The following is a 144,179-nucleotide window of genomic DNA, read 5'->3' as shown; positions in this document are numbered from 1 at the left end:
GGTGCAGCAGCATCTATGGAGCGAAGGAGATAGGCAACGTTTCGGCCCGAAACGGTGCCTATCTCCTTCGCTCCATAGATGCTGCTGCACCCGCTGAGTTTCTCCAGCATTTTTGTGTACCTTCGATTTCCAGCATCTTCAGTTCCTTTTTAAGCTCTCTTAAACCTCTACAGGTGTATGGTAGAGAGCATATTGACTGCTTACATCACTGCCTGGTTTGGCAAATTGAATGCCCAGGAATTAAGGTAATTACAAAAAGTGGAGAAAACTGCCTGGTCCATCACGGGAAGGGACCTCCCCACAATCAAAGGGATGGAGAGGAGGCATACTCTCAAAATAGCAGCCAGCATCATCAAGGACCCACACCACCCTGACCATGCTCTCATTTCAGTCCTGCCATCGGGAAAAAGGTATAGGAGCCTGAAAACTCTTAACATCCAGGTTCAGGAACAGCTTCTAACAACACCAGGCCATCGAACACTATGAACTCCAACTAAACTCCAAATTACAAACTGCCTTGAATGGACCAGGCACTTTGCGCTTTGTTTTGTTATTGCACTATATTGGGTCTTTTTTTTGTCAACTTTTTAATATATAATATCTATGTTTATCTGAGTACTATGTTAACAGACTGCTGCTGCAAGAAATAATTTAATTGTTCGGTTCTTGATTTCCCCTATTCTGGATAAAAGATTCTGTACATTCATCCTATCTATACCTCTCATGATTTTATCATTCACCACTATAAGATCACCCCTCAGCCTCCTGCATTCCAATAAATAAAGTCTTAACCTGCCCAACCTGTCCCCATAGATCAGGCTCTCAAGTCCTGGCAACATCTTGTAAATCTTCTCTGCAATAGCAGGGTGATCAAAAAAGAACACACTACTTCACACAAGGCCTCACCAGCGTCTTGCACAACTTTAACATAGCATCCCAACTTATATACTCAATACCCTGACTGATGAAGGCCAATGAACCGAAAGCCTTCACTGTGAAAGTCCTGCTCTAGACTGACTTACCAAAATGCAACACCTTGCACTCATCAACATTAAACTCCATTAACCATTCGTCAATCGAATTACCCAGCTGGTCAAGAACCAGCTGTAATTTTTCACAACCATAGTTATAAATATCAGTCTTGTCCTTTGTTTTCAACTGCTAAGCTCGATGAACATTCAAGATGAAGATGTTCATGGAACAACCCCCTGGCATTGGTTGTTTAATTGAACACCAGTATTTACAACTATTGTGGCATGGTTCCAAGGTTTTGATCTGGGGCTCCATCTAAAGTACAATAAATCTGTAACTTAGCCTGAATGTAGTCACAAAGTTGGCACCCCTTAAGAACATAAGAAAGGTTATCATGCCCTTACAGAGCCTGTTCTGCCATTCATCACCATGGCTAATTTATTTTAACTCGTTTCCAGCTTTACCATGTCCCTTGATTCTCTTAATATCCAGAACAATGACTAAACCATCTTGTAAAATGAATTCAAACAATTCACAATCTTCTGAGTGGAAAATAATCTCCTCTTTCCTGACCTAAATGACCCCCCCCCCCCCCCCCCCCCCCTCTCTCTTATTCTGAGACTGTGACTCCTGATTTCTCAATGAGGGAACACAACTCCACCCTGCCCACCCATCCCTTGTAATCCAGCATATTGTGCCGTGTAAAAACTTCCTGTCAAAATGGAAACATTCATATGCTTCCACATTATACTCCATTTGTCAAATCTTTGTTCATTCACCTAACCTACATATATTCCTTTGCAGCTTCCTCGAGTCCTCCTTAAACTTACTTTCCTGCCTGACTTTTGAGTCATCAGAAAATGTAACAACTGTATATTTGGTGGCTTCATCCAAGTCATTTATCTAAATTGTAAAACGTTGAGGTCCCAGAACCAATCCCTGTGATACACCACTCATTTCATCCCGTCAACCTGAAAAAGATCAATTTATCCCAGACTCTAATTCCTGTTACTCTAATTCCTGTTAGTCTGCTGATCTACTCATGCCGATATGTTACCTTGACACTGTCAACATTTATTTTGCACAATAATGTTTGATGTTGACCTGAAGCAAACGCCTTCTGCAACATAGGTCATTCACCAGATCCCCTTTACCCACAACACTTGATATTTAAACATTATCTCTTTTTCACCCATGTTAACTTTGCCTGAAGACTTTTTGGTTTACTTTTCTAATATTTCCTCAATGATAAATTATAATAACTGTCTCTGTGGACCGTCTTAAGCCGGCACACTTGGACATTGACCAATCAGTGCAGGTGACACAATCCCGCCGCAGAGGGCGTCCACCATCACAGCCAAACCCGCCCTCAACTCAACCAGCTGCAACCCCGAACACAGGAGACACGTACACAAGATCAGGCTGCCTCACTCGACAGCATAACCGCCTCCAATTCTCAAGTTCTGGGGGGGGGGGGGGGGGGGGTCATGTGGCAGGTCGAGCCACTTTGGTCTGAAACCATCGAGCTCGAGCACTCGCGTGGACCTGGCGTGATCTGGGCCCACGAATCAACGCCGACCTGGGCGGTATCTGGCGGGGAGCAGCAGACAACGCAGCTAGTCTTCACCACAGTCAACGCGTTAACACACCACCTTGTCCTTCTGAACTAATTGTTGAGCTGTATCGTTTAAATATTAAACTGAGCGTTTAAGTATAAAACTGAGTGTTTATACAACACATGAACTTCTTAAATAAAAACATTTCATGAACAACTCTGATAAATTCTCAAATTCTTAAAATTGTTCCTGTTCCACACCTGTAAATGACTAGTAGGAAGTGAATAGAAATAGCCTGTGAGGTTTCCCTTTATTGTTTTTCATGCATTCTGCACTTCCAGTTAAGCAGCACTGGGGTTATGATCGCATCACATAGAGTTGTAAAACTGGTCTGTCCAGATGCTTAGATTATATTTGTTCAGATTGTGTAGGAAAGAAATGTAGATGCTTTTTAAACGGAAGATAGGCACAAAAAGCTGGAGTAACTCAGCGGATCAGGCAGCATCTATGGAGATGCTTCAGACTGAAGATGGGTCTCGACCCAAAACATCATCTATTCATTTTCTCCAGAGATGCTGCCTGAGCCGCTGAGTTAAAATTCAGATTGTTGGGCAATGGCTCATTCCAGGAATGCAACAAGCAGCCCCAACTCTGAAAAAAAGCTGGTTCGATCCTGACTATGGGTGCTGTCTGGGTGATGTTTGTACGTTCTCCCTGTGACCGCATAGATATTCTCCGGGTGCTCCGGTTTCCTCCCACATTGCAAAGACGTGCGGTTTTGAAAGTTAATTGGCTTGTGTAAATGATGCCTAATGTGCAGGATCGAACTAATGTACAGTGTACTAGTGTACAGGTGATCGTTGGTCAGTGTGGACTTGGTGGGCTGAAGGGCATGTTTCCACACTGTATCTCTAAACTAAACTATGAGAAAAGGATAGAGAACCTTTATTTGATTCATCATAGGGTCGAACAGCATATAAACAGGCCTTTTAGCCCAATTCCTCCCTGCCCACCAAGATGGCCATTTAAACTAATCCCATTTGTTTCGTATCCATCTAAACTTTTCCTATTTATAAAGATATCTAAATACATTTTAAATGTTGTTATTCTTATGCAGAGAATCACTTCCTCTGGCAGTTTGTTCCTCATATGTACATCACTCAGTATAAGTTCCTATTACATTTTTCCCTCCTTACCTTAATTCTCTGCATTCTAGTTCTTCATTCCCCAACCCTGAGAAAAAGAAAATGCATCGATCTATCATGTTCACCATCTAATCCCACTTATCAAAACACTTTCTCCCTATCTTTAAATCTCATGAGTGAGGCAATACCCTAAGGTACATTGGAAGATGGCACACTAGTGTGATTGTTGCTGCAGTTCTGAGGATGGACCTGAAGCACAATGTTAGGCAGATGGTACACTGTTAACCTGCCCCCCGATGGAATTTCACTCTGTGCACTGAAAACTCTTACCATTTGCGTACCAGTTTGTGGATTGACAAGCTACGATTGCGGATGACTAATTATTCACAGGAGGTCTGAAAAAAACAAAAATCTGTGCATTGAGAGAGCACAAGTTTTTTTGTAGTTTGTTAAGGCCCTTGTTTCGCATTCAATATGATAATGAAATAACAAGTAAGGGGAAACTAGTTGGTTTTGTTCTGGTTAATGAGTAGCAACATGGAAGTGAACTAACTATGAGCATACAATAACTAGGTTCGGTGTCTGCAGACAATAGAGAATCAAAATCAGTAACAAAAGTAATTGTTTAGTTGGGTTGCAAGGTCTATTAGTTATAAATTCACAGATTACAAGATTTAAACGTAATATAAACAAATCAGAATGGTAGATGGCTGGAAACTGCTGCCACAGGTGGTGGTGAAGGCAGATATGATAGTGGTTTTTAAGAGGCTTTTGGATGGCTATGTGGAAATGCAGGGATATGAATCATGTGCAGACAGTGGAGATTAGTTTAACATGGCATCAGGTTCAGCATTGTGGGCCAAGGGGCCTGTTCCTGTCCTGTTCTATGTTCTAAATGGGCAAGGTAAATTATACAAATGGTAGGAATAAACTGGTCACTGTTTGAATGGTGGGATGCAACTCATGGAAAATATCAACTGTTCAATGAGAGATTAATGAATAGCTGGCAATGTCAGTTCATACATTCCTAGCTCAGATTTGACTTTCAAGAGTTATCCTGGTATAATATTTAACTAGCAAAACGTTGTCTTGTGCCTTGCATAGCTAAGATACACACGGCTGTTATAAGGGAATCCTGTGACTCAGTTTCTCATCAGCCTAAAACTCTGTCTCTGAAACAACTTGTAACTCCCATTAACTAGCTTTGAAATTCCTTTCAAAATCACACTTATTCAACATTATACACACCTATGTCATCTTCAGACTTCCAGAGGGAATTGACAACTAGTAAAAGCTGAAAGTTGATTGGCAAAAATTAGTATCAAAACATTGTTGTCCTCAGACTCAATAAACGGGCATTTGGCAATTCAGCAGAAACCTCTTTTCCCAGAGAAAGAACTCGCTATCACTCTAAGCAGATGCGGTGCATGGCAATGATGCATAAAGGTAGAAACGGAATAAACACACGTGGGAACTTAAAAGATAGAATAGTTAAAATTTGCGTGAAGTATGATCACAGTAGATAGATAGATAGATAGATAGATAAATACTTTATTAATCCCCTTATTCAGGGGAAATTCTGATGTCCTTGCAGCACACTAATAAAAATACAACACAGTATTCATAAAGACCAATTGAAAAGAAAGGCCTGTTTGTATGCTGTGAATATATACCATAGAGTTATTGAACTATTCAGCATGGAAACAGCCTCTTTGGCCCACCTTGTCTATGCTGACCAAAAGCATATTGGGAAGGTTCTATTTGCCTACATTTGACCCACACCCCTCTAAACCCTTCTTATCTATATATCTGACCAAATGTATTTTTAAAATTTTAGTTGTATCCACTTTTATAGCTTTCTCACTAAATCTGTGCAATGGCAGGGCTATTAACGCTGTTGCCTCACAAATCCAGAGATCCAGGTTTGATCCTGACCTTGGTGCTCTCTATGTGGAGTTTGCAAGTTCTTCCTGTGACCATCTGGGTGTCCCTGGGTGCTCTAATTTCCCCTAATGTCCAAAGACGTGCAGGTTGATAAGATAACTGAATTGCCCCTGGTGCAGCTGTGTGGCAGGAGAATTAGAGGGGGGAGGGAGTGTTGGTGAGATGCAAAGAAAAACATGGGATTAATGTACATAGGTGCTTGAAGGTCATCACAGATGCACCGAGCTGAAGACTTGTTCCTGTGCCAACCTTCAGCAACCTTCGAAAATTAGCAGCAGTGTTAAAATTCAGGCATCCCAGCGGTTTTACCTGGAGTAGTGCATGGCTTGGTGATCAGCAATGTGAAAGTAGAAATCGGTGGTGTGCTTCATCTCGTTAGTACACCCACTGTCCTCAATATAATGTCCGACAGGGATACAGTAAACATCATCCACTAAGTTGCTGTCATCGTATTCGCAGCTCCGATCATGTAGCGGCCCGTTTCCTAACATGGACAAAAAGAGTTTGGCAGCATTTTCAGCAATCAACTCTGTTTTCTGGGGAGGGCCTGTCTGCTGGCGTAGGAGATCACACACAGGACATCATTAATTAGAAAGCCAGGCATGAATGGTCCCCAGTTTTCTGGCCAATCATTCTAACGGACTATCAGGTCATTATCAAATTAAACAACAAAAGGATTTGAGTATAGGAGCAGGGAGGTTCTACTGCAGTTGTACAGGGTCTTGGTGGGACCACACCTGGAGTATTGCGTACAGTTTTGGTCTCCTAATCTGAGGAAAGACATTCTTGCCATAGAGGGAGTGCAGAGAAGGTTCACCAGACTGATTCCTGGGATGTCAGGACTTTCATATGAAGAAAGACTGGATAGACTCGGCTTGTACTCGCTAGAATTTAGAAGATTGAGGGGGGGGGATCTTATAGAAACTTACAAAATTCTTAAGGGGTTGGACAGGCTAGATGCAGGAAGATTGTTCCCGATGTTGGGGAAGTCCAGAACAAGGGGTCACAGTTTAAGGATAAAGGGGAAATCTTTTAGGACTGAGATGAGAAAAAAAAATTTACACAGAGAGTGGTGAATCTCTGGAATTCTCTGCCACAGAATGCAGTTGAGGCTAGTTCATTGGCTATATTTAAGAGGGAGTTAGTTGTGGCCCTTGTGGCTAAAGGGATCAGGGGGTATGGAGAGAAGGCAGGTACAGGATACTGAGTTGGATGATCAGCCATGATCATATTGAATGGCGGTGCAGGCTCGAAGGGCCGAATGGCCTACTCCTGCGCCTATTTTCTATGTTTCTATGTTTCTAAACACTGCATTTCAGATATGTGACAGAAAATTGGAACTTTAAAAATAAAAAGTGCTATAAATTGCTATGAGACGTCCATTGGTTGTAAAAGGTGCCACATCCATGCAAGTCTTCAAGTCCCTCTGCCTTATGACACTTAATAAATGCCTCACTTTTGTAATGATTGGTCTAGTTAAACAGATTTAATACAGAGCTCTCCTCACAAACCTTGAGATGCTGAACTTGTACTGCTGATACCACCAGACCTGCCAAATTGCCCCGTGTATAATTAGGGTCAATATTGACGAGAATGGGTGCAGTGGCTGAATGTTCCCTGGCCTGCAATCGCATCAAAATGTTCAAGTTACATGGGAATCACAGAGTAGTAAATGCCCAAACAATCGTTTGAAATATATTATTCAATTTGTTTCCGGGGCACAAAGATCCAGAGGATAACTAATGGCTAGAGCCAGGATGTTTAGGCGCTAAAAATCTCTGAAATAGGCGGGCAAAAAGGCAAAATAAAATTACAAAAAAGGCATAAAAAGGCATGTATTTCCACCAGCAAAATATGGTTGAAAAAGATAATTATAAAGGTATACTACATTATCGCCTGGTTGCACATAACTACTAGCATTGTTTTCAAATTATCTGGTGTTAAACTATGCCGTCTGTCAGACAGCATATGCTTCAGTTGTGAAAAACTTCTTTCTACCCCAGCTGAGGTCACTGGTGCATTCCTGAACCAAGCTACAAACTCTACATTCATGTTGATATCTTGTGTATTACAACTACCTTTGAGAAGTTTAGCTATGTTTTGTATTTCTTCAAGATCTTTGTTAGCTAAAATCACCCTCTCACATTTTCCTTGTATGTCTTTACCTACATCGCCAGGAACTTTAAGTACAAAGTACAGCAAGTGAAGATGTAAACAACTGAGCAATAGTTGAGCTCTTTGACTTCTCCAATACTTCCAACGTCAAGAAATACTCCTTTGATGGTTGACCTGCCTCCAGTTTACCGATGACCACATTGGCAACATATCTCCCCACAGCATTGGTTGTCTCGTCTATTGAGATCCATATTTTGTTGCGTACAACTTCATCTCTAATTTTCTGCACAACAATGTTAAAGTTGCTGTCAACATAATTTTTCTGTAATGATGACTCACTCAGTATAGGTTCCTTTATGTATTTCCCTAAAAAACCTCTGAGACATTTGTTTTCCAATTTCCACAGTGGAATTCCAGCATCAATGAATGCTTTGCACAGATCACTCGAAAACTCAGATTTGCGATTGGAGCCAGCAGTAAATGATGTGAGCAGACAAGCTTGCATATTTCCTACCTTCAGTTTCTCTGCCGTCGACTTGTGTTTAGCTGTCTGTACATGCTGGGAGAAGAAATATTTCTTCTCATGATTCACTGCTTTCTCACATGCTTTGCAAAACTGCACATAGTTGTCTGTAGAGAATATATCACTCCTGTACACTCTCACAAATCGTTCAGTTTTTTACAAGGCGTTGACTAGACTTTAGGCATTTTGACGCTTGCAGGGATAGATCCTACAAGAGCGGGGGTGCAGACCTCTACAGGCAGGCCAAGTACAAGCTGAGAAGAGGAATCAGAGCTGCCAAGGAAAGGTACTCTGAGAAGTTGAGGAGCAAGTCTCAGCAAACGACTCTTCTTCAGTGTGGAAGGGCTTGCAAGAAATCACAAGCTACAAGAGGAACCCCCCCCCCCCCCCCCCCCCCCTGCTCCTTGGGCAATCGTCAGCTGACCAATGGCCTGAACGAGTTCTACTGCAGGTTCGATAAACAGAAACTTAACCCTGGTACCCCGCACCCAATCCCCAACCAACATTTCACAACTGCTCATAGCTTGACTCCAGTTTGAAAAGACTAGACCCTTCCCCACCTACTCCTCCCCAACCACCACTTCACACCTACTTAAAGTATAACTCCAGTCTGCAAAGACTGGACCCTTTCCCACGCTCCCCTCTCCAATCATTACTTGACATCCACTTACAGCCGGTTTCGTCCTAGTGCTGTAAATTTTCTTGTAAGTTACGTTAAAATGGCAAAAAAAAGGCTGATTTAGGCCCTCAATCGTGAAAAAGGCATTATCTTCCTGAAATCATCAAAAAAAGGCATGAAAAGGCACATGGAAAAATCATGTGGTGTTTGAAAATAACTCATCTGATTCTGGTCACTATCGGCCTTCACCTCTCTCTCCCCTATTGGTTCCCATTAGCACCTTCCATACTTCTCAGACCCCAGTGCTGGTTGCCTTTGTGTTCCCACTTATCTCCACTCCTAGCTGTCTCCCTCTTCACCCTGCCCTCCCATCCCTTACCCACCTGGCTCCGCATTCCTTTTTTGTTTTGTTTTTCCGTGTCTTCACCTTATCACCCACCTGCCTCTGCCCTGCCACACATCTGCCCTTTATCCTTCACCCTCTTCGGTCCACCAATCACCCATGGCCCCTGTCTTCTCTACTCCACCTCTCCTCTTTATACTGGCTATCTTCCTCACTACACTTAGTTCATTTCCCACCACTGATATTGTTCATCCTGCAAGTTAGGTTGGTTTATTACTATTGTCATGTACACCAAAATAGAGTGAACATTTTTGTTAGTATGCAAACTAAAAGGAGATCAGTATGCAAATTTAAAGCACACTGTATTGGGGGTTCAGTATTGATGTGGATAGAGAACTGGCTGGCAGACAGGAAGCAAAGAGTAGGAGTAACGGGTCCTTTTCACAATGGCAGGCAGTGACTAGTGGGGTACCGCAAGGCTCAGTGCTGGGACCCCAGCTATTTACAATATATATTAATGATTTGGATGAGGGAATTGAATGCAACATCCCCAAGTTTGCGGATGACACAAAGCTGAGGGGCAGTGTTAGCTGTGAGGAGGATGCTAGGAGGCTACAAGGTGACTTGGATAGGTTGGGTGAGTGGGCAAATGCATGGCAGATGCAGTATAATGTGGATAAATGTGAGGTTATCCACTTTGGTGGCAAAAACAGGAAAGTAGACTATTACCTGAATGGTGGCAGATTAGGAAAAGGGGAGATGCAACAAGACCTGGGTGTCATGGTACACCAGTCATTGAAAGTAGGCATGCAGGTGCAGCAGGCAGTGAAGAAAGCGAATGGTATGTTAGCATTCATAGCAAAAGGATTTGAGTATAGGAGCAGGGAGGTTCTACTGCAGTTGTACAGGGTCTTGGTGAGACCACACCTGGAGTATTGCGTACAGTTTTGGTCTCCTAATCTGAGGAAAGACATTCTTGCCATAGAGGGAGTGCACAGAAGGTTCACCAGAATGATTCCTGGGATGTCAGGACTTTCATATGAAGAAAGACTGGATAGACTCGGCTTGTACTCGCTAGAATTTAGAAGATTGAGAGGGGATCTTATAGAAACTTACAAAATTCTTAAGGGTACACACAATTGCTGGGGAAACTCAGCGGGTGCAGCAGCATCTATGGAGCGAAGGAAATAGGCGACGTTTCGGGCCGAAACCCTTCTTCAGACTGATGGGGGGTGGGGAAAGAAAGAAGGAAAAGGGGAGGAGGAGGAGGAGCCCGAGGGCGGGCGGATGGGAGGGTGGGAGGAGACAGCTAGAGGGTTAAGGAAGGGGAGGAGACAGCACGGGCTAGCCAAATTGGGAGAATTCAATGTTAATGCCATAAGGACGCAAGGACCCCAGACGGAATATGAGGTGCTGTTCCTCCTATTTCCGCTGTTGCTCACTCTGGCAATGGAGGAGACCCAGGACAGAGAGGTCGGATTGGGAATGGGAGGGGGAGTTGAAGTGCTGAGCCACTGGGAGGTCAGGTAGGTTATTGCGGACTGAGCGGAGGTGTTCGGCGAAACGATCGCCCAACCTACGCTTGGTCTCACCGATGTAAATGAGCTGACATCTAGAGCAGCGGATGCAGTAGATGAGGTTGGAGGAGATACAGGTGAACCTTTGTCGCACCTGGAACGACTGCTTGGGACCTTGAATGGAGCCGGTGGCTCAGCACTTCAACTCCCCCTCCCATTCCCAATCCGACCTCTCTGTCCTGGGTCTCCTCCATTGCCAGAGTGAGCAACAGCGGAAATTGGAGGAACAGCACCTCATATTCCGTCTGGGGTCCTTGCGTCCTTATGGCATTAACATTGAATTCTCCCAATTTGGCTAGCCCGTGCTGTCTCCTCCCCTTCCTTAACCCTCTAGCTGTCTCCTCCCACCCTCCCATCCGCCCGCCCTCGGGCTCCTCCTCCTCCTCCCCTTTTCCTTCTTTCTTTCCCCACCCCCCATCAGTCTGAAGAAGGCTTTCGGCCCGAAATGTCGCCTATTTCCTTCGCTCCATAGATGCTGCTGCACCCGCTGAGTTTCCCCAGCAATTGTGTGTACATTCGATATTCCAGCATCTGCAGTTCCCTTTTGAACAAAATTCTTAAGGGGTTGGACAGGCTAGATGCAGGAAGATTATTCCCGATGTTGTGGAAGTCCAGAACAAGTGCAAAGAGAAATATAACCAGAGTGCCTTGTATAGCGTGTTACAAGGAAACAGCTAGAGGGAAAGTGCAGATTGAAAAAAAAAGCATGAGGGTAGAAATGAGGTAGGTGGGGAGATTGGGACTAAACCCTTAGCTTATGTTCCTCCAGCAGTTTGTTTGTTAGTCAAGATCATTTCCCATTACTGTCCTGATATCATATTTTATTATTAGAGTGGGGTAGAGTGACTTCCTTACAGTGCCAGAGACCCGGATTCAATCTTGACTATGGGTGCTGCCTGTATGGAGTTTGTACGTTCTCCTTGTGACCACATGGGTTTTCTCCGGGTACCTGGTTTCCTCCCACATTCCAAAGACGTGCAGGTTTGCAGGTTAATTGGCTTCTGTAAATTGTTCCTAGTGTGTAGGATAGAGCCAGTGTGTGGGGTGATAATGGTCTGCATGGACTTGGTGGACTGAAGGGCCTGTTTCCACGCAGTATCTCTAAACTAAATTAAACTCATCTCCTCTTCAGTTCTGCCCATAGCCATACTGAATAAATCCAGGCCCTTTGGCCCACTAGGTCTATGGCAACCACCATGTACATAACTATACTAACCAGCATTTGCTTTTTGAAACATGAAGAACATAAAGTACCCTGGAATAATCGACTCCCAGCCTTGGTCACCTAGCAACCGTGGCCTGTAATGACTATTAGATGAAACCTGTTTTCTTTGTGCTATCAGTTCATCTAGATTGTTACAAATACCTTGTATGTTCAAAACATTGGATTTTAATTCTGGCTTTCTACATGGTTTCAATACTTTGATCACTTATTGCTGCTGCATCTTTTTGTTATCCTGTCCCTTCCTGACACACTCTACTCATCTCAACTCATATTGTTACACTCTGCCATGCATATTTCTGTACTTCCTCTCACCTGAACCCTCCCTTTCAACTTGTGTATGACAATGTGCCCAGTGCCAGTGTGTGCAAATTGACAGGGTCAATAAATATTCAGTGCTTTGTTAGAGTGCCCATTGGCAGATAGTGACCAGTGTTAATCAGCGACCACTGGCACTGTCCATTCGCCAAGCCCAATCAGTGCCCAATAATTGTCCATGATCAGTGACAGTCTACGCTCAAACAGTTACAGACCCAAACCCAGTGTCCAGTGACAGCTAATGTCCAGCTACACTGCCAATCGATATCTGGTGAGGCATCATCTGGAGTATTGTGTACAGTTTTGGTCTCCTAATTTGAGGAAGGACATCCTTGTGATTGAGGCAGTGCAGCGTAGGTTCACGAGATTGATCCCTGGGATGGCGGGATTGTCATACGAGGAAAGATTGAAAAGACTAGGCTTGTATTCACTGGAGTTTAGAAGGATGAGGAGATATCTTATAGAAACATATAAAATTATAAAAGGACTGGTCAAGCAGGAAAAATGTTCCCAATGTTGGGCGAGTCCAGAACCAGGGGCCACAGTCTTAGAATAAAGGGGAGGTTATTTAAGACTGAGGTGAGAAAAAACTTTTTCACCCAGAGAGTTATGAATTTATGGAATTCCCTGCCACAGAGGGCAGTGGAGGCCAAATCACTGGATGGATTTAAGAGAGAGTTAGATATAGATCTAGGGGCTAGTGGAGTCAAGGGATATGGGGAGAAGGCAGGCGGCAGGCACGGGTTATTGATAGGGGACGATCAGCCATGATCACAATGAATGGCGGTGCTGGCTCGAAGTGCCGAATGGCCTCCTCCTGCACCTATTTTCTATGTTTCTATAGAAAATAGGTGCTAGAACCTAGGAACCTATGTTTCTATATCGAGTGCAAATGGCCAGTGACAGGCTGAGCCCAGGTCACAGTCCCATTACAGTGTCTTTAGTCTATCAAGGACCAGTCACTGTAAGAAGTTGCTCAGTGACTTTTCCCAGAAATGGCTTGATCCAGTACCCAGTGCCAATGAGTACTCGTGAGTGGCCAACCTGCAATGATAGTCTGTGCCCAGAACCAGTCAATGGCTAATAGTGTTCAGAGCAAGTTAGTTCTCAGTGGCATTGCCCGATGACTTCTTAAAATTCTTAAAGGGTTGGACAGGCTAGATGCAGGAAAATTATTCCCGATGTTGGGGAAGTCCAGAACTAGAGGTCACAGTTTAAGGATAAGAGGGAAGTCTTTTAGGACCGAGATGAGAAAATCATTTTTTTACACAGAGAGTGGTGAATCTGTGGAATTCTCTGCCACAGAAGGTAGTTGAGGCCAGTTCATTGGCTATATTTAAGAGGGAGTTAGATGTGGCCCTTGTGGCTAAAGGGATCAGGGGGTATGGAGAGAAGGCAGGGATGGGATACCGAGTTGGATGATCAGCCATGATCATATCGAATGGTGGTGCAGGCTCGAAGGGCCGAATGACCTACTCCTGCACCTATTGTCTATGTTTCTATGACAGTCCCAGTGCTCAATGAATGTCAGTGACAGTGTCCAGTGAAAGTCGGTGCCCAGTGAAGCACTCAGTGACAATGCTCAGTCACAGCCAGTGCCCAGTCACAGTCAGTGATCTGTCACATCCAGTGCCCCAGCGAGCAATGCCTGTCCCAGTCACAGTCAATAACGGCGTCCTCTACCTTCCCAGACAAACTGGCCCCGGATCCGCTTGGCAAACTTGAACCAGAAAGTGTCGGTGCTGTGCTCCTGCAGCAACACCTCGCCTGTCCAGAAGGAAGGCTCGTTCACCGCGCTGCTTGCAGCGACCATCTGCACGGCTCGCTCCGGGTCCCAGTGCCCCAGCTCCGGCCTCGACCCGCACACGAACAGCTGCACATCGCGGTCTTCCAGTGTCACCACCACCCCGAATCGCAGCAACATTGCGGGGAGCCCCTCTGTCTGGACTGGCCCAGGTTCCAGCTCGGCCGTCCTCTGTCACTCTCCTCCAGCTGCTGAAGGACTGAATGCAACCAGCAGCCAATAAAGCCGAGAGGCAAGCGGTGCAGAGCACCCAAAATAACCGGGGAATGTTAACAGCTCAACACACGCGGAGGCCAGATCACTGCACGGGTTTTACTCTTGTAGTGCTCAGGGCAAATAAGTCCGCACCCACCTCCTGGGCTTGTTGTCCAGCTATTTCATGTACAGGCAGAGGAGATTAGTTTAATTTGGTATCATGTTCGACACAGACATTGTGGCCGAAGGGCTTGTTCCTGTGCTGTTCTATGTAGCGTCTTTATGCTCACTTGCTACAATTTTGCAAGCTCAGACCACATCACTCTCCAAGCCCCTTTATTTAAAGGCAAACATAACCATGTGAGACACTGAACATGAAGTGTATTGGGGGTACACAAAATTGCTGGGGAAACTCAGCGGGTGCAGCAGCATCTATGGAGCGAAGGAAATAGGCAACGTTTCGGGCCGAAACCCTTCTTCAGACTATTGGGACTGGGTCACTCCAGCTGATGGAGGTAACAGAGGGAACACCATGTTAATTGTTTAAGAAGGAACTGCAGATGCTGGAAAATCGAAGGTACACATAAATCCGGGCGTCTGAAGAAGGGTTTCGGCCCGAAACGTTGCCTTTTTCCTTCGCTCCATAGATGCTGCTGCACCCGCTGAGTTTCTCCAGCATTTTTGTGTACCTACCATGTACCTACCATTGGGCAAGAAATGCACTGTCTATCAGTGCTGCACCAAAACATGGTCCGTCCATTTCCCTCCACAGATGCTGCCTGGCCTGCTGAGTTCCTGCAGTACTTGAGTTTATTTGTCAAAGAAAAAACTTTGCATTGTTTATAGAAACACGCCCTTTGCTCTATTCCAGTGTTATGGTCCATATAAACCCATCCTCGCCCACTTCCTAAGGGAAAATGTATCTACTTTTTTTTGTGATTGAAATAAACGGTATGAAAATAGACCCTTTTGAGTCCACATTGACCATTGATCACCCCTTCACACCAGTGCTGTTATCTCACTTTCTCATCCACTTCTTACACAATAGACAATAGGTGCAGGAGTAGGCCATTCGGCCCTTCGAGCCAGCACCGCCAATCAATGTGACCGTGGCAGATCATCCCCAATCAGTACCCCGTTCCTGCCTTCTCCCCATACATGTTATTTATTTTTTTTTTTTTTTTTTTAAATCCTCAACAAATGTTTTATTTTTTTTAATACTACACAACACATATGTCTTAATACATTTTTTGTACCGCTTCATTTTTTGAGCTTTGCGAAAAAGATAGAAGTAAAGAAAGTAAAGAAAGTGCGCAAGAGTCGTGAAGGTGCAAGAGAGTGTTGAGAAAAGAAAGCCCCTTAGAAAAGAAGTTAGAGAAGGAAGTAAAGAAAGAAAGAAGACCCTAGAAAAGAAGGAAAAAGAAAGGAGAAACAATCGCTCTATTATAACATTAAACTCCGCAGAAAGGGGACTACCAACCAGGTCTGTTTTTGTTATTTTGTTGTTTTGTTTTGTTTTTTTACACCCCGTTACCAGATCCTGGTACCTTTTATTTATTTATTTAAAAAAAAAAAAAATTTAAAATTACTATTGCACCTTATGCTTATAACAGTTCCAAAAACGTAGACCACGTCTTTTGGAAGTGGTCTGCTTTGCCTGCTAAGAGGAATCTCATCTCTTCCAGATGTAGTGTTTCAAACATATTTGATATCCACATTTTTATTGTTGGTGTAGGCGCATTTTTCCAGAATTTAAGTATGAGCTTTTTTCCCATTATTAGCCCGTAATTGAGTAAATTCTTCTGAAACACGTTTAGTTCAGGGTTACCTTCCGATATTCCAAAAATAATCCATTCTGGTTTTGGTACCAGTTTTATTTTAATTAATTTTGTAAAGATGTCAAATATTTCATTCCAGAATTTTTGTATTTTTGTACAAAAAACGAAAGAATGCGCTATGGTAGCTTCTTGACACAGACATTTATCACAGATGGGTGAGACATTAGGGAAGAATTTATTTATTTTAGTTTTTGAATAATATAGTCTATGTAATGTTTTGAATTGGATAAGAGTATGTCGTACGTTGATCGAACATTTATGCACCTGTAGTAAGTGATTATCCCAGCTCTCTTTTGAAATTTTTATAGCTAATTCTTGTTCCCAGTCTCTTCTAATTCCATCAGTTGTGGGTATTTCTATGTTTAAGATGATGTTATATAAGTACGATATTAGATTTGCTGATTCCGCCTTTGTCTTCATTGCTTCATCCAGTAAGTCTGTAGGCATATTATGATAGTCTTTTGTGTATTTTTTCAGATAATCACGAATTTGAAGATATTTAAAATATTGATTATTTTTCAAATTATATTTCAGTTGTAGTTGTTGAAATGATAGTAATTTTCCCAATTCATACAGATCTCCGAGCGTTTTGATTCCCATTCTTTCCCATTGTATAAATGATTTGTCTATAATTGATGGTTTAAACGATGGATTATTAACTATTGGTATTAAAAGAGATAGGTTTCTTAATTTTAGGTTCTGTTTTATTTGTTTCCATGTACTAATTGTGCTATGTATAATTGGATTTTTATTATAATTTTTGTTATTCAGATGTATTGGTGAGAGGAAAGTCGCTCCTATATTACACGGAGAGCAGTCCTCTCTTTCCATTACAATCCAGTCCACCTGCTGGGCAGAATTGTCCAGCAGGTGAATCATATTTTTAATATTTACTGCCCAATTATAATACATAAAGTTGGGGAGCGCTAGACCACCCAACTCTTTTCGTTTATTAAGGTGTGCTCTTTGTATTCTATGGGATTTATAATCCCATATAAAATTTGTAATGTCTGAGCCCAATTTTTTGTAAAACATTTTTGGGAGATATATAGGTATTGATTGAAATAGGTATAGGATTTGTGGTAGAAAGATCATTTTTATAGCGTTTATTCTGCCTATTAGGGACATCGGAAGTGTTTTCCAGAATTTAATCAAATTATTTAGTTTCTTAAGTAAGGGATTATAATTGGCTTTAAACATATCATGGTAGTTTCTAGTAATTTCAATTCCCAAATATTTGAATTTTTCTGTGGCTATTTTAAAGGGGAATTTCCGGAGGTGTGTTGAGTCATTTGGTTTTATCGACATAATTTCACTTTTGTTCCAGTTTATTCTATATCCTGAGAAGGATCCAAAGTCCTCAATTAAATTTAATATGTTTGGTATACTAATTTGTGGTTTTGTGATGTACAATAGTACATCATCGGCATATAAAGATATTATGTTATTTGAGTGTTTTATATTATAACCATAAATACTGCCTTGTCTGCCCCCTACTACCCAACCAGTGCAGCCCAAAGGATCTTGCAGTGTTCAATAAAAACGCAAAGGACTGTGTAAAGGAATGGGAAACTGTCATATAACCAACCAGCTTCAAAGACACGAAAAGAAGACCATAAATATCCGGGTGTGTTCTTATTTTTTCAGCAAGGGGTTCAATTACCAAAGCAAATAACAGCGGTGATAATGAACATCCTTGTCTATTACCCCTTGATAATTCAAATTTCGTGGATAGTATATTATTAGTTAGTATTCTAGCCGTGGGTTTGTTATATAATAATTTTATCCATGCGATGAAGTTCTCTCCCATTTGGAATTTTTGCAATACTTTAATCATATAATCCCATGCTACTTGATCAAACGCTTTTTCTGCGTCCAGTGAAATGATAGATAACTCTTGGTCATGAGATTTATGTGAGTGCATTATGTTAAGCAAGCGTCTCAAATTATTGAATGAGTGTCTCTTAGGTATAAATCCTGTTTGATCCTCATTTATTAATCTACTAACATACCTGCTTAGTCTTCTGGCTAGTGTTTTCGCTATTATTTTTTGATCCGTATTTAACAGAGCAATAGCTCTATATGATCCTGGTTCTTCTATATTTTTATCTTTTTTAAGTATTAATGTGATCGTTGATTCTGCTAATGTTTCAGGTAATCTTTACTCTTTAAAAGCATATGTATACATTTTCTGTAGGCGTGGAGTAACTATGTCGTAAAAGGATTTATAAAATTTGTTACTGAATCCGTCTGGTCCTGGTGTTTTTCCATTCTTAAGTGTGTTTATTGTGTCTTCTATCTCCTTAGAAGTAATTTGTGCTCCCAGTTCCTCTTGTTCCCTCAGTTCTAGTTGAGGGAGATTACAATTATCCAGAAATTCTGAGACTTTATTATTGTCTATTGACGTTTTAGATGTATATAGATTCTGGTAAAATTGAGCAAATCTTTTATTGATATCCTTGGGTAGTGTTAATAATTCCCCTCTATCTGATTTAATCTTTAGTATTGCATTCTCTTTTTCCCGTTTTTTCAATTGGCGTGCTAGAAGTTTGTGGGGTTTGTCCCCGAATTCAAAATGTTCTTGTTTAGTAATTTGAAATAGTGTTATAACTTTCTCTGACAACAATTTGTTTAGCTTGAATTTCAATAGTAGAATTTTATTATGTTTATCTTTAGCGTTATCTGTATCTAATTGTTTTATTTGTTCTTCTAAATGTCTTTGTTCATTCTTATTCTTTTTATTTTGAAAAGCTTGAAATGAAATAATGACTCCTCTAATAAACGCTTTGAAGGATTCCCATAATAGCGTGGGGGATATATCTGGTGTATCATTTATCTCAAAAAATAGGTCCATCTGTTTTTTTAGATATATACTCCCTTGTGGGTCTTTTAAAATTTGCGAGTTAAACCTCCAGAACGATTTATTCTTAAACATTCCTTCTAATTTTAAAACAAAAGTTAACGGAGAGTGGTCTGAGATCGCATTAATGTGGTATTTAGGGTTCATAGTATGCGGAATTAATTTTGTATCCACTAGGAAATAGTCTATACGTGAGTATGTTTTGTGTACCGTTGAATAAAACGAATAATCCCTTCTCGTCGGGTTTGCAATCCTCCAAACGTCTGCTATATTTGTGTTTTTTATATATGTATGTAAGAGTTCACTGGTTTTAGATTTCATGTTATCTCTTTGTTTTTGCATCGATTTATCTAGATAAGGGTCTAAAACACAGTTGAAGTCTCCTCCAATTATAACATTTTGATAATTAAATTCTGCAATTATATTCAAAATTTTATTAAAAAATTGAGGATTATCAAAATTGGGCGCATATATGTTTACCAGCGTAATTGGCGTAGTATTGATGTCTCCTGTTACTATAAGGTATCTCCCTTCCTTATCTGATATAAGATTCTTTGATTTAAATGGTATTCCTTTACGAATAATGATTGCAGTGCCTCTAGATTTGGAAGTGAATGAAGAGTGAAATGTTTGGCCTATCCAGTTCGCCCTCAGTCTCGTCTGATCTTGGTGTTTAAGATGCGTTTCTTGTTGAAACGAAATGTCCGTGTTGTATGATTTCAACTGAGCTAGTATCTTGCCCCTTTTAATAGGTTCATTAATACCCCTTATATTCCAACTACATAGTGTGATTCCTCCCATTTTCTTTTGATTGTCGTCATGCATTTTTACCAATTTTAATGACCTTATTTATTGCGGTGCGTCCATACCTCAGGACTCTGGTTATTTGGGGGGTGTTTATATTATAGACTTCTTTGGTAGCTCCCTTCCGCGATTTTCCTTGAAAAAAAACCACATAGATGTGACCTATTGTGATAAAAAAAATAAAAAATAGAACAAGTAAATTTACAGTGTCTGAGTATTCGACACTGTAGTGAGTGTCCCACTCATCTGTGGGATTCGACATACCGCTTCCGGTGTAGATGTTATGAAGTTAGCCCCGCTGCCTTTATTACCCTAAACCTAGGGGGTCGATACCATTTCCAAATTAGTTCTATTTCACCCAGTTACACTATATATATGTTTCATTCCGACATCAAATCTAATCATATATTCAATTACCTATATTCCTCACTCTTTATCTATTAACTATTTATAATCGGTTTTAGCTTTGTTAATAGTGAGCTGTTCGCTGAAAGGGTTAACCAGAGTCAGACTCCTGGAATTATGCCAGGTGTCTGAGTCTCCTCCCCTCCCCACTCAGGCTGCGAAACACATAGGATTAGTGTTGTCTGCGTTATATAGCTGGCAATGCATTTTTACAGTTTTTACCATTATATACCTCGTTAGTTTCCATTACTATTTCTATATTAGTATTGTTAGTTATTAATTATTATTAATTCTCTATATTTTGTGAAACTATGTAAGATCGTAAAGCGACACTTGTCCTTATAATGTTTTCCTCATTCAGCTCAGCCGATCGTCACTCCCATGTTTATCAGTCTTTCCCTGTTTGAACACAAAGTGTCCTTGAGTTTAATTCCACAATGTCCAAGGGGAGATAATAATGTCTAGACACTTCTCGTGGAAAAGCTGTTGCATTTAATAATTTTTAAAGATTGGTGTTATTTCTCTTTTCTTCTAATATTCTCTTTGAGGGAATAAGCAAGTTAGTTTGTTCATAACGTCCTGGTGCCGTGATTAATCTGCTTTTCCTACGCTGTGAGTTCTGCCACGATTTCTTGAGCATATTTAAGAGATGCTACCGAATTAGTAAATGTTTTTGAAACTCCCTTGTAAGTAATACGCATCCTGGCCGGATAATTACTGAAGAAGGGTTTCAGCCCGAAACGTTGCCTATTTCCTTCGCTCCATAGATGCTGCTGCACCCGCTGAGTTTCTCCAGCATTTTTGTGCACATACCATGTTAATTGTGCAAGAAATGCACTGTCTATCAGTGCTGCACCAAAACATGGTCCGTCCATTTCCCTCCACAAATGCTGCCTGGCCTGCTGAGTTCCTGCAGTACTTGAGTTTATTTGTCAAAGAAAAAACTTTGCATTGATTATAGAAACACGCCCTTTGCTCTATTCCAGTGTTATGGTCCATATAAACCCCTCCTCGCCCACTTCCTAAGGGAAAATGTATCTACTTTTTTTTGTGATTGAAATAAACGGTATGGAAATAGACCCTTTTGAGTCCACATTGACCATGGATCACCCGTTCACACCAGTGCTGTTATCTCACTTTCTCATCCACTTCTTACACAATAGACAATAGGTGCAGGAGTAGGCCTTCGAGCCAGCACCGCCATTCAATGTGATCGTGGCAGATCATCCCCAATCAGTACCCCGTTCCTGCCTTCTCCCCATATATTTTATAGAGGCCAATTAACCTGCAACCCTGCATGTGTTTGGGATGTGGGCGGGAACCGGAGCACCCAGAGGACACCCGTGTGTCACTGTAAAAATATGCAAACTCCACACGGACAACACCCAAGGTCAGGATCGAATCCAGGTCTCTGATGCTGAGAGGCAGCAGCTCTACCAGTTGCACCACTGTGCTGCCCATGTATTCTATTTATACTGTATGTGGTGGATCCTTACACATTTTTTGCTTTTTGCCTCATCCACTTTCTCTGATAGGTTCCACACTCCCACTACCATCAAGGTAAAAGATTTCTCCCAAGTATCTTTTACCTTTCATTTGTGGCTGCCATATAGTTTTAACATCCAGTTTTGTACCCCATCAGAGGTTGAATAAACTGACTGTTCAAGTACTGAGTGCTGTGCCTGCACGTCCCAGAGTAGCACTGTGATGGTAGAAAAAAGACACAGTGATGGAGTAACTCAATGGATCAGACAGCATCTCTGGAGGACATGGATAGGCGACGTTTCAGGTCAGGGCCCTTCATCAAACTAATTGTTGTCTGAAGGATTCTGACCCGAAATATCACCTATGCATGTCCTCCAGAGATGCTGCCTGTTACTCCAGCACTCTGAACTTTTTGTAAACCAGCATCTGCAGTTCCTTGTGCCTACTGAGGAGAGAAAAAGAGAAACAGAGAAAGCGAGAGAAAAAGAAAGAGAGAAAGAGAGAGAGAGAGCGAAAAAGAGAGAAAGAGAAAGCGAGAGAGAGAATATTACAGAAAATGCAACTTTCAATTTTCTGCAGCAATGGGAATCCACAAAGCCACAATTTATTTGTTTTTTTAATATATATAATTCCATCCTTCAGTTATCATTCACAACTCGTATACTTTCGTGGTGACACTTGTTGTAAGGTGAAGCCCGTGTCTGTTTTACAGTTATATCAAGCAGTACCATTCAGATATCCTGAGTGATGGCACGACTGTCATCCACATAAAACTGACTCCCTTCTCACCGCAACCGGAAGCATCGCTCGGTACTCCCACATACCCCACTAAACACACACACAGATCCTGACAACTACTTCAAGAGAGACCAGAAAATAAAATTACAAAACTTTCCATGCCCATTCAGCTGAAAATTGAACTTGTTCTTTCCCAGTTCATATCCAATGTAATGCCACCATTTTGTATTCTAAATTTATTTCTTGGAAGCACATTTTTTCATTTTGAAACCCTTGGGTTTTAACTCAAAATGTTCCTAAGATATTTAATTTCAATGTATCCTTGCCATTTAGTATTCAGTAAGGGACAGAATATTGTTATGAATGTGTGATCTCACCCCACATTTCTCAAAACACTTCCAGTTGATTTTCCACCAGGCAGTGTTCTCAGGTGATTCTTCCTAGCCCAGTTAAAACAAGGAAGCTCTGGAGAAACAAACCAAATCCAATTCCATGCACGATTTTGTCTTCAATTTCCCTGGAATGTCATTCCCTAATTACAGCCGGTCATGTGAAATGAACAAAGTAGAGCTCTTGCTGTTTTAAGGTATTAGATTATTGCTTATCATTTGCACAGTGTGTTGTCCTGTGTGTATTCATTTTGCAAAGAGCAGGAATGTAGAATCACAGTTATTAAAACAGTTAAATAGTTTCTTTCCCCCACCTCCAGCTTCTTGCTACTCTACAGAATCAGCATTATTTCATGACTTTCAGTATTTCTGCTACGTCAGGTCGGTCTGTTGGACTGGCGCTTGGATGGAAGAAAATGACTGTTCCTCGTTGATCCAAACCAAAGTCACCACCAAGCTGTTGAGAGAAAAAAAAAATTCCATCATACCCCATTTAGAAACAACTTGGAGGTTGGGGGGTGGAAGTCTCAGCTGTGCCTGTCAACCTCACTTACAAACAATAAAGCGCGCACTCTCTGCCTATATTTTACCATGAACCTACTGCTTGCTGCATGAACACGTGGTACTCCAACTGTAACTGCTCAGACAGGAAGGCTCTGCAGAGGGTAGTGAGGGGAGCATAGAGGATCATTGGCGTCTCCCTACCCTCGGTACAAGAACTGTTCCAGAGCCGCTGTCTGAAAAAAGGACTGAGAATAGCAAAGGACAAACTGCACCCCTTCCACACACATCTGGATCTCCTGCCATCAGGCAAGAGATACCGTAGCATCAAAGCCCGGACAACCAGACTGCTAAACAGCTTCTTGCTACAGGCTGTGAGGCTGCTAAACAGTCACTCCACCTGATTCTGCGGCTTTGCACTGACAATTTAATAACTCTGGCACTGGCCACTTAAATCAGCTGCCCTGGACATTTTATGACTGTTTTTACTGTATTTTAATGTTGCTGTTTTACCTGCTTTTTAACTATTTATACTGTTTCATCAGGGACTGGATTGTTTTTATTTTATGTGTGAAATGTTTAAGTTTTATGTGCGATCCTCCGGTATTCCCTGGGAAACGTCTTCTCATTTTGCACTGTACAATTGTTGCTTTGCAAGATGACAATAAAGGTTGATTGATTGATTGATTACAAATGGGACAAGAGTGGCATTGGTTTAATGAGATCAGATGAAGCTTGCACATTCTAAACATTGGAGAAACTCAGCGGGTGCAGCAGCATCTATGGAGCGAAGGAAATAGGTAAGGTTTCGGGCCGAAACCCTTATTCAGACTGATAGGGGGTGGCGGGGAGAAGGAAGGAAAAAGGAGGAGGAGGAGCCCGAGGGCTGTGGGATGGGAGGAGACAGCTCGAGGGCTAAGGAAGGGGAGGAGACAGCAACACCTCCGCTCGGTCCGCAAGAACCAACCTGACCTCCCGGTGGCTCAGCACTTCAACTTCCCCTCCCATTCTCAATCCGACCTCTCTGTCCTGGGTCTCCTCCATTGCCAGAGTGAGCAACACCGGAAATTGGAGGAACAGCACCTCATATTCCGCTTGGGGAGCCTGCATCCGGTGGGCATGAACATTGAATTCTCCCAATTTTGTTAGCCCTCGCTGTCTCCTCCCCTTCCTTAGCCCTCGAGCTGTCTCCTGGTTGGTTGGTTGGTTAGTTAATTATAGCCGCTGAACTTACCTGGTGCGGGTCATCGGCAACATTTAGATTTTTTTTGGGTAAGGTCCGATTGCTGACTAATTGCTCTGCATAATAAGTAATCAAGTCAATGTTCCACACCTTTTTAACAGATATTCCCAAACCAAACGCATGGTACAACTGGAAAAGAAACATAATATTATGCTCTGCCAGCCCCCTCTTTAACCCAATGCCCATTAACATTGCAATATATTCTGTATGCCATTGTCTTTAATACAGTATCTTTATTTTCCTGTTTAAATTCATCCTTGGCTTAGTTATAACCATATAACAATTACAGCACGGAAAACAGGCCATCTCGGCCCTACAAGTCCGTGCCGAACACTTACTTTCTAGTCCCAACTACCTGCACTCAGACCATAACCCTCCATTCCTTTCCCGTCCATATACCTATCCAATTTATTTTTAAATGATAAAATCGAACCTGCCTCCACCACTTCCACTGGAAGCTCATTCCACACAGCTACCACTCTCTGAGTAAAGAAGTTCCCCCTCATGTTACCCCTAAACTTCTGTCCCTTCATTCTCAAGTCATGTCCCCTTGTTTGAATCGTCCCTACTCTCAATGGGAAAAGCTTATCCACGTCAACTCTGTCTATCCCTCTCATCATTTTAAAGACCTCTATCAAGTCCCCCCTTAACCTTCTGCGCTCCAAAGAATAGACCTAACTTGTTCAACGTTTCGTTGCCTCCCCATCTGTGGGTTCTTGAATTCGCACCATTTATTTCACCCCATCATTGGCTCCCTTCTTCTACCAAGCTCGTCTCACTATTCTTAAAACCTATCTTGTTGATCAAATTTCCTAATATTACTTGAGTGTCAACATTTTAGCAGGTACCCTGCTGTGCTAGGATGTTTGGAATAACTTAAATGGTTGGCAAATCTACAATCTTCTCTATCCGATGGCAGGGGGTCATATCTGTAGGAGTGAAAAATAGAAAAATCCAGCTGGTGATAACATAGAAACATAGAAAATAGGTGCAGGAGTAGGCCATTCGGCCCTTCGAGCCTGCACTGCCATTCAATATGATCATGGCTGATCATCCAACTCAGTATCCCGTACCTGCCTTCTCTCCATACCACCTGATCCCCTTAGCCACAAGGGCCACATCTAACTCCCTCTTAAATATAGCCAATGAACTGGCCTCAACTACCTTCTGTGGCAGAGAATTCCAGAGATTCACCACTCTGTGTGAAAAATGCTTTTCTCATCTCGGTCCTAAAAGACTTCCCCCTTATCCTTAAACTGTTACCCTTCCCCCTTATCCTTAAACTGTTAAACTTACCCCTTGTTCTGGACTTCCCCAACATCGGGAACAATCTTCCTGCATCTAGCCTGTCCAACCCCTTAAAAATGTTGAACGTTTCTATAAGATCCCCCCTCAATCTTCTAAATTCTAGTGAGTACATGCCGAGTCTATCCAGTCTTTCTTCATATGAAAGTCCTGACATCCCAGGAATCAGTCTGGTGAACCTTCTCTGTACTCCCTCTATGGCAAGAATGTCTTTCCTCAGATTTGGAGACCAAAACTGTACGCAATACTCCAGGTGTGGTCTCACCAAGGCCCTGTACAACTGCAGTAGAACCTCCCTGCTCCTCTACTCCTATAACCTGGTTAGGATGACCATATTTACTCGGAGAACCGCTGAACACACAGAAATGAGCAAGGTACCTGCCGACTGGGATCCAGCAACATGTCGTAGGAACATTTGGTCTCCTGAAGCCATTGGACAGCTCCCTCTTTACATCCAAATGAGATCAGCAGGACTTTCAGGGGCACAACATCAAGGCAGCTCTGTGCAAAACACAACACCAACCATTCAACAATGAAATCCAGAATTAAACCGATCAACAATTAGATCAACTAATAAATGAACAGTGAACGCCATGTGAAACAAAAACATTGACATGACCCGTATGCAGGTAAAGATCAAACTGAGCCCAGTCTGCTGGAATTCCATCTGCACGCGGTGATTTGGATTAAAAGGGTGTTGTACAGGAGGGAGTGACTGTAGCATATCCAGCTCAGCCTGTCTCTGTTACAAATAGTCACGGAACTCAATGCTGTGCACGCTCTCTACTTGATGTATAGAATTCAAGCTGGAGGCTCTCCAAGGGAACGGGAAATACCTGTTGCGCCTGTAGTTGTACCAGGTGATCGCGTCACGGTAGTCAGGCAAAATGCCTCAGCAAAACCAGCAGCAGTTTCTCCCGACGGTGAAGGAACTCTTCGAGTTGAATTTCTCTGAAATGGAAACCAGAATAAGAAAATGTACGACCAGGCGCCCCCATTGAATGCCAAGCTTCTACTTTTTTTTCCCCCAACAGGGATTCATTCTACAAGAAAATGGTAAATGGTAGTGAGTTGAGGAATGCAGTTGAACAGAGGGATCTAGGAATAACTGTGGCCAGTTCCCTGAAGGTGGAATCTCATGTAGATAGGGTGGTAAAGAAAGCTTTTGGTGTGCTGGCCTTTATAAATCAGAGCATTGAGTATAGAAGTTGGGATGTAATGTTAAAATTGTACAAGGCATTGGTGAGGCCAATTCTGGAGTATGGTGTACAATTTTGGTCGCCTAATTATAGGAAGGATGTCAACAAAATAGAGAGAGTACAGAGGCGATTTACTAGAATGTTGCCTGGGTTTCAGCAACTAAGTTACAGAGAAAGGTTGAACAAGTTAGGTCTTTATTCTTTGGAGCGCAGAAGGTTAAGGGGGGACTTGATAGAGGTCTTTAAAATGATGAGAGGGATAGACAGAGTTGACGTGGACAAGCTTTTCCCTTTGAGAGTAGGGAAGATTCAAACAAGGGGACATGACTTGAGAATTAAGGGACAGAAGTTTAGGGGTAACATGAGGGGGAACCTCTTTACTCAGAGAGTGGTAGCTGTGTGGAATGAGCTTCCAGTGGAAGTGGTGGAGGCAGGTTCGATTTTATCATTTAAAAATAAATTGGATAGGTATATGGATGGGAAAGGAATGGAGGGTTATGGTCTGAGTGCAGGTAGATGGGACTAGGGGAGAATAAGTGTTCGGCACGGACTAGAAGGGCCGAGTTGGCCTGTTTCCGTGCTGTAATTGTTATATGGTTATATGGTTATAAAATATCACATTTATGCAATGGAGGATCTCAATGGAAAGGATCAAGGTAAGGGTGGAGAGACTGAGGAGATGGGCCGATGGAAGTGTTGGAACTAAAGAGATGGTCCGATGAGATGGATGTGATAGTAAATGGGAGGCTTCAAAGGACTGAATGGTCTAATCATATCGGTGTTTGTTCTTGCACCGTTTTCAACATTTAAACCTCCTCTGTTTAAGAAGGAACTGCAGATGCTGGAAAATCGAAGGTACACAAAAATGCTGGAGAAACTCAGCGGGTGCAGCAGCATCTATGGAGCGAAGGAAATAGGCAACGTTTCGGGCCGAAAACCTTCTTCAAACCTCCTCACCAGCCGACCAAAACCATCAAGATATAAAGGGATCATTAGGTAGCTAAATGACTGGCATTGCGGATGTGAATCCGGGATCATTATCTCACAGCATTAAGTTTGTGTAATCATTTACCTTCCACTTCTCACATCAGTGAGCTTCATGCATCCAGGGACCTGTGTGCCCAATTTCAGCTGGGCCTGGTAAGCGTTTGCTTTTATTTGATTATCCACATCGCCAAGGAAATTGTTCCACTCCAACTAGGATTGAGAGAGAGGACAGGGCCAGTCAATGTTAATGGAAAATAAATTAGTCCCTTCTATTCAGATGCAACCTTTGTTTAAAATGATTGAGACCGCAAGACCATATCAATTAGTCGGGCACATTTTTCAGTCATTCACGTTATTCCCATTATCATGTATCTATGCACTGTAACCATGTATTGCCTCCACGCTGACTAATTAGCACACAACAAAAGCTTTTCACTATACCTGGGTACACATGACATGAAACTAAACTAAACTCAGTCACAGCACTGACTCCATATTTTTTTTATTCACTCTATCACCCCATGGACCATGGTGGTTGACGGAAGTGATGCCCCTACGTCTCATGTGCCAAACATGTTGCGACTGTACAAGTCTTTGGTGAGACCACACTTGGGGACTGTGCGCAATTCTGGTCTTCAGATTCAGATTCAGATTCAATCTTTATTGTCATTGTGCAGTGTACAGTACAGAGAGAAATAAATGCAGTTAGCATCTCACCCAGAAGAGCAAACATAGAATAATGAGCAATAAATATATATACGTACATACAGTAGTGGTAGTGCGATTTTTCTGGGGAAAGGAGTGTCCGGGGGGGGGGTGACTGGCAATCACCAAGGTGCGGAGTTAAGTAGTGTAACAGCCGCAGGGAAGAAGCTGTTCCTGAACCTGCTGGTCCGGCAACGGAGAGACCTGTAGCGCCTCCCGGATGGGAGGAGGGTAAACAGTCTGTGGCTGGGGTGAGAGCAGTCCTTGACGATGCTGCGCGCCCTTCGCAGACAACGCTTGCTTTGGACAGACTCAATGGAGGGGAGTGAGGTGATGCGTTGGGCAATTTTCACCACCCTCTGCAGTGCTTTCCGGTCGGAGACAGAGCAGTTGCCATACCATACTGTGATACAGTTGGTAAGGATGCTCTCGATGGTGCAGCGGTAGAAGTTCACCTGAATCTGAGGAGACCTTCTTCAGTCTCCTCAGGAAGAAGAGACGCTGGTGAGCCTTCTTGACCAGAGTTGCGGTATTGTGGGTCCAAGAGAGGTCCAGCTACAGGAAGGATGTCATCAAATTGGAAAGGGTGCAGATGAGATTCACCAGGTTATTACTTAGGCATGCAGGCGTGAGTTATAGGGAGAGGTTGGATAGGCTGGGGATGTTTTCTTTTGGCGTTTAGGAGGTTGACGGGTGGCATTACTGAGGTGTATAAGATCATGAAGTTCATGGATAAAATGAATGCTCACAGTCCTTTCCCAAGGACAGCGGAGTCAAACTAATGCTCAAGGTGAGGGGGCAGAGATTGAAGAGGAACGTTAGTGACAACCTTTTCACTCATCCTCAGATCGAGTCTGTATCTATAATGAGCTGCTGGAAGCAGCTACAGAAGCAGATACAATTATGATTGTCAAACGACTTTTGGACAGATATATGGATAGGAGTCGGGAGGCTATGGGACAAATGCAGGCAAATGGGACCAGTGCAATATGCCAACTTGGTCGGCATGGACAAAGGAAGCTGAATGGCCTACTCTACAACGATGATATCGGGGGAGTGACAACAAATGCTGCTAAATCGGACATGCCCTCATCCTGAGAACAGAAAACTGCTTGAGGGAAACAGCAGGCAGATGGAGGGTTCTCATGGTGACGGATTTCAACTGGCTCACCACAGGCCAACATGAGCAGTCAGTGTTCAGAGGGCAGCACTGGGTGGCCGTGAGGGACCAAGGAAGGAAGATCTAACCTGTCTGCATTGGCAGCCAGCATCAGGGTGTTGATCGCAGGCTGCAAGAGGAACTCTGCTAGCAAGGCTCTAGCCAGTTAATTACACCGCAGTGGTTTCACTTCCCACCTGCAGTTATAACAACAGTATTGTTGTAGGACAGGCTGGTTGAGCCCACAAATTTATTGTTGGGGGAAACAGACTTCATACTAATGCTAAATCTGGCAACAGAATCCAGACTTTCTTTTATGGGCTTTGTAGCAATGCGGACTGCATCATTATCCCTAATCGGCACAAGCAAAGTAAATGATAGGACTACCTTGCAGCCACGCCTGGCTGAAAAGTGATTCTATCTTTGGCAGTTACATAGAAACATAGAAAATAGGTGCAGGAGTAGGTCATTCGGCCCTTCGAGCCTGCACCGCCATTCAATATGATCATGGCTGATCATCCAACTCAGTATCCCATACCTGCCTTCTCTCCATACCCCCTGATCCCTTTAGCCACAAGGGCCACATCTAACTCCCTCTTAAATATAGCCAATGAACTGGCCTCAACTACCTTCTGTGGCAGAGAATTCCACAGATTCACCACTCTCTGCGTAAAAAATGATTTTCTCCATCTCGGTCCTCTTATCCTTAAACTGTGACCCCTTGTTCTGGACTTCCCCAACATCGGGAATAATCTTCCTGCATCTAGCCTGTCCAACCCCTTAGTTGCGACGGAAAGGATCTCAAGTTGAGGAAAAGATCAACTGGAGGTAGGTGGAGTGGAATTTTAACCTAAACCACTACTAGGTTAACCAGCAGAACCAGTTCCAAGACTGAATTAAAAGCAATTTTACTCTTCAGTGATGTCAATCCAGGCACTGAAACCACATTCCACTCAGCTGGGAGCTGCTTTTGAGCCGAGTGAGTTGCAGAAAAACTGCCCAGGCATTTTGTAAAGTATCTGGTAGATGATTACACTGCAGAAGTGCATTCAACTCAACATACCAAACTATAGTCACTATTTGGGCAATTTCCAACTTAAAAAAACCAAAGTAGAACTACCTCAAACTTTAGCAAGTCTTCCACCTGATCCTGCACAGCGGTAGACCTGTCCGATACAAAATAAATGCATGGTTTTAGTTGACTGATGCATAATACAGGCCCTCCCTGGGGTTAGGAATGCCCAACTAATAGACACCACGTACATATGAATGAAGATTTGGGAGACCGGCGGGATGGCTTTGGGAGACTGGCGGGATGGATATGGGGACCGTTGGGGTGGATATGGGAGACTGGCGGGATGGATCTGGGAGATCGGTGGGATGGATTTGCCGGCTGCTGCGGGGCTGTAGGCTTCTTCTGCCGGGTGGGATTTGCGCTTTTATTCCCCCCCCCACCCGCCGACCCCCTCAAGATGCAAAAATGAGGAGCCGGTCCAAGTCGAGCAGAGCTGGGAGCGGTGAGCAGACTCATTCACTGATTCAGTGAGGCCAGCTGGCGGCCGCTCTCCCTGCTCCCCCATTCTTATAATCCTTTCCCGCACACTGGTCTTGTTCATTTCCGACTTACAGACGGTTCAGGTTATGAACACTGCTCAGGAATGGAACTGCCGAATAGTTGTAACACTAAACACACAAAGGGAGCTTATTCCTCATCCGTTGCAGTGGATATTGTACGGCAGATTATAGGTCTATGGATGGTGGCAGTTCGTGAGTGGAGGAGAAAGAGATAATATCTATTAATTTCAGTGGTGGGATATTCCAGCGTAAGGATACAAATCCCAAAGAAAGCTGGGCTATTAAAGACTGATATTAGAAATAGTTCCATGCAAGCAGCGATAGAGGTGAATGTTGCATTTACCATGTTGGCCTTCATTGGTCAGGGTATTGAGTGCAGGAGTTGGGATGTCATATTACAGCTGTATAAGTTGTTGGTAAGACCTCATTTGGAAAGCAGTGTACAATTCTGGATGCCCAGCTTTAGGAAGGAAGTAATTAAACTGGAAAAAGTTGCAAAACAGATTTACTACGATGTTACTGGGTCTGTAGGGTTTGAGTTATCAACAAAGGCTGGATAGGTCTTTTTCCCCCTGGAGTGTAAGAGGCTGAGGGAGTGGCCTTATAGAGTATATAAAATCATGAGGGGCCATACACAAGGTGAATGGTCACAATCTTTTCTCATGAGTCGGGCAGTCAAGGCATAGTTTTCAGCTGAGAGGGGAAATATTTAAAAGGGGCCTGATGGGCAATTTTTCGCACAAAGTGTGGCGCATATACATAATGTTCTGCTGATAAAGGCAGATGTAATAACGATATTTAAAAGACACTTACAGGAGTACATGGATAAGAAAGGTTTTGAAGGATATGCGCAGGTGCAGACAAGTAGGATTAGCTCAGTTAGGCAACTTGGTCCGAAGGGTCTGTTTCCCTGCTGCATAGTTCTCTGTCAAATCAACCGTTGCAAATATTTGCATTTCTCCCTCCACACCTGGGGTGACGGTGTAGTTCAAATGTAAATTTGGAAGCCAATGTTGGTACATTTATTTGTTAGGCAAATGGTATTGAGAGTTTCGGAGCCAAGGCTGGTGGAAGGAATTAAAATGCAGATCAGCCCCAAACTAGCTAGATTCTGGAAGGGCCACGAGAGGTAAATGACCTTTGGCTCCTATGTTCCCATCGACCTCAAAGAACAAAAACAAACATTACACAATGTTTAACTTCTCATCTCGTGATACTTACTGGTAAAACTTTTTGAACAAATCTTCAACATCACTTCTCCTCCGCACATTCAAGCTTCAATGAGGAAGGAAAGATTCTTCGTCAGGTCCTCAAGAAAAATATACAGAGGTTTTAACCCCTCCCCCTCCCATCTATTGAGGTTTATATTATAGTTTAATTCAGACAAAAAGACACAAAATGCTGGAGCAACTTGAGAGGTTTAGGTAGCATCTCTGGAAAACATGGAATGGTGATGTTTCAGTTCAGGACCCATCTTCAGACCGATTCCGTTTATTTCAGACCAACACAGACTTGTGACAGGCTGATCAAACATGTCGGCTGTAGCTCAAAGGGCTGTGCACTCACCTCTCAAGTCGGAAAGTTGAGAGGTGAGTGCACAAATGTAGATGTTTGTAATGCTGGTGTAACTCCGTGGGTCAGGCAGCATCTCTGGAAAATACGGCTAGGTCACGTTTCGGGTCGAGAGCCTTCAGACTGGGGGTGAACGGGGGAAGAAAGTTGGAAAAGGGGGGGGGGTGACAAAGCGTGGCAGGTAATAGGTGGTCACAGATGGAGGTTGAGGTCGTTTAATAGAAACATAGAAAATAGGTGCAGGAGTAGGCCATTCGGCCCTTCGAGCCTGATGGTTGGAATAGGCAGATGGTTGGAATACAGCCCAGAGATATAAGCAGAAGGTGAGAGACAAATACATTGAAGAATTATAAATTGTGACACCAGCGAGTAGTAAGTGCGGGGGGGGGGGGGGGGGGGGGGGGGGGGGGGGTATTGATGGGGAGAAATAGGTAGCTGTCCAGGTGATCACAGGGAGGAAATGGGAGGGGGTGGAATGGTGAAATGTGGGGAGAAATAAGTTCCATATTCTCAACATTACTACACATGAAAAGGTACTGCATTAATTGTAAAGCAGTTTGGTACTTCGCAAATCTGTGAAGGATGCAATAGTAAATATGTCTCTTTTAGGGTCTCGACCCAAAATGCCACCTAGCCATGTTCTCCAGGGATGTTGCCTGACCTGCTGAGTTACTCCAGCACATTCTGTCTATTTTTGAAACCAGCATCTGTATGTCCTTGTTTCTACATTTTTTCTCTTTTTTATAAGTGCTGGAGTCTATGAAAGGTGACTTCATTGAAATATATAGTGTTTGAGAAGGTCGATGGTGGAGGTGGTTTGGGCTGTTGGTGAAATTTGAAGAAGGGTTTCGGTCCGAAACGTTGCCTATTTCCTTCGCTCCATAGATGCTGCTGCACCCGCTGAGTTTCTCCAGCATTTTTGTGTACCTTTTGCCATGCAAAACTTGCTCTTGCATTTTCTACATTACCACCAGGTGGCGCCAGCAATGGCTGCCTCACCAACAGTCTGCCTGTCCCTTCCTTCTCTATTGTTTCTTTAGTATGTGTTAAATAACATCGAGGAGCTGGCGGCCTTTGCTGGAGGCCGACTAGGGGAGCTCCAACCGCGTGGAGCCTGCGGGACTTTCAATCGTGGAGCTGGCGATCCCTTGGCCAGAGATCGACCTCTGAGCTCCAACAGCGGGAGCCTGCGGACTTTAACATCATGGAGCTCGCGGTCCCTGGTTAGAGACCGACTTCGGGAGTTCCAAGCCGCAGGAGCTTCGACCACCCCAACGCGGGAGCTTCGATTGCCGGCTGCTGGAACTTCAATCTCCCTGACAGATGGTACGACTGCTCCGACCGCGGGAGAAAAACGAGGGAAGAAGATTTTATGTTAACTGTCATGTAGTTGTGTGTCTTGTTGCTTTTTTTTAGTATGGTAATTCACGGGTTACTGTACCTTAATTGATCACGTGACAACAAAAGACCTTTGATACCTTTGATTACGGCACAAGAATACTTCATTAATTACATGAAACATCGTAAGAGAGAAAGGCACTTAAAAAGTAAGGGTTTTATTTACCTCTCTTCAGAATTCACCTCTTGCTGTAAAGGAACCGACTTTGTCACTTACTTGTTGAAAAAGTTTGCATGCAGCTGAATCAGTCCAGCCAGGCGGCCTATCTTCAGGGAGACAAACTCTTGGACCCTTGCTGGAAAACAAATCCCATGCAAGCACACCTTTAGTTCATATTCCAGAAATTTGGATTGGAAGCTCAGAAAGATTCGAGAAGCTAAAGAAATGGATGAGGGGTGTGATTGAAAGTTAGCAATACTGTCACAGCAGAAAGCCTGGCTACTTCCACCTGAGGTGGAGCCAGGGTAGAAGATATGGGGAGGGGGGGAACTGGATAGGACCAGAATCTAGAGGGGAGGGGAAGGGGGGGGGGGTGCAGGATGGGGGGGGGGGGGGGTGCAGGATGGATGACGATTGGGGGACACGATGAGTTGGAGATTAGGGACATGGGTTGGGGAGGAGCAGGTGGAAGGACTAGGGGGTTGGTTTGGGGAGTAGGCTGGGGGGGCAGTGAGTGAGATGAGGTTGGGGGATAGGTAGGGGTTGGGGGATAGGTAGAGGTTGGGGGCTAGATAGAGGTTGGGGGCTAGGTAGAGGTTGGGGGATAGGTAGGGGTTGGGGGATAGGTAGAGGTTGGGGGATAGGTAGGGGTTGGGGGATAGGTAGGGGTAGGGTGAGACACGAAGGTGGGGGGGCAGCGAGTGAGATGAGGTTGGGGGATAGGTAGAGGTTGGGGGATAGGTAGAGGTTGGGATAGGTAGGGTTGGGGGATATGTAGAGGTTGGGGGATAGGTAGGGGTTGGGGGATAGGTAGAGGTTGGGGGATAGGTAGAGGTTGGGGGCTAGGTAGGGGTTGGGGGATAGGTAGAGGTTGGGGATAGGTAGGGGTTGGGGGATAGGTAGAGGTTGGGGGATATGTAGAGGTTGGGGATAGGTAGGGGTTGGGGGATAGGTAGGGGTTGGGGGATAGGTAGAGGTTGGGGATAGGTAGAGGTTGGGGATAGGTAGGGGTTGGGGATAGGTAGGGGTTGGGGGCTAGGTAGGGGTTGGAGTAGGGTGGGACAAGAAGGGGGGAGGGGGGGGTCACCACTCTCGATGTATTGATACAGTGCCGGCCGCGGGGTAGCTACAACACCCCCCTCCCTCTCCTCTCCCCTCCCCCCGGGAGCCGTACCTCCGCCGCTCTCCTCCCTCGCCGCCGCCAGGATGCCCCGGCCGCCCCGGGACAGCTCGTCGATAGCCCGCAGCAGCTCCTTCTCTCCCGGGCTGCAATCCTCCATCGCTGCGGCCCGACTGCACTTCCGAGCGGGAGGCAGGGAGGCGACTGGGTGGAGGGAGGGAGGGAGGGAGGGAGGAGCGGCCCGAGGCGTGTTCAGCAAGCTCAGGGGAACACGGTGGGTGTGGGAAAACAAAACCCTTACGCTGCAACTCGCTTCCCCAATTGTTATGCCGGGATCCGCGAGTGTCTGCCCAGGAAAGCCTTTGTTGACCATCCCCATCCCCATCCCCATCCCTTCCAGGTAGCGAGGGTGAGTCACCCACATGAAGCGTGGTGCTCCCTCTAGTGAAGATTGAGGGGGGATCTTATAGAAACTTACACAATTCTTAAGGGGTTGGACAGGCTAGATGCAGGAAGATTGTTCCCGATGTTGGGGAAGTCCAGAACAAGAGGTCACAGTTTAAGGATAAGGGGGAAACCTTTGAGGACTGAGATGAGAAAATCATTTTTCACACAGAGAGTGGTGAATCTGTGGAATTCTCTGCCACAGAAGGTAGTTGAGGCCAGTGCATTGGCTATATTTAAGAGGGAGTTAGATGTGGCCCTTGTGGCTAAAGGGATCAGGGGGTATGGAGAGAAGGCAGGGACAGGATACTGAGTTGGATGATCAGCCATGATCATATTGAATGGCGGTGTAGGCTCGAAGGGCCGAATGGCCTACTCCTGCACCTATTTTCTATGTTTTTATGTTTCTATCCCATTGCAATGTATCCAATTCAAGATTCAAGAGAGTTTATTGTCAGTTTATTGAGAGTGTATCCCATTCCACCTTTTATAAAAAAACAAATCTGAGCTTTCCCCATTCACTCACAGTGTCCTTCAATAATACCGAGTTGGATGATCAGCCATGATCATATTGAATGGCAGTGCAGGCTCGAAGGGCCGAATGGCCTACTCCTGCACCTCTTTTCTATGTTTCAATGCTCTTATTCCCCAGCCCCATGGAGATCATCCCTCTTCCTCTGTGGTAGAGAATTCCAGAGATTTACATCCCTTATTACTCTTCTCCACCCCAAGTGAACCTGCCTGTCAATTCTTAGATCCAAGGTAATTTATGAAAAATATAATATAATGAGTGGTTATTTAGTGGCATGTGGACTGTGAGTCAGTATGTGCACACCCAAACGTTGGGCTTTTAGGCCCAAGGCCCCACATTGCGCAGGGCAACTCGACATCGGCCTCCGCCTGCACCTTCAAATGTTTTGGTGAGTAATCCTTGGGAAATCCCTCTGCTGGTGTCAATTGCTCATTTTGAAAGTGATCCTTAATCTCCTACTCCCAATTCCCACGTCTGCACCGCATCTGCACCCATGATGTGGTGTTCCAAACCAGGGCACTGGAGATGTCCTCACTCTTTGTGGAATGGGGGTTATAGATGAGGCTCTCACCAGGTTCTCCTCTATATCCCGTAGCTCCGCTCTCACTCCCCAAGGACAGAGTCCCCCTTGTCCTCACCTTCCACCGAACCAGCCGCCACATACAACAGATAATCCTCCAAAATGTTAGGCACCTCCAACGGGATCCCACCACTGGCCACATCTCCCCTTCCAGCTTTCCGCAGAGACTGCTCCCGCCGTAACTTCTTGGTCCCTTCCCAAAAACTTTGTCCCTTCCCACCCAAACCACCCCCTCCCCGGTACTTTCCCTTGCAACCGCAGGAAATGCTACACTTGTCGCTTTACCTCCCCCCTCGAATCCATCCAAGGGCCCAAGCAGTCTTTCCAGTTGAGGCAGAAGTTCACCTGCACCTCCTCCAACCTCATCTATTGCATCTGCTGCTCTAGGTGTCAACTGCTCTACATCAATGAGACCGAGCGCAGGCTTGGCGATCGCTTCGCCCAACACTTCCGCAAGGTTCGCATTAACCAACCTGATCTCCCGTTGGCTCATCACTTCAACTCCCCCTCCCATTCCGACATTCATATTCCTTGGATTTCAGGTATTTTTCAGATTATGTACATCTAGACTGAAGTTGGCATATAAGCAAACGCATATGTTATATTTTGTCCTTTTGTGCATGTCATCAATGTAGATTTTAAATAGTTGAAGCGCAGCATTAATCCCTGTGACAACAGCAAATAACTCACAAATAATCAATTTGATTAAATTGAAATTGACTGAAAGATACAGCATGGAAACAGGCTCTTCGGCCCACCTAGTCCACACCTACCATTGATCACCCATTCACATTAGTTTAGATCTTTTAGACCATAGACAATAGGTTCAGGAGTAGGCCATTCAGCCCTTCGAGCCAGCACCGCCATTTAATGTGATCATGGCTGATCATCCACAATCAGTACCCCGTTCCTGCCTTTTCCCCATATCCCCTGACTCGGCGATTTTAAAGAGCCCTATCTAGCTCTCTCTTGAAAGTATACAGAGAACCTGCCTCCACTACCCTCTGAGGCAGAGAATTCTCCTGGCTCACAACTCTCTGTGGGAAAAAGTATTTCCTCGTCTCTGTTCTAAATGGCTTACCCCTTAACCTTAAACTGTGGCCCCTGGTTCTGGACTCCCCCAACATCGGGAACATGTTTCCTGCCTCTAGCGTGTCCAGACCCTTAATAATCTTATATGTTTCAATCAGATTCCCTCTCATCCTTGTAAACTCCAGAGTATACAAGCCCAGCCACTCCATTCTCTCAGCATATGACAGTCCCGCCATCCAGGGAATTAACCTTGTGAACCTACGCTGCACTCCCTCAATAGCAAGAATGCCCTTCCTCAAATTAGGGGACCAAAACTGCACACAATACTCCTGTTGTGGTCTCACTAGAGCCCTATACAACTGCAGAAGAACCTCTTTGCTCCTATACTCAACTCCTCTTGTTATAAAGGCCAACATGCCATTCACTTTCTTCTCTGGCTGTTTACTTTCATTGACTGATGAAAAAGGATCCCCAGATCCCGTTGTACTTCCCCTTTCCCCAACTTGACAATATTTAGATAGTAATATGCCTTCCTGTTTTTGCTACCGAAGTGGATAACCTCACATTTATCCACATTAAGCTGAATCTGTCATGCATCTTCCCACTCACCCAACCTGTCCAAGTCACCCTGCATTCTCATAGCATCCTCCTCACAGTTCACACTGCCACCCAGCTTTGTATCATCTGCAAATTTGCTAATGTTACTTTGAATCCCTTCAACTAAATCATTGATGTATATTGTAAATAGCTGCGGTCCCAGCACCGAGCCTTGCGGTACCCCACTAGTCACTGCCTGCCATTCTGAAAGGGACCCGTTAATCCCGACTCTTTGTTTCCTGTCTGCCAACCAATTTTCTATCCATGTCAGCACTCTACCCCCAATACCATGTGCCCTAATTTTGCCCACTAATCTCCAATGTGGGACCTTATCAAATGCTTTCTGAAAGTCCAGGTACACCACATCCACTGGCTCTCCCATGTCCATTTTCCCAGTTACATCCTCAAAAAATACCAGATTAGTCAAGCACGATTTCCCCTTCATAAATCCACGCTGACTTGGACCGATTCTGTCACTGATATCCAAATGTGCTGCTATTTCATCTTTTAGAATTGACTCCAGCATCTTCCCCACCACCAATGGCAGGCTGCCTGATCTATAATTCCCTGTTTTCTCTTTCCTGCCTTTCTTAAAAAGTGGGATATCATTAGCTACCCTCCAATCCACAGAAACTGATCCTGAATCAATAGAACATTGGAAAATTATCCCCAATGTGTCCACAATTTCTAGAGCCACCTCCTTAAGTACCCTGGGATGCAGACCATCAGGCCCTGGGGATTTATCACCCTTCAGTCCCATCAGTCTACCCAACACCATTTCCTGCCTAATGTGGATTTCCTTCAGTTCCTCTGTCACTCCAGATCCTCTGGCCACTAGTATATCAGGAAGATTGTTTGTGTCCTCCTTAATGAAGACAGATCCAAAGTACTTGTTCACCTCATCTGCCATTTCCTTGTTCCCCATAATAAATTCACCTTTTTCAGTCTTCAAGGGTCCAACTTTGATCTTAACTAATTTTTTTCTCTTCACATACCAAAAGAAGCTTTTACTATCCTCCGTTATATTCTTGGCTAGCTTACCTTCGCACCTCATCTTTTCTTCCCGTATTGCATTTTTAGTTCAAACTATGCGCATCTTTAAACACTTTGTGTGATACCTTATCCAGACAATTCAGATTCAAGTTCTCTCTCAAATACGCTGCTTGCTACATCCTCCAAATAAAAGGCCGGGTCAAATATAGTTTCCCCTTTCATAAAACCGTTGATAGATAATAGAAACATAGAAATTAGGTGCAGGAGTAGGCCATTCGGCCCTTCGAGCCTGCACCGCCATTCAATATGATCATGGCTGATCATCCAACTCAGTATCCTGTACCTGCCTTCTCTCCATACCCCCTGATCCCTTTAGCCACAAGGGCCACATCTAACTCCCTCTTAAATATAGCCAATGAACTGGCCTCAACTACCTTCTGTGGCAGAGAATTCCAGAGATTCACCACTCTCTGTGTGAAAAATGTTTTTCTCATCTCGGTCCTTAAAGATTTCCCCCTTATCCTTAAACTGTGACCCCTTGTTCTGGACTTCCCCAACATCGGGAACAATCTTCCTGCATCTAGCCTGTCCAACCCCTTAAGAATTTTGTAAGTTTCTATAAGATCCCCCTTCAATCTTCTAAATTCTAGCGAGTACAAGCCGGGTCTATCCAGTCTTTCTTCATATGAAAGTCCTGCCATCCCAGGAATCCGTCTGGTGAACCTTCTCTGTACTCCCTCTATGGCAAGAATGTATTTTCTCAGATTAGGAGACCAAACCTGTACGCAATACTCCAGGTGTGGTCTCACCAAGACCCTGACAACTGCAGTAGAACCTCCCTGCTCCTATACTCAAATCCTTTTGCTATGAATGCTAACATACCATTCGCTTTCTTCACTGCCTGCTGCACCTGCATGCCTACTTTCAATGACTGGTGTACCATGACACCCAGGTCTCGTTGCATCTCCCCTTTTCCTAATCGGCCACCATTCAGATAATAGTCTACTTTCCTGTTTTTGCCACCAAAGTGGTAACCTCACATTTATCCACATTATACTGCATCTGCCATGCATTTGCCCACTCACCCAGCCTATCCAAGTCACCTTGCAGCCTCCTAGCATCCTCCTCACAGCTAACGCTACCCCCCAGCTCCGTGTCATCCGCAAACCTGGATAGCTTTTTCTCATTGCAAGTTATTAAATCTAAAAATAGATCTAAGATAAAAGACTAGTGAACCACAGGATTGGGGAAGTCCTGTGGGAAAGAAATCAAGGATAAACAAAATAAAACGGTGGAGGGAGTAGAATATGACAGTAATCTTGCCAGAAATACTAAAATTGTTGCAAGGCCTTATATTGTGTTTAAAATGGAAGATGTAAATCTTGTGACCAAGGCAGGAGAAATTGTAATGGTGCAAAAGGAAGTGCAAGAGATCTTTTACCATATGCAAAAAAATGTGACAGAAATAGGGGAACCGTGTTTAAAAGTGAGGAACTGAAAGCAAAGCTCCTAGATAAAAGTATACACCTTGACCAAATAACCAGCCTTGTGGTTTGAAAAGAGGTGGAGTCCCTGGTGGTCATAGAAACATAAAAACATAGCGAATAGGTGCAGGAGGAGGCTATTCGGCCCTTCGAGCCAGCACAGCCATTCATTGTGATCATGGCTGATCGTCCCCTATCAATAACCCGTGCCTGCCTTCTCCCCATATCCCTTGACTCCACTAGCCCCTAGAGCTCTATCTAACTCTCTCTTAAATCCATCCAGTGACTTGGCCTCCACTGCCCTCTGTGGCTGGGAATTCCATAAATTCACAACTCTCTGGGTGAAAATGTTTTTTTTCACCTCAGTCTTAAATGACCTCCCCATTATTCTAAGACTGTGGCACCTGGCTCTGGACTCGCCCCACATTGGGAACATTTTTCCTGCATCTAGCTTGTCCAGTCCTTTTATAATTTTATATGTTTCTATAAGATCCCCCTCTCTTCAACACCAAGGGATCAGTAAGTTGCAACTGTTCACGGAGAAGCAATAAGAAATAATACAAAACCCCACAGCTCTGAAAACCTGACATCAATTATTTAACTATAAGGGTTTTGACAATTGAGCACTTTGTATAATCTAATTTACTTTGTATAATCAAACGCTGGAGAGGGAGAGACGAAAGAAGGAGATGTCAGGCAAGCTGATTCAGTGTGATGCTTGCAGTATGTGGGAGGTCAAGGACACTGCTGGTGCCTCTGGCTGCTACAAATGTGAGAAGTGCATCCAGGTACAGCTCCTGAAGGACCGTGTTGGAGAACTGGAGAAGCAAGTGGATGACATCAGGTTCGCCCGATAAACTGAGTCGTTCCTCGACAAGCCCTACAGTAAGTTCAAGTTCAAGTGAGTTTATTGTCATGTGTCCCTTTATAGGACAATGAAATTCTTGCTTTGCTTCAGCACACAGAACATAGTAGGCATTTACTACAAAACAGATCAGTGTGTCCATATACCATAATATAAATATATACACACATGAATAAATAAACTGATAAAGTGCAAATAACAGAAAATGGGTTATTAATAATCAGAGTTTTGTCTGAGCCAGGTTTAATAGCCTGATGGCTGTGGGGAAGTAGCTATTCCTGAACCTGGTTGTTGCAGTCTTCAGGCTCCTGTACCTTCTACCTGAAGGTAGCAGGGAGATGAGTGTGTGGCCAGGATGGTGTGGGTCTTTGATGATACTGCCAGCCTTTTTGAGGCAGCGACTGCGATAAATCCCCTCGGTGGAAGGAAGGTCAGAGCCGATGATGGACTGGGCAGTGTTAACAGTAAGATTGTTACACCTAAGGTACTGGAAGAGAGAAGGTGGGTGACGGTGAGAAAGGGAGGGAAGCATGGAATGCAAACATCCCCGGGTGTTGTACCGCAGGTTCACCCACTTAGAAGCTGTCGGGACAGAAGACGTTATTACACTGAGCAGGCGGACTGGCTTGGAAAGCAAATAGGGCTGTGAGCCAAAACCAAAGAGGCCAACGTCAGGCAACGCCATTGTAGTGGGAGACTCCATTGTGAGAGGTTCGGACAGGGGTTTCTGCGGCAACAGACGGGAATCGAGGATGGTGTGCTGCCTTCCTGGTGCCAGGATCCAGGATGTCACGGACAGAGTGCAGAAAATCCTCAAGGGCGAAGGTGAACATCCGGAAGTGGTAGTGCATGTCGGCACAAATTATGTCGGAAAGAAGGGGATGAATATTCTGCAGCGTGACTTTAGAGAGCTCGGAAAAATGCTGAAAAGCAGGACCTCCAGGATTGTTATCTCCGGTTTGCTTCCAGTTCCTCGTGCTGGCGAGAGCAGGAACAGGGAGATACGGGACCTGAATGTGTGGCTGAGGAACTGGTGCAAGGGGCAGGGATTTAGATTCTTAGATCACTGGGATGTGTTTTGGAGTAAGGGGGAACTGTACAAAAGGGACGGATTGCATCTTAACAGGTGGGGCACCAGCATTCTGACAGGCAGGTTTTCCACTGCTACACGGGTGGTTTTAAACTGAATAAGGGGGGTGGGGTGTCAAATGGGATAGTTGAGGATGGAGTTAAAGGGAAAGGGTTTCTTAAATGTGTGAGCGGAGAGACAGAGGGGTGTAAAATGAGGGTAGAAGCAATAGGTAGCAAGGTGAAAAGTAAAAGTGGCAGGCAGACAAATCCAGGGCAAAAAGGGCCACTTTTCAACATAATTGTATAAGGGGTAAGAGTGTTGTAAAAACAAGCCTGAAGGCTTTGTGTCTCAATGCATGGAGCATTCGTAATAAGGTGGATGAGTTGAATGTGTAGATAGCTATTAATGACTATGATATAGTTGGGATCACGGAGACATGGCTCCAGGGTGACCAAGGCTGGGAGCTGAACATCCAGGGATATTCAATATTCAGGAGGGATAGACAGAAAGGAAAAGGAGGTGGGGTAGCGTTGCTGGTTAGAGAGGAGATTAACGCAATGGAAAGGAAGGACATTAGCTTGGAGGATGTGGAATCGATATGGGTAGATCTGCGAAACACTAAGGGGCAGAAAACTGTAGTGGGAGTTGTGTACAGGCCACCTAACAGTAGTAGTGGAGTTGGGGATGGCATCAAACAGGAAATTAGAAATGCGTGCAACAAAGGTAAAACAGTTATAATGGGTGACTTCAATCTACATATAGATTGGGTGAATCAAATTGGCAAGGGTGCTGAGGAAGAGGATTTCTTGGAATGTATGCGGGATAGTTTTCTAAACCAACATGTAGAGGAACCAACGAGAGAGCAGGCTATTCTAGATTGGGTATTGAGTAATGAGGAAGGGTTAGTTAGCAGTCTTGTTGTGCGTGGCCCCTAGGGCAAGAGTGACCATAATATGGTTGAGTTCCTCATTAGGATGGAGAGTGACATTGTTAATTCAGAGACAAGCGTCCTGAACTTGAAGAAAGGTAACTTTGAGGGTATGAGACGTGAATTGGCCAAGATAGACTGGCAATTGATTCTTAAAGGGTTGACGGTGGATATGCAATGGAAGGCATTTAAAGACTGCATGGATGAACTACAACAATTGTTCATCCCAGTTTGGCAAAAGAATAAATCAGGGAAGGTAGTGCATCCATGGATAACAAGGGAAATCAGGGATAGTATCAAAACAAAAGATGAAACATACAAATTAGCCAGAAAATGCAGCCTACCAGAGGACTGGGAGAAATTCAGTCCAGCAGAGGAGGACAAAGGGCTTAATTAGGAAAGGGAAAATAGATAATGAAAGAAAACTGGCAGGGAACATAAAAACTGACTGCAAAAGTTTTTATAGATATGTGAAGAGAAAAAGATTAGTTAAAACAAATGTAGGTCCCTTGCAGTCAGAAACAGGTGAATTGATCATGGGGAACAAAGACATGGCAGACCAATTGAATAACTACTTTGGTTCTGTCTTCACTAAGGAAGACATAAATAATCTGCCGGAAATAGCAGGGGACCAGGGGTCAAATGAGATGGAGGAACTGAGTGAAATCCAGGTTAGCCGGGAAGTGGTGTTAGGTAAATTGAATGGATTAAAGGCCGATAAATCCCCAGGGCCAGATAGGCTGCATCCCAGAGTACTTAAGGAAGTAGCCGCAGAAATAGTGGATGCATTAGTGATAATTTTTCAAAACTCTTTAGATTCTGGAGTAGTTCCTGAGGATTGGAGGGTAGCTAATGTAACTCCACTTTTTAAAAAGGGAGGGAGAGAGAAAACGGGGAATTACAGACCAGTTAGTCTAACATCGGTAGTGGGGAAACTGCTAGAGTCAGTTATTAAAGATGGGATAGCAGCACATTTGGAAAGTGGTGAAATCATAGGGCAAAGTCAGCATGGATTTATGAAAGGTAAATCATGTCTGACGAATCTTATAGAATTTTTCGAGGATGTAACTAGTAGAGTGGATAATGGGAGAACCAGTGGATGTGTTATATCTGGACTTTCAGAAGGCTTTCGACAAAGTCCCACATAAGAGATTAGTATACAAACTTAAAGCACACGTTATTGCGGGTTCAGTATTGATGTGGATAGAGAACTGGCTGGCAGAGAGGAAGCAAAGAGTAGGAGTAAACGGGTCCTTTTCACAATGGCAGGCAGTGACTAGTGGGGTACCGCAGGGCTCAGTGCTGGGACCCCAGCTATTTACAATATATATTAATGATTTGGACGAGGGAAAAAATGTTTTTCTCATCTCAGTCTTAAAAGATTTCCCCTCTATCCTTAAACAGTGACCCCTTGTTCTGGACTTCCCCAACATCAGGAACAATCTTCCTGCATCTAGCCTGTCCAACCCCTTAAGAATTTTGTAAGTTTCTATAAGATCCCCCCAAGGTTATATAAGGTTCAGGTGTCACGACAACTGGAATAATTGCATCTACCAAAGTATGGAATTATATTGCTCAAGTTTCGAGCATCTGCTGTCTCTTGTGTCTCCATATATTTTTTATCAACCCTCCTCCTCATTCCATTAATCACATCAACAGGGAATATTTATAAAATCCCAAGTGGAGACCAATTAACAACATTTCACCACCTTTATGCATAGATTACATCAGTATGTTCTTCTCTTTGGTTCCTTGAATAACATGCAGCTATTCTTTGAAAAAGGGTGTGGGATACTTTGTGCCACCTGAGGGGCCGAGGTCCAAAAGAGATCACATCCAATAACAAACTCAACATCTGCAATGGGGAATGCAAAATCTTCTGCTTCAGCTTAAGTTGACTGGATTCTCAACAAAAAATTATTTCATTTCTGAAACAGTGAAATAATTTATGTTCAGTTTTGATTTTTTAAATTCCAGTTTCTCTCATCATAAAACAGTCTTAGTGCAGGCTGTAGCTTGTATTCTGGTGACACCGACCTCCCGCACATAGAACATAGAAACTAGGTGCAGGAGGAGGCCATTCGATCCAGCACCGCCATTCATTGTGATCATGGCTGATCGTCCCCTATCAATAACCCGTGCCTGCCTTCTCCCCATATTCCTTGACTCCACTAGCCCCTAGAGCTCTATCTAACTCTCTCTTAAATCTATCCAGTGATTTGGCCTCCACTGCCCTCTGTGGCAGGGAATTCCATAAATTCACAACTCTGGGTGAAAATGTTTATATTTTGAGCTGAATGACTGGCCGGACATAGAAAGAGGTATACTCTGGGAAGCTTCAAAAGCCTACATTAGGGGCCAACTTATCTCTTTTGTCTCCAACCTGAAAAGAACCGAGACGTCCCAAACGGCAGACCTGTTACAAAAAATAAAGGACATTGATGACAAATATGCATCTGACCCAGACCCTAACCTTTATAGAGAACGCCTTAGGTTACAAACAGACTTTGACCTCACGTCTACTAATAAAGCTAAGCTACGACTGCTTAAATCTAGGCAACACTTTTTTGAATCTGGGGATAAAGCTGGGAAGCTTTTGGCCCATCAGGCTAGAACCGAGGCGACTTCACGGCTAATTCCAGCCATTAGATCCAGCTTAGGGGAGATTCATACTGATCCACTTAGAATTAATGAAGCATTTGCTAAATTCTACGCTGAACTATACGTTTCCGATTGTCCTCCCACTGCAGGTGACATGCTCAGTAGTATGAAGTTTCCCCGAATTGACGATGAAGCCACGAGAGACTTGGGTGGTCCCATAACTGTTGCTGAGGTCCAAGCAGCCATCACATCGCTGCAAAGCGGAAAGTCACCCGGCCCTGACGGCTTCACTGTAGAATATTACAAAGCTTTCTCTGCTCTCCTCGCACCAGTCCTGAGAGATATGTACAATGAGGCGTTTATCCATCGTCGCCTACCGCCCACCTTGTCGTGGGCTACTATCTCCCTAATTCTTAAAAAGGAGAAAGATCCCTGCTTTGTAATAGCTATAGACCAATTTCACTCCTGAATGTGGACCTCAAAATCCTCTCTAAAGCCCTTGCGCTCCGTCTTCAACGAGTGATGCCCTTTATTATCTCATTAGACCAAACAGGGTTCATACCAGGCCGACAGTCTTCCCACAATACTAGGCGTCTCCTTAACATCATCCATTCACCGAGTAGTGGGACCCCGGAGATAGTGGTCTCCCTCGACGCCGAAAAAGCTTTCGACAGGGTCGAGTGGAGGTACCTATATGAGGCGATGGACAGGTTTGGCCTCGGTAACAGTTTTATTCTTTGGGTCAGTCTATTATACTCGTCCCCGGTGGCCTCAGTACAAACAAACGGCACACTGTCGCCCCACTTCCCCCTACAGAGAGGTACCAGGCAGGGTTGCCCGTTATCACCACTTCTGTTTGCTGTCGCGATAGAACCCTTGGCGGTCTAGTTACGCTCAGAGAAGGGCTTTAAAGGTATTACACGGTTCGACACAACTCATAAAGTCTCATTGTATGCGGATGACCTGCTCCTATACATCTCGAACCCAGTCAGCTCTCTCCCTGTGATTACGAATATTTTAGAACGGTTTGGCGCGTATTCTGGTTATAAACTTAACTACCAAAAGAGTGAGCTATTACCGATTAACTCATTGGCTAAGCAGCTCCCTCGCTCTTTAACCTCATTCAAATGGGCAGAGGACGGGTTTCGCTAGCTCGGCGTCTTTATCACAACACCCTTATCTGATATGTTCCGCACAAACTTTCTGCCTCTGGTTGAGAAAGCTGAAAGAGATTTGGGGTCAGTTTTACCGCTATCCCTCGTGGGCCGGATAAATCTGGTCAAGATGGTCGCCCTACCCAAATTCCTGTATCTTTTCCAGCACGTCCCTATACTTATCACTAAATCTTTTTTTGATAAATTAGAAAGGACAATATCTAAATTTTTATGGGGTAGCAAACCGGCTAGAATCCGAAAGGCGATACTGCAGTCTCCTAAGAGTGACGGCGGTTTGGCACTTCCTGACTTTAGGCGATACTATTGGGCAGCTAACTTGCAAAAACTCCTGTATTGGATGAATGATGATTGCGACCACCTACCGACCTGGGTACACATGGAAAAGGCGAGTTCACATCTCCCGTTGCGGTCTGTCCTATGCTCTCAACTCCCCCTTTCTATAACATCTGTGGGTGCAGGCTCAATTGCGTCCCTCTCGCTCAAGATATGGAGTCAACTCAGGAAAAACTTCGGTTTACAAGGCCCTTCCATCTTGACCCCACTGCTTAAAAACCACATCTTTAAATCTTCAAGTACAGACCACGCATTCAAAACCTGGCATAGCAATGGTATCAGTAGTATCAAAAACCTATACAAGGATGGCATCTTTTCGTCTTTTGCGGAGCTCTCGTCCAACTACAGCCTCCCAAACTCCCACCTTTTTCGTTTTTTCCAGATTAGGGATTTTGTGAAGAAGACATTCCCCCATTTCCCAAATCGTCCCCCTGAAACCCTGACCGATACCATCTTAGCTCTAGATCCCAACCGGAAGAAATCCATCTCTGTTTTGTATAACTTGTTAGGGTCGGTTATATTGAAACCTCATACCTCATTAAAAGCTGCGTGGGAGGGTGAGCTGAATACGAAACTAACAGACCAGCAATGGGACTCTGCCTTGGACTTGACCCATTCTTCCTCCATATGTGCCCGTCATGGCCTAATCCAATGCAAAGTCCCTCACAAAGTCCACTACACAAATGCAAGATTATCTAGAATTTACCCCGCTGTTAGGGACACCTGCAACAGATGTAATCAATCTCCTGCCAACCATAGCCATATGTTTTGGTCTTGCCCTAAGCTAGCAGCCTTTTGGAGGAGTGCTTTCGACTTGATAAGCAGAGCCTACGGCCAGACTATTCCTCCAAACCCACTGTCAGCCATTTTCGGTACCCCTCCCAACACCAACCTCTCTGTTGCGGTGAAACGGGTTCTAGCTTTTACAACCTTGTTTGCCCGGAGACTGATCTTGCTTAACTGGAGGCTCACCTGTCCCCCGACACACACCCGCTGGATTAAGGAGGTGCTTTACAATTTAAAGCTTGAAAAACTTAGGTTCTCTCTCAAAGGCTCTACCAAGACATTCCTAGATACATGGAACCCTTTCTTGGAACTTGTTAACTCTCTCAACTTGTCCCCGGACTCAGAAGAGGACTGAGTGCTCTCCACCATTGTTCTGCTCTACTGCAGCTGCTCTCCCCTTAACCCCCCCCCCCCCCTCCCCACACTTATTTATTTAATTACTTACTTATTTACTGTTATTAGTGACCCCCCCTTTTTTTTTTTAGTACTTTTTGTTTCGTTTATCTTACCATATTTGTGTGGATGTGTATGTATGTGAGTGTTGTTTGTCCCCGTTTGGTTCCGACCTGATTCGGGTGGGTTGAAGGTGGGTAAGGGTAAGGGCTTTGAGGGTCGCTTACATACTGTTGCACAATTATGCCTTGACTGTCACTGTCTGTTATCATTGTATGTATGCAAATTGCTGTGAAATTCAAATAAAAAGATTTAAAAAAAAAAAAAAAAAATGTTTCTTCTCACCTCAGTATTAAATGACCTCCCCTTTATTCTAAGACTGTGGCCCCTGGTTCTGGACTCGCCCAACATTGGGAACATTTTTCTTGCATCTAGCTTGTCCAGTCATTTTATAATTTTATATGTTTCTATAAGATGCCCCCTCATCCTTCTAAACTCCAGTGAATACAAGCCTAGCCTTTTCAATCTTTCCTCATATGACCGTCCCGCCATCCCAGGGATCAATCTCGTGAACCTACGCTGCACTGCCTCAATCACAAGGATGTCCTTCCTCAAATTAGGAGACCAAAACTGTACACAATACTCCAGATGTGGTCTCACCAGAGCCCTATACAACTGCAGAAGAACCTCTTTACACCTATACTGAAATCCTCTTGTTAGAAAGGCCAACATTCCATTAGCTTTCTTCACTGCCTGCTGTACCTGCACGCCAACTTTCAGTGACTGATGTACAAGGACACCCAGGTCTCGCTGTACCTCCCCCTTACCTAACCTAACCCATTGAGATAATAATCTGCCCCATTGTTTTTGCCTCCAAAGTGGATAACCTCACATTTATTTATATTATACTGCACTACTGAACACAGTGGTACTCGCACTCAATCAGTTCCCGAACCGCAGCGATTGGATTCTGCCTTGCCTACACAATGCTGTTCTGTATTGTGGCTCCATTTACCTACAATCAATCATCAAAAAAATTAGATTGTTAATGCAGACATGCCATAACCCATTCACTTTGAAGTTTTGATTTGTAACACCTTGTTACATAAACTCCTCTGGCAAAGTGGTCAAGTATGAAATACCAATTATTATACTCTGAATTTCACCTTTAGCTTCTTGGAAGCAGAAGCAAGATGAAACTTGAAACATGATGGAAATTAATATTAAAGTCTTTCTAAATAAGATTCTTTGAAACTTAGAATAAGTTCATAGGAGCAGAATTAGGCTATTTGGCCCATCAAGTCTACTCTGTTATTCAATCATGGCTGATCTATCTTTCCTTCTCAACCCCATTTTCCTGCCTTCTCCCCATAACCATTGACACCCTTCCTAATCAAGAATCTGTCAATCTCCTCTTTAAAAATACCCAAGGACGTGGCCTCTACAGCTGTCTGTGGCAATTAATTCCAAGATTCACCTCCCTCTGATTAAGGAAATTCCTCATCTCCTTTCTACAGATACGTCCTTCTATTTTGAGAAAACCCTCTGGTCCTAGACTTTCCCACTAGTGGAAATCCTCTCCACATCCACTCTATCCAGGCCTTTCACTTCAGTAAGTTTCAACAAGCCCCTCCCCCTCATCCTTCTAAACGCCAGCGAGTGCAGTCCCAGAGCCATCAAGCGCTTATTATATGTTAACCCAATTATCCCTGGGATCATTCTCGTAAACCTCCTCCGCACCTCTTCCAGCACCAGCACCTCCTTCTTCAGATTTGGAGTATTGTGAGCAATCTTGGGCCTCATCTATATTACTAAATCTCTGATCTTGACCGCTTTTGGCCCACTGTGCTGCGATTTCCGACAGAACGCCGCCACCTACGGCCGTCATTTTTGGCCACCTCGCTCAGAGCCCCCCTCCGCCTTACGGGTGCAGAGGATTTGTCCCATCAATGACAAATCAGAGAGATATTAATGTTTAAAAAAAATACACCATTCTCTCTGCTGCCCCTGCTGGAGGGAGGGGGAGGGACTATAAAACCAGGAAGTGGTGTGCCTCACTCACCCTCTGCAAGATGGATGAAGCCAAGGGTCACGTCTCTCTGAGCTCTGAATAACAGTGAACAAATGTCTACACAACTGTGAGTACCCTTAATGTAGTTTGAAAATGAAAATATGGTTTGTTTGAAGTAAAAAGGCACTGCCTGAAAATGGTTGTTTGGGTGCTTTGGCTTGAAGTTGAAAGGCACTACTTACTGCAAATGGTTGCTTGGGTGCTTTGGCTTGAAGTTGAAAGGCACTACTGACTGCAAATGGTGGCTTGGGTGCTTTGACTTGAAGTTCGAAGGCCCTACTTACTGCAAATGGTGGCTTGGGAGCTTTGGCTTGAAGTTGAAAGGCACTACTTACTGCAAATGGTGGCGGGTGATTTGCTTGAAGTTGAAAGGCACTACTTACTGCACATGGTGGCTTGGGTGCTTTGGCTTGAAGTTGAAAGGCACTACTTACTGCAAATGGTGGCGGGTGAGTTGGCTTGAAGTTGAAAGACACTACTTACTGCAAATGGTGGCATGAAGTTGAAAGGCACTACTTACTGCAAATGGTGGCTTGGGTGCTTTGGTTTGAAGTTGAAAGGCACTACTTACTGCAAATGGTGGCATGAAGTTGAAAGGCAATACTTACTGCAAATGGTGGCTTGGGTGATATGGCTTGAAGTTGATTGGCACTACTTACTGCAAATGGTGGCTTGGGTGCTTTGGCTTGAAGTTGAAAGGCACTACTTGCTGCAAATGGTGGCTTGGGTGTTTTGGCTTGAAATTGAAAGGCACTACTTACTGCAAATGGTGGCTTGGGTGCTTTGGCTTGAAGTTAAAAGGCACTGCAAATGCACTTACTTCCTGTTTGCAGTCTATATTGATTTTAGATAACACGCTACAACATACGGCTGTGATCTTTGGCCATCTTACTCAGTTCCCCCCTCCGCTGGGCAGGTGCAGAGAATTCTTCCCATCAATGAAAAATAAAAGTGTTATTAGTGTTTAAAAAATGTTGAGAATCTCTCTCCTGTCAATCACGCCCTGAAAGCCACACCTTTTCTGGTGGGAGGGGGAGGGGTTATAAAACCCGGAAGTGTGGGTGTGGCTCAGTCTCTGCATGATGGGAGAGGGAGAGGTCATGACTCTGAGCTGTAAATCAACTGAACACACTGAATGGCTACTGAACTGTGAGTTTATGGTGGTTTCACCCTGCATGAAATGGTATGAAGCTGCATTTGAATTTGGTGGGTTTGGACCCTGCTCGAAGTGGAATGAAACTGCACTTGAATTTGGCAGCCTTGCATCCTGCTTGAAGTGGTATGAAACTGCACTGAATTTTGTGGCCTTGCACCCTGCTGAAAGTGGTATGAAACTGCACTTGAATTTGGTGGCCTTGGATCCAGCTTGAAGTGCTTGGAAACTGCACTTGAAGTCAGTGTCCTTGCACCCTGCTTGAAGCGGTAGGAAACTGCACTTGAATTCGGTGGCCTTGCACCCTGCTCATAGTGGTAAAAAACTGCACTTGAATTTGGTGGCCTTGCACCCTGCTCATAGTGGTAAAAAACTGCACTTGAATTTGGTGGCCTTGCACCCTGCTTGAAACGGTAGGAACATGGATTTGAATTTGGTGGCTTGAGGGACTGAGGGACTGAGCTGCCACCCCAAAAACCCATACCAGCACTCCAGAAAGCCCCCCCCACTGGCCACCAATATTGGAATTGGTGGAGAGGTGGAATATTGCATCGGGGGACCAGCCCTCCCGTGTGAACATGGGACCCAACGGGTCCCACTTAGTCTAGTACCTTATAAAGCCGCAGCATTACATCCCTGCTTTTACATTCTATATAAAATAGAGAGGAATCATCCTCTCCTTATGCAAATCCCAACACTCAATTAACATTTGTTGTTTTAACAATGAATCTTTCCGTTAAGCATAGCTTCCATAAGGTCCCTCACAGGTAATTGCAGAATAAAGTAAGGCCATCTGGAATTGGGGATAATGTACAATAGTGGACTGGGATTTGCTCAACACGTGGAAAACAAAGAGTAAAAAGGGTACTTCTCAGGTTGGCAGGCTGCAGGGATTAGTTTGCCCAACTAGTCACAATCCACTTCAACTGTTTAGCTGAGCGGACCAAATGTAACATTTCCAAGTGTGCTGATAAATGGAAATGTGAATAGTGGTGAAATGTGAAATGTGAATAATGCAAAGAGCCATCTAGTGGTTATATGCGGGCTAAACAAGTGGGAAACCATGCCACAGGTGGAGAACTGGGGGAGATGTGAGATGATTCTCTGCAGTAAGAAAATAACAAATGCTGAGTATTTTGTTTATAAAGGTACAAGGCTGTGAAATGTTCATGTTTAAAAGACTTGGTCGTATGCAAGACTGAGGGCAACCAGGAAGGAAAATTATACGTTGGCTTTTGATGGAAAAGGATGAGTTAAAGAGGAAGAATGTCCAAATCTTAATTATAGGCAATGTTTGTGAGTCCACGTCTGGAGAACTGCGACAACTTTGATTTCCTTTCCCAAGAATATACTTGCACCAGAACGGTTGCAACATAGATTCAGCCTGGTTTCAAAGATGGTATGTCTGTAATACGAGGAGAAATTGAGAAGGCTAGGCTTTATTCTTTAGTGGTCCAGGCGAACCCAAATAGTTCATCCGTGCATCATAACTTGCAAACTACACAACACATTGCAGATACTGTCAAATCATTCTGGTTTTATCCTGAATGGTGGAATCATAAGGAAATGTATTTTATATATAATGTCATTGTTACCATGTCTGTTTTGGTGAAAAGTTCTTTTTTATAAACAACTAGAACAAGGGGGACCCGTTGGGTCCCGTCCCTCAACGTGCGGTTGTGGGGTGGGGGGGGCGGCCTTCGGTGTCACAAATGTACTTAGCACCCCACACACACACTACCCCCCCCCCCCCTTGGTATTATATTAATATTATTCATTTGCTTCTTTTACCCCATCCACTCACGCATAACCCCCAACTGCGCAGGCGCAGCTAGAGAGGGGGGTGGAGGTGGAGAGGGAGGGAGGTAGAGATTGAGGGGTGGGGAGGCGCGTTGTACAACGTTTTTTAGATGTTGTACATTCTAAAAATCTAACATTAAATGAGGCTAAGTCAATAACATCAGTGTCATCAATTAATATTCTTGGTTATTGGGTTGGAAATTATATAATCAAGCCTGATCCAGAAAGACTCCGCCCTCTCAAAGAGATACCTGTTCCAGCTACATTAAACTCTCTACGAAGGGTCCTTGGGATGTTTGCATATTATGCTAAATGAACACCAAATTTTTCTGAAAAAATTCAACCTTTGATTAGAGCAAAATCTTTCCCCCTTGACTCTACTGCAATTGGTGCCTTTAGTTCTTTAAAGAAACAATTGGAATCTGTGACATTACACGCCATCGATGAGGATCTTCCCTTTGTTGTTGAAGGTGGTGCCTCTGATTTAGCAGTAAATCAAGGAGGACGACCAGTGGCTTTCATGTCTCGTACTCTCCAAAGTAGTGAATTGCATTACCCACCCGTCGACAAGGAAGCTACAGAAACTATTGAAGCAGTGAGGAAATTGAGTCATTTCCTTTTTGCCAGCACTTCACTTTGTTAACAGATCAGCGTTCAGTAGCTTTATGCTGGATAATCGGAAACGAAGATTAAAAACAGTAACATTCATGAATGGAGGATTGAATTATCTGCATATAGTTATTCAATTGAGTACCGCCCTGGTAAGGATAATGTTGCTCCGGATACATTAACTCGAGCATTTTGTGCCTCTGTTCATTCTTCTGCACTCACTGATCTTCACAATGGGCTGTGTCATCCTGGAGTCACTCTTATGTTACACTATGTTCGTTCCAAAGACTTACCTTTCTCTACAGAAGATGTGAAGATGACGTGTGCTTCATGTAGAATCTGTGCTGAGTTCAAACCAAGGTTCTTCCGTCCTGAAGAAGGAAGATTGATCAAAGCTACTCAACCTATGGAACGTTTGAGCATTGACTTCAAAGGGCCTTTACAATCCTCCTCTCGAAATGTTTATAAACTTACCTTAGTTAATGAATATTCGAGGTTTCCATTTGCCTTTCCTTGTCCAAATATGTCAGCTGCTATGGTTATCAAATGTTTAGATCAACTGTTTTCATTCTGTGGAGCTCCAAGTTACATACATTCTGATAGGGGCACCTCATTCATGTCAAAAGATTTAAAAGACTACCTTTCTAATAGAGGAATTGCAACAAGTAAAACAACACCATATCATCCTATTGGAATTGGTCAGGTTGTGAGGTATAACGGAATTATTTGGAAAGCAGTGAAGCTGGCTTTAAAGTCAAATGACACACCAGATCAGTATTGGGAATGTGTTCTACCAGATGCATTACACTCCATCAGATCTCTACTGTCAACTGCTACCAATACTACTCCACACAAGCGGTTCTTTAACTTCAAACGGCATTCTTCCAGTGGTACTTCTCTGCCGTCATGGTTGACTAGCCCTGGGCCTGTGTTGCTTCTTCGTTATGTCCAATCAAATAAGAATGAGCCTTTTGTTGATGAAGTTGAACTGACTGATGTCAACCCTTCTTATGCAACTATCAGGTATCAGGATGGACGTCAGTCAACTGTCTCACTTTGTGACCTTGCACCATCTCCATCAGCACCGTCACTTCTTGATAACATTAATCGAGAACTTCCTCCAACACTCCCATCCTATGGAAACTTCTATAAGAAATTCTAAAATTTTAAATCTAAATAACAATATGAGTGAAGTTGATGACCAAGCAATATATCTGCCACCAGCTATTGAAACAGCATTATCTCCTGAAGCTCCAGTGCAGCGAAGGTCCTCAAGACGTACTAAACCGTGGCCGATTAGGAAAAGGGGAAATGCAACAAGACCTGGGTGTCATGGTACACCAGTCATTGAAAGTAGGCATGCAGGTGCAGCAGGCAGTGAAGAAAGCGAATGGTATGTTAGCATTCATAGCAAAAGGATTTGAGTATAAGAGCAGGGAGGTTCTACTGCAGTTGTACAGGGTCTTGGTGAGACCACACCTGGAGTATGGCGTACAGTTTTGGTCTCCTAATCTGAGGAAAGACATTCTTGCCATAGAGGGAGTACAGAGAAGGTTCACCAGACTGATTCCTGGGATGGCAGGACTTTCATATGAAGAAAGACTGGATAGACTCGGCTTGTACTCGCTAGAATTTGGAAGATTGAGGGGGGATCTTATAGAAACTTACAAAATTCTTAAGTGGTTGGACAGGCTAGATGCAGGAAGAATATTCCCAATGTTGGGGAAGTCCAGAACAAGGGATCACAGTTCAAGGATAAGGGGGAAGTCTTTTAGGACCGAGATGAGAAAATCATTTGTTTACACACAGAGTGGTGAATCTGTGGAATTCTCTGCCACAGAAGGTAGTTGAGGCCAATTAATTGGCTATATTTAAGAGGGAGTTAGATGTGGCCCTTGTGGCTAAAGGGATCAGGAGGTATGGAGAGAAGGCAGGTACAGGATACTGAGTTGGATGATCAGCCATGATCATATTGAATGGTGGTGCAGGCTCGAAGGGCCGAATGGCCTACTCCTGCACCTATTTGCTATGTTTCTAAACCTCCTGACCGTCTCAACTTATAAATAAGAGGGGAGAATGAAGTGGGCGCATGTGCGGGGCTCTTTTCGAGTGTGCGCATGTGCGGAATCAGCCATGTTTGCCAGACGTTTCTGAGTTAATGTATTAAAGAAATAAGTTCTTAAAGCTTAAATAAAGTTAAGTAAATTACAAGTAGTGTAAAGTGTCATTTGCCTCACAACAAAGGGTGTGGATTGCATTCGAAACCATGATCGATGGATTTCTGGACATGAAAAGATTCAAGGGATGTGGCAGGAAAATAAAAAGATCAACCACGATCTTGTTGATTAAAGGAGCAGCTGACAGCCCAACAGTGTACTCTGAGTTCTTATATTATGCAAATTGCCTCTTCATTTCCTGCACTACAATTTTGACCATACTTCCAATGATGAGTGCATCAAATTGAGTATTTCCTAGATTTCCAGGAATAGAAACATAGAAAAATAGGTGTAGGCTATTCAGCCCTTCGAGCCAGCACAGCGATTCAATATGATCATGGCTGATCATCCAGAATCAGTACCCCATTCCTGCTTTTTCCCCACACCTCTCTCGATTCTTTTAGCCCTAGGAGCTAAATCCAACTCCGTCTTGAAAACATCCAGAGAATTGGCCTCCACTGCCTTCTGTGGCAGAGAATTCCAAATTCACTTCTCTCCAGGTGAAAAGGTTTTTCCTCATCTCAGTCCTAAATTGCCTACCCCTTATTCATAAACTGTGAACCCTGGTTCTGGTCTCCCCCAACATCGGTAACATTTTTTCTGAATCTAGCCTATACGATCCTTTAAGATTTCTATATGTTTCTACAAGAAATAGTATTGGATAGGCTAATGGGACTGAAGGATGATAAATCCCCTGGGCCTGATGGACTGCATCCCAGGGTCCTCAGGGAGGTGGCTCTAGAAATAGTGGACGCATTGGTGATCATTTTCCAATGTTCTATAGATTCAGGATCAGTTCTTGTGGATTGGAGGACAGCTAATGTTATCCCACTTTTCAAGAAAGGAGCGAGAGAGAAAACGGGGAATGACAGACCAGTTAGCCTGACCGGTGGTGGGAAAGATGCTGGAGTCAATTATTAAAGAGGTAATAACGGGGCATTTGGATAGCAGTAAAAGGATTAGTCCAAGTCAACATAGATTTATGAAAGGGAAATCGTGCTTGACTAATCTTCTGGAATTTTTTGAGGACGTGACAAGTAAAATGGATGAAGGGGTGCCAGTGGATGTAGTGTATCTAGACTTTCAGAAAGCCTTTGATAAGGTCCCGCACGGGAGACTGGTGACTAAAATTAGAGCACATGGTATTGGGGGTAGGGTGTTGACATGGGTAGAAAATTGGTTGGCAGACCGGAAGCAAAGAGTAGGAGTGAACGGGTCAATTTCAGAATGGCAGGCAGTGGCGAGTGGAGTGCCGCAAGGGTCGGTGTTGGGGCCGCAACTGTTTACCATATATATTAATGATTTGGAAGAGGGAATTAGGAGCAACACTAGCAAGTTTGCAGATGACACAAAGCTGGGTGGCAGTGTGAACTGTGAAGAGGATGTTAGGAGGTTGCAGTGTGACCTGGACAGGTTGAATGAGTGGGCAGATGCGTGGCAGATGCAGTATAATATAGATAAATGTGAGGTTATCCACTTTGGTGGCAAAAACAAGGGGGCAGATTATTATCTCAATGGGGTTCAGGTACAGCAGGCAGTGAAGAAAGCTAATGGAATGTTGGCCTTCATAACACGAGGATTTCAGTATAGGAGTAAAGAGGTTCTGCTGCAGTTGTATAGGGCTCTGGTGAGACCACATCTGGAGTATTGTGTACAGTTTTGGTCTCCTAATTTGAAGAAGGACATCCTTGTGATTGAGGCAGTGCAGCGTAGGTTCATGAGATTGATCCCTGGAATGGCGCGACTGTCATATGAGGAAAGATTGAAAAGACTAGGCTTGTATTCACTGGAGTTTAGAAGGATGAGGGGCTATCTTATAGAAACATATAAAATTATAAAAGGACTGGACAAGCTAGATACAGGAAAAATGTTCCCAATGTTGGGCGAGTCCAGAACCAGGAGCCACAGTCTTAGAATAAAGGGGAGGTCATTTAAGACTGAGATGAGAAATAACTTTTTCACCCAGAGAGTCGTGAATTTATGGAATTCCCTGCCACAGAGGGCAGTGGAGGCCAAATCACTGGATGGATTTAAAAGAGTTAGATAGAGCTCTAGGGGCTAGTGGAGTCAAAGGATATTGGGAGAAGGCAGGCACGGGTTAGTGATAGGGGACGATCAGCCATGATCACAATGAATGGCGGTGCTGGCTCGAAGGGCCTCCTCCTGCACCTATTTTCTATGTTTCTAAGATACCCTCTCACCCTTCTAACCTCCAGTGAATACAAGCCCAGTCAAAGAGTGATACAGTGTGAAAACAGGCCCTTTGGCCCATCTTTCCCACACCGACCAACATGTTCCAGCTACACTAGTCCCACCTGCCTGTGCTTGGTCCATATCCCTCCAAACCTGTCATATCCATGGAAACATAGAAAATAGGTGGAGTAGGCCATTCGGCCCTTCGAGCCTGCACCGTAATTCAATATGATCATGGCTGATCATCCAACTCAGTATCCTGTACCTGCCTTCACTCCATACCCCCTGATCCCTTTAGCCACAAGGGCCACATCTAACTCCCTCTTAAATATAGCCAATGAACTGGCCTCAACTACCTTCTGTGGCAGAGAGTTCCAGAGATTCACCACTCTCTGTGTGAATTTTTTTTTTCTCATCTCGGTCCTTAAAGATTTCCCCCTTATCCTTGAACTGTGATCCCTTGTTCTGGACTTCCCTAACATCGGGAACAATCTTCCTGCATCTAGCCTGTCCAACCCCTTAAGAATTTTGTAAGTTTCTACAAGATCCCCCCTCAATCTTCTAAATTCTAGCGAGTGCAAGCCAAGTCTATCCAGTCTTTCTTCATATTAAAGTCCTGACATCCCAGAAATCAGTCTGGTGAACCTTCTCTGTATTCCCTCTATGGCAAGAATGTCTTTCCTCAGATTAGGAGACCAAAACTGTACGCAATACTCCAAGTGTGGTCTCACCAAGACCCTGTACAACTGCAGTAGAACCTCCCTGCTCCTATACTCAAATCCTTTTGCTATGAATGCTAACATACCATTCGCTTTCTTCACTGACTGCTGCACCTGCATGCCTACTTTCAATGACTGGTGTACCATGACACCCAGGTCTCATTGCATCTCCCCTTTTCCTAATCGGCCATCATTCAGATAATAGTCTACTTTCCTGTTTTTGCCACCAAAGTGGATAACCTCACATTTATCCACATACTGCACCTGCCATGCATTTGCCCACTCACCCAGCCTATCCAAATCACCTTGCAGCCTCCTAGCATCCTCCTCACAGCTAACACTGCCCCCCAGCTTTGTGTCATCCGCAAACCTGGAGATGTTGCATTCAATTCCCTCGTCCAAATCATTAATATATATTGTAAATAGCTGGGGTCCCAGCACTGAGCCTTGCGGTACCCCACTAGTCACTGCCTGCCATTCTGAAAAGGACCCGTTTACTCCTACTCTTGCTTCCTGTCTGCCAGCCAGTTCTCTATCCACATCAATACTGAACCCCCAGTACCGTGTGCTTTAAGTTTGTAGGTACCTGTACCATGTATCTGTCGGTTTCTTAAACAATAGGATAGTCCCAGCCTCAACTACCTCCTCTGGCAGCTTGTTCCATACGTCCACCATCCTTTGTGTGAAAAAGTTACCCCTCGGATTCCAATTAAATATTTTCCCCTTCACCTCGAACGTATGTCCTCTGGTCCAAGGGCAAGAGACAGTGCATCTACCCGATCTATTCCTCTCATGATTTTGTACACCTCTATAAAATCATCCCTCATCCTCCTACACTCCAAGGGATAGAGACTCAGTCTATTCAACCTCTCCCTATAGCTCACACTCTCTAGTCCTGGCAACATCCTTGTAAATCTTTTCTGAACCCTTTCAAGCTTGATATCTTTCCTATCCCACTTTTTAAGAAGGGAGGGAGAGAGAAAACGGGGAATTACAGACCAGTTAGTCTAACATCGGTAGTGGGGAAACTGCTAGAGTCAGTTATTAAAGATGGGATAGCAGCACATTTGGAAAGTGGTGAAATCATTGGACAAAGTCAGCGGATTTACAAAAGGTAAATCATGTCTGACGAATCTTATCGAATTTTTCGAGGATGTAACTAGTAGCGTGGATAGGGGAGAACCAGTGGATGTGGTGTATCTGGACTTCCAGAAGGCTTTCGACAAGGTCCCACATAAGAGATTAGTTTACAAACTTAAAGCACATGGCATTGGGGGTTCAGTATTGATGTGGATAGAGAACTGGCTGGCAAACAGGAAGCAAAGAGTAGGAGTAAACGGGTCCTTTTCACAATGGCAGGCAGTGACTAGTGGGGTACCGCAAGGCTCAGTGCTGGGACCCCAGCTATTTACAATATATATTAATGATCTGGATGAGGGAATTGAAGGCAATATCTCCAAGTTTGCGGATGACACTAAGCTGGGGGGCAGTGTTAGCTGTGAGGAGGATGCTAGGAGACTGCAAGGTGACTTGGATAGGCTGGGTGAGTGGGCAAATGTTTGGCAGATGCAGTATAATGTGGATAAATGTGAGGTTATCCATTTTGGTGGCAAAAACAGGAAAGCAGACTATTATCTAAATGGTGGCCGACTAGGAAAAGGGGAGATGCAGCGAGACCTGGGTGTCATGGTACACCAGTCATTGAAAGTGGGCATGCAGGTGCAGCAGGCAGTGAAGAAAGCGAATGGTATGTTAGCTTTCATAGCAAAAGGATTTGAGTATAGGAGCAGGGAGGTTCTACTGCAGTTGTACAGGGTCTTGGTGAGACCACACCTGGAGTATTGCGTACAGTTTTGGTCTCCAAATCTGAGGAAGGACATTATTGCCATAGAGGGAGTGCAGAGAAGGTTCACCAGACTGATTCCTGGGATGTCAGGACTGTCTTATGAAGAAAGACTGGATAGACTTGGTTTATACTCTCTAGAATTTAGGAGATTGAGAGGGGATCTTATAGAAACTTACAAAATTCTTAAGGGGTTGGACAGGCTAGATGCAGGAAGATTGCTCCCGATGTTGGGGAAGTCCAGGACAAGGGGTCACAGCTTAAGGATAAGGGGGAAATCCTTTAAAACCGAGATGAGAAGAACTTTTTTCACACAGAGAGTGGTGAATCTCTGGAACTCTCTGCCACAGAGGGTAGTATAGTAGACCTGAGTGATCTCCTGGACAAGTGTCGATCGCCTGGATTGGGGTCGGAGAGGAATTTCCCGGATTTTTTTCCCGAATTGGACCTGGGTTTTTATCCGTTTTTTTGCCTCCCCCAGGAGATCACGCGGTTCTTGGGGTGGAGAGGGGTGATAGCGGTATAAAGGGGAGGGTAGTGTCTTGTGTTCTGTGTCTTGTGTCTACTGTTTGTGGGTAAGTGTGTCTGTTTGGTGTTCAGCCATGAGTGAATGGCGGTGCGGGCTCGACGGACCTGGTGGTCTACTCTCGCACCTACTTTCTATGATTCTATGATTCTATGGTGCCCAGAACTGAACATAATATTCTAATGCAGTCTCACCAACGTCTTATTCAACTGCAACATGACCTCCCAACTTCTGTACGACTGAATCAGTACCCCGTTCCTGCCTTTTCCCAATCTGACACCATTCAGATAATAATCTGCCTTCTTGTTCTTGCCACCAAAGTGAATAACATCACATTTATCCACATTCTACTGCATCTGCCCACTCACCCAACCTATCCAAGTCACCCTACAGCCGCATAGCATCCTCCTCGCAGTACACTGCCACCCAGCTTCAAACATCTGCAAACTCGTAGATGTCACGTTTTATTCCCTCGTCTAAATCGTTAATATGTATTGTAAATAGCTGAGGTCCCAGCACCGAGCCTTGTGGCACCCCACTAGTCACTGCCTGCCGTTCTGAAAAAGACCCGTTATTCCTACTCTGCTTCCTGTCTACCAGTTCTCTATCCATGTCAATACCCTACCCCCAATACCATGCGCTCTAATTTTCAAATAAATATTTTTTTCTGTGAAAAGTGATGTAATTCCCCTCAGTGCATTTTTGCTACGTGTAACAATTTTACAAGATATCTTTTGGTGTATCTAAAACAGAATATTGGCTATTCACAGTCGAATATAAATTGATTTTGGAGAAGCCATTCTGTTAAATCAGAAAGAACAGGTATCAATATTTAGAAGTCTAAATACAAGATGGAAATATGGATTTTATTTTTCAAAAAAGGATTTTCAGCATGGACTTGTATACGTCTAGAATCAAGAGCCTATCAGACATACACTACAGTGGCAACTTGCATTTAAAATCTAACTATAAAAGGTCACAAAGTTGTGTTTAGAATTAGTGCACAGATAAAAATTGAAAATTCAAATCACAGGGATAAAATATAAACAAAAATGAAATGCACTTTATTCTGTTTTTGCCCCATATTTCAGCAGCAACTCTGAACCCTCCACAAATGGTTTCACTTAACTAATCATAAAACAGATCCTTAAAAGCACAAAACAGTCATTACTTAGGGCAGCTTTCAGCTATGAGACCAAGGACACAATAGAGAATTAGAGACGGCAGATAAGAATTTTTAGTTTTTTTAAAGTGGCTATGAATGTGATCAATCATCGAGCAATAGATGTAGTTTACTTGGATTTTAGTACGGTATTTAGTCCCCCAAGGCAGACTGTTCCAGAAGATTAAGATGCACAGGACTTTGTCGTATGGTTGTGGTGGAAGAAAAATATTCAGGATGGAGTCCTGTGACCAGTGGAGCTCTGCCTGGACCTGTGCTGCGACCTCTGTTGTTTATGATATATATCAGGGGCCTCCAAACTTTTCACCATGAGGGCCACATTATATATTTGGCACATTTTTGCGGGCCATAGGAAAAAATAAAGAAATGGTCAGTTTTATAAATTTAATGAACTCAAAAAAGAACTTAAGTAAAACAAATGGAAGAAATTCAAAACAAAACTTGTAGCCATCAACCAAGGTTAAACTTTAAGCTAACTGGCGGGTGCATTAATTTATATATATATATACACACACATTTACCGGTTCCCCACTGAGAGGGTTTGTTGCAGCGAGTCGGGAGCATGGTTAAACCCTGTCCCCCCAACACCCTGGCCCCCCTCTCTCTCTTTCCTCACCCACGGCAACTACAACCAAACCCGATGGAGGAAGCAGTGAAGAGCCCCAACAGACAGCGACCAATGGAAGCAGGAGAAGCAGCCTTACACGGGTTACTCTAAATATAACAATTACAGCACGGAAACAGGCCATCTCGGCCCTACAAGTCCGTGCCGAACAATTATTTTCCCCTGGTCCCATCTACCTGCACTCAGACCATAACCCTCCATTCCTTTCCCATCCACATGTTTAAAAGGCTCTGAAGACTACATCCAATCGAGAGATTTCCTATTAATGGAGCGCACAAGTCATTCTGTAGTTAGGTGACCGTCAAGTGGAAGAAGAAAGGGAGCGTGAATGTGCATCAGCAATTAACACATCTATCCGGACTATCACATCAATTGGCTGTGCGATCAGTTCAATGTATAGGTACAGCTTTGTATGGGTTGATGCAAAATTGCTCAGCATGTGGTATATTCTACTGGGATTCGATTCCATGCGTGTTATTTTCAATATGCTTTTGATTTTAGTTTTGCTGCACCCAAATTCCCACATTAATATTTAGGGTAAACTCCTGACAAACACTGCCTTGACACATTCATCTGCAGCAACATCGCAACTTATGCACCAATCTACAATAAATGCATCACCATATGTTAGCTTTCAACTGGTGGCTCTGGCATAATTTACCCTTTGGCCTAACAAATACAACAAGGTCATTGGTCCGCAAATAATTGATCTTTTTCCCTTTTTTCCCCATAGTCAAAATGTAAGGTGAGAATCTGCCTTTTGTAAAAAAATATCGAAAGGATTTTAAAAACAGCTGCAATAATTTGTAATGTTACAGTTGTACACGATAATTGGGCAGCAAGGTGGCAGAGTCTTAAATTGGTGCTATATAGCGCCAGAATGCCAGGTTCGTTCCTGAATACAGGTGCTGTCTGTACGGAGTTTCTTCCGGTGACCTGCATGGATTTTCTCTGGGAGCTCCAGTTTCCGCCCATACTCCAAATACGGTGCAGGTTTGTATAGGAAGGAACTACATATGCTGGTTATACACCGAAGATTTGTAGATTAATTGGGTTGGTATAATTGTCCCTGGTGTGTGCGCGTGCGTATAGGATAGTGTTAGTGATGGGGGCGAGCAAATGGCCTGTTTCCGGGACGCTGCATGTCTAAAATTTAGAGCAAACTGACGTTTAAGTTCCCGCGCTACCACAGAACCCGCTAAATAAACAATAGGTGCAGGAGTAGGCCATTTGGCCCTTCGAGCCAGCACCGCCATTCAATGTGATCATGGCTGATCATCCCCAATCAGTACCCCGTTCCTGCATTCTCCCCATATCCCCTGACTCCGCTATTTTTAAGAGCCCTATCTAGCTCTCTCTTGAAAGCATCCAGAGAACCTGCCTCCACAGAGGCAGAGAATTCCACAGACTCACCACTCTCTGTGAGAAAAAGTGTTTCCTCATCTCCGTTCTAAATGACTTACTCCTTATTCTTAAACTGTGGCCCCTGGTTCTGGACTCCCCCAACATCGGGAACATGTTTCCTGCCTCTAGAGTGTCCAAGCCCTTTGGAGTTTGGAGACCTCTGATATATATGAATGACTTAAGACATAAGTATGGACGGGTTGGTTATTATGTTTGCAGATGACACCACCATTACTAGGGTCACATATGAGGAAGGCGGTCAAATTATACAGCGGAATATTTATCAGCCAGAGTCTGAATCCGTCTCAAGAAGGGTCTTGACCCGAAACGTCACCCATTCCTTCTCACCAGAGATGCTGCTTGTCCCGCTGAGTTACTCCAGCTTTTTGTGTCTACCTATCAGCTACAGAAATGAGTTTAATCTGAGTAAGTGTGAGGCGGTGGAAGTTGGGAGGTCGAATGCAATTATACATTTAATATACAATTATGAGCATTAGCCTGAACAGCATTGATGTATACAGGGATCTTGGGGATCCAAGTCCACAACCCCCTTAAAGTGAAAGCACAAGTAGAGTGATACAGGTGGTATAGGGCATGCTTGGCTTTATTGGCCAGGGCATTGAGTATAAAATCAGGAAGTCATGATGTAGCTTTACAGGACTTTGGTTAGGGTGCATTTGCAGTATTGCAAGTAGTATTAGTGTCCCCATTACAGGAAGGATGTGGAGGCTTTGGAAAGGGTGCAGAGAAGGTTTACCAGAATGATGCCTGGATTGGGGAGTATTAGCTACAGGGAGGTTGGACAGATTTAGATTATTTTCTTTGGAAAACAATATGTTGAGGGGAAACCTGACAGAACCATTTTACCAGGCTGGAAATACAAAATACTAGAGTGCATAGAGGGGCAAAGTTGAAAGGAGATGGACGAGTTTAATTTTTGTTTAGAGGATGGCGAGTGCCTGGAACACACTGCAGCAGGTGAAGGCAGAAGCAGAGACGATAGTGGCATTTAAGGGACTTTGGGTTAGACACATGGATATGGATTATGTGCAGATAAGAGTTGGTCTTTGCATCCTGTTCCACACAAACATTGTGGTCTGAAGGACCAGTTGCTGTGCTGTACTGTTTCATGTTCAAAAGGCTTCCCTTTTAGGGCAGGTTTACAGGTTCTACAGCTAGAAGGTCGACAGTCTGAACATCTATTAAGCTTCCTCATAATTAATAAACCCAGCATAATTCAAGGAGTGTAAATGGACAAAAATAAAGTCCAAGTCTAAAATGATATTGGATTAAGGAGGACTATAAAGATGAAACCAACATGAAATTATATTTCCATTTACACTGCTAGCATTATCAAACTAAAATTATGCAGTGAGCTACAAGCATTAAGGCTGGTGGGGCATGTTTAGTCAATGCAATGGTATTATCAAAATGTATTTCACAGTTAAAGGGGATTTTTGGGGGGGAGAATAAGGCCTTGCAGGATGCAAGCAAATATGGAGATGTACCATATTTGCTTTTTGCACAAATCCAAGGATATAAGCAAATCCAGGTATTGCCACAAAACTCTTTTACTAGTGAAGTATAAACAAAAACAAAAGTAGTATTTACAAGACAGATGTTGCTGAAAATGACAACCGGTAGTTGATATAATGTCTTCTGCATAAGGTGAGACAACGTTTATGACTGCCCCACACAACCAGGTGCTATACAAGGTTAGTGTTAAATAAGAAGTACACAGAGAGCTCACTAGGGGCTGTGGAGGGGTTGGCTGCAACAACGACTTCAAGATGTTCACACAAAGGAATTTGTGCTCTCTGGATTGACACGAATGATTCGGGAGCCGTTACGAAGATCCTGGAGCTGCTTGGCTGGCGTTCCAACTCCCTCCTCAAACCGTCTCTCCACCACTGGGAGGACAGTCTCATAAAGGAAGGAAACGTTGTCGTGAATGAAAACTTTCTTCTCTGGATCCTGCTCGCAACGCAGGCTGTAGTCAACATGTTGCACGGCCACCAAGATGATCTCCTGGAGGCTTTCCAGAAGAACCATGTGCAGTTCGGGGAAGTAGAGCTTCAGTCCTTCCTCCAAGAAGGCCATCAGCTGCTTGGTGAAGGCCACTATGGTATAGCTGAGGTTGACCCAGCAATCGTCGCCCGTGTACTGGTCGAAATTGGTGATGCCACTACTCTTCATTTCGTCCTTCAGTTTTGTCAAGGCCTCGGGTGTCATCAGGTTCATCTTCCTCCACATCTCCTCCGAGTTTCGGTGCTTGGTGGCCTCCATGATGATGTCCTTGTAGCAGTGGAGCGCGGCCTTGATGTCCTTGACCAGCAACGCCTGCAGGGTGAAGGTGAGGTCCAGGCCGATCTCGCTGAGCTTGTTGCAGTGCTCCTTGGCCACCTCCACGCACTCGGCCGTGGTGGACAGGCTCTCCTTACTGTCGAACACCTGCTTGCTGAAGGCGTCCACAAAGAGGCTGGTGGACGAGCGCGACCACACCACGAAGGCCGAGTAGCAGCCGCTGTCGCCGGCGAAGTCCATCTCGAACTCGCGGGCCGTGTCCAGCAGGCCGGTGAAGAAGATGTTGCAGAGCTTGTGGATGTAGAGCAGCGTGGCGCCCTCGATGCGCAGCTGGCGGATGGCGGTGTGCACGGCGGCCGCCCGGTTCTTCAGGAAGAGATCGCACGCCTTGGTGGACTGGCCGAGGCGGATGAGCTGCGAGACGGCGCGCCGGGTGGCCCGCGGGCCGCCACGCAGCGAGCGCCCGGGCGACAGCTCGTACACCAGCACGCCGGTGAGCCGGCGGATCCGCTGCTCCACCCGGCTCCTCAGCTGCCGCACCCCGGGCTGCCCATCGGCGCCGCTCAAGTAGGCCGACAGCTTGTCCAGCAGGTCCACTGCGCCCTCGAAGTCCCGCTGGGCGATGCATACGTCCAGGTCCTCGGGCAGCTCCTGGATCCAGTCCAGGCCGAGGTCCAGCGGCTGCAGGTCGGCCCGCGGCTCGTCGCCCGCCACTCCCCTCTCCTCCTCCTCGAACGGGTTGGTGCCGGACGGCAGGGCCCTCCTCCTCCGCTGCTCTTCCTCCTGCTGCAGCCGCTGTTGCTCCTGCTCGGCCGCCGCCAGCCGCAGGGCCTCGGCTTTCTCCAGCTCCCGGCGCTCGCCCAGCGCCTTGTTCTTCTTGGTCTGCTCCAGGATCTCCAGCCACTCCTTCTTCACCTTGGCGTTCTCCGCCTGGAAGACGCGGGTGTCGGGGAACATCAGCACCTTGAACATGTCCCGCATGGGGCCCGCGTCCTTCACGTTCACCACCGCGAAGCTGTCCAGCTGGTAGACGGCGTCGAAGCGGTACCGGAGCGCTGCGCCGCGTCGGCCCGGCAGCCAGGCGGCCACCAGGAAGCAGTCGTTCATCAGGAAGGCGTGGACCCGCTGCAGCTGCGCCGCACTCTCCGGGTCGCACTCCAACAGGTCGCCGTTGTAGACCAGGTAGCGGCCGGGCGCCTGCAGCAAATCCTGGCAACCCTCCACCTTCTCCAGCAGCGGCGTCAGTGTGCGCTGCTTGTGCTCCTCGGCCTCCCGCGGCAGCAGGAAGGCCTCGGACTTGGTGGAGGCGCGGTCGGCCGCGGAGGCGGAGGAAGGCCCGGCCTGCAGCTGCTGCTCCCTGTCAGCTGCCAGCAGCATCTGGGTGAGGCCGTCCATGATGCCCTTCTGCTCGGTGAGGATGTGACTCAGCTGGTACATCTCGCTCTCCAGGTAGGAGATCTCCCGCGCCGTCTCGATGAACTGCCGGTAGTTCTTGTACACGTTCTTCTTCAGGTTCTGCGCCGTCTCGTCGGCCAGGCTCTGGATCTTGTGCCGGTGCTCCTGCAGGTCACGGTCGCCGTCCGACTGCTGCGACAGCTGCTTCACGTAGAGCGCCGGCTCGAAGCGCACGGCCTCCAGCTGGCGCCGCAGCCTGGAGCCGCCGTCCGCCACCGCCATCCTCGCTGCCGACACGGGCGGGGGAAGTGGACGGGGCCCCGGTCTCTCAGCCGCCTGTTCCCGGGGGCCTGGTGTCAGCGAATAGGCCCCGACCGACCGGACTTCCGCTTCCGCTCCCGCTCCCCCTCCCCCTCCCACTGACGCCCGATCCCCCGCCCGCCCGCCAGCGGACCGCCCTCCCACCTCTCCGATTGGTCCTTGCTGGTTAGTCCCGCCCCTTAGCCCCAACACAATTGGACACTGGTATCCAACACCTGAGGCTATTGGCTGAAGCGGTTGTCCATCAGCACCAGCTTCCTTCTCGTTGGTCCCGCCTCCCCCCAGCTGTCTGCTGTTCGATTGGTCGGTGCTAGTTAGTCCCGCCCCTTCCCCATGTCCCAATCCCATTGGTGTCCAATCCCAGAGACTATTGGCTGAAGCGGTTGTCCATCACCACCAGCTTCCTTCTCCTTGGTCCCGCCTCTCCAGCTGTCCGCTGTCCGATTGGTCGCAGCTAGTTAGTCCCTCCCCTTCCCCATGACCCAATTGGTCAGTGGTATCCAACCCCAGAGACTATTGGCTAAGTGGGCTGTCCATCATCACCCGGCTGCCCCCTCATTGGTCGCTTCTTACCAGCTGTCTGATTGGTCCGTTCAAAGCGCTGGCGCTCATTGGTCCATTCTGTCTAATCGTTCACGTGACGTAATGTGAGCCCCCACCGCGCATGCCCGGCGGTGGAGGGTGGAAGGCGGGCGATGGACGACGATCTGTTGCTGGCGCTGCAGCTACAAGGGGCCTGGGAGGCCGAGGATCGGGCCGGGCCCGCCGGCCGCCAGAGGCCACCCGACCCCGAGGCCCCGCTCACGGTGGTGGATCAGTCGTGGGAGTTGCTGGATCCGAACCCGGACCTGCGCGCCCTCTTCCTGCAGTTCAATGACATGTTCTTCTTGGGGCAGCTGTCCGGGGTGGAGGTGCGCTGGAGCCCGCGGATGACCCTGTGAGTACGGCCTGGGGTCAGCCCGACCCGGGTGAGGGAGGGAGGGAGGGAGAGCGAGAGACCCCCCCTCCCCCTGGCACCGTCACCCACCCCACCCCAGTTCGTGCTGGGTTCCCACAAGTGCTGTCAGAACCCATCTTCATTCCGAGCAGTAAGTGAGGGATGTGTATTGCACAAGAAAGTGACTCAGAATTATAAGATCAGCCACAATTTAGAGTGATGGAGTACGTATAAAGATATCGAATGGCGTATTCCTACTTCTATAATGTTTCTCTGCACCCTCTCCCAACTTCTGATGGTGGAGTCAGGCAGTTACATGAGCCATGTAGTGTCCATCAGATTGGTGTATGGGGGCAGGTGCCAGTGGCCTTGTTTTAGTAGATTTCTTTTAAAAGGATCAATGGAAGATAATGGTTCTTCAGACATGTCTGATTTACCAATGTAATGTTTGCAGTTGCTACATTTGAAATGGTTTATACCACTCATTATCTGTCTTGCTGACTCACTGTTTTCTTTTTGCAGATGTGCCGGTGTATGTAGCTATGAGGGGAGCGGGGGACTATGTTCAATACGTATTAGTGAACCTCTGATGAAACTGCGACCCAGACGGGATTTGGTTGAGGTATGTGCTGTAAGGTCCTAGTACCCTTTTTTTGGTGTTTGATTCTTTAGGAACCCTGGTGTTATATTTGTTGTTATATAGCTGTCGGGTGTTATATTTGTCACTTTACAATACAATTAGGGTGGCACAGCTGGGAGAGCTGCTGGCTCACAATGCCGGAGAGCTAGGTTTGATCTTGACCTCAGGTGCTGTTTGTGTACCTTTGCACGTTCTCCCTGTAACTACGTGGATTTCCTCTGGGTGCTCCGGTTTCCTCCCACATCCCAAAGACATGTAGATTTGCAGATTAACTGGTCTATGTCAATTGCCCGTAGCATGTAGGGAGTGGATGAGAAAGTAGGATAAAATAGAACGTGTCAAAGGGTGATCGATGGTCGGCGTTGGACTGAGTGGGCCTGTTGTATCTCAATGTAATCATGACTTTATTTTGCTTTCTCAATAGACACTATTGCATGAAATGATCCACGCCTTGCTGTTTGTCACAAACAACGATAGAGATCACGAGTCTCATGGACCTGAATTCTGCAAACACATGAGAAGGATCAACAGGGTGTCTGGAACCAAGATCACTGTAAGTACTGAGGCAGGCGCCACCCACGAGGGTTGTATGCTCTCATTCATTGTTCCATGACTATGGGGATCATATGTGGAAGATCACCCATGATCATAATGAATGATGGAGCAGGCTTGAAGGGCTGAAAAGCTTATTTGTATGTTAAATACAATCCAGTGAAATACTGATGCCTTGCAGTGGATTGAGCTGTTGTGTGCCCTGCTCTAAATCAAAGGAATCTTTTGTCCCAGCTCTTGAACAAAAGACATGCTGCAATATATCTGAGATATGGTCGGCTCCTGTGGTTATACAGTGCCCTCCATAATGTTTGTGATAAAGACCCATCATTTATTCATTTGCCTCTGTACTCCACAATTTGAGATTTGTAATAGAAAACAAATCACATGTGGCAAAAGTGCACATTGTCAGATTTTATTAAAGGGTATTTTTATACATTTTGGTTTCACCATGTAGAAATTACAGCTGTGTTTATACATAGTTCAAGTTCAAGTGAGTTTATTGTCATGTGTCCCTGTATAGGACAATGAAATTCTTGCTTTGCTTAAGCACACAGAAAATTGTAGGCATTTACTACAAAACAGATAAATGTGTCCATATACCATGATATAAATATATATACACATGAATAAATAAACTGGTAAAGTGCAAATAACAGAAAGTGGTTATTATTAATAATCAGAGTTTTGTCCGAGCCAGGTTTAATAGCCTGATGGCTGTGGGGAAGTAGCTATTCCTGAACCTGGTTGTTGCAGTCTTCATGCTCCTGTACCTTCTACCTGAAGGTAGCAGGGAGATGAGTTGTGGCCAGGATGGTGTGGGTCTTTGATGATACTGCCAGCCTTTTTGAGGCAGCGACTGCGATAAATCCTCTCGATGGAAGGAAGGTCAGAGCCGATGATGGACTGGGCAGTGTTTACTACTTTCTGTAGTCTTTTCCTCTCCAGGGCGCTCAAATTGCCGAACCAAGCCATGATGCAACCGGTCAGTATGCTCTCGACTGTGCACCTGTAGAAGTTAGAGAGAGTCTTCCTTGACAATCCGACTCTCTGTAATCTTCTCAGGAAGTAGAGGTGCTGATGAACTTTTTTGATAATTGCTTTAGTGTTCTCGGACCAGGAAAGATCTTCAGAGATGTGCATGCCCAGGAATTTGAAGTTCTTGACCCTTTCAACCATCGACCCGTTGATATAAATGGGGCTGTGGATCCCCCTCCTACTTCTTCCAAAGTCCACAATCAGTTCCTTGGTTTTGCTGGTGTTGAGGGCCAGGTTATTGCGCTGGCATCACATGGACAGTTGCTCGATCTCTCTTCTATATTCTGACTCATCCCCATCAGTGATACGCCCCACAATAGTGGTGTCGTCAGCAAACTTGATGATGGAGTTCGCAGTGTGGTTCGCTACGCAGTCATGGGTATAGAATGAGTACAGCAGAGGGCTGAGCACACAGCCTTGAGGTGCTCCCGTGCTGATTGTTATCGAGGCTGACACATTTCCACCAATACGAACAGACTGTGGTCTGTGGATGAGGAAGTCGAGGATCCAGTTGCAGAGGGATGCGCAGAGACCCAGTTCTGCGAGTTTGGTAACCAGTTTGGAGGGGATGATTGTGTTAAATGCCGACCTGTAATCAATGAATAACAGCCTGACATGAGTTTTTGTTGTCCAAGTGGTCCAGTGCGGAGTGGAGGGCCAGCGAGATCGCATCCACCGTTGATCTGTTGTGGCGGTACGCGAACTGCAGTTAGTCCAGGTTTTTGCCGAGGTAGGAGTTGATTTGCTCCATGATCAACCTCTCAAAGCACTTCATCACCACCGGCGTTAGTGCCACTGGTCGATAGTCATTGAGGCACGTCACCTTACTCTTCTTGGGCACCGGTATAATTGATGCCCTTTTAAAGCAGGTGGGGACCTCAGACCTCAGAAGTGAGAGGTTGAAAATGTCCGTTAAAACTCCCGCCAGTTGGTCCGCACAGGTTTTTAGAACACGACCGGGTATACCATCAGGATCAGGTGCTTTTCGGGGGTTCACCCCTCTGAAGGATTTCCACCGCATTTCAGGGTTCCATAATGTTTGGGACACATGGCTTCACATGTGTTTGTAATTGCTCAGGTGTGTTTAATTGCCTTCTTCATGCAGGTATAAGAGAGCTCTCAGCACCTAGTCTTTCCTCCAGTCTTTCCATCACATTTGGAAACTTTTATTGCTGTTTATCAACATGAGGACCAACGTTGTGCCAATGAAAGTCAAAGAAGCCATTATGAGACTGAGAAACAAGAATAAAACTATTAGAGACATCAGCCAAACCTTAGGCTTACCAAAATCAACTGTTTGGAACATCATTAAGAATAAAGAGCACTGGTGAGCTTACTAATCGCAAAAGGACTGGCAGGCCAAGGAAGACCTCCACAGCTGACGACAGAAGAATTCTCTCTATAATAAAGAAAAAAAACCCAAACACCTGTCCGACAGATCAGAAACACTCTTCAGGAGTTAGGTGTGGATTTGTCAATGACCACTGTCCGCAGAAGACTTCATGAACAGAGGCAACACTGCAAGATGCAAACCACTGATTAGCTGCAAAAATAGGATGGCCGGGTTAGTTTTCCAAGAAGGACTTAAACGAGCAACCACAGTTCTGGAAAAAGGTCTTGTGGACAGATGAAACCAAGATTAACTTACATCAGAACTATGGCAAGAGCAAAATATGGATGAGAGAAGGAACTTCCCAAGATCCAAAGCATACCACCTCATCTGTGAAACACGGTGGTGGGGGTGTTATGGTCTGGGCATGTATGGCTGCTGAAGGTACTGGCTCACTTATCTTCATTGATGATACAACTGCTGATGGTAGTAGCATAATGAATTCTGAAGTGTATAGACACATCCTATCTGCTCACGTTCAAACAAATGCCTCAAAACTCATTGGCCGGCAGTTCATTCTACAGCAAGACAATGATTCCAAACATACTGTTAAAACAACAAAGGAGTTTTTCAAAGTTAAAAAATTGTAAATTCTTGTGTGGTCAAGTCAATCACCCGATCTGAACCCAATTGAGCATGCCTTTTATATGCTGAAGAGAAAACTGAAGAGAAAGGGTACTAGCCCCCAAAACAAGCATAAGCTAAAGATGGCTGCAATACAGGCCTGGCAGGGCATCACCAGAGAAGACTCCCATCAACTGGTGATGTCCATGAATTGCAGACCAAGCGGTCATTCCATGTAAAGGATATGCAACAAAATACTAAACATGACTACTTTCATTTACATGACATTGCTGCGTCCCAAACATTATGGTGCCCTAAAGTGGGGGGGACTATGTATAAACATTGTTGTAAATTCTATGTGGTGAAACCAAAATGTATAAAAATGGCCTTTATTAAAATCTGATAATGTGTACTTTAACCACATGTGATTTTTTTTCTATTACAAATCTCAAATTGTGGAGTACAGAGGCAAATGATGGGTCTTTGTCCCAAACATTATGGATGGCACTGTATACGGGCGGAGGGGGTTGTTTTGCAACCATATCACATAAATGTTGAATGATGCAGCCTTTCCAGTTTTAATGTCCAACAAATGTCTCCATAGACACAAAAAGCTGGAGTAGCTCAGTGGGACAGGCAGCATCTCTGGAGAGAAGGAATAGGTGACATTTCGGGTCGAGACCCTTCTTCAGGCGCACTTCTGAAGAAGACTCAAGTCTGAAGAAGGGTCTGGACCCGAAACGTCACCCATTCCTTCTCTCCAGAGATGCTGCCTGTCCCGCTGAGTTACTCCTGCCTTTTGTGTCTATCTTTGGTATAAACCAGCATCTGCAGTTCCTTCCTTCAAATTTCTCCTTAGTTCAAGTTAAAGTTCAAGTGAGTTTATTGTCACCTTAGCTTCATCCTTCCATATGTCACCGACGCTGTAATCCCTTGAGCCCATGGCTGTGCTTCAATTCTGGCCTGCTGAGGAACCTGAATTTTATTTACCATTGGCTACCATGTGCTGAAGTCTCTAGAGCAAAGAACAGTGTTGAAGTAACTAAATGGGTCAGGCAGCATCTCAGGAACACATGGATAGGCAACATTTTGTGTCAGAACTATTCTTCAGATGCTAAATGTCTTTGCCCATTTAATTATCCTTAACCTGGGTTATAGTCACTTTATTTTATAGCTTGCTGTCATTTTTTGTCTGTTAATGGCTCTGTGAAATGTTGTGAGCATTATATAGTAAATTCAAATTGCAAGAGAGGCAGGTTGTACATTAAAGTGTATAAAAATATTAATTTTCAAATAGACTTAAAGAATAACGAATGCCTTTCTTAAATTGTAGTAACTGATATGTCTGTAGGTAAGGTTTAGTTTGAAATAGTCTGTAGCCTTGTTTTGGGTGTGTGTGTGCATATCATCTGGTTAGTTTAAACCGTATTTAATGTAACTAATTGTGTGTGGAACTATCATCAAAAGCCATTTGAATGTATTGAAATGGCAGGAAAGAGTGAAATGCACAGTTTTAAAAATGCACCAGCAATGCTATCTCCAGTTCCTAACTAGTTTCTTTCTGAATTTGGAGTGGTTTGTTACTAGCCTGTTTTTCTTTCAGATTTATCACTCATTCCACGACGAGGTGGATGAATACCGGCAGCACTGGTGGCGGTGTGATGGACCCTGCCAAAACAGGCGGCCGTACTACGGGTACGTTAAACGGGCAATGAACAGGGCGCCGTCAGCTCAAGATCCCTGGTGGCATGAGCATCAGCAAACGTGCGGTGGGACGTACACCAAAGTCAAAGAGCCTGAAAATTACAAGACGAAGAAGGCAAAAGCGGAAGGGGCACCAGGAAAGCTCTCAAAAGCCACAAAGGATAAAGGTACTGGATCTCCTTGGGTGAATGGGTGGGTGTGATCAAAAATATATATATTTTTGGGGGGGAAATGGAAGTAATGAAATATTTTTCTTGACACCATTGTACCACTGGACATTTGTTTATTCTTGAGTTTGAATGAAGACATAACAGTGATAAAAAGCAGCTGTCTCAGATTCTAGTTGTCAGTTTATAATTCAGCACGTAACAGAAGCTGAGACTGATTAGATGTCAGCTTTTCCAAATACATGATTTAATTGTCCTTCAGACTTTATAATCATGCCCACTCACGCGTATTCCTGAGACATTTGTTTCACAACTTAATTTCCCAAGTGTCCCCATTAACTGTTTAGGATAGTTATAAGCATTGAATTTCATCTTTAACCTCATCATCTGGAAATTAACAGACACCATTAGTTTAGTTTAGAGATACAGCACAGAAACAGGCCCTTCAGCACACCGGGTCCGCGCCGACCAGTGATCCCCGCACATTAACACTATCCTACACCCACTAGGGACAATTTTACATTTACCAAGCCAATTAACCTACAAACCTGTACGTCTTTGGAGTGTGGGAGGAAACTGAAGATCTCGGAGAAAACCCACGGGGAGAACGTACAAACTTTTCTGCCCCAGTCTTGCTGTGAGTTAAGCTTTATGAATCAGGATTTGCACAGATCAGCCAGTAAAATCAAAGGGGTTTGCCTGACGGTGTCTAGACTGCTTTGTATGTAGTCCAAAAATGACAATACTATGAGATGTGCTTCACCATATCGTCGGACAGTTTCCCATCTAGAAGTTAGTTTGCTTTCTCAGTGACTAAGCCATTTTAGGTAGTGGTTAAGAACCAAATGCATTGATGTAGCATTGGCATTGTGTTTATGGGCCTGTTCCACTTAGGCAATTTTTTTAAGCGACTCGGACAATAGAATTCACCGAAGTCAGCACCGGCGACAACCTACGTTAATCTGGCAACAACATACGACAGCACCTACGACAGCCCAAATTGTCGCCACAGTCACTGAAAATTTTTCAACATGTTGAAAATTTTTCGGCAGTCGCTTGTAGTCGCCTATAAAGATCGCCTAAGTAGGACAGGTCCATAAGTCACACACCAGAAAGAATATGAACTTCCCTGTAATATAACTGTGGGAGTGGCTTCACCACACAGACTGCAGCATGTCATGGCATTAGGCATGAATAATTAATGCAAACATTGCCAGTGTCATTTGGATCTCAAGTGTGAATGAATCACTGGATTGTTCCCTGATGCGCACCGTGAAATGTAATGTATACAATTTGTAGATGTGAATTTTTAATACATCTTTAATACCTTTTTGGTTTTATTTACTGAACTATTTCTTTGTGTGTAATCAGCCAAAGATAGTAATCACTTCTGTCCTGTTCTTGTGTCAGATAAATCCGTGGGTGTCGATATTCGTACAATCCTGCCGTTCAGTGGAAAAGGTCACGTCCTGGGAGGCAGCAGCCCCAGCACAGCCCTGCAACGTGTGTCCTTGGGGAGGACTCCTGTGAGCTTGCCCACACCTTCTTCCCACCATGTCTCCTGGGGTTCAGAACCAGCTTTCAACTCCAATGGGCAAAAAGCTGCTCAAAGGACATCAAGTTCATCCTCGGATTCATGGACACCCTCTGTCCCTTCAGGGCGGCTGCTAAAACGTCCCAGAGACCACTCAGATTTCACGCCGACAAAAAGGTCTGTTTCCAACGGCAGGGCTTTTATCAGCATCGATGGGTCGCCCGTACGGACAAATAACACAAATCCCGTGAACTCTGTAAAGAAGAAAGTGCCAAACAATTCTCCAAAGGGGCCCGTTTCTGAATTGCACCAACCACCTCTCCAACGGGATAGGAAGACGGTGTGGCCTGATTCATCCTTTCCCAGAGGGACCATTTTGTATGCGTTTGGTAAATCAACAGCAGAGAGGCGAGAAGGTCAGTCCTCTGGCGCAAGCACTTCCTGTGCGGCTGACACTGAGAATTGGCACGGCCAGAAGAGTGCGTCCACCTCACCTCCGCAGATGGGTAACCCGACTGACCGCAGTGGTGTGAGTGGCACTGTTAACTGTCCCGCCTGTCAATCTACTGTCTTGGCTTCTGAAATTAACCAACACTTAGATTTGTGCCTTCACTGATGGAGAAGTTATTATGAAAATATAAATCGTGAGTTTTGTTTCAGAATTGTCAGGATCAGTAAGAATCTTCAGGAGAGAGTGGTTGTTAATTTGGGGTTAGTCATTCTCAGATTTTATGTAATTTAACTCGATCACTGCTATTTGTCTCTATAAGACTTTTATAAAGTAAAACGTATATTTGGAACCTTGATTAAAATATATCGTGTATAGTTTTATGTCTTTGTTTATGTTATTTGTTATGTGATGCTTAACTCTACAGCCAATTAAAACAAATAATGATTTTTCAGTACAATAATTGCAAACTTAATTTTGGATCTGAATAATTGTTTGAATAATTTATTTTTCTAATAAAGATTATAGTGAACTTTTTCCCTTTTGATTTATTGTATGCTGTGGTTTAGAGGATTAAATAACAGCAGATGAATGATTATTGCTCTTGTTAGTTGCACTCTTCAATTTTGCATCTCCTTATTCACCCTCAAATCCCTCTTGATTCGCCTTTGGCAGCTTTGCTTTCAGTTGCCAGGGCCCTGGGCTCAAGAATTTTCTCCTAGAGGTCCCTGCCGTTGACTTTTTCTTTCAGGTGTTCATTAAAGCCTACTTCTGATCCAGTTTTGGTCATCTGCCCCATTCTGTGTGAGTTGCCATTTACTCATGTTCCCATGATCTGCTGCGTTAAAGGTGGAAGTTGTTATTTATCTGATCATTCTGTCTCAGCCACGTTTGGGTTTCAATTCTTGGGAGTCAAGCAAAGCCAGAAATACTGCAATCCTTCTGATGAAAGTATTACCATTGTATTGTCTGGGCGGGATTTTCAGGATGTAGTGATATATTTCGGAGTCAGGGTGGTGCACAACTAGGAAGGAAACCGGCAAGTAACTGCTCGCAGCATATCTATTTCCAATCATTTTATCCATCTACGTACATCCTTGTATGTTGCTTGATCAGCTGTCTGAGGAAATATCTCATCAACATCATGATTGTACTTGATTCCTCCATCACCTGTATATTCCAGCTAGCTTACTGTATTTCTTTGTAATGTGCCCTGGGCAATGAGCACTGCTCTCATTAGGGCAGGTAACTTGCATCTTCTGAATGGTGCAAAGGAAGTGAGTCGCTTATTGAGGATGCCCAGCCTCTGACCTGCTCTCATAGCCTGAAGAGCTGTAGCAATCTGAAGAAGGTTCACAACCTGAAACGTTGCCTATCCATGTCATCCAGAGAAGCTGCCTGACTTAAAGAGATACTCCAGTACTTTGAGTTCTATACAAGATTTCAGCATCGTCAGGTCCCTGTGTCTGTTCTAATAACCGTGATTATGTAGCTGGTCTGCTTGAGATTGAACATCATTTTGGCATTTCACTGGCACTGGAACTTCACTGGTATTTTGAAGATGGAGAATTTGGTGAAGGTAATAATAATAATAATAATAATAATTTATTTATAGAGCACTTTAAAAACAATCATAGTTGCAACAAAGTGCTGTACATCACTAATCATTGACAAAAAAGTTAATACACACCAATAATAACAATTAAAAGATGGAGTAAGTAAAGATATTCAAAATAAAGAAATATTAAAAACACTAAAAACAGGAGCAAAGTCTCATGCATGGTCAAAAGCCAGGGAGTATAAATGTGTTTTAACACTAGCTTTGAAGATGGACAGTGAGGGGGCCTGTCTGACATGCAACAGCAGAGCGTTCCAGAGTGCCGGAGCAGCAACAGAGAAGGCTCTATCCCCTCTGAGCTTCCGCTTAGACCTCGGTACCTCCAGGAGCAGCTGATCAGCTGACCTGAGGGACCGGGCAGGAGCGTATGGGTGGAGCAGCTCAGAGAGGTAAGGCGGGGCGAGCGGCAATGATAGACCCTTTCTATTGTTGGAGACAGTCGCTGCCTGCACATTAGCCACAAATGTTACTTGCTACTAATCATAAGTGATAGGAGCAAAATTAGGCCAATCGGCCCATCAAGCCAACTCCATTTAATCATGGCTGATCTATCTCTCCCTCTTAACCCCATTCTCCTGCCTCTCCCCACAACCTCGGACACCCGTACTAATCAAGAATCTACGTCTCCCTTAAATATATCAACTGCCTTTGCCTCCACAGCCTCTGTGGCAAAGAATCTCACAGATTCACCACCCTGACTAAAGAAATTCCTCCTCATCATCTTCTTAAAAGAACTTTCTTTAATTCTGAGACTATGACCTCTAAGCCTAGACTTTCACCAGTGGAAGCATCCTATCCAAGCCTTTCTCTATTCAGTAAGTTTCAATGAGGTCCCCCCTCATTCTTCTAAACTCCCAAAGATTATAGGCCGAGTGCAATCAAACGCTCATCATATGTTAACCTTTCATAGCAAAAGGATTTGAGTATAGGAGCAGGGAGGTTTTACTGCAGTTGTACAAGGTCTTGGTGAGACCACACCTGGAGTATTGCGTACAGTTTTGGTCTCCTAATCTGAGGAAAGACATTCTTGCCATAGAGGGAGTACAGAGAAGGTTCACCAGACTGATTCCTGGGATGTCAGGACTTTCATATGAAGAAAGACTGGATAGACTCGGCTTGTACTCGCTAGAATTTAGAAGATTGAGGGGGATCTTATAGAAACTTACAAAATTCTTAAGGGGTTGGACAGGCTTGATGCAGGAAGATTGTTCCCGATGTTGGGGAAGTCCAGAACAAGGGGTCACAGTTTAAGGATAAGGGGGAAATCTTTTAGGACCGAGATGAGAAAAACATTTTTCACGGTGAATCTCTGGAATTCTCTGCCACAGAAGGTAGTTGAGGCCAGTTCATTGGCTATATTTAAGAGTGAGTTAGATGTGGCCCTTATGGCTAAAGGGATCAGGGGATATGGAGCGAAGGCAGGTACAGGATACTGAGTTGGATGATCAGCCATGATCATATTGAATGGCGGTGCAGGCTCGAAGGGCCGAATGGCCTACTCCTGCACCTATTTTCTATGTTTCTATGTACTCATTACTGGGATAATTCTTGTAAACCTCCTCTAGACCTTCTCCAGAGCCAGCACATCCTTCCTCAGATATGGTGCCCAAAATTGCTCGCAATATTCCAGATGCAGCCTGACCAGCGCCTTATAGACCCTCAGAATTACATCCCTGTTTTTGTATACAAGCCCTCTCTAAATAAATGCTAGCATTGCATTTGCTTTCGAACTTGATGTCTTTTGAATTGCATTTCGACTTGCAGATTCACTTTTTGGGAATCTTGCACTACCAAGTCCCTTTGTACCTCCGATTTATGGATTCTCTCCCCATTTAGAAAATAATCAGACCATGCCCGACTGGTCAAGATCTTGCTCCATTGCAGGCATGGCCCGTCTCATTTTCTGAATTTAGTTTTAGAGATACAGCATGGAACCAGGCCCTTCTGCCCACATAGTTTGTGCTGACCAGTGATCATCTGTATGCTAGTTCCATCCTACACACACCAATTTACAGAAGCCAATTAACCTACAAACCTGCATGTCTTTGGATTGTGGGTGGAAACTAGAGCACCCGGAGAAAACCCACGCGGTCATGGAGAGAACATACAAACTCTGCACGCAGCACCAGTAGTCAGGATCAAACCCAGATCTCTGGTGCTGTAAGACAGCAACTCTACCACTGTGCCACTGTGCTGCCCACATTACAAATATTGAATATTATGCCCTGTTCAGCAAAAATTCCTACTTCTGTTTATGATGAAATAGCGTTCATTGATGTAGCAGCTGAAGATGTTTGAACCAATGATTGTCCACGAGCGATACTTACAGGTCTGATGCTGGGATGTTGGACCTCCAAGTGTAGCCATTGTTTTGTGAGTTGTGATTAAACCTCTCGAGTGTCTTCTCGGTTCCCATTGCCCATTTGTACGTGTGCCCAGCCACGTACAAATACTGCCTTGATGTCAAGAACAGTCACTCTCTCCAAACCCCTCTGTTAAATGTTGGGGGGTAAATTGGTGAACGGGATACTCAGGAGTAATTAACAGCATTGCCAGCAACAAGATCCCTTTGACAGAGTAGTCTGGGCAATAATCAACCAGATTGCAACAGCTTGATTGTAATAATAGACTGAGGGATATACTGGGCCTCGAGTTGTTAAATTACTGCAGATGGCACTAAAGTGGGTGGTATTGTAGATGGCAAAGACGGTTGTCAAAAATTGCAGCAGGATTGGTTGGACAGGTAAGCTGAGGAATAGTTGGAGTTTAATAAATAAGTGCAAGGTGTTGCATTTTGGGAAGTCAAACCAGGGCAGGACCTACACAGTGAATGGCAGGGCTCTGGAGAGTGTGAGAGAGCAGATGGATCATGGAATACAGATACATAGTTCCTTGAAAGTGGTGTCACAAGTAGATAAGGTGGGCAAGAAGGCTTTCAGCACATTGGCCATTATCATTCAGAGAATTGAGTATAGGTTAGGCTACAGTTGTACAGGGCAGTTATTGTGTTCAGTTATGGCCATCCTGATATAGGAAATATTTTATTAAACTTTATTCCTTGGAGAGTAGGGGGATGAGGGGTGATCTTGTAGAGGTGTACAAAATTATGAGAGAAATAGATACATAGAAAATAGGTGTAGGAGTAGGCCATTCGGCCCTTCGAGCCTGCACCGCCATTCAATATGATCATGGCTGATCATCCAATTCAGTATCCCGTACCTGCCTTCTCTCCATACCCCCTGATCCCTTTAGCCACAAGGGCCACATCTAACTCCCTCTTAAATATAGCCAATGAACTGGCCTCAACTACCTTCTGCGGGAGAGAATTCCAGAGATTCCCCACTCTCTGTGTGAAAAAAGTTTTCCTCATCTCGGTCCTAAAAGATTTCCCCCTTATCCTTATACTGTGACCCCTTGTTCTGGACTTCCCCAACATCGGGAACAATCTTCCTGCATCTAGCCTGTCCAACCCCTTAAGAATTTTGTAAGTTTCTATAAGATCCCCCTTCAATCTTCCAAATTCTAGCGAGTACAAACCGAGTCTATCCAGTCTTTCTTCATATGAAAGTCCTGACATCCCAGGAATCAGTCTGGTGAACCTTCTCTGCACTCCCTCTATGGCAATAATATCCTTCCTCAGATTTGGAGACCAAAACTGTACGCAATACTCCAGGTGTGGTCTCACCAAGACCCTGTACAACTGCAGTAGAACCTCCCTGCTCCTATACTCAAATCCTTTTGCTATGAAAGCTAACATACCATTCGCTTTCTTCACTGCCTGCTGCACCTGCATGCCTACTTTCAATGACTGGTGTACCATGACACCCAGGTCTCGTTGTATCTCCCTTTTTCCTAATCGGCCACCATTTAGATAATAGTCTGCTTTCCTGTTTTTGCCACCAAAGTGGATAACCTCACATTTATCCACATTATACTGCATCTGCCAAACATTTGCCCACTCACCCAGCCTATCCAAGTCACCTTGCAGTCTCCTGTAAGTTGTATTGTAAATAGTTGTATTGTATTGTAAATAGCTGGGGTCCCGGCACTGAGCCTTGCGGTACCCCACTAGTCACTGCCTGCCATTGTGAAAAGGACCCGTTTACTCCTACTCTTTGCTTCCTGTTTGCTAGCCAGTTCTCTATCCACATCAATACTGAACCCCCAATACCATGTGCTTTAAGTTTGTATACTAATCTCTTATGTGGGACCTTGTCGAAAGCCTTCTGAAAGTCCAGATACAACACATCCACTGGTTCTCCCCTATCCACTCTACTAGTTACATCCTCGAAAAATTCTATAAGATTCGTCAGACATGATTTACCTTTCGTAAATCCATGCTGACTTTGCCCAATGATTTCACCACTTTCCAAATGTGCTGCTATTCCATCTTTAATAACTGACTCTAGCAGTTTCCCCACTACCGATGTTAGACTAACTGGTCTGTAATTCCCCGTTTTCTCTCTCCCTCCCTTCTTAAAAAGTGGGGTTACGTTAGCTACCCTCCAATCCTCAGGAACTACTCCAGAATCTAAAGAGTTTTGAAAAATTATCACTAATGCATCCACTATTTCTGGAGCTACTTCCTTAAGTACTCTGGGATGCAGCCTATCTGGCCCTGGGGATTTATCGGCCTTTAATCCATTCAATTTACCCAACACCACTTCCCGACTAACCTGGATTTCACTCAGTTCCTCCATCTCCTTTGACCGTCCCCTGCTATTTCCGGCAGATTATTTATGTCTTCCTTAGTGAAGACGGAACCAAAGTAGTTATTCAATTGGTCTGCCATGTCCTTGTTCCCCATGATCAATTCACCTGTTTCTGACTGCAAGGGACCTACATTTGTTTTAACTAATCTCTTTCTCTTCACATATCTATAAAAACTTTTGCAGTCAGTTTTTATGTTCCCTGCCAGTTTTCTTTCATAATCTATTTTCCCTTTCCTAATTAAGCCCTTTGTCCTCCTAGATAGGCTACTTGCACACTCTTTCCCAAAGTAGGGGAATCAAGATCCACAGCACATGGGTTTAATGTGAGGGGGAAAGATTTAATAGGAACCTAAGAGGCAACTTTTTTTTTAATACAAAGGGTGGTAGGTATATGGAATGAGCTGTCAGAGAAGATAGTTGAGGCAGGAACTGACACATTTTAAAAGATATTTGAACCGGTACAAGGATAGGTTTAGAAGGATATAGCCCAAACACAGACAGGTGGGACTATTGTAGATGGACATGCTGGTCAGCGTAGGCCTGTTTCCACGCAGTATGACTATGACTCTATGCACCTTTGGCAGAGATTAGAATGATCTGATTCTGTGATCTCAAGATTCATTTGGGGATTACCTGTGGTAAATAAAACTATTGACTGGTCAATCTCTGAACTTTCTACAATTTCATTCAAGTGAACGAGAAAATTATTTAACCCCAATCAATACAGGCAAGCAAAAACTTCAAAATTAACCTGAAATAACAATTGTTGCCTGATTGTGGACTTCGGAAGGGATAGGATGGGGTCCCATAGTTCAGTTTATATCAACGGGTCAATGGTGGAAAGGGTCAAGAACTTCAAAGTCCTGGGCAAGCATATTTCCGAAGATCTCTCCTGGTCCCAGAACACTGATGCAATCATAAAGAAAGCACATCACGCCTCTACTTCCTGCGAAGATTACGGAGAGTCGGTATGTCAAGGAGGACTCTCTCGAACTTCTACAGGTGCACAGTAGAGGGCATGCTGACCGGTTGCATCGTGGCTTGGTACGGCAACCTGGGCATCCAGGAGCAGAAAAGGCTGCAAAAATTGTAACCACTGCTCTGTCCATCATTAGATCTGACCTCCCTACCATTGAGGGGATCACTTGCAGTCGCTGCCTCAAAAAGGCTGCCAGCATCATCAAGGACCCACACCATCCTGGCCACACACTCATCTCTCCGCTGCCTTCAGGTAGAAGGTACAGGAGCCTGAAATCTGCAACATCCAGATTCAGGAACAGTTTCTTCCCCCCAGCCATCAGACTATTAAACACAACTTCAAACAAACTATGAACTATAACAGCCTATTACACTTTATCTGTTTACTGATGTGTATATATATATATATATATATATGTATATATATATATATATAAATATATATTATGCATTATGGTATATGGACACACTGATCTGATCTGTATTTATGACTACAATATTCTGTTGTGCTGCAGCAATGCAAGAATTTCATTGTCCTATCTGGGACACATGACAATAAGTTCTCTTGACTTGATTTAAGGTCTCACATTTGAGGTGTAACCCACACAGCAACAAAAAAGAAAAAACTAAGAATACAATATCAATAAATTCAAGCTTGTAATTGGATTAGCACTGTTAATTTATTAAGGGAAATTGCAAATATTCAACCATATTTTAAATGTTCTTTTAACAAAATGGTTTGAACAGGGGTTTAATGGTTCAGTACCATTACCATCTGAACGCGGACTGCTAAACTAATGTATCTGAATAACCATCACCCTTATGGAGCTATGTGGCACTTCATCCTCATCTTATGTCTACAATGGTACATGAGCCTTTTTCAGGAGTAAACCAAATGTCACAGTAAACACAATGGCCACTTCAGGAGTGATTTAAAAATCAATAACCAGAATCCCCACTTCAGGAGTGACCCACGTGTCGCAGTAACCACATTTAACACTTTAGGAGTGACTCAAGTGTCAGGGTAGCCACAATGCCCACTTCAGGAGTGATCTAAATATCAGTAACCAGAATCTCCACTTCAGGAGTGACCCAAAATATCACAGCTACCACATTTCCTACTTCAGGAGTGATCCAACAGCCAGATCGAGCACATTTCTGGAGTGACCCTTGCCCCTGTTTCTGGAGTATTCCAACTGCCAGAGTGATCAGTGTGGGCATCTTTCAAGGGTGATCCAATTGAGAGTCTGACCTTAAACTCTCCACTTCTGTGATAACTACACATTCCTGTTTCTCGAGGAAGCTAATTGTCAGATTGACCACATTATCATCCATTTTGAAGTGTGCCCATGGTTTCATTTCTGGAGTGGTTGCTTGGATCCAAATAGTGCAATTGAACATGCCTTTATCTTCCCCCTCATCACCACCCGCAGCATGTCTTGGGTGTTTTCAGCATGTCTTGGGTGTTTTCATTCCCCCTAAATAGTTTTTCCTTTTATATACAGTCTCCGCAATGTTAGGAAGCCACCTACAGAATTAGACACGTGCAAAGCTAATTTTTTTACAGATATTCCGTTAAAGCTGTGAAGCACACAGCAATAAACAAATGTTAATTGTTTTGGCCATTTCATTAATTTCCACATAGAAGGCGAAAGGATGTAAACTCCAGCCATTTTCTTGCTGCCTCTCCTATCATTACAATCCCCAGACAGCCGTGCCCTGGATTAGTTGAAGTGCCTTTATCCTAAATGCTTATGCATTCACACAAGTTTCTGGTTTTGCTGTCCTAATTGCAGTATAAAAGTAAAAAAAAGAATTAATTCAATTATCCAATGTTAAGGTCCTTTGAAGAATAGTTAACTGCCATGAAACTCCACTGTCAGCTGCTGAGCACACCAACACCCATGTCATTTAAGGCTCTACATGAACGAAGGAAATGAACTGAAAACTCATTTTATGACTTTGAGGCAAATGCAAACAGGATCCTTCCACTGAAACAGGTCTTATTCCGCATTGGCAATTTTCTGGATGTGGTGACAACAGAAAGACCCTCATTCAAGACTGAGGATAAAACAGATTTCAAAGATAGCTCCAACGAATCCCCAGATAAAACAGGTGTTTAAGACAGACAAAAATCAAACTGTAAACTTCACCACCGACCCTGTTGCACTTTTAGCTGAATGTTGTTGTGACTGCGACATACTATTGTGGTTATATTAATGTTTACCTGAACAAAATCTGCACTTACATAACTTATCAAAAAAAACAAAAGACACCACAGGGAGGTTACAGCAACTTGAAGCATAAAATGAGTAGTATAGGGATTTCTTGCTCCTGATCAGTGCAGGTCTGGCTTTTGCAACCTTGGAAGCTCAAGTAAGCGATCAGCTCACTGTATCCGTTTCCAGCAACATTTCTTTTCCAGCTGGGTTTGGTTCCCACTTTCATCGATTAAAAAACACGACAAATTCCACCGATCTGTGAGCCATCATGAGTAATATGTTGTGCTCAGAGTCTGGCCACAGCAGCATTTTTCACTGGTATCCTGGGCGCTGTTAAACAAAAACAACGGTTAATTGTAAAACACAATCTTTGGATTACACTCCAAAGATTACTATTTTGTCCGTCATAACTGTGCCAACATAACTTACTACAGGTGCACAACCTTTTATCCGAAAGCCTTGGGACCAGACACTTCTCGGATTTCGGGATTTTTCGGTTTTCCGAACGGAAGGTTTTTAGCGTAGATTTTAACATGTGGCTCAGTGGTAGAGTGCTCGGCTCGTGGCCGCAAGGTCTCGAGTTTGCGCCTCGATCCCGGCAGTTACCCGGTCAGGGCCGGCCTTTAGCCGATAGGACCGATTTCTCCCAATTGGGCCCCGCGCTAGAGTAATCAAATCAATTGGAGCAAAGATCTTATAGCGCGCAAGATGGTCCATTCCTGCGAAATACAATGAACTGACGCGTAGTCCGCACCGCAGCGTAACCTCCGTCATTTCAGTAACCCCGACCCGACTTCAGTTATGCCTCTCGCAGCGTTGCGGGGGAACAGTTTATGTGTTGTTAAATGTTTTAAATGTTTTTTTATCACTTCCTTTTTAAACGGCACATGCCTTGTACTTTTTAAACGGCACATACTGCAGATGCTGATTAAACCGAAGACAGACACAAAAGGCTGGAGTAAATCAGCGGATCAGGCTGCATCTCTGATGAGGAATACGTGATAATAGGAGGAAATAGGTGATATTTCGGGTTGACTTTTTCAATAGCTGCCATGAGGGGAGAAGCACCGGCACCAAGAGCGAGCGAAAGCGTGGAGAGACGGACGAAAGCAACGTTCATAGAGCGGCGTTGGTAGACATTTCGGGTCGAGACCCTTCTTCAGACTGATAGTCAAGGGAAAGGGAAACGGGAGTTATCGGCATATCTTCCATTCACTTGGCCTTAGTACCGTCCATAGCTCTTGCTCCTCTTTCCCCTGAGTCAGTCAGAAGAGGGGTCTCGACCCGAAATGTCACCTACAAAGATCTTTGGTCACCTATTCCGACCTATGATCGTTGCTTTTGTCCGTTCTGTCCGCGCGTTCGCTCGCTCTTAGTGCCGGCGTTTCTCCCCTCAGACTCCGCCAAACAAACACACACACACACACACACACACAGCATGTCCGGCAGATCGCTGCGGGCCGAGAGAGAGTAGAGAGGTAGAGGGGGAAGAAAGGGGTAGATGGGGAGGGGGGTGTGAGGGGGAATAGAGAAGGGGGAGGTGCCCTCACGCTCCCGGGGCAGCTCTCCCGTCCCTCTAGTCGCCGTGCTTCACGCACACAGCCCCGGCTCCCGCCCTCCCCCCTCTCTCCAGGAACACGCGGTGAACAATACACGGAGGGCCGGGCCGGGGGTTGCAGCAACGTTTACAAACCTCGGACTCAGCTCTCGCCCGGACCCAGGCATCCGTTCCCGCCGCTGGACCTCTCCCTCCCTCCCTTCCCTTCTTCTCTCCCTTCTCTCCATCTCCCCTCAGACTCCGCCAAACAAACACACACACACAGCATGTCCGGCAGATCCTTCCTCTCTTTTCCCTTCTCTCCCCTCCCTTTGCCGAAATCCTTCCTCAGACTGATAGGGGGGACTGATAGGGCAGTCTGAGGAAGGGTTTCGGCCCGAAGCGTTACCTATTTCCTTCACTCCATAGATGCTGCTGCACCCGCGGAGTTTCTCCAGCATTTTTGTGAATCCCTAGACCTAGTTCAGTGAGCGTCCACCGAGGGTCACCCGGAGAGGTGACCGCGGAACCTCTCCGGGCGACCCTCGATGGACGCTCACTGTACTAGGTCTAGGGATTCCTACTCTCCCGGGCAATATACCCTCCCTTTTTTCCAGGACTGAAAATGTCCGATTTTCGGAGCTTTTCGGTTTCCGGAATTTCGGATAAAAGGTTGTGCACCTGTATTTAAAAATACGAAAATACTCAAAATATTTGTGCATTAGCTGTGATAAGGAGGAGATTAATTTCCTTGGGGAACAAAACAATTCACCATCATGTGATGGTGACAGGCCAAGTTCATTTCACCTCCTGGTCTCACCAATGCTGTTAGCATAGGTTCTACCAATAGCATGGTTATGCCAAGTGGCTACATTTTGAATTTCAACACAATATATGTTTGTCAAGTTGCAATTTCCAATTTGCTTCATATTGTGTTATCTATATTATTATATTACCTAAACTCTCATCTTGTTTGTTTGTATGCATGTGTGAGCGTGAGAGCCCAAAATCCCGCCAAAACGGTATACGATAGCGCTACAATTTTTGTCCCACCTTACTTACCATTGTCCTGGGATGTAAATGAAACAAGTTTCGTTCAGATTGATGGCATATTTTACAAGTTATTGACATTTTAAACTTTACAAAAATCACTTTTCAAACCACTTTTCCACTTGCCCTGCCCGTTAGCCGCTTTCGATGTCACAATGGGATCCAGTTCCACGTCACAATGGGATCCAGATTCTCATTTACATTTTTTTTTAAATCGCGATTTTCAAAAAAACTCAGTTTTAATCAAATTCTTCCGTTTTCATTAACAGTTAACAGTAACGCGATTTTCATTGAGAATTAATTTTTTTGTAAATTGTGATTTTCTTGTGAGGAGAGGGTGGGATAGGGGGAAGGTTTCATTTAAAAAAATCATGATTTTCATTGTGGGGGGGGATAGGGGGGAGGTGAGTGGGTGAACAGGGGGATAGAATGAGAGGAGGTTGATGGGGAGGGGAAAGTGGGAGAGGTGAGGAGAGAGAGTGGGGAGGAGAGGGGGGGGGGATAGAGGGAGAGGAAGAGGGGAGTGGGGGAGATAGGGAGGTGGGGGATAGAGGGAGAGGAGGGCAGTGGTGGAGGTGAGGAAGGAGAGTGGGAGTGGGATAGGGGAGGTGAGGAGTGGGGGAGCAGGGAGATAGAGAGAGAGAGAGGAGGGGGGTAGGGAGGGGAGATGGATTATGGAGGCAGGGAGGGAGTGACTGAGGGTAGGAGAAAGGAGAGGGAGGGAGTGGGGGAGGGTGAAGAAGAGGGAGAGGGAGTGCTAGGGATGAGGGGGAATGGAGGAAGATAGGGGTAGGAAGAGGGATGGCGAGGCGCAGTTGGGAGCGGGTTGCCGTGACTCGCGTCACAACGGGAACCCCTCAGCCGCGCCTGCGCAGTTGGGGGCTATGGGTGAGTGGTGGAATATTGCCTTGGGGGACGGGCATAACGGGTCCGCACCTGGTCTAGTACATCAGAAAATCGTAATACAATGCTACAAGACATAACTTATTCAAACCCTTAATCTGTTCTTGCTTAAAATGTAAAAACTGTCTCCATTTGGGCTATTCGCTAACTATCAACCAGGTTTGCAGACGTTCTGCTTAACACACTTCCATTGCAGAGTGGCTTGGCATCCACAGTATCTAGTGAAGGATTGACACATGTGCAGTAGTATAGAAACATAGAAAATAGGTGCAGGAGTAGGCCATTCGGCCCTTCGAGCCTGCACCGTCATTCAATATGATCATGGCTGATCATCCAACTCAGTATCCTGTACCTGCCTTCTCTCCATACCCCCTGATCCCTTTAGCCACAAGGGCCACATCTAACTCCCTCTTAAATATAGCCAATGAACTGGCCTCAACTACTTTCTGCGGGAGAGAATTCCAGAGATTCACCACTCTCTGTGTGAAAAAAGTTTTCCTCATCTCGGTCCTAAATGATTTCCCCCTTATCCTTAAACTGTGACCCCTTGTTCTGGACTTCCCCAACATCGGGAACAATCTTCCTGCATCTAGCCTGTCCAACCCCTTAAGAATTTTGTAAGTTTCTATAAGATCCCCCCTCAATCTTCTAAATTCTAGCGAGTACAAACCGAGTCTATCCAGTCTTTCTTCATATGAAAGTCCTGACATCCCAGGAATCAGTCTGGTGAACCTTCTCTGTACTCCCTCTATGGCAAGAATGTCTTTCCTCAGATTAGGAGACCAAAACTGTATGCAATACTCCAGGTGTGGTCTCACCAAGACCCTGTACAACTGCAGTAGAACCTCCCTGCTCCTATACTCAAATCCTTTTGCTATCAATGCTAACATACCATTCGCCTTCTTCACTGCCTGCTGCACCTGCATGCCTACTTTTAATGACTGGTGTACCATGACACCCAGGTCTCGTTGCATCTCCCCCTTTCCTAATCGGCCACCATTCAGATAATAATCTACTTTCCTGTTTTTGCCACCAAAGTGGATAACCTCACATTTATCCACATTATACTGCATCTGCCATGCATTTGACCACTCACCCAGCCTATCCAAGTCACCTTGCAGCCTCCTAGCATCCTCCTCACAGCTAACACTGCCCCCCAGCTTTGTGTCATCCGCAAACTTGGAGATGTTGCATTCAATTCCCTCGTCCAAATCATTAATATATATCGTAAATAGCTGGGGTCCCAGAACTGAGCCTTGCGGTACCCCACTAGTCACTGCCTGCCATTGGCATATGATACACACAAAGTATTACGCATATTTGACCATGTTGTACATATGATAAAAGCAAAACCACTTGGCAGGTAAGGAGATGCAAGGTGTAAATATAATTATTATGCAAGGTTAAAATGATAATGATGAAGACTTACCCAACATGTCCACCATCCTACCAAGCGTCTGTTTATTCACCTTGCAGATGATCCCTTCAGCTCTGTAAAGCAAGAAGTCAATAACATGGTCATATCCGCAAAAATAGATACAAATGCAACAATACTACCTTTGATCAGAACTGTTGAGATATGTTTTAATGATACATACGTCTTAAACTTTTCCACGGCACCTAACCGGATTAAAGCAGCCAATGCATTCTTTTGCATATCCGTTGAAAGGACCTCATTATACTTTATGGCACCTGTACTCAAAAGAAATTGTGAATCAGACTCTGTTGGGAATAGATGAACCAAATAATGCTGTCATAAACCATTGATATAATGTTGAACAACAGACTATTCTACAGTAGATCATAAGAGGCTCTGATTAGCAATGATACTCAAAGATAACTATCCTGCAAGTCTATGAAGGATCAGTCACAGCAAGAGAAAGACACTTGTTGGTTGTTACAATCTCCCATCACCTCTCGGCACCTCTGATCACAACAGACAATAGGTGCAGGAGTAGGCCATTCGGCCCTTCGAGCCAGCACCGCCATTCAATGTGATCATGGCTGATCATCCCCAATCAGTATCCCGTTCCTGCTTTCTCCCCATATCCCCTGACTATCTTTAAGAGCCCTATCTAGCTCTCTCTTGAAAGTGTCCAGAGAACTGGCCTCCACCGCCCTCTGAGGCAGAGAATTCCACAGACTTCCACTTCTCCGTTCTAAATGGCTTACCCCTTATTCTTAAACTGTGGCCCCTGGTTCTGGACTTCCCCCGCATCAGGAACATGTTTTCTGCCTCTAGCGTGTCCAAACCCTTAAAAATCTTATATGTTTCAATAAGGTGCCCTCTCATCCTTCTAAACTCCAGAGTGTACAAGCCCAGCTGCTCCATTTTCTCAGCATATGACAGTCCTGCCATCCCGGTAATTAACCTTGTAAACCTACGCTGCACTCACTCAATAGCAAGAATGTCCTTCCTCAAATTAGGGGACCAAAACGGCACACAATACTCCAGGTATGGTCTCACTAGCGCCCTGTACAACTGCAGAAGGACCTCTTTGCTCCGATACTCGACTCCTCTTGTTATAAAGGCCAACATGCCATTCGCTTTCTTCACTGCCTGCTGAACCTGCATGCTTACTTTCATAGACTGATGAACAAGGACTCCCAGATCCCATTGTACTTCCCCTTTTCCCAACTTGACGCCATTTTGATAGTAATCTGCCTTCCTGTTTTTGATACCAAAGTGGATAACCTCACATTTATCCACATTAAACTTCATCTGCCATGCATCTGCCCACTCCCCCAACCTGTCCAAGTCACGCTGCATTCTCATAGCATCCTCCTCACAGTTCACACTGCCACCCATCTGCAAATTTGCTAATGTTACTTTGAATCCCTTCATCCAAATCATTGATGTATATTGTAAATAGTTGCGGTCCCAGCACTGAGCCTTGCAGCACCCCATTAGTCACTGCCTGCCATTCTGAAAGGATCCCGTTACTCCCTACTCTGTTTCCTGTCTGCCAACCAATTTTCTATCCATGTCAGCACTCTACCCCCAATACCATGTGCCCTAATTTTGCCCACTAATCTCCTATGTGGGACCTTATCAAATGCTTTCTGAAAGTCCAGGTACACTACATCCACTGGCTCTCCTTTGTCCATTTTCCTAATTACATCCTCAAAAAAGTCCAGAAGATTAGTCAAGCATGATTTCCCCCTCGTAAATCAATGCTGACTCGGACCGATCCTGTTACTGCTATCCAAATGTGCGGCTATTTCATCTTTTATAATTGACTCCAGCATCTTCCCCACCACCGATGTCAGGCTAACTGGTCTATAATTCCCTGTTTTCTCTCTCCAGCCTTTCTTAAAAAGTGGGATAACATTACCTACCCTCCAATCCACAGGAACTGATCCAGAGTCTATAGAACATTGGAAAATTATCATCAATGCATCCACGATTTCGTGAGCCACTTCCTTAAGCATCCTGGGAAGCAGACCATCAGGCCCTGGGGATTTATCAGCCTTCAGTCCCATCAGTCTATCCTGCCTAATGTGGATTTCCTTCAGTTCCTCTGTCACACCAGATCCTCTGGCCATTACTATTTCAGGAAGATTGTTTGTGTCCTCCTTAGTAAAGACGGATCCAAAGTACCTGTTCAACACATCTGCCATTTCCTTGTTCCCCATAATAAATTCACCTTTTTCGGTCTTCAAGGGTCCAACTTTGGTCTTAATAAATGTTTTCCTCTTCACATACCTAAAGAAGCTTTTACTGTCCTGCTTTATATTCTTGGCTAGCTTACCTTCGTACCTCATCTTTTCTCCCCGTATTGTCTTTTTAGTTATCTTCTGGCGTTCTTTAAACATTACCCAATATTCTTGCTACCCGCTCATCTTTGCTACCTTGTACTTCTCTTTTATTTTTATACTGTCCCTGCTGTCCCTTGTCAGCCAAGGTTTCCCCTTACTCCCCTTGGAATCTTTCTTCCTCCGAGGAATGAACTGATCCTGCACCTTCTGTATTATTCCTAGAAATACCTGCCATTGTTGTTCCACTGTCATCCCTGCTAGGGCATCTTTCCAGTCAACTTTGGCCAGCTCCTCCCTCATGGCCCCATAGTCCCCTTTATTCAACTGTAACACTGACACCTTCGATCTACCCTTCTCCCTCTCCAATTGTAGATTAAACCTGACCATGTTATGGTCACTGCCTCCTAATGGCTCATTAACCTCGTTCCTTTATCAAATCCGGTTCATTACATAACACTAAATCCAGAATTGCTTTCTCCCTGGTAGGCTCCAATACAATCTGCTCTAAGAATCCATCACAAAGGCACTTCAAAGTCCCTTTCTTGGGGTCCAGTACCAACCTCATTTTCCCAGTCTACCTGCATGTTGAAATCTCCCATTACAACCACAGCATTACCGTTGCTTCATGCAAATTTTAATTCCTGATTCAACTTGCACCCTATGTCCAGGCTACTGTTTGGAGGCCTGTAGATAAGTCCCATTAGGGTATTTTTACCCTTACAATTCCTCAGTTCTATCCATACTGACTCCACATCTCCTGTTTCAATGTCACACCTTGCAAGGGTCCGAATTTCATTTCTCACCAACAGAGCTACCCCACCCCCTCTGCCCACCTGTCTGTCTTTTCGATAGGAGGTACACCCTTGGATATTCAGTTCCCAGCCCTGGCCCTCTTGCAGCCATGTCTCTGTAATTCCCACAACATCATACTTGCCAATTTCTAACTGAGCCTCAAGCTCGTCCACTTTATTTCTTATACATCGCGCATTCATATACAACATTTTGACCTCCGTATTCATGTCCCCCCTCGCACCGCTCACAATTGGCCCTGCCTTTACTCTGTTGTCCATTCTCGAACTTTCCTTCCTATTAATTCGAGAATCTTTTGTAATTTTTCCTGTACTCACTTCCCTTTCAACTCCATCTTTATACTCCCAATTTGTCAAGCCCGCCCCCCCACTATTTAGTTTAAAACCACACGTGTAACCCTAGCAAACCTGCCTGCCAGAATGTCGGTCCCCCTCCAGTTAAGGTGTAACCCGTCCCTTTTGTACAGGTCACCCCCTACCCCAGCCTCCTCGCCGAAGACTCTCGAGCCAAAGACTCACACTTTACTCACAAGACTCTCGAGCCAAAGACTCACACTTTACTCACAAGGCCGCTCCCTCACTGCCGCTCCCCTAGAGCAGCCTTGCTTATATTGACTGATAAATTGCTTAATTTACCAATTTACAAACCAAATTCCTCAGTTCTTCACCAATTTACAAACCAAATTCCTCAGTGCCAAATATACTTCAGGAAGAAATTCGGGTATGAATACATTTTGCACCAGCTGAAATACCTGTTAGAATGAGTTCAGCTGCATAGGTTCGGAATGCAGCAATAAAGCTCTTCTCAGTAAAATCGTCTGCAAATTCCGGGTGCAACGGGTATTTGAAAATAACCTACAAATGCAAACATTTATATTTAAGAGAGATCGCCATAGCTTTAAAATACATGCTTTAAAAAATAAAGCATGTATTTAACCATGTATCTTTGTAGGGAAAACCCACTTTTCAAAAGGGTCAAAGGGTAAAAACAAAAAGGTAAATTAAGAAATTTTAGAATTAGTGCTTTAAACATACTAAAAACTCTCAACTTGGGAATATTTGTCTTTATCTTAAAGGCTTGCACATAAGAGTAATTAAGACATCAAAATATCACTTTATCAATTGTTTTTATATGTTTGGAGGGAATAAAATATGATTTAACTAGATTGTAACCAAAATTAATAAATCGACAACAAATAAATATTTGCACAGAAGCACTCACAAGTAACAATAACTTTGTGAAGCATGGAATATATGGAAAATAGCACACCACATGCATAGACCTACACAAAAACACCAATGCCTAAAGCTTAGTTATTTGTTACATCCAAGTGTAATTTATGATGCACACTGTCCAACACAATATGAATTTTTAGTCAGATGGTGGTGAATCTGTGGAATTCATTGGCACAGACGGCTGTGGAGGCCAAGTCAATGGATATTTTTAAGGCGGAGATCGACAAGGTTCTTGATTAGTAAGGGTGGCACGGGTTATGGGGCGAAGGCAGGAGAATGGGGTTGAGAGGGAAAGATAGATCAGACGTGATTGAATGGCATAGATTTGATTGGCTGAATGGCCTAATTCTGCTCCTAGAACATGAATTTATGTATGAGGTTTATGGCAATTTAAATGTAATCTCAGGTTAATCATTTATTAAAAACCACACAGGGATATAGTAATACATCAGTCTTATTACTAAAAGGGATGTAAAAGTGGTTAGACTTAAGGAAAATAACATTTTAATTAATGGTGGAACAATCCAATTTTGGTGGCTAGTAATCTATGATCAGAGGCTTTTAACATTTGCAAATTAATCTCCTTGCATAAACAAGTGTTGATATATACGCTGTAAATTCAGATCTTATATGAAAATGTCAATTTATCCAGTGCATATAAGATGCTTCTGATCACATCAATTACTGCCTTTGCAGTTTGATTTCTTAGTGCTTCCATCTCCAATTGAAAATTATCTACCTTCAGCTAGAAGGAAAAAAAAGTTTGAACACAGAATATATAAACAGAAAATTCACAACATACCTGATAACCTTCCAGAAAAGGCACAAACATCACTGATAAAAATGAAACGGTTGTATTTCCCTTCTCAGATATATGGAGATCTGCCTGAGACATGTGAATGGCACCACTCTTCATCAGCAAGTACAGGCCTTCATCAAAGTCCTGCAGAGAGAGATAAAAAGAGTGAGGAAGAGGGAGAGAATGCGGGAGATAGAGAAGGAGGGGGCAGAGAGGGGATGATAGAGAGGGGGCAGAGGGCAGAGAGAGGGGGAAGATAGAGAGGGAGCAGAGAGAGGGGAATAGAGGAGGGAAAGAGGGGAGGGGGGGGGAGAAATAAAGTTCTTTATAATATTTACATTTAGCATTTTTAGAATCAGGAAGTTGTCAATTTGTCAAGGCCTTTGCAGAGCTTAGAATGGGAATGTTATTACAAAGACTCATCACATGATTATTTTAATTGTCTGATCGTAACAGTTGTAAGTGACTTGACTAAGTCCACCACCTTCTTAATAACACAGGTGAATTTTCCTGTCAGGTCATTATGAAAATAGAAACACCCATTCCTAACCCAACCCCTTGAGTTATGCATATGCAGGAATTAAAGTATCTGTTTTGCCACATTTTATTTTACATTACCTTGACAAGATTTCCTGGCAAGAAAACAAACTCATCAGAGAGGACTTCACGCAAGTAGCTGAAGCACCCAAAGATGTCCTCTGAAAGAAATTAGAAAAGATAATTAGGAGCAACATGCTTTTGTGATTAGAGAATTTCAAGCCAGATATGCTTACACCTTGAAACGTTTCTTTACATGTTTTTGATCACCTCATACAGTCAGTTTATTCATGTCAAATCCTGGTACATTTTATACAGCATACGTCTTGGTGTTGAAGTATTTTCATGAAACTCATTATCAGACACTGCTGTTCAATCTGCATGGAGGGTTTCCAGCAAATGTCTTACATATCTTGGTACAATGCTACTGGCAATACTTTAGTAGATGAGGAACAGAAATTCAACCAAACTGTTTAGTTATAAGACAGACACAAGGAATTACTCCTTCTCTAACATAGAAACATTGAAAATAGGTGCAGGAGTAGGCCATTCGGCCCTTCGAGCCTGCACCGCCATTCGATATGATCATGGCTGATCATCCAACTCAGTATCCCATCCCTCTCCATACCCCCTGATCCCTTTAGCCACAAGGGCCACATCTAACTCCCTCTTAAATATAGCCAATGAACTGGCCTCAACTACCTTCTGTGGCAGAGAATTCCACAGATTCACCACTCTCTGTGTAAAAAATGATTTTCTCAAAGGAGGGGAAGAACTACTCCACTCCTTTCCTTTACATTGACAAGACCAAGCTCAACACATGCGTTGCTTCGCCGAACACTTAGGCTCCGTCTGCCAAGGCCAGCTAGATCTCCCAGTTGCAAACTATTTTAATTCCCCTTCCCATTCCTGCACCCACCTTTCTGTCCTGGGCCATCTCCATTGCTGGAGCTTACAACCTAATGGTATGAACATTGCATTTTCAAACAAATTCCCCTTCTTCCCCTCCTTTTTCCCCTACCTCTTTTCCCTTCTGGGTTCGTACCCAATCTCCCCCCCCCACCCTCCACCGCATATTTCTTCCTCAGACTTCACAATTTGTACCTCTTCTATCCTGATCTCCTGATCTCATACCTTTTGTCTTTTCTTCTCTGGCCTTTGTCTAACTATCTGTCCAAAATCCCCCTCACTAGTATCCAACCATCACTTGCCACAACTTGTCCTCCCTCCACCTCTCTCAGCCCCCCTCCCCACCACAATCAGTCTGAAGAAGGGTCCCGACCCAAAAGATCATCCATCCATGTTCTCCAGACACGCTGAGATTCTCCATCACTTTGTGTCTTGTTTGGTTATAACCAAATTTTATTGCCAGTTGGCACTTTCTAAGTTCACTGATACATGACAAGATGAATAGCAATAGTTTAAAAAGTGTTGGGGTAGGCAGACTTGACATATCCCGTTGTATTTTAAGGCCTAGTCTAATTAAAATTATTTTTTTGTTGAATTTCTTTTTAAGATTGTTTTTCAAATTGAGAAACCGCCCGGGCTCAGACAGTAACCCCAGTCAAGGAGGCACTGAAAGCAGCATTAATGGGTGATGAGAAGTTAAAATAGAAAGTTCTTAATCAGATGACACGAAACATGTTTTAAAAGCCTTGTTACAGGGAGGAACTCGAGAGATGCTGGAGTTCCACAGTTCTAAAAGCCTGGGAAACAAATTATAATGGTGGGCAAATGTGTAAACAATTATTTATTTATTTTGTATATATATATATTTGGTATGTAAACTTGAATTTGTTGTACATACTAAAGACCTTTTCTTTGTCGGGTCTCCGTTGTCGTTGGGGCTGCAACGAGGAGCGGCCTCCAACAGGAAAACCGGGGACTCTGGTGCCAACTACTCACCTCACCGTCGCGGAGCTGGCCGAGTCCAGAGCGGGTGGAGCTGTGGTGGACGCTGCTGCGACCCGACCCCCAGAGATTCGGTGGCTGCAACTGCGGGTTTGGCGGACGGTAATACCGGGTGCCCGCGGGTCCCTGGAGGGAGACCGCTTTTCGGGGCTTCCGCAGCGGCGACTTCTCCCGCCCGAGTTGCGGGGTTGAAGAGCTCCTGGAGCGGGGCCTTACAGCACCGCCCCGCGCGGCTTGGAATGGCGGCGGGTCTCTGCGAGCGCGCGCCGGGGGCTCTAACACCAAGACCCGGTGCGCGACCTTGCATCACCCGGCGTGGTTTTAATGGCCACGGGACAATTCGCCATCGCCCGCCGGGGGCTTTGACTTTGACTTTGACTCTGACATCGGGGGGGAGAGTGCAGTGGAGAGAGAAGTTTTTTTTGGCCTTCCATCACAGCAATGTGATGGATGTTTATGTAAATTATGTTGTGTCTTGGGTCTATTTGTTTGTAATGTATGGCTGCAGAAACGACATTTCGTTTGGACCTCAAGAGGTCCAAATGACAATAAATTGAATTGTATTGTATTGTATTGTATATATAGTACAATTATGAAAATTATTATTCTCTCGACACCAAGCACAACCATGATCACATTTTGGTCTCCTAATTTGATGAAGGACATTATTGCTATTGAGGGAATACAGAGTAGGTTCCCCAGGTTAATTCCCAGAATGGCGGGACTGACATATGATGAAAGAATGGATCGACTGGGCTTGTATTTAGAAGGATGAGAGGGAATCTTATAGAAACATTAAAATTTCTTAAAGGATTGAACAAGCTAGATGCAAGAAAAATGTTCCCGATGTTGGGGGAGTCCAGAATCAGGGGTCACAGTTTAAGAATAAGGGGTAGGCCATTTAGGACTGAGATGAGGAAAACCTTTTCACCAAGAGAGTTGTGAATCTGTGGAATTCTCTGCCTTAGAAGGCAGTGGGGGCTAATTGACTGGATGTTTTCAAGAGATTTAGCTCTCAGGGCTAAAGTAATCAGGTATATGGGGAAAAAGCCGGTACAGGGTACTGATTTTAGATGATCAGCCATGATCATATTGAATGCCGGTGCTGGCTCGAAGGTCCGAATAGCCTACTCCTGCACCTATTTGTCTATGTTTCTCTTGGCTCTTTGCACGCACCTAAATAATATGACAAGCAGACCTATTACATTTGCTGCGGATTTCAATGTCATTATTTCTGTGGTGACTGACTACAATAGAAACTCAGGTTAGTTTTATTTAAACAATGACCTCCACAGCCAGCAGAGTGAGAGATATAATGGATTTTAAAAATATGCATATTTACCTCTTTTGCAACTTTGTGTGTTCTGAAATGCAATTGCTACCAAGGCCGGACGCACAAAGACATGTAATATCTGATTTCTGTAGGAAGCACACATTAGCACCGAGACAGTGTGTTTGAAAATCATTTCCACTGTGAATTCTGCCGGAGTGTCTTCTTGGCAAAGCACAACCTGGTTTTTGATTGTTTTCACTATATTGTGGCGTAGAGCAAGACTAGAACGAATCACTTTGTCAGGTGTTACATTTTCTGGAACAGATCAGAGATCATCAGTGCATTTACTTCATTGTACACACACGGAATAGAAGCAAAAAATTATGGTGAACATATGATTAATAGTGTGATTAAAATAAAATATCCTAAATTGCTTTATTGGTTTTTCTTTAACATTGTCTATTATTTGAATGCTATTTTACGTGCTATTTTCATTGGTGGAGAGAGTTGGCAGCTTCGGATTCCTGGGCGTTAACGTCTCTGATGACCTGTCCTAGAATCATAGAATCATAGAAAGTAGGTGCGAGAGTAGACCACCAGGTCCGTCGAGCCCGCACCGCCATTCACTCATGGCTGAACACTAAACAGACACACTTACCCACAAACAGTAGACACAAGACACAGAACACAAGACACTACCCTCCCCTTTATACCGCTATCACCCCTCTCCACCCCAAGAACCGCGTGATCTCCTGGGGGAGGCAAAAAAACGGATAAAAACCCAGGTCCAATTCGGGAAAAAAATCCGGGAAATTCCTCTCCGACCCCAATCCAGGCGATCGACACTTGTCCAGGAGATCACTCAGGTCTTACTATACTAACCATACCTAGGTCCATATCCCTGCCCTCTCCCCGTAGCCCCTTATCCCCTTGGCAGCTAAAAAACCATCTATTTTTGACTTAAATATATTTAACGTTTCTGCTTCCACTGCTCCCTGGGGCAGTGAATTCCACAAACTAACCACCCTCTGGGTGAAGAAGTTCTTCCTCATCTCAGTTTTAAAAGAGCCCCCCCTCACTCTGCAACTATGTCCCCTAGTTCTAGCCTCCCCGATCATTGGGAACATCCTCGGTGCATCCACCCGATCAAGGCCCCTCACGATCTTATACGTTTCAATGAGATCGCCTCTCATTCTTCTAAACTCCAAAGAGTAGAGTCCCAGCTTACTTAACCTTTCCTGGTCCCAGTACATCGACATAATCACAAAGAAGGCGTGCCAGCATGACTGATTTCTTTGAAGTTTAAAGAGATTTGGCACGTTACTGAATACTTAAAATTAAGCAGGTGCAATGTGGAAAATAACCTGACTAGTTGCAACAAGGCCTGATACGACAATTCCGACACACAGTACCTCAAACGCAACAAAAACTTGTGGATTCAGCCCGTTCGTCAGACACAGCTCCCCCCCCACATCAAAAGCTGCCCCAAGAAGGCAGCATTTATCAAGGATTCCCACCATACATGTCCTCTTCTGACATTGGGTAGAAAATACATAAGCCTGAAGTCCCACACCGCCAAATTCAGGATCAGCTACTTTAGTACAACCACCAGCTTGAACCAACCTGCACAACTCTAAAGAGCCTGTCCCACTGTACGAGCTAATTCAAGAGTTCTCCCAAGTTTCCCCCGATTCGAATTCGGAGAATTACGGTAATAGCCGCTCGTAGGTACTCGGGGCTCTCGTGGACATTTTTCAACGAGTCTTCACGAGCTTACCCCGTTCCCGAGTACCTGCCGTTAGCGTTACGAGCCGTTAAGAGACGTCCCGAGCTCCGACGTACCCGCTACGTACATTCTACGTGCCTACCACAAGTTTGATTTTTTTTTAAACTCGGGAGAGCTCTTGAATTACCTCGTACAGTGGGACAGGCTCTTTATCCAACTCACAAACTGAACTCTGAGGACCACCTCTTGTTCTACCATGGACGTATTAATCTAATTGTGTATTTTTTGCACTGATGGGTTGGTTTTCTTGCAGTCTTTTTCTTTACAATATCTAATCTGCCACAGGCAGCCCCTGATAGTTTTGAACAAGGGAAAATAAAATAGAATTTATTTTTAAAGTTTCAACTTTTTACTACTGCAAAATTCATGATTCTTCCATCCCAAGAATATATATATCAATCTATCCATCTATGGCAGTCACTCCAACTCAGGGTTGAGTGGTGCCACCTGCATCATGATGTCCTGCTACTCTCTTCCGTCCCCAGCTAGCATGCTAGCTCTGACCAGAGAGTTGATGCAGTATAAGCTGGGCTGAAACCTTGGTGCTGTGATGGCCATTCATCATGATGCAGTTTTACTCATAAGTAAGCTAGGCGGATGAGCAGTCCTCTCGCAAGAACACACGTGATAAAATAGAGGATTATTATCACCAAGATATGTGAGCAGAAACATGCAGTATTTGATCTTCATCAAATACACAAATCTATAGCAGATGTTACAATATTAGTACCGTACTGCACTGTCACTGCACATTAATTTGCTTCATGCAACACAATGTGGAAAACTGTCCATACGTGTATTGTTCACAAGCCATATCAATCTAATCTGGCCAATTAACATCCCCATTAGTCTTCTACTCCCTCACAATTTACTTTAATCACCTGGGCGCAGATGGAGATGTGTTTGATTGCGCCCTCAATTGGCACTTACTGATCATTTGTTCACTTATGCTCCTTTGGTTTTCCATAAAGCCAGCTCATCTCCAGCCATCATTACAACTGGATTGGATTGTAGAGAGGCAGTGGAGTGACTGCTCTTGACATCAACGTAGCATTTGACTGAGGATTTCTGGTATATTTAAAATCATTGGGCAGTGAGCGAAAATATTTCCAGTGTCTGCAGTCCTACCCAGTGCAAAGACAAATGTTCGGCATGGACTTGAAGGGCTGAGATGGCCTGTTTTCAGTGCTGTAATTGTTACATGGTTATATGGTTAAATGGCTGTGGTTTTTGAAGGCAAAATATCTCTGCAGCAGAAAATCTGGATAAAGATGTTTTTGTTTTGTGCACTTAACAATAAACCTGTATCACGCCAATTAAAAAAAAGAAAATCATTTCAAATTATTATTTTGTTTTTAAAAGGAGAGGTTAGCAGTGCAGGGGGACAGTGAAGTAAGCAACTACTGTCTCTGCTTCTGCTTGCAATCAGCTGCATGACTGGAAAGGAAATGTGTAAATCGGGCAGGGTTGTGCCAGACTTTCTGACCTCTTAGGAACCGAATAATCATTTGGGTAAAGTTCTAGAAGGCAAAAAAATATCCATGCTGTTGTAAAGTAGTATATTTTTCATTTTGAGCTTTGACATACTACAAGTAAGGCGCTTTGTCACTTGGTAGAACAGCTATAGGTTGGCAATAGCTAGGGTCATTAGGATCAAAAGAGATTCATTTTATAAAACTAAACTTTTTCTTACCTGGCCAGTCGATGGAAGCTCCAAATACTTCTGCAATTGTCCTGAGCCACAATGTCTGCCTAGTAAGTTCTGTCAGAGTTAGGCCAGGCAGATTTTGGATGATCACTGTAGCCATCAGTACCCAGGGACTGATGACCATGTTTTTCTGCTGCAACAATACTAATTTATGGCCTACAGCATCAAGAAACCTGTGCACATCCTCAGAGGGCTTTCGTGGAATATGCCTGTTTAAAATAACAAAAAATAACACGTTAAAAAGATTTTTCTTTGTCTAATATTTTAATCAACTAGAACTGGCAGAAGCATAAACACACAAAAGCAGAGACACATTGGACACTTTTGTCTCACTTTGAGGGTCATAAATCATTTTAAATGAGATCCTATTATCGTACTGAACCAGTCAAATTCATTTGTGGTGTAATACAAGTCTTGAACAAGGACTTGGGAGGAGAATGTCATTGGCCATGCTACAAAGATGCAGAAGTGCTTTTCATTAATGTGTACACCAGGGGGTGATCAATTACTTTTGATCATACTGTTTTCTAATACTGCCTCTTCGCTTTTTAATGAGAATTGATGACCTCCCTTGCAGCACCTTCAAACATTTCTCCATTTCTGACATCAAGCCAATTATTTCCACTTTTCCAGGCACAGGTCTAGCCTGACAAAAAGGCTAACAATTAATTACAAATAAAAACTTTATTTTTTACAAAGCTGATCTCTAATACATCATTTTATTTATATGCTCTTTTAGATGTTGACAACTAACCTGGGTAACAAGTTATAATGAGATCGCCTAACGATTCCTGTGGCTAGGGATCGCACTGACACAGGCTGCCCGAAGTAAACATGTATGCTTCCAAAGTTTTCACTTAGAATCTTCCTAGCCTTCAGTAAACCCTACAAAAGAAAACCAGCTTGGTCACCAGCTTGCATTAACATTTCCAGAAAATGGTTAAAAGAAGGACATCCACAGGAAGAAACCTGAACACACCGACGTTGATTCCTTTGGCTTCGGAACGCCTAAAAGTTCGTGTGCATACAGGGACTCCTCCAGGATTCGCTCGTAGCTTATACTTATGGGAACTAAGTACATGTCAAAAACCTCCCCCATCAGAAAAGGTTCCATTGCTATGTTTAACAGTCCTAGAAGAGAGAACATTTTAAAAACGTAAAGTGAAATAAAGAGCAATTGCCCACAAATATTTCTAGACATGACGGAATATTCACATTTACGGTGAAAGTTCAAGTTCTAGAATACTAATGTACTGTAAAATGTAATCAACTTACTTGACAGCAACTTGATACTGTAACTATTAGCCTTAAACCAGATGTTTGCCATGCTCTGAATTGCAAGGGAACTCCCAGCATCAGAAGCACAATGGTGGTAAATTTATAAGGTTGAAAAGATTGTCTGTTGCCCACAGATCAAATATTGCTCCCTAAAAATCAAATTACCAACAAAGTGTTATCCCTATTACAATGATAACATGATATTGCATTGATGTGAAATGTAATTGCCCCATTCTCATGCAGCACCTCAAGAAATCACAGACTGTTCTGCGAATATTTGTGAGACAAATTTAAATTATTTTACAACCATGTATTTAAAATGTTTGTGTGAACCTTTGTACATGTGTCAATCATAGCTCAGTGGCAGCAGTCTCAAATCCTGTCCAATCTAAAGACATAAGCAAAATGTTTACCCTGCATCATGACAGAATACTTATTGCTGAAATTTTTACAAAATATTATACTATCAGCTCTCTCATTTTAACGTGGTAGATTCCATGGCAAGGTGCTAAAGAGGAGCAAGTGAGTATTCTGATTCCTTACCATCACTTAAAAAACCCTAGAAGATATGGAGATTATCTTTGCCGTTTCCACTAGTTAGCCGTGTGCAAATTAATAGGCATGTTGCTCACATTACATCAGTGAATTAATTTGAAAAGTACTTATTTTACATTTGGGCATCCTAACACGGTGAAGAGAGAGAGTGTGTGAGAATACAAAGTAAGAAACATGTAAAAGCTGTCAAACCTGTAGTTATAAAAGACGTATAAGCATGAGCTTTATAGGAACACAAGTAAGTTACTTTTATATCAAAGCAACTGGAAATAAAGAGCGTTTCATTACCAATAAATGATTGAGATAATATAATTTGTGTGAAAATTAATCATTTATCACTGGTAATTGTGCCACCGCTTATTAAATGCAGGCTAATTTTCTGCATTTTGAATAAAGTGAAATCAATTCTATCGAGATCTTTATTTCGCTTTGGTCAATTGTATGTACATAAAAAATTATTATTAAACATTATTTTCAGCCTTTCATTTTAAAGCGGTGCATAAAATTAGATCTATTGTGGAGTAGATAGCTTGCTTGGTCACAGGGTGATGTCCGATATCATCCAAATACTGGTTCTGCATTCACACTAGTCTAACATACAAGTTCAGCAATGTTCACATTCAGGCAATTCTAAACTGTGCAAATCTGGAGGATGCAGTGCCACAATAATCAAGTTTGGCTCTTTATTTATTGCAAATCCACTGTTAAACCTCATCTACAATGTGTTCAGTTCCATAGCAAATCAATTGATTGAGCCGATACTCAATCATTTGAATGAATGAGAGCAGATCGCATTAAAACATGATTTTGAAGAGGCTTAATACAGTGGGTGCTTGGAGTATTGTTTAAGAAAGAACTGCAGATTCTGAAAAAAAATCGAAGGTAGACAAAAATCCTGGAGAAACTCAGCGGGTGAGGCAGCATCTATGGAGTGAAGGAATAGGTGACGTTTCGGGTCGAGACCCTTCTTCAGACTGATGTGGGGGTGGGGGGGGGAAGAAGAAAGGTTGGTGTATGTTTCCTCTTTGGGGGAATCTAGAAATAGGTTATGATTTCAGAATAAGGATCGCTCGTTAAGATAGAAATAAGAAGAATTCTCTTCCCTCAGAGGGGACGAATCTTTGGAAATCTCTCCAAGATCACAGTGGAGATCATCATTTAATAATTCAAGATTTAGAGGAAAGATTTTTGAACTAAAGCAATATCAGAAGTTAGAGGATGAAGACAGGAAAATGGATTTGAGGTGAAGGACAGATATGATCTTACTGATTGGTGGAGTTGGCTAAATTAGTGGTGTCTCCATATCGTGTTGCTTATGTCAATGTTTAGTCACTGTTTCCTCCTACCATAGCTGCCACGGTTCTCAATGCTGTTGTCTCTTACATTTCACACAATTGTGCACTTAAACCCAAAGATTGAACTGCATTTGTCCTTTCCATCCCACCAGCCTGCACATTTAACAGATTATCCTCTATAAATTCCAGCATCTCCAACACAAGATCAATAACAGTCAGCTTTCCCACTTCCCTCTCCTTTCAGCGATCTGAAAGGACCATCAGCTCCGCCAGCAGCCATCCACCTTTCATGGCTCATTCCTATGAATCCACAGGAGAAGCGACAAATATCTACAGAACACCTATCTAATCTTCCACCCAAACATTCTTTCCATGTGAAGAGACAATTTACTTTGACCCTTGCAATTTGGCATCCTGACTTGGGTAAAATCAAACAAATTGGGTGACCACATTTCAAAACATCACTGATCAGTTCACAAACTTGAACCAAAACTTCCAATTGTCTGTCACCAATTCTCTGACCTATTCTTTGGACTCCAGCACCATTTCAAAGATATCCATCAGGAGTTCAAAAAATAACACTTCACCTCGCAAAAAAAGAACTTTATAGCCTTCCAGGCTCAAAGAATTCAATAATAATAAATGATCAGATATTCCAGTCATGTATCTCTTTCAGCAATTTTTTTTTCTGGCAATTTGAAATTTCATTTGTCTTCTCTTATTTGTATCTTCCAATCTTTTGCAAGTATTTATACTGCAACAGAGAGTCTGTTAGTAAACAAAGTTGTTAGAATAATATAGTAAAGCCGTGCCTCTAGTTCAAAAGTTACAACTTCAAATTCTGCCAACAACAAACTGAGAAACTGATTTATGGATTAGTACAATCAGATTACAAAAACCTAATAGGCTTATCAATACATATTTCTACCAGACCATGGCTGCTTTCAAACATTTCACATGAAATCTGGCCTTAACAATATTTGAGACATTTCCCTACTACTAAACTACTACAAGACTAGGCTTGTATTCACTGGAGTTTAGAAGGATGAGGGGCTATCTTATAGAAACATATGAAATTATAAAAGGACTGGACAAGCTAGATGCAGGAAAAATGTTCCCAATGTTGGGCGAGTCAAATGTTGGGCCACAATTTTAGAATAAAGGGGAGGCCATTTAAGACTGAGGTGAGAAAAAACTTTTTAACCCAGAGAGTTGTGAATTTATGGAATTCCCTGCCACAGAGGGCAGTGGAGGCCAAATCACTGGATGGATTTAAGAGTTAGATAGAGCTCTAGGGGCTAGTGGAATCGAGGGATATGGGGAGAAGGCAGGCATGGGTTATTGATTGGGGACGATCAGCCATGATCACAATGAATGGCGGTGCTGGCTCGAAGGGCAGAATGGCCTCCACCTGTACCTATTTTCTATGTCTATGTCTAAATGTGAAGAAAATAGGAACTCCCTCGCATGATCCATCTCCAACGTTTAAAATTTCCATCCCATTTTTCAGATTCTCTCGCTAGTTTTGTGCTAATTTGGTGTATATTTTTCTTCTGCAATAGATTACTTCTAGGTTTCAGATTGGTTTGTAGCTCAATTGTCATGTGAACAGTGATCACCACAATCCTGGAATGTGATGTGTGGCATGCATACATCGGGACAGAGCTCTTGTAGATAATAATGAAAGGCTGCAAGTAGGCCTTCTTGCAGCCTTTGGGCCCTTCTTGTAGGCAAGTGTGGAGCGGGTGATAAAATAAATATGAAAGTAACCTTATTTTAGACCTGCACAATTCAAAATTACATGATTAAAACATTTCAATGTTCACAAAAACAAATTTTCGTACTCACCCAATTTGGGCATCAGTGACTTTCCAGTACGACTTCTAGTCCCCTCCAGAAAAAATTCAACAGGAGCATCACCGTTCTGAAAAATGCGTTTTAAGTTAATACAGAAGCTTTGAGTTAAATGAAAACACAGATCAGTTGGAATCAAACAAATCATTTTTATGCAAATTCTTTTTTTTCAAAATGTTCTTTTACAACCAAAGAGCAAATATATATTAGGTAGCATGAACCAATTATTTTATTCATGCTGGTATTTCTCAGTGGGGAAATACATCTGTCTTGTGGATAATAAGCACAAGGACTATCCTTGCCATTACCTCTGGCATTTCTTAAATTCTATTCTTGATCCCTCTATAGATTACTCACAAGCTATCTATCAGTGGTATAACCTGGAAGCAAGGAATCAGGAACTCAGGTTTACTGACAGATGGCACAAGGGGCTAAGTGTTCGGCTGGCAACCTGAAGGTGGCCGGTTCGAATCCTGCTTGGAGTGTGTACTGTCGTTGTGTCCTTGGGCAAGACACTTCACCTACCTTTGCCTGGGACTAGAGACGGAAATTAGCTACTGATTGGCTACAATCTCGCATATTTACATGCAAATGTTCATTAATATGCACTGTCCCTATAAAACAAAACATTACATTACTGCACTTCGTCCAAGTGCATGTCCTGACATGCTGAAATTTAAATGAGCCAAAACTTGTTTAATGTCAGAATCATGCTGTACTGCTCACACTCATACTCTTTTTGACTCATGTCACCACGCTCTGGACCACAATTCTCTATCTTTTAGAGCATCACCCACCTCCTAACAATTGTTTTCCTTTGCCTTTGAAAAGCCAAGCACAGATCTCTACCATCTTCCAATTTTCATCTATTTCCCAGTACAATGCTTAGTTAAGTACAAAATGCTCCAACTGCACTTCTGCACTTTATCTGTACTTCTAATCAAGTGATTTTTGGCAAGGTCCAGTAGCTGTGTACAGGGAATCAACTTACAATTCTCACGCCACTTTCAAACAGGCCACTAATCATACGAGTTATTGCTATTCCTCTCAAACTGGCCTATATTTTTCCTGGCAGCTTGCTTAAGTAGCTCACGCATCACATCTAGAAACCCCTCCACCAGCATCACCAGCTTGGCACTTCCCCCATTGGTATCAAAAGCCTCAAGATATCTCAAAAATCAATTTTCTGCCTGTTGCCCCTCTTGTTTCCTATGAAGAGAGATTTAATGTTTTAAATTCCAAAGATTTTTGATATGCTGAATAAGTAAATTTCCTCTGATTGGGAACTCAGGCTTGTTAACCATCCAATTTCCCTCTACTAACACTACTCTGCCCAGCGGAGCAGGTCCTCACTCTTAACAACTTCTCCTTCGACTCCTCCCACTTCCTCCAAGTCCTAGGCGTAGCTATGGGCATCCGCATAGGCCCCAGCTATGCCTGCCTCATTGTAGGGTACGATGGACAATCCCTGTTCCAGACGTACACTGGCCCCATCCCCGGACTCTATCTCCGTTACATTGACGACTGCATCGGTGCTACCTCCTGCACCCATGCATAACCCATGCATGGACTTCATCAACTTCACCATCAATTTCCATCTTGCACTCAATTTTGCTTGGACCATCTCCGACACCTCCCTCCCCTTTCTTGACTTCACAGTCTCCATCTCAGGAAATGGACAATCAACTGATGTGGCTTTACATAGAAGATTGAGAGCCTGTGCAATGACACAGCCTTGCTTGACCCATCTGCACCAGTTGCTCGGGGCTCGTATGTCATCATGAGGAAGATTGTAGAATGATAACACACCTCTGATGAGACAATTTTGAGAAGGATTATCCACTTTCTCTCTTGACAACCCTGCATAGCTCCAGCAGAATCATAGCCATAAAAGTAATAGAAATTCAATATTGATAAAAGAATACCAATACCTCTCTGGTGTATTGATAGTAAACACAATACTAACCCGGAGAATTGTTTTCACATATTCAGAGAAAACTGCCCAGTAAAGTTTATCTCCTCCAAATGAACGGCGAATGAAAAAAGCGCCCGACATCCGTAGCATCTCGCCGACTATTTTCATTCCCATAAAATCTAAAAAGGAGAAGAACTGTTCATGTAAAGATCATTTTTAACTAACGTAGATTTGTAAAGCTGAGTCTTAAGGGCCTGTCCCACTTGGGCGACCTAATCCGCGAGTTCTGGCGAGTTTGCCCTCAACTCATACTCGCAGCATGGTCGACACGAGGTCGTAGGAGGGCTCTGTAACTCCCCTTCATGCTCGAGAGTAGTCTCTGCGTACTCGAGGCCTCAGCTAGGTCGCGGCGTTTTTTTCAATGTGTTAAAAAATGCCCGCGAGTAAAAAAGGGTCGCCCTGGAAAAAAATCGATACTTTTTTTACTCGTAGGTTTAGTCGTAGTAGGTTGGCATGTTAGTCGTAGGTAATCGAGGGTAGTCGAAGGTAGTCGTAGATAGTCTTCATCATAGTGGAAAGGAGGTCGAAGGAGATCGAAGGAAGCCGTCTTCACTCTCCACTATTTGGTGTCCAATTTTCCCGAAGTTAGTCATAGCTAATCGAAGCTGGTCTTCAACATAGTCGAAGGGGGTCTTCTACATAATTGAAGGAGGTCTTCAACATGTCATTTTTTCAAACTCTTCTAAACTCGCCAATTAGGTCGCCCATGTGGGACTGGCCCTTTATTCCACTATTTATATACCAATTAACTTTATGTACAGCTTCTATATTAAAATTGATACTTGCCCATTCCTGCAGCAATAACGGGTAAGGAGAGGTCATAAGTGTACATTATGTATGACAACATGAGGAAGTCTATGTAACTGCGATGACTTGGCAGCACAACTACTGGATATTCTTGTATGGCCTGTTGGAGCTGAAAAAGAGCAACAGAAAGCTCAGTTAATACATGCAAGACACATTTTAAAGAAAAATGTGAAACATGATTTAACATAATATTGGAAAATTTGCACACTTTTAAGAAGCAGTATTTTGAGATTGTGAAATAATTATTGCAGAGGGAGGATAATTTCTTAGGCTAGTGGGTGCTGTCTTACCTTCTAATCTTTTTTTGGAATCTATTGTAATCAATCCTGTCTTGTCTGTCTTGTCCCTTGTTATTGCCTTTAGGACAATAGTTTCGGATCAAGGTTTCTCCCTGAAATTGAATTCTATTACGATCACTCACTCTGAAGGGATCCTTTACTATGCAGTTTTACCATGAGCAAATTTATCATGAGGCAGAGGTTCACTTGCACCTCCTCCAACCCCATCTACTGTCTCCACTGTTCCAGGTGTGGACTCCTAAATATCAGTGAGACCAAGCACAGGTTCGACAATTGTTTCGCTGAACACCTCTGCTTAGTCTGCCTGAACCTACCTGATCTTCCGGTTGCTGGACACTTTATAACTCCCCCTCCCATTCCCACACAGACCTTTCTCTCCTGGGCCTCCTCCATTGTCAGAGTGATGCCCAGCACAAATTGGAAGAACAGCACTTCATATTTCGCTTAGGCAGCTTACACCCCAGTGGTATGAACATTGACTTCTCTAACCTCAAGTAACCCTTGCTTTCCCGGTCTTTCCATCCCTCCCCCTTGCCAGTTCTCCGACCAGTTTTATTGTCTCCAACTACAATTTCTCTGTTTGCTTTGTTGCTCTGTTTGCATTGTCCCAGCTAACAATGATCTATTCTATTTTCCTTGATCTCCATTCCCATTGCCCTGTTTTCACAATTCCTTATCTATCTCCCTCCCCCCTGATGTCAGTCTGAAGAAGGGTCTCGACCTGAAACGTCACCCATTACTTCTCTCGAGATGCTGCCTGTCCTGCTGAGTTACTCCAGCATTTTATGTCTATCTTTACCATGAGCAAGACTGCTATCACTCATGAAAGTATAACTAGCACAGTTATATTTTTCAGGAAGGTAATGACGCGAAAAAGAAATGTGAGCTTTTTAAAATATATTAAAAGCTTATTTCCTCTGGCAATTCCAAGTTTGTCACATTTCTTTACAATGTTAAATATCTGCAGGTAGACAAAAATGCTGGAGGAACTTAGTGGATGAGGCACCATCTATGGTGAGAAGATATAGGCGACCTTTCGGGTTGAGACCCTTCTTCAGACCCTTCTTGAGTCTGAAGGGTCTCAACCCGAAATGTCGCCTACTTCTTCTCTCGAAAGATGCTGCTTCGCCCGCTGAGTTCCTCCAGCATTTTTATCTACCTTCGATTTTTCAAGCATCTGCAGTAAATATCTGCAGAATACTTTTTCAGTCGAAATATCTGCAAAAAATTACTGCAGGCCAAATATTACAAAAGATGAAACTAACCTTTTGAATTCCCTCCTCATTCACGTGGACTTTGTGAAATAGCGTTTTAAAGATTTTGCTCAGAGTGAATGCAAAGAATCGAACAATACTTAAGCGAAGGCTGTGGCCCATCTTTTCCAAAATATCGGATGCTTCATCACTGATGATATCTGGAGACTCACCAGTTTCTTTTGCTAACTAAAGGTAAAACATAAAACAACATCAAATTTACACGGGGAATTATCTGATCCATACTCCACTGATTAATTTGACAACCTTCCTCACTATATGCTTTTGTAAAAGACTAAACAAACTAGTCCACAATTGTATAATTTCTCTTTCACCTTCCATAAAGTGGAGCCATATACACATTTATCCATGTCTAATAAATTTGTTCAGAAAATTAGAGAACTTTTAACAAATTATAGTTAGGGCATCTGCATTTTTCTTTAAAACCCGATAGCATCCAGTCACAGTTAATTTATTTCAAACCTGATATCATCCAGTCATGGGGATTTGTCCCAATTTAATGCTACTATTTTCTTCGTTATGGTTATTTTTCTTACATTTATTTTAGCAAGCTCCTGTTCCTGATTTAATATTACAAACTGTGGAATGAACATTTTCCTCTTCTGATTATTATGATACCAGGCAGAGTACTGGCTTGTCACTGAAATGCTAGTCGATGCTGAAATGACCAGTATCTCAGTATCAAACAGTGCGCGTTTTTATTTTGGACAGTTTTCAAATAAATATTTCTAAGCCAATAAACACATTTGCATGTCTTCCCAAGAAGCTTGTATGAGGGATCGAATGGTGTATTTCTATATTTGTTCATTTCTGTGTAATTATTATTACTTTTCTTACCACCGCTGAGTGGGGTTCATACTTATATGAACTCCTGCTTAAGTATTAGGTCTAAAGCCAAGTAATCAAAAGATTAAGATGTTAGAAGACCAATACAATATGCTGCAGCAATTTCATTTAAACTTCAACAACTTTAATCAACCCAAATCCTAACATCTACACGTACCTGTTTGATGACATATTGCACTGGATCAGATTTCAACACAACACTCCTGAGAGCACTGGGTGTACGGGGCACAAGATCTTTGTAAACCACTGGAGTGTAACATCGCATGGCATATCTGAGATCACTACTCTGCCTGCGCTCTTCCATCAAATCTTCAAATCTCTCTCTTTTATTCAATGTTGTATCCTTCTGCTGTGATTCAAAAACAGAAAATTACAATTCGAGTAAAATACATTTACAAATCCAGTTACTGCTTCAAGTTCTGAGATATCATACACTTGTAAAGTAGGTATTCTGCACTAGTTACACTGCAGGGTCATCAGGAAATGAAGGGTTAAAAATACATCAGTACTCCAGCATCAAGGTACACTTAAACTATTCTGGGCTGATGCTCAATGGACATTATGTTTTTCAACAAATTGCATGAGTTCAACTAAAATACTGGCTATGATGTCAGATGGTACTGCTGCATATCCTCATCTTTCCTGATAACTACTCGTGAGCTTCTTAATATTGTTGACATCTTGCTAATGACAAGGAAAAACAAAGCTTACATTAATAGTACTACAAACCCATTATATGTACTTCAAATATCTCAACAAAGAATTCAGCAGAGTTCTGTTGAGTCAAATGTACTACATCTCTATCTACCATTCCTGTGCTATATCTCTATCTACAATTTTATGGTTATTAGATAATATTAGCAGTACAGTTTTCCACAATTTCAACTTTACGGGGAGTGAAGCAGATACACTAACGAGGAGTATGTTAAAAAGTTCTAGACCATAAATGTCAGTCACACAGATAAACATCACTACAATAGATTTTTAAAAAGCTGGTCAGAACTTGATGATGTTACAAAGGTATAAATGGACTATCTGGTCGATGATAGTCAAAGAGTTTTCCCATTTGAGACACATTGAACACATTCTTAACTGTGTCACCCGAAGAGAAATGCAGTAAATAACATCAACAATAATTCCAGCTCTTCTTTAGTTTAGTTTAGTTTATTGTCACGTGTACCGAGGTACAGTGAAAAGCTTTTGTTGCGTGCTAACCAGTCAGTGGAAAGACAATACATGATTAATCTCAAAGCCTTTGACTATGTCAATTGAGAGGGACTGCAGGTTATCTTTTTCAAAATGTATTTGTCCACAGAAACATATCTCCATTCAACAACTGCATTATAAGAACACAAGGAAATAGTGATAGGCTATTCGGCCTCCCAAACTGCCCTGACAATGAATTTGATCATGGCTTCAACTCCTCCTTTATGCCACTTCTTCAGAACGCTCAATTCCTTTATCTCTGAAACAAGATTACCTACTTCCTCTTTAACACCAGCAATGATCAAGCCTCCATAACCTTCCAGGATAGAGAATTCCAAGATTTGTCACCCTTGGCAAGAAGTTCTTATGCACCTCAATTTTAAATAATCACTCCATATTTCTAACTACATCTCGTTTCGATGGGAGAATCTTGAACATAAACATCTAATCCGTTATCGTTCCTAAGGACATGTTATGTTTTGATAATATCACTTCACATTCCATTCCATTTCCTGCACATTTGCTCTCATACCCCTTCTCCCAGACAGAACAGCGATACAACTCCCTTGGTCCTCGCCTTTAATCTGCTAGACTTTGTATTAAACATATCATCCTTAACCATTTCCGTCAGCTCTTCCTGGTGCCCTTCTCCTTCCACTACTCTATACACTCTCCCATTTAAGCTTTCTGCTCATCTCCAGTGTTCTCCACACACACCTGTCCACCTACAGAACCCTCCATAATGTTTGGGACAAAGACCCATCATTTATTTATTTGCCTCTGTACTCCACAATTTGAGATTTGTAATAGAAAAAAAATCACATGTGGTTAAAGTGCACATTGTCAGATTTTATTAAAGGCCATTTTTATACATTTTGGTTTCACCATGTAGAAATTACAGCTGTGTTTATACATAGTCCCCCTATTTTAGGCCACCTTAATGTTTTGGACACATGGCTTCATAGGCATTTGTATTGCTCAGGTGTGTTTAATTGCCTCCTTGATGCAGGTTTAAGCGAGCTCTCAGCACCTAGTCTTTCCTCCAGTCTGGAAACTTTTATTGCTGTTTATCAACATGAGGACCAAAGTTATGCCATTGAAAGTCAAAGAAGCTATTTTGAGACTGAGAAACAAGAATAAAACTGTTAGAGACATCAGCCAAACCTTATGGCCTGTCCCACTTAGGTGATTTTTCAGGCGACTGTCAAGTCACCGGCAGTCGCTCGAAAAACCGGCGACTGTCAGAGTGGAACACACACACATCGCTTCCTTCACCAGCCCGTTATGCAGGCGGGGGACAGGGCAAGCGGGGCATGTGCTGTCTGAGTGAAATTCACATGATGCAAAGCCAATGTGATACAGACGCACACCATGATGAACAGGAAGGTTGGCGCTGTAATTAAGACAGTGAAAGCACAGTGTATGGGAAGGGTGATGTAAGTCCTTTAAAAGAGGGGGGAGGGGGGGGGGGGGAAGGGGGATAAGGGGGGGAGAAGAAGTGGAGACAACTTTTAAGAGGCCAGAGATACATGGCTGTGAAGCTCGGTGGACATTAACATTACCGGTCGGTTATCCTTGGTTCTGAAAACTACTGCTTACGTTTTCTTTTCCCAATAAGCCAATGAAATTCACCGGTCAGCACCGGATACAACCTACGAGAATCTTCGACCTCCTGGCAACCCATTAGGATCTCCTGGCGACCCACCTACGGCACGAGAATTCTCGCTACTCTCCATGGCGGCTTCATTCTGGTCGCCGCTAATTTGTTGAAATGTTGAAAAATGTGCGGCGACCATAATGAGGCCGTGACTAGTTCCCAGAATGCGGGAACTCCTCTCGACCATGAAGACGACTACCCAGCAACCACCTGCGAACAAGTGGCGACCACACAGTCTTCTGCAGTCGCCTAAAAAGATGCCTAAGTGGGATAGGCCCATTAGGCTTACCAAAATCAACTGTTTGGAACATCATTAAGAAGAAAGAGAGCACTAGTGAGCTTACTAATCGCAAAGGGACTGGCAGGCCAAGTAAGACCTCCACAGCTGACGACAGAAGAATTCTCTCTATAATAAAGAAAAATCCCTAAACACCTGTCCAACAGATCAGAAACACTCTTCAGGAGTCAGGTGTGGATTTGTCAATGACCACTGTCCGCAGAAGATTCATGAACAGAAATACAGAGGCTACACTGCAAGATGCAAACCACTGGTTAGCTGCAAAAATAAAATGGTCAGGTTACAGTTTGCCAAGAAGTACTTAAAAGAGCATTCACAGTCCTGTGGACAGATGAGACGAAGATTAATTTATATCAGAATAATGGCAAGAGTAAAGTATGGAGGAGAGAAGGAACTGCCCAAGATCCAAAGCATACCACTTCATTTGTGAAACACGGTGGTGGGGGTGTTATGGCCTGGGCATGTATGGCTGCTGAATGTACTGGCTCACTTATATTCATTGATGATACTATTTTATTTTATTGACCATTTTATTTTTGCAGTTAACCAGTGGTTTGCATCTTGCAGTGTAGCCTCTGTATTTCTGTTCATGAATCTTCTGCGGACAGTGGTCATTGACAAATACACACCTGACTCCTGAAGATGGTAGTAGCATAATGAATTCTGAAGTGTATAGACACATCCTATCTGCTCAAGTTCAAACAAATGCCTCAAATCCCATTGGCCGGGGGTTTATTCTACAGCAAGACAATGATTCCAAACATACTGCTAAAGCAACAAAGGAGTTTTTCAAAGCTAAAAAATGGTCACTTCTTGAGTGGCCAAGTCAATCACTCGATCTGAACTCAATTGAGCATGCCTTTTATATGCTGAAGAGTAAACTGCCCCCAAAACAAGCATAAGCTAAAGATGGCTGCAATACAGGCCTGGCAGAGCATCACCAGAGAAGACAACAGAGAAGATTGGTGATGTCCATGAATCGCAGACTTCAAGCAGTCATTGCATGCAAAGGATATGCAACAAAATACTAAACATGACTACTTTCATTTACATGACATTGCTGTGTCCCAAACATTATGGTGCCCTGAAATGGGGAGACTACGAATAAACACTGCTGTAATTTCTACATGGTGAAACCAAAATGTATAAAAATGGCCTTTATTAAAATCTAACAATGTGCACTTTAACCACATGCGATTTTTGCTATTGCAAATCTCAAATTGTGGATTACAGAGGCAAATTAATAAAAGATGGGTCTTTGTCCCAAACATTATGGAGGGCACTCTATATCTTTTCTCACTTTGTTCACATTTCTGCCCCTCCCCAGCCCCTCCCTCCCGATCTCTGACCTGCCCATCATTCCCCCAACCCCACCTTATCTCGTTCAATTAGATTAGATTAGATTATTCCTTTAATAATCCTTTTCAGGAAATTACAGTGCCACGACAGCTTCAAGACAAACATAACACCACGCTTTCATACATAACAAGTTAAAATACGTTAAAATACAAGTTAAAATACAATTAATTTAAAAAAGTGCAGTTATTTATGCTCATTATAAAGTCTTATAGCAGCTGGTAAACAGGACTTCCTGTATCTCTCCGTTTTGCACATTGGTGCAATCAGCCTCTGGCTGAAGATGCTGCTCTTGATCACCTTCAGGGCATGGAGTGGGTGAGTGGGGTTTGTCATTATGGAACCTAATTTATTTAGAGTTCTGGCCTCTGCCACCTGCTGGACCGTTCGTTGCTCAGCCCCGACCACTGAGCCGGCCTTCCTGATTAGTTTGTCCAATCTGTTTTTATCCGCTATACGGGCGCCATCTCCCCAACAGGCCACAGCAAAGAACAGAGCACTGGCCACCACTGAATGGTAGACACTGCACAGTAGGGGTTGGCAGATATTAAAAGACCTCAGCCTCCTTAAAAAATACAGTCGGCTTTGTCCCCTCCTGTACACCGCCTCCATATGACACTTCCAGTTCAGCTCACTGTCAAGCTGCACCCCAAGGTACCTGTGATTAGCAACCACCTCCACCTCAGTGCCCTTAATGGTGATCGGCGTTGCTTGAGTCCTCCTCCTCCCCCTCCGACCAACCTGTTTCACCCCTTCCTCAGATTGCCAAGACACTGGCAATCTTTCCTTTTCTCTCTCATGCAGGGTCACAACTCGAAATGTTGTAATATACCTTTTGCCTCCATAGATGCTGCTCGACCAGTTGTTTTTTTGCTTCAGATTCCAGCATCTGCACTCTGTCTTCAACAGATACATTATAGTTTGTTGCTGCACAGTACGTAGCAGTCATTAAATATTGTAAAATATCCTTTAAACCTTGAAGCTGTCAATAGGTTTCCTAGCAGTGCCATTTTGAGCTATCAAACAACCCTTTCATAACTAATTATTGTTTGTCTGTTTTCCTTTAAAAACATACCTTATGGTCATTGTCCTGTTTCTCATCATCCAATTTAGTGTCAGCACAATGAAAGACCTAGATGCTGCTTTATGCACAGCAAAAAATAGGTAAAGCTGCAGGTCTGGATAACATCTTAACTGAACAGATCAAGTACCTTGGACCAACTACAAAACAGTGGTTGCTGGCCATGTTTAACACCTGCATGGAGAGATGTCACATCCCAAAGATGTCACATCCCAAAGTGTCATAGCATTGCTGAAGCCAGGCAAAGATTCTTCAGCAACAAAGAGCTACAGGGCAATATCACTTCTTTGCCACACCTATAAGCTGTTTGAGCAACTCATCTTGACTCGCCTCAGCCCAGTGATAGAGCCATCGCTAATAAAGGAGCAGGCGGGATTCCGGCCTGGGAAGTCCTGCACTGGTCAGCTTCACAATCTCACCCAACACATAGAGGATAGCTTTCAGGAAGGTGTTATCACAGGCGCGGTTTTGGTAGACCTCTCAGCCGCTTATGATACAGTAAACCATCGCTGACTGTTACACAAAGTACTTGATCTGACACACAACTTGCATCTAACCAACCTGGTGAAAAATATACATCTTCTCAGTGATGTGACCTGGGGTCATCAGGTGTTTCGGGTCTCACAACACTAGACACCCTCGCCCAGGCGATCCAGCCGGTGTTGATCAGGCCCCGACTTGCGTCCCAGCAGCAACTGCCCTCGGATCAGCCATCTTAATAACTACTCTGCAGGGGTTGGGAGACTCTAGTGCATGGAGGGACTGGGCTCTGTGGGGTGAGTCCTGGCCGGGCTCCTCCTGTGTCTCATCAGGTTCAAGGCCTGTGCCCAGCACCTCTTTCTCCTTCTCCGAGCACTTCATTCTCGCCTGATGGATTTTTAGGCCACGGTGGTTCATTAGGCCTTTCCATAGCTTTATTGGATGTCTTTCTCACAAAAGACACAGACTGGGTGCTAACTCTGGTCGAAAACAGACGCTTCTTTGTCGAGCTGTCTGGAAAGAAAAGTCGCTAGCTCAGGCAGAAAAATTCAAGGAAGTGTACTGGCACCCACCTTGTTTAATATCTATGTTAACGACCAGCCTATCCATCCCAACACCAGGAGTTTCATTTATGCAGATGACCTATGTATTACAACCCAAAGTGCTGACTTCCTCGAGGCACAAGCTACTCTATGTGAGGCTTTAGTCAACCTGTCCTCGTACTACAAAGATAATCACCTGCGAGCCAATCCATCTAAAACCCAAGTCTGTGCCTTCCCCGTGAAGAATAAGTATGCAAATCGAAGGTTTAGGATCACATGGAATGGTCAGATTGGAGCACTGTGACAATCCAGTCTATCTCGGTGTGACTTGATCGATCTGACCTACAAAGCACATATCACCAAGCTTAAAGGAAAAGTCAGTTCCAGAAATGCTCTTCTTAGTAAGCTGAGTACCTCAAAATGGGGAGCAAATTCTACAACCATTCGATCAACAGCTCTGGCTCTCTGCTTCTCCGCAGCTGAGTATGCCTGTGCAGTATGGGAGGGCTCAGCTCATGTAAGGAAGATTGATCCTGTGCTAAACACAAGCTGTGGATGCATGAAACCTACCAAGACTGACATCATCTACCTACTCTCTGTCATTGCACCCCCCGAAATCAGAGCTGTAGCTAGTCAAAAAGAATGCCTCAGACAATCAGAGGATGAAAGACACCCCCTACATGACCATCCTTTGCTACCTCAGCATTTGAAATCACACAGAAATTTCATCTCTTCTGTCCATACCCTGGACTGCAGTGCAACGTCCAGAAGGCTCAAACTCTGGGAAGAGAGACTAGAGAAATCTCCGGAAGACATTCACATGGCAATCGATCCCTCCGAGAAACTCCCACCAGGTTTTGATCAACCGTTGATAACCTGGTGCAGTCTCAACAGACTACGGACAGGCATGGGAAGGAACAAATGCTGAACATGCTGAAGTGGGGATATGCTGAAGATACGGCAGACTGCGAGTGCGTACAGGGCCTCCAGACTATGGAACATCTCCTGAGCTGCGACATGCTGCATGACACATGCACTGTAAAGGACCTTGCAGAGGCCAACGACGTGGCACTAAAATTTGCTCGTTTTTGGCAAACAGTTGTGTGATGACACAAAATAATAATCTGATTTTCTGGGAGTATATTTTAACGGAGCTTAAATTCAAAACACTTATTGGGAAAGCTGGGTTTGGAATTGAACAGTCATTTACAAGGAGCAATTAAATAAAAATCTGCTGAAGTTTTCGCAAGGTAAGAATTCCTTCACTTTTATCAACCCAGCAGATCAATGCCCCCAGCATACAAATTCAATAAAATTCTGAATCAGAATTATTACAGGACAGGAGGACATTGAGCAACTCTTAGTGGATGCAAATTCTTTGTTACCAGTTATCCCATTCTCCATTCATTCCCCCCAGTCCAGCAATTCTTTTTTTGTAATTTTTAAGTATTTATCCAAGTTTGAAAGGTTGAGGTGAATCTATCCACTGCATTTTGAGGCTTTAGAGTATTCAAGGCCATCTTCAACCTCTTGCTTCTCAGTCTGAGGTTTCCATCTGCTTTAAAAGGGCATCTATTGTACCAGTACCCAAGATGTGCATGATGCTCAGTCTTAATGACTATCATCTGGTAGCACTTCCATCCACTGTAATTATGTTCTTTGAGAAATTGGCTATGGTGCAAATCAACTCCTGCCTCAGAAATGACCTTGGTCTGCTTCAATTTGCCTCAAGACTGCATGCTCAGCTCCCTGCTCTACTCTCTTTACACCCATGACTGTGACTACGCACAGATCCAATGACGTCTGCTAATTTGCCGACAATGCCACTTTTGTTAGCTGAATTATGGATGGTGAAGATAAAGCATACAGGAAAGAGACAGAACACCTGGTGCCACAACTACAACCTCTCACTCAGCATCAATAAAAGCAAGGAACCAAATGTGGACTTCGGAAAGGGGAAGTCAGTCGACTACATGCCAGTTCCGATTGGTGGGTCAGCAGTGGAGACAAATAACTTCAAATTCCTGGACGTTACCATCACAAATGACGTGTCTTAGGCCTAGCACCGACATATCACAAAGATGCCACGTCAACAACATTACTTTCTTAGAAGTTTAGAGATTCAGAGTGTCATCAAATACGCTAAGGAATTTCTGTAGAAAGCATCCTGACTGGGTCCATTATGGCAATTCCAATGCATAGGATTGCAAAAGTTTGCAGAGTGGTGGACTCAGCCCAGTCCATCACAGGCCAGCCCCCACCCCGCCATCTAAAGCGTCTCCATGACACGCTGACTAAAGAAGGTAGCATCTATCTAGGATCCCCACCAGCCGGGTCATGTTGACTTTTCACTGCAGCCATCAGGCAGAACATTGAGAAACCTGGTCCCATACCACCAGGGTCAGGAACAGCAATGTTCCTACAACCATCTTTCCTACAAGTTCTTGAACTGACCTACACAACCTGACAACAAAAAAACAAAATAAAACATTTCTTGCACTACCACCGACTTGTTTTCTAATTGTGTTTTTCATGATTGTTTTGTTCAGCCTTTTTATTTTCACTGTCTTGTAGAATGTACATGAATTTATATACAGTTTATGTTTTTGTGTTGTTTGTTCTATATGCCTGTGCTTTTCTCACTGTACTTCTGCATATAACAGTAAACTCGACGACATGCCAGAATTCAAGATTACAACTAAGAATGCCATTAGTTTTTTTTTTAATACCAAATCTGAATTTTTTGCCAATCTCTTGAGAGACTGTTCTTTGCATATTACATATAGATATAGGTATTACATATAGATTGCCCTTCATGGCCACAAGATATCTCCAACTACTTCCTCACCAAATCATGCTTGAAACATTGTCACTATTCCAATATACAACACAACTGTCGTTTTGTGCAGAAAGAAACTGCAGATGCTGGTTTAAACCGAAGATAGATGCAAAATGCTGGAGTAATTCAGTAGGACAGACAGCATCTCCAGAGAGAAGGATTTGGTGACGTTTCGGGTCGAGACCCTTCTTCAGCCATTCACCTGTCATTTTACACAGAGCAAACTTATGCAGACAGCAGTGTGATAATTGGCAGATAACCTTTTTCATTACTATTGGTGGAATGATAAATGAAGTAACAATCATGGACCTTTGAAGAACATGCAAGGGTGCCATAGTTTAATATATCGCACAGAGCTAAGCACGTCAAGTGAATCGTTTCTTTCGTAGAAGATTGAGGGGGGATCTTATAGAAACTTACAAAATTCTTAAGGGGTTGGACAGGCTAGATGCAGGAAGATTGTTCCCGATGTTGGGGAAGTCCAGAACAAGGGGGTCACAGTTTAAGGATAAGGGGGAAATCTTTTAGGACCGAGATGAGGAAAACATTTTTCACACAGAGTGGTGAATCTGTGGAATTCTCTGCCACAGAAGGTAGTTGAGGCCAGTTCATTGGCTATATTTAAGAGGGAATTAGATGTGGCCCTTGTGGCTAAAGGGATCAGGGGGTATGGAGAGAAGGCAGGTACAGGATACTGATTTGGATGATCAGCCATGATCATATTGAATGGCGGTGCAGGCTCGAAGGGCCGAATGGCCTACTCCTGCACCTATTTTCTATGTTTCTATGTTTTTCTATGTAATCAACTGGATTCTTACATTTGGGTCCAGAGACTTCGACCTATAATGCTTAAATTCGAAGGAGAGTATGACCACTGACCCTTAGCTATCTAGGTTATAGCTACAGAAAGTTAGATTTATATCTACTGACACCAGATTTGCTGGTTCACAATCCAACAATGCTTCATGATCTATTCTTAATGAAGACTGTAGGTAATTCCCAAATCTATTCTCTTGTTTCTTGGGATAGATGGCACTGGTTTTCTTGAGGTTGTTTGCTCTTGGCGGCTACAAATGCATTTCGTCTTGTCACTTTCTCTCTGTATATCCGCAGGCAGACCCGTCACTCTTTGGAGGGTAACCGATCTGTCACCACTGGCCTCCCACTCAGTGGCCTCCGTGTCCGGGTAATGTCGGGCCCGGGATTTGCATCAGCGACGCCGGCTCAAGGCACAGACACGGCGCCCATCACGCATCAACGCACTGGCGACGGAACACTCACCGAGTACAGGGAGTCCACGGTCGTGCCCGCCATGTTGTTTGGGGCCATGTGCGACATCCGCGGCTCATAATCTCTACGCCCGTTAGCAACAGCCGCCCCGCCAGGCCACGTCACCGCCCACCGTCCTCGCGGCCGGCCGGGCTACCAACCAACCGCCGCTCGCGCTTCCTCCTTCCGCGAGCCGCACCCCTCGCCCGTCTGCCCCTCCCCCTGCCCCTCCCCCTGCCCCTCCCACTCCACGCCCCTCCCAGAGCAGCGCAGTCCCGCCCACTAGCAACGGCCGCGCCCGCGCCAGCCAGTGCGAGCCTCGCCCCACCCCCAGACCAGCGCAAGCCCCGCCCCGCCCCCTCACCTTCCTTATCCCCGGAGCTTGCGCGAGCCACGCCCCTGCACCCGCCGCCATGCCCCTCCCCGGACCATCCGAAGCCATGCCCCCTCCCGGTAACGCGCTCTCCTCGGACCAGCGCAAGCTCCACCCACTACAATCGGCCCCGCCCCTCCCCAGGTTCTTCGCCGACCAGCGCCCGCGCCGCCGTGATGACGTCAGAGGAACCACTGAGCTCAGCGTGGACGGTCCGACGATCGGCGTGCTTCGCGAGCGTGATGACGTGATGACGCACGGACGTAGACACAGCGTGGAGCGGGTGTAGTGATGGGCGAGAGCGGCGGCGAGGCCGAGCGGCGGTTGCTGGAGCGGGTCCTGGGGCTGCTGTACGAGTGCGGTAAGCGCCGGCCGACCGACCGACCGACCGACCGGCATTTCGTTGCCGACTTGGGGCGGGGCGGGGTCTCAGTTTAATTGGAGGAACATAACCTCATATTTCACTTGGGCAGCTTACAACCCAGCGGTCTGAAGAAGGGAGACAAAAAATGCTGGAGAAATTCAGCGGGTGAGGAAGCATCTACGGAGAGAAGTAATTGGCGACGTTTCGGGTCGAGCCCCATCTTCAGACTGATCTCGACCCGAAACGTCACCTATTCCTTCTCTCCGGAGATGTTGTCTGACCCGCTGAGTTACTCCAGCATTTTGTTTCTATCTTCGGTATGGATATTGATTTTTCTAACTTCCAGTAACCCTTGCATCCCCCTCACTCCGCCCCTCCCCCATTCCAATTGTTGTACTAGTTTCACTATCGTCCTGGTGAGTTTCATTGTTTGTATAACTCGTTATAACCTTCCCCACAGCCAACAATGGACCGTTTCCTTTATCATTGTTACATTTTGCAAATTTTCATTCATTTGTTCTATATCTCTCGAGATCATCGTCTATATTTTTCTGCCTACTGCCTACTCTGCATCATGCCTACTATTTTTCTGTGTGCTTCAGCAAAGCAAGAATTTCATTGTCCTATACAGGGACACATGACAATAAACTCACTTGAACTTGAACTATATCTCTCATTTCCCTTTCCCCTGACTCAGTCTGAAGAAGGGTCTCGACATGAAACGTCACCTATTGCTTTTCCCAGAGATGTTGCCTAACCTAGAGTTACTCCAGCTTTTCTTGCCTATTTTCGGTTTCAACCAACATCTGCAGTTCGTTCCTACACGTCTCAGTATAATTCCTTAAACGAAAGATGGCACGTCGGACAGTGCGGCACCCCCTCGATATATCCGAAGAGAAATACAGTACGGGGATGGGCCCTTTGGGCACTCAGTGCACACATCCAACCACTCATTAACACTAATACAATACAATACCGTTTATTGTCATTTGAACCTCAAATGAAGTTCAAATGAAATTTGAGTGCTGCAGTCATACAAGAAGAAACAATTAACAAGACACACAATTACACAAACATCCATCACAGTGAATCTCCTCCTCACTGTGATGAAGGCAAAGTCATTGTCACTCCCCTGTTTTCCATTCTTCTCCCAATGTTAAAGCCCCCGGCGGGCGATGGTAAGTCCCGCGGCCGTTAAAGCCGCGCCGGACGATGTAAGGCCCCGTTCCGGGTGCATATCTTGGTGCACATAACAATAATAAACCAGTATCAATGTCTACATAAAAAGAGAAACAGAGTCATCATTTCTTATCAATATAAATGAAACCTGCATTCTACCCATTCTCCTTACTCAAACTCACCTCCTGCATCCCGCACTCCTCTCTAATTGTACCACTTACTTACACTAGGTCAATTTACAGCGCCCAAGTAACTTTGCAACTTAGTGAGACCCTCTTTCACTGCTCCCCTTCTGTAATTCCTACTCCAGCAGTTGTTTGTTTGCCTGACACCGGCAACTGTAGTTTCTTGTATATATGGTATGGGCAAAACTGAAACGGAAAAGCAGGTGAGCCAAATTATGTAGCATCTTGATCACAGCCTCAGGAAAACCAAAAATGCATCATGACCATTGCTTATAGTCTTTTCCATCTAAAGAAGAGTTTCGACCCGAAACGTTACCCTTTCCTTCTCTCCAGAGATGCTGCCTGTCCCGCTGAATTATTCCAGCTTTTTGTGTCTATCTTCAGTTTAAACCAGCATCTGCAGTTCCTTCTTACACATTTGTAGTCTTTTGTTCCATCACTGTACAGACCTTTTATTCCAAGTGACTTTGATTTCTTTTTACATTGATATTACAGAAGAATCTGAGGTGGATGGAAAGAAGAACAAGGGAGAGAAACGAAAACTAAAAGGGGGAAGAGGCAAACGAGACAAAACAGAAAAAAAAATTGTTTGCTCAGAGGCCCAGGCTGTGCCTTGCACTGAGGCAGCGCCCAGAACAAGTAACTTGCATACAAAGACAACAGCGATCCCTTCTGCTAAGATTTCAAAGTGTCTGGAAGGGCTGCGCAGAGAGCTTCTTGATCCTGAGAATGAGCAGATCGTGTGCACAAAGGCAGAGGGAAGAAGAGAACCAGATGATCAGAATGGAACTGTCAGCAACAAGAAGCCAGTTGAAGTTGTAAGCTTTACCGGTGCTCGCAAGAAAAGGAAGCTTCCACCAGTCACAGCCGAGATCAGTAAAGTATGTTTCATAGTTTCTCTCATTCCACTTCTGCATTCCTGAAATTGCACATTTGCAACCTGCACTCAAACTCCACTCTAACCTTTTAACACCACTGGAAGCTCTCAAAGCCATCTGTTAACCAGATCTGATGGATCTCCAATTGGCATTTTAGTCACTGCCTACCACAGTACTGGCAAGTTGTAACCCATCTTCACAGGTTCACAAGTAATAAGAGCAGAATTAGGCCATTTGACCCATCGAGTCCACTCCACCATTCAATCATGGCTCATGTCTGCCTCTTATAGACCGTGGGCCGAGGTGCTTTTTCGTTTCATTTCGTGACCCAAATCACGTATCTGCCTGTATTTATAACATATTGTGTAAAAATATTATAGGAATCATACATGAAACTCGTCAAGAACAAAACCTGCACATATTTTAAAAATATGAGAAAACCCTCCAATTTTCCCAGTAGTAATTGTCCAATCAAAGCACGTTTGACATTGTTGGACGCCAATTGACCAATCACGCACTTTGTTTCATGATAGCTAGGCAGCGAGCACACTGGGATCATGGCTGCCTCCTAATAACATCACAACAATAGCAAGGTTTTGAAGGAAGAAAGGTAATGCTAACCACTTGCTGAAATTTTTGTTTTACAACTGATTTATCTTTGTAAAGTTATGATGTTGTGAACTGTGAAATAAAAATGATAAATAAAAATGTAGTTAGTGTCAGGGTCAGGGTTAGGCATTTTAGGGTTACGGTTAGGCATTTACCTCTCAGTCGAAGAGGGTTAGGGCAGGGGTCGACAACCTACGGCCCACGGGTCAGATCCTGCCCGTAACCTGAAAATATCCGGCCCGTGGGCGTATTGTTTTTTTGAGGACTTCCGTTACAGAGCCGGCGCGAAGGGGATGCTGAAGGCGGCCCTGGGCCGAGCTGAGCAGCAGGGGGAAGAGAGGGGGTCAGTCAATCGGTCGGGCTGTCGGCCGGCCGGTGGGTGCAGTGAGGGGTCGGTCGGGCTGTCGGCTGACGGAGCCAATGCTATGGGGGTACTGAAGGCGGCCCGGCTGGCGTGCAGGGCAGTGATGCTCCCCACAATGGGGTAATTGTGGCGTTGGGTGGGCTGCTGCTGATGATCCAGAAGGGCATGCTGGCCGAGGTGGACGCGCTGAGCATCACGTACAGCACACGCGTACAGAGTCCGCAGCTGGTCCCAAAGTGGCACCAGCTCCAGCCGTGGGCAGCTCTGGAAGGGGAGCGGGTTAGGGTTAGGCATTTTCCTCTCAGTGGAAGATGCCTTAGCACAGACAGGAAGTGTCACAGCTGGCGTCCTGGTGCCATTGCAACAACCTAGAGCTCAATGCTCTTAAGATTGTAGCTCTGTTAATTGATTGTAGACTTTAGGAGAGCTCCCCCTCCCCTCACCCCACTCACCATCAACAACACCACAGTCACATCTGTGGAGTCTTTTAAGTTCATGGGAACCATCATCTCCAAGGACCTTAAGTGGGGGGCTACCATCGACTCCACAGTCAAAAAGGCACAACAGAGTATGTACTTCCTGCGGCAGCTGAGGAAGCACAATCTGCCTCAGGCAATGATGGTCCAATTCTACACGGCCATCGTAGAGTCTGTTCTCACCTACTCCATCATGGTCTGGTTTAGCTCAGCCGCCAAGCACGACGCCTGGAGGTTGCAGCGAATCATCCGATCAGCAGAAAAGATTATTGGCTGCAACCTTCCCTCCATTGATGAACTGTACACTGCAAGGGCCAGGAAGCGAGCGGGCAAGATCATCTCTGACCCCTCTGACCCTGGGCACAAACTCTTTGAATCACTTCCCTCTGGAAAGCGACTCCGGACTGTCAAAGCTGCCTCAGCCAGACATAAAAACAGTTTTTATCCACGAGTAGTTGCTCTACTCAACAGCCAAAAATCTGTAGCCTCCCTTTGATCTGGTATTTTGTTGGTTCACATGCTTGATCAATGATGTTTTATCCTTAATTTTTTATTATTATTAATGTTTAGTGTTTTCTGAGTCATTCGTAACTGTCACTGTATGTCATGTTGTTACTTGTGGGCGGAGCGCCAAGGCAAATTCCTTGTATGTGAATACTTATTTACTTCTCCCAGCCTAGCACTGCTCCAGTCCCACTATGCCTGTGACACCCACTCTGCACACTGGCAGTCAGTGGGGTTCAGCAAACTGGGGAAAGCACAGGATCTGCCTTCACCCATTAATTAGGCGGGTTCAGGAGCCGGTGAAATCCAGGACCTCTGCTACAGTCCCGTATTCAATGTTCCCATGTACAGCTATATATTATTGAGCACAAGAGGACGCTGTTACTTTTTCTAATTAGCTTAATTAATTTAGTGTGCAACTTTTTGCACTGACGAGTTATGAATTCCTTGTCAATTATGTTTTATCTAAATCTGTGCCAAATTTCAAGTAGATACCAGACATGGGTCACAAAAGTTAAAATCTAGAGCCCTTTTGGCACCTCGGCCCACTGCCTACTAATCCCATTTTCCTGCCTTCTACCCATAACCGATTCTAATCAATAATTTGTCTATCTCTGCCTTAAAAATATCCACTGACTTGAAACCGCACTCTCGGTTTTCAGAAAGGAGGTGAAGGAGGGAAGGATTTTCAACGGGACCAGCCTATTTGTTGATACGATGTCTGGTCTTTTGGTCTAACGTTAGCCTCATTTTGCGAAGTTGGAAATTCCCAGGTTTTTGTGTTGCCTAGTTAATTGATTCAGCTGCCTGCATAATCACATAGGGTGACTAAAAATTTGCAATAAAACACGTAAACACCATCTTCTTGCCATATGAGAAGAAGATTCTTGGATAATTTTGGCAATTATCAATTATCTGTCCATCAGCCTTGTTGGCAACTGCTGGGGCCTCTGGTTTTCCTCCCGGAAAGCTGTAGCTTTAGTAATTACCATTGCAATGAACCATTCTCCAGCCTTTTAAGTGAATTTAATGGTTGAAACAATTACTTTAAATTTTTACATGTGCAGGTGACAGAAACTGCTGAGCAGGACAACAGGATCCAGAATGCGATGAACTTGGAGAGGGTAAGTCTTGTATCAGCCCTGTTGTTTTTTGGTACAGATAGTTGTGTTCATTAAAAACCTTGCGTAATAGAAAAACACGTCATTGTTTTTGTGTCAGTGGGAAAAAGGGGGTTAGGGGCTAGAGAGATTCAGATGTAATAACAAAGTGATTGTGCCCACAGGATGTTCAAAACTAAAGTTTTTTTTAATAGCTTTAAGTTTACCTTTGTTACTGCAAGCTAAAAATACTTGGCTGTATGTTACATTGTGATATAGAGTATCATTGTCCAAGTGTCAACAGAAGTGATCGTTTGTCAATTTCAGTGGCCACCACAGTGAAACTAGCAGCCTGCGTTCTAATGAGACAATTAGGGCACATGGTATTGGGGGTAGAGTGCTGACATGGATAGAGAAGTGGTTGGCAGATAGGAAACAAAGAGTAGGGATTAACGGGTCCCTTTCAGAATGGCAGGCAGTGACTAGTGGGGTACCGCAAGGCTCGGTGCTGGGACAACAGCTGTTTACAATATACATCAATGATTTGGATGAAGGGATTCAAAGTAACATTAGCAAATTTGCAGATGACACAAAGCTGGGTGGCAGTGTGAACTGTGAGGAGGATGCTATGAGAATGCAGGGTGACTTGGGCAGGTTGGGGGAGTGGGCAGATGCATGGCAGATGAAGTTTAATGCGGATAAATGTGAGGTTATCCACTTTGGTAGGAAAAACAGGAAGGCAGATTACTATCTAAATGGCATCAAGTTGGGAAAAGGGGAAGTACAACGGGATCTGGGGGTCCTTGACATCAGTCTATGAAAGTAAGCATGCAGGTACAGCAGGCAGTGAAGAAAGCGAATGGCATGTTGGCCTTTATAACAAGAGGAATCGAATATAGGAGCAAAGAGGTCCTTCTGCAGTTGTACAGAGCCCTAGTGAGACCATACCTGGAGTATTGTGTGCAGTTTTGGTCCCCTAATTTGAGGAAGGACATTCTTGCTATTAAGGGAGTGCAGCGTAGGTTTACAAGGTTAATTCCCAGGATGTAGGACTGTCATATGCTGAGAGAATGGAGCAGCTGGGCTTGTCCACTGGATTTTCGAAGGATGAGAGGGGTCTCATTGAAACATATAAGATTGTTAAGGGTTTGGACACACTTGAGGCAGGAAACATGTTCCCGATGTTGGAGTCCAGAACCAGGGGCCACAGTTTAAGAATAAGGAGTAAGCCATTTAGAACGGAGACAAGGAAACACTTTTTCTCACAGAGAGTGGTGAGTCTGTGGAATTCTCTGCCTCAGAGGTCAGTGGAGGCAGGTTCTCTGGATGCTTTCAAGAGAGAGCTAGATAGGGCTCTTAAAAATAGCGGAGTCAGGGGATATGGGGAGAAGGCAGGAACGGGGTACTGATTGGGGATGATCAGCCATGATCGCATTGAATGGCTGATCGCTGGCTCGAAGGGCCAAATGGCCTGCTCCTGCACCTATTGTCTATTGTCTATTGGTGTCTAACTGTGGAGGTTACATGGAAACAGCATTTTATTTCCCCGAGACTGCTTTTTTTTACCCAAAGGCAGCTTTTTTCTGCTTATCAATTTCTAAAGTAACTTGTAAGTGGATCTCTCATTCTTGATCGAAATCACGTTATAAGCAATTTGGCTCGAGTAATGCAAATAATTCCCTAAGTTGTCAGTCGTGTGTATCCAATTAGTTTTACAGAAACGCACATTATAGCAGAGCTACCTTTACATGAGTCATCTGTTCACTTTTCTGTGCAGCGGCAGAGGGAATCTCTTGGATTTCTTCAAACTTTAAGGGGTCTTGTAAAGATTGGGGAATACCCATAGAAATTGGATATGCTTGAACAGGGGTACTGACAAGGGTATGCAGATAGGGGTATGGGGTATCTGATTAATTGCATAAACACAAACATCATAGCCTCAGCTGCTATGAAGGCGACTGTTAGTGGGGGAGAAGTAGAGACACTGCACATCTTATGGATGGGTAGACAAAAATGCTGGAAGAACTCAGCGGGTGAGGCAGCATCTATAGAGAGAAAGAATAGGCGACACACTATCCAGCATCTACAGTTCTTTCTTATGGATGGGTAGTTGTTAAAGCCCCTGCAAAGAGTTTGATGGTTACAACCAGGGAGATTTGGTCATACGTGATGAGCAGAATTAGGCCATTCGGCCCATCAAGTCTACTCTGCTAATCAATCATAGCTGATCTATCTCTCCCTCCTAACCCCATTCTCCTGCCTTCTCCCCATAACTCCTGACACTTGTACTAATCAAGAATCTATCTATCTGTGCTGTAAAAGTATCCATTGACTTGGCCTCCACAACCTTCTGTGGCAAAGAATTCCACAGATTCACCACCCTCTGATTAAAGAAATTCCTCCTCATCTCCTTCCTAAAGGAACCTCCTTTAATTCCGAGGCTGTGACCTCTAGTCCTAGATTGTCCCACTAGTGGAAACATCCTCTCCACATCCACTCTATCCAAGCCTTTCACAATTCGGTAAGTTTCAATGAGGTCCCCCCTCATTTGCTGCAGATGGTTGGGCTCGGCGGTGTGCGATAGGTGTCCATGCTGGTTTGTTGCCACTTACTGCAACTTACTGCACCTGCTCTACATATGGAGGCATGAAGACAGTGGGTTGGGGGGGCCTAGTGGAGACACGCTGACCAAACTCATGCAGGATGATCTAACGGACCCAAAAAATGCAATTGAACAGTGTACCAGTGAATCGTAACCAAGAGCCTCACTGTTGATGCCTTCTGCTTTACAGGCCCGTCTGGAAGTGCACAGATTTGGTATCACTGGATACAGAAAAGAACAGCAAAGGGTTTTAGAACAAGAGAGAGCTATAATGCTTGGCGCTAGGGTATGTCATATGGATTGCACTGTATGTACGCATATTTGTTTGTGACCTGCTACAGTTCCTCATGCTGACTCTTTCATTCCTCCTGAGACTGATGGTTTCCACAAGGTACTGCTCTGTGTTCTTTACTCATTTTCAAGGGTAGAAGTTATGCTGAGGTGTGCAACCCTTTGCTCTGGCACTTGAGCTAGTTAGGTTCAGGCAGCTCAAAGCTATTTCCATTTTCTGTTTGCTATTTTATTGGCTTGAATTCTATGGCAACGGAAGTTTGGAAGGAGCTTTAGAGAATGATTCTCAAACTGGACCTTTATTAATATTAAGACACAAGAGACTAGGTGCAAGTGGCTGCAGCAAAAAAAAAAAGGTTATAGGCACTCGGCAGGTCAGACAGCATCTGTGGAGGGAAATTGACAGGCAACATTTTGGGTCTTGAGTTAATTTGGCTTGTAAAGGGGACACAATGGGTCAAGGCAGTCAAAGCGGACAGTGGGCTGAGGCAGGAATGCCAAGATGTAAGATGATTCTCAAGCTTGGGGGACAGGCCTCACTGAAACTGGATTACACCAGTCTCAGTGACCAGTTGCAAATAAAGTGACCTTAAGTGAGCCCACACCTGGATATTGCCCCGCAACCACTTCACGGATTCCAGGGGAGTGGAAGTGTAGAGAAGGGGGTACTATAAAAAGCGATATTTGTTGTTTATTTGGAAACATCTGCCCTAGGACAGAAGAACACCGGTCCCTGGACAGACCTGGTCTTCGAAGTTGAGCAATTTGTAATAAAGAGCGTGTGTTCTAAAAGTATATCATGGATTTCTAGTGAATATTTCCATCTACACGGCTGCTCTCGTTTTGCTCTATTAATAGTAGTCAACTTGGAATGTACGTATACGGTAACATTGTTTTGGACTCAACATGTTGACGCTCAATCATAACCACAGATCTGTAGTACATGTGACCCAGAGCACAGACACTCTGCACACCCTGTCCTCTCATTGTCGGCTGAGGCTCTGTAGCTGCCACCCTCGCCTTCAAGTCAGAAGGTTATGTTTATGTGGCCCTCCTCTGGAGGCATGAGCATTTATATATTTTTTTTAATTTAAAAAGGGGCCGAAGCTTCCATGATGGTACTTGTGGAGTACTGAATTTTAAATTTTTTTAATTTATTTTAATTTTTTTATTTGTCATTCAGACCTTTCGGTCTGAACGAAATGTTGTTTCCCTGCAGTCATACATATAATAAAATATGACAAAAACACACAATCAACGCAAATTTAACATCCACCACAGTGAGTTCACCAAACACCTCCTCACTGTGATGGAAGGCAAAATCTTAAAGTCTCTGTCTCTTCCCTCTTTGTTCTCCCTCTGCGCCGAGGCACTGCTGGAAATGATGTCTTGACGGTTGGATCCCACGTGGCAATGTTTGAGGAATAATATAATTGCACTTGATGCCTTGTATGATGCATAATGTTCCTGGGTATAATGCATTCATATGGAATATTCACAATGCACACACATGTAGAAAATTCTCACATTGTAACTAATGTCAGGAATTTGAAGGTCCTAATTAAACTTTACAATCCTTTGTACTGATGATTTTATTTCAGCCTCCAAAACGTGAATATGTAAATTACAAAACTTACCAGGAAATGGTGAAAAATAAGGAAACAGCGAAACAAATGAAAATGGTTAGTGCTGTTTTATCATTGGGCTTATTCTCAGCAGAGCATCTTATTCCTGAACTTTAAGACATTGCTTGCCTTCCTTGTGAAGTGTACGTCAGAATATATTGGAATAATATCTCATAGGATCGTGCTGATTTGTAATTTGTGTATTGGCTAAGAGATGTCAAACTATGTCACCATTCATTTTCATTATTAGATTTTTCCTTTCTTATTTCAGAACTCAAAATCGGCCCTGCCAAAGGAAAAGAAGGACGAGGACAGGTGAGGAGTGGGAGAAAATGTCTGTGTCTCTCTCTTTGTGCCATATTATCCTTCTCAAAAGTTTATACCAAAAGTCAAGTGATCTATACCTTTGTTTCCGTGACCACACTTTCCTTACCTCATCCCCTCGTGTTGACGTTGTCATTGATGATGTTGTCTCTCTTATCCATCTTGTACATCAAGACCAGTTGAGCTCTCCATAATTGAGCTTCCTCGAATCCTTCTGCATTGTCAGACTGCTTATAGAAACATAGAAAATAGGTGCAGGAGTAGGCCATTCAGCCCTTCAAGCCTGCACCGCCATTCAATATGATCATGGCTGATCATCCAACTCAGTATCCTGTACCTGCCTTCTCTCCATACCCCCTGATCCCTTTAGCCACAAGGGCCACATCTAACTCCCTCTTAAATATAGCCAATGAACTGGCCTCAACTACCTTCTGTGGCAGACAATTCCACAGATTCACCACACTCTGTGTGAAAAATGTTTTTCTCATCTCGGTCCTAAAAGATTTCCCCCTTATCCTTAAACTGTGACCCCTTGTTCTGGACTTCCCCAACATCGGGAACAATCTTCCTGCATCTAGCCTGTCCAACCCCTTAAGAATTATGTTTAATGATGAGCAACAATTTCCTCCAGCTAAAAGGTTTTGATCAGTAAAGACATTGTATTGTTGTTACCAAGCAGTTCAGTCTAGGTTTATTATTGTCATGTGTACCAAGATACAGTGAAATGCTTTGTTTTAAAATCAGATCAGATAGTACTATACATAAAGGCAATCAAGTCAAACTCGAGTACATGAGGTAGCACCAAAGAGAAGATACATAGTGTAGAATATAGTCCTCAACATTGTAGTGCATCAGTTCCATCGGCAAAGTGCAATATCCACAATGGGGTAGAGGTGAATTGGCCTGTACCCTGGTTTATGGAAGGACCATTCAGATGCCTGATAACATAGGGGATGAAGTTGTTCCTGAGTCTGGTGGTGCACTCTTTCACACTTCTGTATCTCCTGCCAGCTGGGAGCAGGGAGAAGGAATGACCGGGGTATGACAAGTCTTTGATTATGTTGGGGGGTTTTTCCGAGGAAATATAAAGTGTAGATGCAGTCGATGGTGGGAAATCTGGACTGTGTGATGGACTGGCCTACAGCTACAACTCTCTCCAATTTCTTGAGGTCTTGGGCAGAGCTGTCCTCAAACTGAGGTGTGAAGCAACCCGACAGTATGCTTTCTATGGTGCACCTGTAGAGTTATTGGAGAAATGCCGAATTTCCTCAGTCTCTCAAGGAACTAGGGTTGTTACATAGAAACATAAAAAAATAGGTGCAGGAGTAGGCCATTCGGCCCTTCGAGCCTGCACCGCCATTCAATATGATCATGGCTGATAATCCAACTCAGTATCCTGTACCTGCCTTCTCTCCATACCCCCTGATCCCTTTAGCCATAAGGGCCACATCTAACTCCCTCTTAAATATAGCCAATGAACTGGCCTCAACTACCTTCTGTGGCAGAGAATTCCAGAGATTCACCACTCTCTGTGTGAAAAATGTTTTTCTCATCTCAGTCCTAAAAGATTTCCCCCTTATCCTTAAACTGTGACCCCTTGTTCTGGACTTCCCTCAACATCGGAAACAATCTTGCTGCATCTAGCCAGTCCAACCCCTTAAGAATTGTGTAAGTTTCTATAAGATCCCCCCTCACATGTTGGTGTGCTATCTGGGCTGTTGCATTGATGTGTTCTCCATGACAGATTATTGGTAATATTATTACCATTGAATTTGAAGCTCCAGACCATTTCACTTCACGCCATTAATGCTGATTGGGAAATGTACTCCACCATACTTCCTGAAGTCAATAACTAGCTCATTTGCTGACATTGAGCGAGAGGTTATTGTCCTCACACAATGTAACTCAGTACTTTATCTCCTTCCTCTACCCGGTCTCATCATTGTTTGTGATCCGGCCCACGACAATGGTGTCATCTGCAAACTTGTAGATGGAGTTAGTGGTGAATTTGGCCGTACAGTAATGAGTGTATCGGGTGTGTAGTAGGAGGCTGAGAACACATCCTTGCTGTGCATCAGAGTTGAGAATTATTGTGGAGGAGGTGGTGTCACCTATCCTCACTGATTGTGGTCTAGGCGTCAAAAATCAAGAATCCAGTGCCAGATGCGAGTGCTGAATTCTAGGTCATGGAGTTTGGAGATGAGTTTGGATGGGATTATGGTGTTGAGGATAGAGCTATAGTTGATAAATAAGAGTCTAAAATAGGAGTTCTTGTCCTGGTGTTCCAGAGATGAGTTTAGGGTCAGGGAGATGGGGTCTGCTATGGACCTGTTGCGACAGTAGTAAACAAACTAGTGGATCAATGCTGGCCGGTAGGTTGGAGTTAATGTGCGCCATCAGCAGTCTCACAAAGCACTTCATGATAGTGGTTGTCGGAGCCATTGGACGGTGATCATAAAGCACGCTACCTTTTCTTTAACGCTGGATGATAGTGGTCTTCTTGAAGTAGGTGGGGACCTCCAGAATTGAGTATTGAGAGGTTAAAGATGAGATGATTAAGAGGCCTTAAATTCCCTTTCACAGCTACTGTCAATTAGTCTGCAGACTTGGTATCTATTTCAAACTTGTGTGCTGAGCTTTCAGTAATTATATCTGTTCTCGGGTGCTAACATAGTTTTGATGGTATGAATCATGTCTTTGGAAGTCTGACTCCAGGGACTTGAACTCATTATCCAGTCCAATCTGATGTGCCTTATGGGCTTGCCCCACTTAAGCGACTTTTTAGGCGACTGCGGGAGACTATGCAGTCGCCACATGTTCGCTGGTCGTTGCCGGGGAGTCGCCTTCATGGTCGCGAGGAGTTCCTGCATTCTGGGAACCAGTCGCGGCCTCATTGCGGTCACCGTGAACATTTCAACTTGTTGAAAAATTAGCGGCGACTAAATTGAAGCCGCCATGGAGAGTAGCGAGAATTCTTGCGCCGTAGGTGGGTCGACAGGAGGTCCGAGTGGGTTGCCAGGAGGTCGAAGGTTCTCGGAGGATCTCGTAGGTTGTAGCCGGTGCTGACCGGTGAATTTCATTGGTTCATTGGGGGAAAAAAAGGTAAGCAGAACCAAGCAGTAAGCAGAACCAAGGATACGTTAAATGTCCACCGAGCTTCGCAGCCGTGTTTCTCTGGCTTCTTAAAAGTTGTCTCCACTCCTCCTCCTTCTCCCCCCTCCCCCCTCTCTTTTAAAGGACTTACCTTACACTGTGCTTTAGCCATCTTTTTACAGCGCCAACCTTCCTGTTCATCGTGGTGTGTCTATCACCTTGGCTTTGCACCGTGTGAATTTTTTAGACAGGGAGGGCGGGTGGGGAGGGGCGCTGTCTAAAAAATTCACACGGGCTGGTGAAGGAAGCAATGTGTTTGTGTGTGTGTGTGTTCCACTCTGACAGTCGCTGTTCCAGTTGCCGGTTTTTCGCCTAGATGGGACAGGCCCATTAGATAGCATTTTTTAAAACGACTTTACATTGAAGTCCAGCCTACTTTCTTATTCAAGCATAAAATATATCATAGAACTATTTAATGAAGACCAGGAGTTTCCAGTTACAAGATCAATATTTAGTCATCGGCCAGTGCCAGACTTGTGGGATATTGGTGTTTGCTCATTGCTGGAGCATTTGATAAAATAATCTGATTGACTATTAAGTGTTTTAGATTGGCCTGAGGTATGTAAATCTCCATGTCCATTTGTTTTCCTATGATAAACCACTTTTTTATTCATTTAATCTTCTCTCTTGCTACTGAAACATTAATCAGTATGTTTGAACACCAGCCTTAATGTTTCCATGCTGTTAATTGGCCTTGCAATTTCTACCCTTAATATTTGAGAATTCATCGTGAAAGTCCCCACACAAAGTACTGTTTATCCATTGTTTTTGTTCTTACAGGCCTATGGTGACTTCTGGCCTCCCATTGCCGCAAATAGTGCCCTTTTGTCTGCACCAAAGACCAGTCTCCGAAAGCTCCTATTTGTCCTTTCTACTGGATCTGGTCTCTGTGTAATTGCCTCCTTCAGCTTCCTTAACCCCAGAGCTTGTAATTCATTGCAAATCTTCCACTGCTTTTAAACTCCCTCCCTAAAAGTTAACTGCTTGGACTAAACTTTGGCTTCTCTCCAAATTTGTCTTCTTAGTTCAAAGACCATTTTATTGTTCTGTACACCTTAAATATTTTTGCTTTTAAAACTATTTTATAAGTGCATATTGTTGAATACAGAATTCATGGACCAATTGGGATCATCCATTCCATGGACATATGGTCTATCAATTAATCCCCAGTAAATTATGCAATTTACAATTAACCTGGCTAGCATTAAGTATCATGTAAAGTACAAGCTTTAACTATGTACATTTATTGGGATTTGGTATCCACAGGCGACACAAGAAGTCTGGCAGAGCCCCATCTGGACAGGTGGGACGATTTAAAAATGGAGCGCTGATCCTCAGTGACAATGACATCAAGAGACTCAAAGTCAGTTCAAAATCAAAACATCGCTAATTTTGTTCTGTTCCTAAAGTATGCAAATATCATGTTTTTGTTATAAATAAATATTGTGCAACATGGCAATCAGATGGGGTTTTGCTTTTATTGCGATGTTTGGTTAAATACATTTCTGACTCTCAAAGCTGCTGCACTTGAGATTGAATTTAAATTTTACTTCATTTGTTTCCACGGTTAACGGTAAAGAATTTAAGGCAAATCGAGTTTATTGCCATATGCACAAGTACGACAAGTTACGGGTGCAATGAAAATCTTGCAGCAACATCATAGGCACATAAAACATAAATTATACGTAAATCACAAATCACAGCTAAAATTCTGCAGTACAGTAAACAGAGACTGCTAAACACAATTAAAAAAAATCTAAGGCAGGTTTAGTTGGAAAACACATTTAAACAAAATCATTGGAAAAGTTTTCTGTACATAAAAATGACATACCAGTGAGTGAATGTTATTCACAATACATATTCATCAGCTTACACATTGATATGATTGCTGGAAGCTACATTCCTGCTAATGTCATCAATAAGGAAAGGCTTCTGAGTTTAATATCCCTAGCATGCCCGAGTTCTGGATAAAATGGATTATTCCATATGAGCATTTTAAGCATCGGCTGAAGTATATCAAATCTGGATTTTGTACTTATGTGGGACGATGCTACTGTTTCTACAGAAGATATAACATAGGATACAATGGAAGGTTAGCTATTGAATACTAGTCCCCATCGTTCTTGCGGTATGTACAAGCAGATTGGACTTAAATTTAGGGGCTATAGTTAAAATGTTTGCCTAAGATACCAAATTGACAGGATGGTTGCTTAGATGAAAGTTCTGATTTGGAAGAAGATATCAGTAGATTATCACAAATTAAGAAAATGTTGGAAGACCTCAGCAGGTCAACCAGCAGTGGTGGGGAGAGAAAATCATTGTTTCAGCTCAAGAACCCTTCTTCGGGACTGGGAAAGGGAAAGGCCCCACAGCAGAAGCGTCCACGTGGCGGGGCTGGAAACTGGAAGTATCCTGAGCTAATTCAGCTACCACCATCATCTATTGCGACAAGTGATGGCTTCCACTGAGTGTCGCCAGAAGCTTGCGTCCTTTTCAGGACAGACGATGGCAGCGAGGTCAACATTTGTATCAAGATGGACACGAAAAGAAGGAAAAAAACAAGTGTGTTTTATGTTCACAAAGGGATGGGGCTGAGGAGGTGGAGACAATAGAGGGATGGAAGAGGCAGAAATGATGGAGGATGATCCATTGAATGTTGGGGTCAGAAGATCAGGACAAAGGAAAATATGCTGTGGCTGGTAAGAAAGGAGGCAAGAACAGAGGTGCGGAAATGGAATAAACCCAATTGAGAACCACTTAAGGAAAAGGGGAAGACATCTTAAGTCACTACTGTGATCAAAGCAGTTACAATGGAGACAGATACTGGAACAATGGGATGGAGCCCTGACAGGGTGCAAGGGTGAAGGAGTTGTGATATAGATAGCTGTGACGGTGTGATTAGAGGTCAACCCTTCAATTGAGATGGAGATGATGGTGTGAAGGTAAATTTCAGTTCAGTATTAGGGCAGGAAGCAACATTACAACAATAATTAATGTAATGGGGGAAAAAACTGCAGAAGTTTCAAGGCAAGGATTAATCAAAAAAGAAATGGGGCTCTGGTGATAAAGCTTGATTGTAGTTAATGTGAACTTAAGTAAAGCCTTTAAGATTCCAAATAGGAAACTGGTCCAAAAAGATAGATGTCAATGGATCCGGACAAGTTGGCAAATTGGATCCAAAATTGGCTTGATAACAGTAGACAGAGGATGATGGTGGAGGCTTGATTAAAAGCCTGTAGCCAGATATGTATCCCTTACTGGTCCTTATAAAGGAGTGAGGAATTCTTACTGTTAGTTGTAAAGGAGTATGATCAGTAATTTGAGATATCACCAAAATTGTTGTTGATTGTCATAGATTACAGAATGATATTGATTAGTTGGTACGAAGGGCAGAGCAATGGCAGACGGAATTAAATCCTGCAAAGCACAAGGTATATCACTTTGGTAGGTCGAATAAGAACATGCACAGTGAATGG

At 44.0% G+C, this 144,179-nt stretch overlaps 5 protein-coding genes across 7 annotated transcripts in view; 2 read left to right on the top strand and 3 right to left on the bottom strand.

The window, feature by feature from the left end:
• The window catches only part of epm2a (EPM2A glucan phosphatase, laforin), a 19,487-nt gene extending 5,048 nt beyond the window's left edge, over nucleotides 1–14,439 (bottom strand). Inside the window, exons 1-2 of the mRNA XM_033021825.1 lie at nucleotides 14,018–14,439; nucleotides 5,927–6,101 (exon numbers count right to left, since the gene is read on the bottom strand). Of these exons, the coding sequence (XP_032877716.1) occupies nucleotides 5,927–6,101; nucleotides 14,018–14,258 (416 nt within the window). The 5' untranslated portion in view covers nucleotides 14,259–14,439. The remainder of the gene's footprint in view (nucleotides 1–5,926; nucleotides 6,102–14,017) is intronic.
• A 53,047-nt stretch (nucleotides 14,440–67,486) lies between these two features.
• On the bottom strand, nucleotides 67,487–78,995 carry exoc8 (exocyst complex component 8). 2 transcript variants are annotated; one of them, XM_033021822.1, is made up of 3 exons: nucleotides 78,991–78,995; nucleotides 78,107–78,111; nucleotides 67,487–70,021 (listed from the first exon to the last, which is right to left on the bottom strand). In XM_033021822.1, exon 3 carries the CDS (start codon nucleotides 69,912–69,914, stop codon nucleotides 67,728–67,730), a length of 2,187 nt encoding a protein of 728 aa, XP_032877713.1. In that variant the 5' UTR covers nucleotides 69,915–70,021; nucleotides 78,107–78,111; nucleotides 78,991–78,995; the 3' UTR covers nucleotides 67,487–67,727. The 2 variants fall into 2 exon arrangements, with proteins under 2 accessions (XP_032877713.1, XP_032877714.1); XM_033021823.1 differs by lacking the exon at nucleotides 78,107–78,111 and having other exon boundaries at nucleotides 67,487–70,015.
• sprtn (SprT-like N-terminal domain) lies at nucleotides 70,615–79,523 on the top strand. The gene is made up of 5 exons (XM_033021824.1): nucleotides 70,615–70,890; nucleotides 71,413–71,512; nucleotides 71,955–72,083; nucleotides 76,678–76,945; nucleotides 78,356–79,523. Exons 1-5 carry the CDS (start codon nucleotides 70,649–70,651, stop codon nucleotides 79,093–79,095), a joined length of 1,479 nt encoding a protein of 492 aa, XP_032877715.1. The 5' UTR covers nucleotides 70,615–70,648; the 3' UTR covers nucleotides 79,096–79,523.
• Nucleotides 79,524–86,896: 7,373 nt separating this feature from the next.
• On the bottom strand, nucleotides 86,897–126,909 carry gnpat (glyceronephosphate O-acyltransferase). Of its 2 annotated transcripts, none has more exons than XM_033021821.1 (16): nucleotides 126,689–126,909; nucleotides 116,106–116,297; nucleotides 115,094–115,270; nucleotides 113,509–113,638; nucleotides 112,714–112,841; nucleotides 110,742–110,817; nucleotides 106,745–106,896; nucleotides 106,520–106,650; nucleotides 105,751–105,974; nucleotides 102,341–102,586; nucleotides 99,169–99,248; nucleotides 98,554–98,694; nucleotides 97,268–97,370; nucleotides 93,546–93,639; nucleotides 93,377–93,438; nucleotides 86,897–88,787 (listed from the first exon to the last, which is right to left on the bottom strand). In XM_033021821.1, the coding sequence occupies exons 1-16, from the start codon at nucleotides 126,743–126,745 to the stop codon at nucleotides 88,744–88,746; spliced, it is 2,037 nt and encodes a 678-aa protein (XP_032877712.1). In that variant the 5' UTR covers nucleotides 126,746–126,909; the 3' UTR covers nucleotides 86,897–88,743. The 2 variants fall into 2 exon arrangements, with proteins under 2 accessions (XP_032877712.1, XP_032877710.1); XM_033021819.1 differs by having other exon boundaries at nucleotides 86,897–88,790; nucleotides 126,689–126,874.
• A 330-nt stretch (nucleotides 126,910–127,239) lies between these two features.
• c5h1orf131 (chromosome 5 C1orf131 homolog) lies at nucleotides 127,240–142,162 on the top strand. Its single transcript, XM_033021818.1, has 7 exons — nucleotides 127,240–127,410; nucleotides 129,273–129,658; nucleotides 132,676–132,732; nucleotides 135,501–135,596; nucleotides 137,203–137,283; nucleotides 137,498–137,541; nucleotides 141,970–142,162. The coding sequence occupies exons 1-7, from the start codon at nucleotides 127,341–127,343 to the stop codon at nucleotides 142,091–142,093; spliced, it is 858 nt and encodes a 285-aa protein (XP_032877709.1). The 5' UTR covers nucleotides 127,240–127,340; the 3' UTR covers nucleotides 142,094–142,162.
• The last annotated feature ends 2,017 nt before the right edge of the window (nucleotides 142,163–144,179 follow it).

The sequence above is a fragment of the Amblyraja radiata genome, chromosome 5 (genome assembly GCF_010909765.2).
Source record: "Amblyraja radiata isolate CabotCenter1 chromosome 5, sAmbRad1.1.pri, whole genome shotgun sequence".
In the NCBI taxonomy this organism is placed as follows: Eukaryota; Metazoa; Chordata; class Chondrichthyes; order Rajiformes; family Rajidae; genus Amblyraja; species Amblyraja radiata.
Note: the sequence above shows the minus strand (reverse complement) of the source record. Positions and strands in the feature narration are given on the sequence as shown.

Excerpts from the sequence above, each read along its gene's own strand:
- gnpat (XM_033021819.1), bottom strand. The coding sequence starts at position 126,745 with ATGTCGCACATGGCCCCAAACAACATGGCGGGCACGACCGTGGACTCC. Across the intron at positions 93,439-93,545 it reads GCCGTGGAAAAGTTTAAGAC|AGCTGAAGGGATCATCTGCA; the intron begins GTATGTATCATT and ends CTTGCTTTACAG. Across the intron at positions 88,791-93,376 it reads TAGGATGGTGGACATGTTGG|CAGCGCCCAGGATACCAGTG; the intron begins GTAAGTCTTCAT and ends GTTTTTGTTTAA.
- sprtn (XM_033021824.1), top strand. The coding sequence starts at position 70,649 with ATGGACGACGATCTGTTGCTGGCGCTGCAGCTACAAGGGGCCTGGGAG. Across the intron at positions 71,513-71,954 it reads CCAGACGGGATTTGGTTGAG|ACACTATTGCATGAAATGAT; the intron begins GTATGTGCTGTA and ends CTTTCTCAATAG. Across the intron at positions 72,084-76,677 it reads TGTCTGGAACCAAGATCACT|ATTTATCACTCATTCCACGA; the intron begins GTAAGTACTGAG and ends TTTTTCTTTCAG.
- c5h1orf131 (XM_033021818.1), top strand. The coding sequence starts at position 127,341 with ATGGGCGAGAGCGGCGGCGAGGCCGAGCGGCGGTTGCTGGAGCGGGTC. Across the intron at positions 129,659-132,675 it reads TCACAGCCGAGATCAGTAAA|GTGACAGAAACTGCTGAGCA; the intron begins GTATGTTTCATA and ends TTACATGTGCAG. Across the intron at positions 132,733-135,500 it reads ATGCGATGAACTTGGAGAGG|GCCCGTCTGGAAGTGCACAG; the intron begins GTAAGTCTTGTA and ends TCTGCTTTACAG.
- exoc8 (XM_033021822.1), bottom strand. The coding sequence starts at position 69,914 with ATGGCGGTGGCGGACGGCGGCTCCAGGCTGCGGCGCCAGCTGGAGGCC.